At 51.4% G+C, this 144179-nt stretch overlaps 1 protein-coding gene across 1 annotated transcript; it reads right to left on the reverse strand.

Moving 5' to 3' along the window:
• Window positions 1-4199: 4199 nt before the first annotated feature.
• LOC138552008 (zinc finger protein 268-like) lies at window positions 4200-67477 on the reverse strand. Its single transcript, XM_069642514.1, has 3 exons — window positions 67272-67477; window positions 62162-62225; window positions 4200-12201 (listed from the first exon to the last, which is right to left on the reverse strand). Exon 3 carries the CDS (start codon window positions 11133-11135, stop codon window positions 9393-9395), a length of 1743 nt encoding a protein of 580 aa, XP_069498615.1. The 5' UTR covers window positions 11136-12201; window positions 62162-62225; window positions 67272-67477; the 3' UTR covers window positions 4200-9392.
• Between the last annotated feature and the right edge of the window lie 76702 nt (window positions 67478-144179).

The raw sequence follows: 144179 nt of genomic DNA on the forward strand, positions 1-144179 counted from the left end.
CTTTGACATGTTTGGGGTATGAGATATGTGTGCTGCTGTCATGGACATGCATGATGTACATGTCTGTGTGTCTGAGTAGTGTGTGCGCAATGGATGCATGACACATGTCTGTGACGATGTGTTGATTCACTGATACAGCCTAGTCATGCTTGTATCCACTGTGTCTGTGGGTGTACGGGGACAGATGCATGACCCTCCGGGGATGCGTGTGCATGTGATCAGCATGTCTCATTATGCATATGAGTTACAGCCCACCATTGGATGTTTGTACGCTGCTGTGGACATGGATGCAAATGTCTGTTGCATGTACCATGCATGTGTGTTGCCTGCACTGACCCATGTGTTGTTGGGAGACATGATGGAAGTGACATTTGACATTGCCACTCATGTGCTATTGCTTTGTGTCTAGGGGACTATTATACAGTACCCTGATGCTTGTGTTCAATGTCTCCCTTTACACAGCGGCGAGTGAAGAAGAGGGCGGAGACAGCGCTGTGGAGGAGAGCGGCAGGGATGCCTCCACCGGCCGGCAACGCAAGGCCCTGTCACCCTCCAAGGTAATTCCATCATCTGGGAGCGTCTGCCACTACGGCTGTAATGGAAGGGGCGGATGAGCCCCCACAGGGGCTTGCAACGGCAGAAGACGGTGCAGAGCCATCCAGGTCGGTGGTGTGTATAGAGGAGGAGGTCGCTACAGAGCCGCGCATGGGGCCTGGTGTGCAGTCCAGGGGCAGGGGCAGGAGGCAGCACAGGTCGCCGTGGAGGTGCCTGTGCATGTCTCTGTCCCTGACACTGTGACTGCATCACCATGCACCAGCAGGGATGCCCCGTCCCAGGCCGTCTGCTGGTAGGGGGGGAGGTCGAAGTCATTTGGCACTCCTCCACCTGCGGACGAGGGGACCCGTGACCGGATGGAGTCCGTCCTGATTGGTGTCGCGTTGCGCACACGTGACATTCACGATTATGTGCGTGCTTCCTGGGGGGAGCACGCACATCATCACGAAGAGCTGTGTGCCAATGTGGCCGATTTGGGAGGGTCCATGGTCGGGGGTTTCCTCCATGTGTCGGCCAGTCTTGCGGCCCTCTCCTCCTCTGTGCACAATATACGCCAGTCATTCTCTGTGCCATCTTCCAGCCCAGATGCCACCAGGGCCCCCTGTGGATCTGCCCCAACCAACGCAGCCAGCCAGGTGGAGATCCCATCCCTGCCGCAGTCGGGAGTCGGAGGTCCAGCAGGGGTGGCCACCCCACCAACTGGACCCCAGCGGATGGAGGATGTGCTGGCACCATCGGGCAGGGCACCTGCACGACGGCGCCAGGGGATTCCATCAGCCTGGATGCCGTGGTGGTGGCAGAGGCAGTTGGGTCGGAGGCAGCAGCAGGCTAAGCGTGGGAGGCATCATGGCTCGGGGCCATCAACACCCCGGGGGCAGGCATCGGCCGAGGGGCAGGAGGACCCCGGACTGGGAGTGTCTTCCGTGTGGCAGTGGTTGGGCTGGCAAATAGATGCGGAGAGGCAACGGGCGGAGAGGGGACGGCTCAGGATAGTCAGTGCAGAGAACTCCATGCACCCGGCGTTGAGACGGGTAAAGGGCCTCGAGGAAACTCGCAGGGAGTTGAGGGATTCCATGGCTGCATCCCTGCGAGACCTCGAGGCCAGGCAACAGGCCCGCCTCTGGAACATCGACGTGGAGTTCGATGATGTCCTTGCCCGGAACAACAAACAGTGAGCCGTGGGACTAGCCTGCCCCCTTTGTAAATAGTTATGTAGTTGTAGGTTTCCTTTATTTATTTTTTCCTTTGGGGTGCATGGACTATGCCCTGCCTTTTTGTAAAGTTATTTATTAGGTAGGTTTTTTCTTAGGTATCCTTTGGATTGTTGGGCACATGGAACCTTAATTATTACATTGTATATAGTTATGGACCTGATTTTACATATTTATTTTTACCATGGAGGAATGGTTTTGTTTTTATTTTGACTTTGGATTTGATGTTATGGACATTTTTCTTTGCATTTTATTGATTTCAACATTTATATTTTTTCCTTCATTTCGGACATCCTTTTATTTATCATTTATTTCTTGTGTCATTTCGTTTCATTCATTCATTTTTGTATATAATACATTTTTATTTTTAACTTCATTTGTGTGGTCTTCTCTCATTGGTTTTGTGCATTTCACAATGTGGGTTTTCTCATGCAAGTGTCGCCATTGTGTGGGTCTGACAGACTTATAATCATGCGCATACTGGTTATTTGGGATCTATCATGACATGGGGAATTCAATGTGGAGTGGATGGAATGCTTGGTTGGGTGTTTGGACTGGGGTGGCGTGGGGTGGAATTTGGGTGGCCATAAGGGCCATGGATCTGGTTTGTGATGATGTGTTGGGTGGGGACATAAGTTGGGGGCCTGCTGGCAGGTGCCCGTCACTGGGGGTGGGGTGGGGACATGAGTCAGGGCCTGCTGGCAGGTGCCTGTCACTGGGGGTGAGGACATAAGACGGGGCTATCAAGTGCATGGTGCCATGTGGACTGCCTGTGGGGCATGCAAGGGGTGATGGGCTGCCTGTAGGCTATGGACTGGGGTGGTGGGCTGCCTGTGGGGCATGCCCAGCGGTGTGGGGTGGTCCCCTGTGGTGTTGGCTGCCTGAGGGGTATGGGGAGGGGGGGCACACCCGGGAGGGAACACACTGCCAAATCACGTGTAAAACTTCACACGCACCCCTCAGAATACACGTACCCCGCTCGCACCAGGCCAATCACGTGTTTTCGTGGTTGGGGGCTGTATGCTGGTCCACTGGCCTTTGCGCCATGTACTGGATTTGTGCAATGTTTTTGCTGCACGGGGCGAGGTTGGGGGCGTAACTGGGGCTGCTGCAGGGTCGCTGCGCCACTCTGCGCCACGTCTGCTTATGGATGTATAAATCCATGAATACACTTTGCGCCGAAATGGGTTTTTTTGTGCGCCGATTTCTATGAATTACCCCCTAAGTGTGATAACACATAGACATTGGGGGTCATTCCGAGTAGGGCGGTAAGGGTTAACGATCACCGTTAACAAGACTGGTGCCGTTAAACCCTTACCGCCCTATTCCGAGTTCCCTTTGCGGGTTGGTACTTTAACGCCTGCTTTTTGCAGGCGTTAAAAAAACAACCCGCAAAGGGACCTAGGAGCTAATTACGGCACCGTAATTTACGGTGCCGTAATTAGCGCCTTCCCCATTCCCATTGAGCCCTATGGGGCAAAAATGGGAATGGGGAAGGGCCCTTGGTGAATGGGGAATTACCGACCCCGCCAACCTTGGAATGGGGCGGTAATTCCGCATTCACCATGGCGGAGTCGGAAAAATAACAGCGTCAACCAAGGCGCTAGTAGCGCCTTGGTTAACGCCAGGGTCGGAATGAGGCCCATTGTATATATTTGTCATATTAGAATTTAGATAAAGAACTGTGTTAGCACATAACATAGTGTGTGGACATTACTTTGTGGGGGGCTTGGGGACTAAACTGTACATAAGATCAGCATGCATCACCTCCTGAGAGCTTAGGCTTTAGTTGCTCATCCATAGCTACCCTATAGAGAACCATGGCTGGGGTGCTCTGTACTTCTACTGTACTTCTATAGATGGCGGGAGTTCAGATACCCCCCTCCAGTCTTTGCACCCTTCTCACACCTGGGGCCTCATTACAACCCAGGTGGTAAGTTCCCTACTTTAACACCATGGTGTAAACTCTGTTTACACCATGGTGGATGGCGGATTTACAGCCCCATTCCAAGGTGAGTGGGGCGGTAAATCCCCATTCCCCATTTACCCTTCCCCATTCCCATTTTTGCCCCATAGGGCATAATGGGAGTGGGGAAGGCGCTAATTACGGCACCGTAATTTACGGTGCCGTAATTAGCAACAAGGCGGGTTAGCGCCTTGCATTTTAACGCCTGCTAAAAGCAGCCGTTAAAATGGTAATCAGGCGTCAAGGGTTAACGGCGCCGAGGGCGCCGTTAAACACTTAACGCCTGGGTTGTAATGAGGCCTCTTCTCTTCTTTTATCTACAAAACTGGAACAGCAGCCTGTCTCAACCTTCTAATGCACCATTATCTGAGTGTGTGTACCTTCATCGTAGTTATGCAGTAAAGATGTGTACGGAAACTGCTGTGTAAGAAACAATGTATCAAGAATCACAGTCTGTTACACAAGCATTATGCAATGAAAGATTTTATTGTAGAACTCGATCTATGACGTAAATCTGCATAAAATAGAACAGCATTCTAATTGTGTAGTTAAAATGTTATGATAAATGATTACCAGTTCATAGATGTGTCTATTCAAGTTTATAATTTAACCCTGTAGTGTGGCTTTTATAAAAAAAAAAATATGTTTTTAATTAGTTAGAATGCACTCTGCTATAAATGTGTGGACACTTTTCTTAAGCACTGTCCAGTTTAAGACATTCTTGGTGATGGTGCCTTTCTGGAGCAGATCTCATGCACCCTTCTTCATGATTGTCTTGTTCACCGAGTTGTAGGAGTGGTTGAACTGCTGAACTTTATATGCTGCAAACTTCATATTGATTCTGTTACCGAGGAGTTGAAGATAGTTGTGTAGCATGCTGGAGGAAGGGGCATATTCTGCCTCCTTCCCATCTGTCCAACGGCAGCTCAGCCCAGTCAGGATCCCTGTTGCTGGAGTAGTGATCTGGTTTAGATCATGAAGAAGGTTGTCAGCCTGTTACCTGGATTTAACCCTTTACTGGCCCCTGAGCACATCTGGAAAAAGACCATTGGTTGTTCCCTTTTCATAGAGTACCAGTGCGCTTTAAGTAATTGGCCGACAATGAAAGGAGATTCCTGGAATGTACCTTTCATTGCCTCATAAGGGGGTGAGGGGAGGGGGGCCAGAGTGTAGGAGGGAAGGAGGGAGCTGGGGATCTCAGTCTTACTGGCATTAAGGCACAGATCTTTAGCAGTGCACCATGCCTGAATAGCAGACAGAGAGTCAGGAATGAGAGAGGAAGAGGAGGAGGCAGAGGAAGGATTGAAGGAGAGCTGAGTGCCATCTGCATAACACTGAAAGTTACGGGAGAAGGAAGAGATCAAATGGGCTAGAGGAGGCAAGGTAGATGTTGAAAACCCAAGGTGAGAGGATAGAGCCGTGAGGGACACCAAAGGTGAAGAGTGAGATGGACGAGAGAACAGGGCCCAGTTGAACATCAGAAGGTCGGTAACGGAGTAAAGAGATCAACCATTCCAGAGCCAGGTCTTTGATGCAAAGGGTATCACAGAGCTGATTTTTAAGGGTGGCATGATTGACTGTATCAAAGGCAGAGGAAAGGTCAAGAACGATGAGAATGGAAGGAGAGTTGGAATCGAGATTAGAAAGCAAGTCATCACGGGTGTTCAATAGAGCAGTTTCCATGCCTCTGGCAGCTCTGAAGCCAGACTGATGGTCGTGAAGACACCCAAAAGAGTCAGTGTGGTGGATAAGCTGGGAGATGGCCAGCTTCTCCAATAGAGTGCCCAGGAAGGGGGTAATGGAGATAGGGTGGTATTTTGCTGGTCAGGAAGGGTTGGCTTTTCGAGGAGAGGATGCACAAGGGAGTGGTTGAGGAGTAACAGGAGGGATCCAGTGGCAAAGGAGCGATTGCAGAAATCAGCCAAGGCTGGAGGAAGGTTGGCAATTTTGTCCTTGATAGTTCTAGAGAAGCTGGGGAGCACCTGAATTGATGAGGCTTTCATAGAGCGGACTCGTCTAGAAACCTCATCAGGTGATATGGGAGAGTAAGAGGCGAGTAGAAGTGGGGTGGAGAGGTAAATATATGTATATGGTATGTAACATGCATATGGTTTTCACCAGTATGATTTCTCTAATTTATCAATAGAAACAATTTCAGCATAAAAGCTTTATCACATTCAGAACATGAATATTGTTTCACCCCAATGTGAGTTCACTCATCTATCACACTCGCTGATCATTTTGCTTGAAAGCCTTATCACATTTATTTATTCACATTTGTTGAGCGCACAACAGCCCGTAGGCATCGTGGCGCTGGTTACAGAGCATTTTTCTTAGTTACAGATAATTTTTCAGATTTACGATTCATTTTTCTTATTTATAGTTACGTAGCATATGCATTTTTCACTTTATAGAGCCAGAGATGGGAAGAAGCGAAAGATAGGGATTAGGGGAAGAGGGTGGTTTTTATTTTTTTCTGGAAAGCAAAGAGGGAGTTTTCAGCTCTGATGTCAGCAGGTAAAGAGTTCCATAGCTTGGATGGTATGTGGGGGAAGCCTAACCCTCCAGCTCTAGCTTTGTTTATGTGGGGGGGGGTGTAGTTTGTTGACGTAGCGACCCCTGACAGGTCGTGTGGAGGTGGATTTGGTTATAGTCTCTGTTAAGTATGAGGGTGCTGTGCGGGAGAAGCATTTGTGAGTGAGAGTGAGGATTTTGAATGTGATGCGTTCTTTAACTGGGAGCCAGTGCGCTTCTTATCTGGCATGGGTGATGTGGTCTTTTTTTGTGATGCTGAGTGCTGCTCTTAGTGCATTGTTCTGCGTGATTTGGAGTCGGGTAATGTTCTTTGCGGACGTACCTGCTAGGAGGGCATTACAGTAGTCCAATTTGGCACCGATGTTTACTCTGGCTATAGATAGTTGGGTTTGGAGAGGTATGGCTTTATTGCATTTATAAGTTTGGTGGTGTAAGCTGAGGTGGAGGAAATGGCGCTGACCTGCTTAGTTATGGATAAGGTAGAGTCAATGGGGGTCATTACGACCCAGGCGGTAAGTACGCCAACTTTACCACCATGGTGTAAACTACGTTTACACCATGGTGTATGGCGGATTTACCGCCCCATTCCAAGGTGAGTGGGGCGGTAAATCCCCATTTCCCATTTTACCCTTCCCCATTCCCATTTTTGCCCCATAGGGCATAATGGGAGTGGGGAAGGCGCTAATTACGCCACCGTAAATTACGGTGGCGTAATTAGCACCAAGGCGGTTTAGCGCCATGGATTTTAACGGCTGCTAAAAGCAGCCGTTAAAATCGGAATCAGGCGTTAAGGGTTAACGACGGCGTTAACCCTTAACGCCTGAGTTGTAATGAGGCCCTATATGAACTCCTAGGGTCTTCACAGAGGTAGATACGGGGATGATGGTTTTATCAATGGTGAAGTTGGAGTATAATTTGTCGAGTTTGGTTAGAGTTGTTTTTTGACCTATTATGAGGATTTCGGTCTTATCACCATTGAGGCATAGGCCGTTGGCCGCCATCCAAGCCTGGATGGTGGAATAGATTGTGTCGAGTGCTTCAGCGTCTTTGTCATATACTCCAGAGAGTGGTAGGAGTACCTGGGAATCGTCAGCATAGTTGGTGCATGCGATACCCAGGGCGTCAAGTTTGTCGAAGAGAGGCTTTGCAAACAAGTTGTATAGGAATGGGTGCTGGCAAGAGTTCTGTGGGACTCCACAGTGGATGGTGGTGGGGGCTGCGTTAGCAATGTTGGAGAAGACCTTCATGGTCCTACCCTTCAGGAAGGAGGTGATCCAGAGTGCTGCTTCTTTGGAAAAGTTTGTTGATTGGGTGAGGTGTGAAGTGAGAGTCTTGTGGTCCACCAGATTGAACGCAGCCGAGAGGTCTAGGAGTAGCAGGAGGACTTGTTTTCCTTTATCCATGATTTGTGTGATCTTTTTTTTAAATCAACTAGGGCAGTTTCCGTACTGTGTCCTTTGCAGAAGCTAGATTGTCTAGTTCTGAGGATGGAGTGGGCTTCAAGGAATTGTTGGATTTGGCAAAGTGCAGGTTTGACCAGGATCTTGAGGAGGAAGGGCACAGTGGTTATTGGGTAGTATTTGTTAGGTTGGGTGTGGTCCTAAGTTCAGGTCTCCAAGAAGGAGAGTCTTTGTAGATCCTTTGATTTTGTTGCTAAGTAGGTGGGTGTCCCTGGAAGTCTGATGGGAGGCCAGGGGGGTCATATAGCATGCGTATATTGATGCCCATATTTGGGGACAGTGAAAGCTTTACAGAGAGCATATCAGAGTTGCTCTGCCATGGGTGGCTAATGAGTTTCTTTGAATATGAGGGCTACTCCTCCTCCTAAGCGAGTTGGTCTGTCTTGTCTGAGAATGGTGGAGCCTTCTGGGAGTGCAAGGGTGATGGCAGGGCCGGATGCCTCATACAGCCAAAGGTTTCGGTGGTGGCTATTAGGTCCCTGTTGTTGTTGGCTAAGAGATAATTTATTTCTAGGGCGTGCACGGTGAGTGATCTAGCATTGAGGAGGGCACATTTGAGGTGAGGAGGCGATGTGGTGGTTGTGGTGGTTGTGTGGAGGCCAGATGTGTGGGAGGTATTGGGTGTGTTGGTGTGGCGGGGTTTTTGGATGGGCCTGGATGTGTGAGTGGGAGTGAGAGGATGTTTGAGGTGCAGAGTGAATTTGTGTGTGAATCGGGAACCTAGTTGGAGATTTTGAAAGGTGGAGGAAGGGGGTTGGCATTCGGTTCTGATGGAAGAGTACGGGTTCTAAGTCTGGTGTGTCTGCTGGTGGAGGAGGTGGAGTTCTGCATAGGAAATGCGCTGGTTGTGTGTGAGCAGCGGGGCTCTTGGATGGTGGTGTAGGAGGGTGGTGTGGTATATAGGGGGTATGGGGGATGTAGTGTCATGAGGCTGGGCAGGTGTGGATGAAGTGGGTTGCGGGTCAAAGGATCGACAGTAAAAGGATCGAATGGTGAAAGGGTCGACACCAAAGGACCGAAAACCAAAGGATTTAATTTTTTTTTTTTGGGGGGGGCGTCTCCCGTCTCCCCCCAACCCCCGTTTTTGTGGTAAAAACCACTTTTTTTACCTAAACGAAAACCCCAAAAATATATATAATTTTAAAAAAAATGTGATTCTTTGGTTTTCGGTCCTTTGGAGTCGATCCTTTGACCATTCGACCCTTTTTGTCGATCATTTGACTGGACACCGATGAAGTGGGTTGCAATAGTATCCAGTATATTGTGAGAGAGTGCAAGGGCGTTGAGGACATGCATACCGTTACCTCCCAGTGTGACTTCTCTGATGCATCAACAGATCACCTTTGACCTTGAAAGAATTACCACATTCAGAACATGAATATGGCTTCACCCCAGAGTGGTTTCTCTGGTGTACTACTAAATAATTCTTTGCCTTGAAAGCCTCATCACATTACGAACATGCATATGGCTTCTCCCCAGAGTGGGTTTCCTGGTGTAATACTTAATGATTCTTTACCTTGAAAGCCTTATCACATTCAGAACATACATATGGCTTCTCGCCAGTGTGACTTCTCTGATGTATCAATAGATGACTCCTCACAGTGAAAGCCTTATCACATTCAGAACATGCATATGGTTTCTTCCAAGAATGACTTCTCTGATGTTTCAATAGTTCACCTGTTTGCTTGAAAGCCTTATCACATTCAGAACATGCAAATGGTTTCCCCCAGTGTGACTTCTCTGATGTATCAATAGTTCACCCTTTTGCTTGAAAGACTTATCACATTCAGAACATGCATAAGGTTTCACCCCAGTGTGACTTCTCTGATGTATCAATAGTTCACCCTTTTGCTTGAAAGCCTTATCACATTCAGAACATGCATATGGTTTCACCCCAGTGTGAATTCTCTGATGTATCAATAGTTGACCCTTTTGCTTGAAAGCCTTACCACATTCAGAACATGCATATGGTTTCTCCCCAGTGTGACTCCTCTGATGTATCACTAGATGACTCCTTACAGTGAAAGCATTATCACATTCAGAACATGCATATGGTTTCACCCCAGTGTGAATTCTCTGATGTATCAATAGTTCACCCTTTTGCTTGAAAGCCTTATCACATTCAGAACATGCATATGGTTTCACCCCAGTGTGACTTCTCTGATGTATCAATAGTTCACCCTTTTGCTTGAAAGCCTTATCACATTCAGAACATGCATATGGTTTCACCCCAGTGTGACTTCTCTGATGTATCAATAGTTCACCCTTTTGCTTGAAAGCCTTATCACATTCAGAACATGCATATGGTTTCACCCCAGTGTGAATTCTCTGATGTATCAATAGTTGACCCTTTTGCTTGAAAGGCTTACCACATTCAGAACATGCATATGGTTTCTCCCCAGTGTGACTTCTCTGATGTATCAATAGTTCACACTTTTGCTTGAAAGCCTTATCACATTCAGAACAAGCATATGGCTTCACCCCAGTATGATTCCTCTGATGACTCACTAGGTTACTCTTTGCAGTGAAAGCCTTATCACATTCAGAACATGCATACGGCTTCACCCCACTGTGATTCCTGTGATGTCTCACTAGGGTATTCTTTGCAGTGAAAGCCTTGTCACATTCAGAACATGCATATGGTTTCACTCCAGTGTGACTCCTCTGATGTATCACTAGATGACTCCTCACAGTGAAAGCATTATCACATTCAGAACATGTATATGGTTTCTCGCCAGTGTGATTTCTCAGATGAATCATTAAATAAAACCTTTGCGTGAAAGACATATCACATTCAGAACATGCATATGGCTTCACCCCAGAGTGGTTTCTCTGGTGTAATAATAAACTATTCTTTATCTTGAAATCCTTATCGCACTCAGAACATGCATATGGTTTCTCACAAGTGTGATTCCTCTGATGTCTCACTAGGTTACTCTTTTGCGTGAAAGACTTATCACATTCAGAACATGCATATGGCTTCATCCCAGTGTGACTTCTCTGATGTATCAATAGTCCACCCTTTTGCTTGAAAGCCTTACCACATTCAGAACATGCATATGGCTTCACCCCAGTGTGATTCCTCTGATGTCTCACTAGATCGCCCTTTTGCGTGAAAGCCTTATCACATTCAGAACATGCATACGGCTTCACCCCAGTGTGATTCCTCTGATGTCTCACTAGACTACCCTTTTGCGTGAAAGCCTTATCACAGTCAGAACAAGCATATGGTTTCTTCCTTGTGTGATTCTTCTGATGATTGAATAGATGACTTGTTTCTTTAAAAGCCTTGGCACATTCAGAACGCTTATGTTCTCTCTCTTCAGAGTGAAATGTCTTCTGTTTCCATAGAGGACCTGTTTCCTTGAAAGTAGCTTCACATTCCGATAAATCAGAAGGTACTTCCATTATTAGGATGTTATTTTTAAATGGTAATTCTGTATATTTCTATAGTGTTCTGAATCTTGCTGTTGGTCTCACCAGGTCAGGTGAATTTCTCCACACGAGTGTCAAGCATGAGCCGCAATCCTCAGCCAGAGCAGGCAAGTCCGAAAATAGACAAAGGCTTTTGCTTGTAACCGGTCTATGTTCAGAGCACGGTTTCTAGATTTGTGGTTTATGGGCTTTAAATGCTGCCATATGTTACAGAAACATCAGTAACTAGTACTAGCCCCACATCAGGGGTGTTATTGATTTTGAAGCATCAAGTCCAAAGTTGGTGTTGAGCACCATTTTCACACTGAATGTGGCACACCAGTGTCTTGCCTTAGACAATAATGCGTAAAGAGGGTCTACAGGTCCAAATGCATGAAGGTACAAAAACTCTACTTCAAAGTGGGTGCCATTTCCCTCTTGTCTGTCCATTCACATTCTCTCCTCTCCCCGGTATGGATTCAGTGGTCTACCGTTAGATGGCTCTAAGTCCTGGAATACTTGTCACAGCTGGCCATTTGTATTGCATGATTTGGCATGTGTAGGCATTTGTAAGGTGGCTCTTGTTAGCCTCTCCTTAGTGTATTCTTCAAAGTCTTCACAACGGAGGTTTTATCCCACCTAACACATTTCTATAGACTCTCTGGGGCTTAGTATTTCCTGCGTGTATGTTCCCATATGCAGTTACTTATCTCTACGTTACAGAATGCTATATTGAGCATATTGGTGCGACCTTAATTGTGAACATAATGAGATGGCTCAAAGCCCCCTTTGATGTACAGAGTTATCATAGGGGTTGGACACATAAGACCTGCCAAGTGACTGGTATTGCCTGGACATAGGAACCATATATTTCCACCAAAACCATTAACAATTGCAGTTTGTGGAATATTTGTCCCAAGGTTAGAAGCTATACGTTGGGACTGGCTGGCATGATGAAGAAGACTTTCCCAATACACAGCTACCAGAGTAACATTCTTTTTTTTTTTTTTAACAGAACATTTTCAAAACCGTATTTTCCTTGCTTCTTACTTTTATGGCCCTGTTTGAAGGAAAAAGGAAACACAGGATTAGTGTTCCACAAGTGACAAATACATATTTCTTGTTTGAAATCGCATTTGTGAAAAGCAAATAGGCATGTTTTCGCTTTATACAAAATATTTTTACAAAATCCTGGAACACTACTGAATTATTTAGAAGACACTTGATAAATGGTAGCATAACTGATCCACAATCTCATGAACAGGATGAACACAGATATCATGAAATGTGTGGCCCATTGACCATTCCCACATCATGCTTTGGCACAGAAATCAATAAAGAAGTGCCACATTGGCCAACAGCCAGGATTGACAGAGGGTGGTGAAGCGCGGTCTCTGAAGTCTGAGAAATGGCCATCCTTCACGGCAGCTACTGGGCTTACCGGAGTCTCCATTCCTACCAGAATCTTCACTTATACCTGGAATTTGTTATACTGATCCTGCTTACCTGACGTTCTTCTTGTTATCATTGTTAAGAAGCAGGACCGTATCAATGACTACGCCACAGGGTTTTTTGACGCAGTTCGGCTTGGCTCCTCGGGGCCCCCCGAGATAGGTTCCACTTCCTGTCAAGGTGGCCTCCGACGGAGCCAGGCCTTATTTACATGACAGGAAGTCCAAGGAGAAACTAACCAAGGAGCCTTCCAAAGCCTTATGGAAGCAGTCTTCATCCTCCAAGGACAACCAGACGGAAGCCACAGGTGAGGAGCAGGGGGAGGAGCGAGCTCAGCCTGACAAAGGCAGAAAGAGACCAAGAGACTGTGAGCAGAGATATGTTCTTGTATTTACATCAACTATATAAAGTTTGCTTTGGATCTTATATGATTAAGTTATCAATGCTGGTTATCTTTCAGAACAGACACATGGTTATTTAGGAGAAGGGACACGCTCACTGGTATTCCACATCTTATTTGGAATGGGGTCCTGATTATAAGTCTTCACACTATAATTTCATGTGCAGAAAGGTTTCGCTTATGGTGTTTTCTCTGAGAACCAAAGCATACACCAATAGTGTTCTTCATCATAGAGTTAGTCACAGGTCCTGCACATCAGTGGCAGCCATGGCATTGGCATTGGAACAGAGGGAGTATATTGTGTTGGGATCTCTCCTTGAGACGGTTGTGCCCCATTCACTAGTCTCCCTGCTTCTGCAAACCACACTACATATTGAGATTCTTGTTAAGCTTCTGGTGTAGCTCAAGACTTGGTAACTCTGGAAGCAGAGGGGATGCCTAACACATTGACATGATCTTATTCAGGCAGGATCTATCAGAAGAGTGTATGGTCAAGTATATTCCTGCCCGAGCCAGACACCTTGCAGTCCATGATCGAAAATGTAAGCAAGTTAGACCAAAGACATGTGGAAAGGCAAGCAGAAAGATGTCATACAGGCTCTGGAAGTCTACCTCCTCCAATGACCGTACTGTTCTTTCCCATCAGAACGGGAGCAGAACCCATGCAATTGGGAGCTGTACGAGGCCCACTATCAGAATCTCAAAAAAGAAACAAAGAAGAACAAACATGCTTTGTTTAGATTGTGGAGACAGTGGACACTTACTGGCTGGGTGTCGAAGCAGACCCTCCAAGACAGTGGGACACGAGTGGATTGTTGTCTAATCAGAAGACAACAACAAGCGCAGAGCCCTAAAAACCTGGCTGTTTGTATAAACCTGGACTTCCAACTTACTTCCTGAGTGACCTGTTAAGCCATGTGAGATAAAGCCTACCTGTGGCTAATATCCGCCACTTCACTCAGAGGCCTCAGGCATTACTTCCTGACCAACCTGTTAAGCCATGTGAGATAAAGCCTTCCTGTGGCTAATATCCACCACTTGACTCAGAGGCCTCAGGCATTACTTCCTGACCGACCTGTTAAGCCATGTGAGATAAAGCCTTCCTGTGGCTAATATCCACCACTTGACTCAGAGGCCTCAGGCATTACTTCCTGACCGACCTGTTAAGCCATGTGAGATAAAGCCTTCCTGTGTCTAATATCCACCGCTTGACTCAGAGGCCTCAGGCATTACTTCCAGAGCGACCTGTTAAGCCATGTGAGATAAAGCCTTCCTGTGGCTAATATCCACCACTTGACTCAGAGGCTTCAGGCATTACTTCCTGACCGACCTGTTAAGCCATGTGAGATAAAGCCTACCTGTGGCTAATATCCACCACTTGACTCAGAGGCCTCAGGCATTACTTCCTGACTGACCTGTTAAGCCATGTGAGATAAAGCCTTTCAGTGGCTAATATTCAGCCTCAGGCGACTACATTGATGATGATTATACCAGAAAAACCAGGATCCTAACTCAGCAACAAGCGCAGGTTGCCCTTATTGAGGCCATTGATGGGACCCTGTTGGCCTCCCTCCCCATCAAACTGGAGACTTGTTCAGAAGTGCATTCCTGGGTAAGTGTAAGAATCTTGTGTGTGATGCAATGACGTACTGGCAGCAAGTGCAGAGACCTCCTGGCTTTAGTTGTGTGATCTCTGTTGTTCTTTCCAAAAACTGCTCTAATGGCCCCATTCTGAACCACCTGCAATGTTCTAATGTTGTTTTCAGTGGTGCCAATCGTCAAACTGTTGCAATAATCAATACGGGAATTAACCTATGCTGAGGCAACAGATGCAAGGTTGGTGGTTGTGAGATAGGGTTTGATCTGGCACAAATGTTTATTTACATAGGCACAGGAGGACTTGATCTGTAGGACATGTTTATGTAATTTTTTGAGCCGATTAGTTGGGCCGACAAGCATGAGCTCAGTTTTATCATTGTTCAAAGCAAGTGAGTTCATGACCATCCACGTTTGGATGATGTTATAGACTCTGTTCACATTTTCAAATTTCCAGAAAGCTCAAACACAAGCTGAGTTTTGTCAGCATAATTTGTATATTTTACATCTATACCATCAAGCATATCAAATAAGGGACGTACATAGATATTAAATAAGGTAGGCGAAAGGCATGCACCTTGTGGGACGCCACATGCTAGGATCTCTGGCTGTGATTGGAAGCCACCAATAGCAACCCTGGCTGATCTTGAACTGAGAAAGGATGACATCCAATCTATAGTCTGCCCGGAGCAATCCCTGAGACTGCTCAGCCTCTCCAGCAGCTTGGAATGATCTAGAAAGTCAAAAGCTGCTGAGAGGTCGGGCAGCATCTGCAGAGCAACTTTACCCCTTTCAGTGATCTCAACAAGATTATCTCTCAAATTTAACATAGCAGTCTCCCTCACATGCATGGCACGAAACCCTGACTGGAGAACACCTAGTTAATTATGATCATCAATAACTTTCAACAAAAAGGGAACAGTAGTAATTGGGCATTAATTCCCAACCATCTGTCCAGCTGTCTTTTGCCAGGTGAGTCCGCTACCTGGTGACCCGATCCCTGGAGACCAGAACCTGTTGACTGTCCAAAATCACTAAACATAAGCATGGACTGTGAGTATAAATCCCCACCCCATAGAAACATATAGGGCCTCACTACGAGGTTGGAGGCAGCCATGTAGCTGTTAGCTCCATGGCTGCCTCCAAAACCCTTCCGACTCCGCCCTGGTGAATGGAGCAATTACCGGTCCATTCCGAGGTCAGAGGGACCGGTAATTCCCCATTCACCAGGGCCATTCCCCATTCCCATTTGAGACCCCATAGGGCTCAATGGGAATGGGGAAGGGGCAATTAACGGTACCGCAAATTGCGGTACCCTTATTAGCTCTAGAGTCCCTTTGCGGGTCCCATCCTTAACGCCTGCAAAAAACAGGCGTTAAGGAAGGACCCGCAAAGGGAACTCGTAGTAGGGAGGTAAGTGATTACCGGCACCGGTGCCCTTACCGGTGCCGGTGATCCCTTACCTCCCACCTCGTAATGAGGCCCATAGCCTACCTTATCTTGACACTTTGTATTTATCCTACTATCTAAGCAGTCATATCTATACCCTGGTAACTTGATAAAAGTGTTAGAATTCTCTGTGCACCCTGTCCTTGACTTTCTAAAGTGCTAGCGCCATCTCTCTTAATTTTGTCTTGTGTAAATCCTAATCCCTTAGTCATATTTTGTGTAATCACATTAATTTCCAGTTAAGGCTGGCGCTGGGGTGAAAAGCTTGACCTCGCGAATCAACCTTGGAACTTACTGCGTTCCTCTTTAACAATATAATCTAGATAATTAAGTTTAAGTAACATTTGCCTTTCTTTCAAAACCAAAGTTTTCATTTTAACTGCTCTATTTTTCGTAAAACTAAACCCCATTCCACCCTGAAAATCTCATCCAAATCTTCAGCTACTACCACCCTTTCACTTTGATATTGTCCCTGAGATATACATATGTCCTCAGACCAAAAACCGCATTGCGATTTTCAGTATTTCACCCGTTTTTATAAACAAATGTTTGGGTAATTTAAAGCGGCAATCGAGAAAATTGCAACTTTCCAACATGTCATATGGCTGCAGCATGTTTTAAACTTTGCACTCGTTTTTGAATTGTATGCTCTTTGTGATCCAGTGCCTTGTGATTGCTAGTGTTTGTAGATTACTGCCAGTGTGAGAAATCATAGTTGCCCCACACATTTAACCAAACATTAATTATTTATTTGTCCATTTCCAAGTGTCATTTCATGCCATTGCAAAGGATTTAAACTTCGTTGTTTCTCTTATTTGGTGAGGGAACGTCAGATTTTGTCTCTTATTCCTGACTACCTGCTGCTGCTTTCTGTCCAGAATTGTATTAATTGTGGGTTGAGGGAACATTGCAGGGAGAAATCTTAACTTGGGCGCTATCTATCCTAATTCAAAAAGTGCTCCTATTCACTGGTGCTTTGTATATGTTCTAGGAGAAGGTTAATTAAGTGCATTGCTTCCATGCTCATTTTAATTATCACCCCATTGGTGATTGCTGCCCCATATTAAAATTGTGTTGATTTCCTTTGAATTTTAAAAATAAATAAAATATTGCATTTTCACCAACCGGCCTGGTTCATGGTCCATTGTGACCCGGGGTATTTGAAAAAGGGGTGTGATACGAGTTGTGTACCATTTCAAATTGAATCTGCATAAAATAAAGAGGAAGGCATCTCAGTTGTGCGCTAAATACTAGGCTGAGACCAAGGTGTGTGTCGCCTGATTGAAATCCTTAACAGCCATCACCGCCCGGAGCTGCAGTGCTCCCGTTGCCTAAGTACATTTGATCCAAGGACGTTCTCGCCTGCACCGTCGACCGATTTGTCCAGCCAGAGAAAGTCAAAGACGCCGACGTGCCGAGGAACATCCACCGGTGGGTTTCCCACCACCTGAAGACCACAGAGACGCCGACGACCCGACACCCTTGCTGGGCCAAAGTTCTTTATAGACACTTGCGGTCCTGAACTATCACCATGAGGTGCTACGCACACCTCTTCCTCGCAGGACGTCTACCCTTAATCATCGTCAAGCACCACTAGGAGCCAAGCTGCCGCCTCACCGTCGTGGTTGACCCTTTTTCATTGCCGGATGTTCGACAACCGTGGCTTCTGCCTTAAAGGGAGTGCACTCAAGAAGGGCCCGTCGATTCCCCGACGAAGAACTCTTCCACACCTGGTACATTGGGGTGGTAGAACTACTTAGGAGGAAATGCGGCTCTTGTGGACAATATAGATCCTCATACAGAACTGTGCCTAGTGGTATGCACCAGTATTCTGCCAATTGTTCTAACCAACTGCTTTCCTCCTAAGTCTATTTTTTGTTACCTTTATTAATTGATTTGTGTGACATTTGACCACCGTACAGTTGATGCACTTTAATGAAATCTAATAGTAATTGTGGTACCACGTAGAACTGTGTCTATATTTGCCATTGTAGATTGACTGAGCACAAAGTGAGTTATCATGATTGTGTATATAACCTTGAACTTTAATTATATAAAGACTGTGTTTTCCTTAATACAGTGTGTGGACATTCCTTTGTGGGTGCTTGGGGACTACACTGTACTTGAGAACCAGCCCGCATCACCTCCTGAGAAGCTAGGCCTTGCTTGTTCGACCATAGCTACCTTATAGAAAATATTGGCTGGGGTCCTGTGCCTCTCCTCTGCCATATAGAGAGCAGGAGAGCACAGACACCCCCCACAAGTCTTTACACCCAGCCACATTCCTTACAGAGTCATGCACGGTAGAAAACATACAGAATCACCATTGTGCCACTTATGAAGGGGAAGAGGACGAAATTCCCAAAGCAAGCGAGAACGCCCTGAGTGAAAGAGAGGTGTACTTCGCAGATAGATCAGCGTCTATTTGTACAGAACCAGGAGAAAAACATGTGGGAGCAGCAGTAGTAAGAATGGAGGACAGGGAGTATGAGATCATAGTGCAAAAATGACTTCCAATTCATTATTCAGTGCAAGCAGCAGAACTAATAGCACTTATTGAGGCATTGCATACAGCAAAAGGGTGCACAGTGACAATTTACTCAGACTCAGGATACGTCACCACTACAGAGCAAGCTGGGTTATCCCGTTGGAGAAGGAGGGGATTCAGGAGAGCAGATGGGTCCCCGGTTCAACATGCAAAGTTGCTCAGTGAGCTAATTGCGGCTCTCGCAGATCCCTCAATGGTAGCACTGGTGAAATGCCAAGCTCACACAAATAACAGCGACAAAATATCACGCTGCTGCCAAACAAGCAGTATATTTTCAAAGGATGCACGCACAGAAGGTGTGCTTACAAGTAGACCAGAAGAATCCAAGGAAAATGGGTACAATGCATTACCAATAGCACAGATAATGGAGCTCCAAAAGATAGCACCACCCCCAGCGCAGGAGTTATGGGCAAAGAGGGGATGCACTCAGTCGCCTACAGACCTCCTGTGGAGACAAGACACAACAGGGAAAGTAGTAATGCCTCTAGAATTGTTACAAATAGCATTCCAACAATTGCCTTTCCCAGCTCACACGGCGAAACAACACATTGCTGCATATATTCAGGAAGATTGGTTTGTTCCAAATCTACAGGGACATCTTGCCAAAATGTACATTGAATGTATCACCTGTCAAACCTTTAACTCAGGAATTACCCAAAGAACATTGAGAGGAACATTGCCACGCCCCGTCTGACCTTTCCATGAGCTTCATATTGATTATGCAGACATGGGAGAAAGGTGCAATGGGGCAAGATATCTAATACTGGTGGTCTGTCCTTTTTCACGGTGGGTGGAAGCAGGGCCCTGTGCCCACCCAGATGCGAAATGTGCCGCAAGATTCTTGGTCAGAGAAGTATTTCTACGATGGGGAATATGTGACGTCATAAAGTCTGACAACTGCATCCAATTCGTTAATGAACTCTTTAAAGAAGTGACGTCCTTGCTTGGGCTAGAACATAAAATGTGCTCAATTTACCACCAACAGGTGAATGGGGTGGTAGAAAAGAAACACAGGCTTCTTAAAAGTAAATTGTCTAAATGATGCCACAGTCTCAAGAAAAATTGGGTATACTGTTTACCCCTGGCTTTGTTTCAGCTGCGCACACATCCCAGTAAGGACCACCACTTGTCCCCCCACTAAATAGTAACAAGAAGGAGAATGCAAACACCCTTCTCACCAGTAAGGAGAATGTCAGATGCACACAGAACTGCAACAGGAGGAGCGGAGTTTAAAGAGTATCTCGCCCAATTTACACGTGCAGTAAGGAGCATTGCAAAACAGGTGGCCCCACGATTCACTAGGGAGAATGAAATGGGCCCCTCCCAGCAAAACCTCTGATGCCAGGTGAACTAGTTTATGTCTGCAGCTTTTTGCGGACATGGAACTCACCACGGTTCCACAGTCCCTATGAAGTAGTATACTGCACGCCACAAGCAGTAGAAGTGAAGGGACTGAAATACTGGATGCATCTGACTGATGTCAGAAAAGCCCATGACAGTGTGACACCAGAAAGCACACAGGAGAATGAACAAGAAGTAGCTGTACCTTAGTGCAAATTAATTACTCTAAGCAGAACTTAGAGCAGAAAAGAAACATACTAGTACGAACAAAAGAAATAAAAACATACAGTTTTACATGATGGAGAAAAAACGTATAAATGTAAATGTATATACGAAATGCCTTAATATGAACTGTTAAATTAAAGGGTATTGACTAAGTGCAAATGTCTTATATCCAAGTGTCGTGTATCTCCATGCCTCCTCCTATCTTTTACTTTCCTTGCATCTTTTTTCGCCCTTGCATTGTCTATTAGCCCCTTATATTGTCCTTTCTTTAGGTGCAATAATGGTTGAGCTACTACCACTCACGATATTTAGCAATCAGTTAGATAGACATAGGAATGTAATAGGTTCAACGTGCTCGTACAATTACGAGTGCGACCTTAATTTCGTTGCCATCGTCTTTACTACTGTTCTGTTGGTGCTTGGAGTTTACTGGGGAGCTGCTTTTATCTGGGGAACCCATATAAAAAAGGGGGAGGGTAAAATGGATGAAAACCAATAATACATCATTCCCTCTTATTCTGCGGCGTCCCCCTTAGATGGCATACAGCATTCCAGTGAGAGTGATAGCAATGTTATATGCAACACCACAAATGCAAGTATTTGCACAAGTACGTTCATTACTCTATTATCAGATAACCTGTATATAGGATTATGTGACCGAGAAAGGTGGTGCAAATTAAGGGTGGAAATGAGAACGCCACCCCCAAGGAGCAAACGGGGGAGGAGGGACGTGCGCCCAGAAAAATACGATGCCTACCATGGGTTGGTATCTGGTATAACAGATCTAAGAAAAGGAACAGCCACTCTTATGGACTACTACTGGGTGTGTGGCAAACAGCCATATGTGCACCTCCCGCCATCATGGATAGGTTACTGTGCGCTTGTGACTCTGCACTCTGCACTGCTGGTGAATACCTGAAGAACATTTCAAAGGGGGGCCACTGCTGCCTGACGATCCACTCTCATTGCAGTAGATGCAGTCAGCAAAGCCTACATTAGCCTTCAATGAAGAACCCCCTTTCTTCCGCATCCTGCCAGAGAAGAGCGACATGACCATCTGTTCCGGAAAAGATGCTCCAACTACATTTCCCAAGATTCCTCCGACCTCCTTGCACAGATACCGGACCAGTGCAAATTATTCAACTCAGCAGAGAAGTTTTTTGCATCACTGGTTCCCAGTTTTCAAACAAGAGCAAACGCCAAATGGCTCCAAATAGTTAGATGGGAGCTGATCCAATTGGCCAACGAACGACACTGAAGGTTTTAACATTATCAAGGTAGAAATCAGAGCCCTGCTGTTGATGACAATGCAAAACAGGTATGTCCTCGACCTCCTCACTGCAACGGAGGGCAGGGTTTGGCAAAAAATCGGGAATGCATGCTGCACTTTCGTACCCTCTTCAGATGCTGATAACGGGACACTCTCACATGTGATCGCAGCTATGCACAAACTGGGTGTACGCATGAAGGAGGGCCGTGTACAGCCTTCAGATTGGTTCTCTATGGCTTTCGACCGGGTGCCCTCATGGCTTGGAACTGCAATGAAGCTGCTGGTTCCAATAATCGTGTTATTTTTGCTGATTTTTTGTGTGTGTCAATTAGGGCTACGATGTTGCACAGGCGCGGTCCCCCAGAGTACAAGGATGATGGTAACGGTTACCACTAATCATGAGATTAATATACAACTAAAGGTTGCGCAAGTACAAACAGGGGAGAATGATGAAACCAAATACTGTATGGTAGCATTATACAACACAGGAGTTGTAGTAGGCACTCTGTATCACACAACCATCAAACAACCCGAGACTTGGAGAATTATAAGGAGGTGTGGGTTGATTTAGCAGGGGATGGAGGGTGTATTTATATGACCTGTAATCCTGATGAATATGCACAGCGAGGGGAAAGCCTAAGGAGTGTATATCGTGCATGGATGCCAATGAAAGGTACACTGGCATGGGATGAAGCAATAAGAAGGGAAGAGGAAGGTCGAAATTCTCGATGAGGATATTTGTTACTTTACAAGTAATGAAAGTGGGGAATGTTAGGAAGAGGTGGTTCTTCCCACCCCCTTGACATTCCCCCATAAAATGTGGTGAACTAAAGGTGGGAGATGTCCCCCTCTGTCTGTCTGTCTGCTTGCTTGATTCAGACTTAATACTAAAATTATAAACAAAAGCAAGAGACAAAGCATTTGCACTCAGACTCCATTTTGTGCCGCCCTGAACGCCATGTTTTGGTAGGCCCAGGAATGATTTCTAAAAGGCCTGTCTCTCCCTCTCCCTGTGGCTGCACACAGCCATCCCTGGCTCCCCCCTCCACCACCTGTCAGCTCTGCATAAACTCTGTTCTCATGGAAGTCTGGCCCTGTAATGTTGTGAATGTGTTGTACCCTTTTCAATATCCGCTGATATCCTTGCCCTGTGTGTGACCGGAGCGGGCTCTGGCCTGTTTGCCCATTCGTCTCCATGAACCTGCCAATGTTCCCCCTCAGCCCCACCCGGCCAGACCACAGCCTTCCTTGCCAATACCCCAATGCTTGTTGATGCCGATACACATCTGACCCCCTCACAGTGACCAAGTCAGAACACCCACCTCAGCCTTAATCCCATGCCTGCATTCTCCAACCCAGCAATAACATGTGTCTATCTAAATCACGGAACATCAGGTAGATCAATCACCCCATACTGCTGGCATTTGAGTCCGGGGGTCTATGGTGCGGTGGTTTAGATCCTTGGGTGTAAATTGTATCATACTCATATAACTGTCAGTGAACTCTAAAGCACCTCTCATTCCAGTCTATTGTTTATGAGTGTGGGTTTCTTACAGTCTCATCGCCTGTGATTAGAATTAGTCAGTTAGATTAACTGTGTAGTCATCTGCAAGCCTCGCCTTCACCCCGCAGAGATGAGCCCAGCTGACCACGTGCACCATGAATGAAGGAAACAACGCCAAACAATTGGACCTAGACATCCCCTATGGAACTAGGTTCAATATATGTGCCCAGCCAATCCATTCTTCTGAAACGTTACACCACTCTGCAGGGGGGAGCAATTTCAGAGTGCTTTAGAAGCTGGAATCAAAGAGAATGAGAAACACTGCCCCCTACCTTAGATGTAACACACGTGCAACATCTTTCCCTGTCCACCTGTCCCTCCATATTAGTGCTTGGTGCTTCTTCCCTCATTTCTCTCCCCATCTTACTTTCTAGCCTCTCTTACAAACAAAGAAAAATGTATTGTTTTCTTAATTCATGGGTGGCAGGGCAAAATAAACATGAAATGTACAACTGTTTCAACTTTTGCTTTACACAGGGGGCATTCACTTGCGTTTACAGGCCTCCATGAGGCAGTAAATGTAGCTACCTTTAGGGAACCCAGTCTGAAGTTAATAAAAAGTGTCCAGGCATATGGTGGTGTAATCCAGTCTGTGTATTTTCTGAAGCCAAAGTCTGCCTTAAATCATATATACTCTGGTGGCGTCTTTAGATTGCTACATGCTGTGACCATACGCCCTTTGTATAATTCTTCATGTATTTTTGCCTTTATACATTTGCACTTTAATTTGTTCAGCAACTGCAGTTGGGTTCATGCGTCCTGCTCATTTAGGTCTAAGATGCTTGTTTTTCTGATGTGGCCACTCCTGATTCATCAAGTGGATCACATCTGCTCTGAATGAGTCAAGTTCTGGTGTTCCCCAGAGTCGCAGCCAATATAGAATTGGATTTGCGGCAGAAATTGCATCTATTGGGCAAAGATCCAATTCAATGTGCAACAATGCATGGGGCATCTATGAGGGGAGGCAGAGTAATCTCTTCAGAAACTTATTTTCTACTATTTTTAATGATTTTAAGTCATCAAATCCCCATAACTCTGCCCCATGAAAAGTGTGACAGCCGTGGCGTGCTTCTTGAACAGGTCCAGGGCCGGAGAAACTGCACCCCTACCATGTGTGTTAAAGAAACAGTGGGTATCCCCACTATATTTTTCCAGCGTAATAGTGGCTCTCGCGCTTTGGCTTGTCCCATTGCCACTATCACTAAACCGTATGCCCAGGTAGTCATAGTGGCTTACTTTTTCTAGTGGCTGCACCCCTGCGTCGACCCCCAGATTCATTGTTTTACCGAATCGGGGCCTGAGAACCATTGATTTTTTTCTGAGAGTTCAGGTACAATTTTAACTCATTGCATGGGACAGAGTTAGTTGTGCTACATGCATTAAAAAGCTTCCAGAGTATCGGGGCCCATATGACTGGTTCTTCCCTGTGTAAATCAATCAGTATTTTATCTGGACCTGCCGCTTTCCCAGCCTTCTGTGACTTGATGGCTACCGCTACATCCTCGATACTGAATAAGAGTTTCTTATCACCCTCTCTGGGTTCTTCCCTGTATAAATCTATCAGTATTTTATCTGGACCTGCCGCTTTCTCAGCCTTCTGTGACTTGATGCCTATCGCTACATAATCGATACTGAATAAGAGTTTATTATCACCCTCTCTGGGTTCTTCCCTGTATAAATCTGTCAGTATTTTATCTGGACCTGCCTCTTTCCCAGCCTTCTGTGACTTGATGGCTACCACTACATCCTCGATACTGAATAAGAGTTTCTGATCACCCTCTCTGGGTTCTTCCCTGTATAAATCTATCAGTATTTTATCTGGGCCTGCCGCTTTCCCAGCCTTCTGTGACTTGATGGCTACCGCTACATCCTCGATACTGAATAAGAGTTTCTTATCACCCTCTCTGGGTTCTTCCCTGTATAAATCTATCAGTATTTTATCCGGACCTGCCACTGTCCCAGCCTTCTGTAACTTGATGGCTTCCGTGACATCATCGATACTGAATACATAAGAGTTCCTTATCACCCTCTCTGGGTTCTTCCCTGTATAAATCTATCAGTATTTTATCCGGACCTGGCGCTTTCCCAGCCTTCTGTGACTTGATGGCTACCGCTACATACTCGATACTGAATAAGAGTTTCTTATCACCCTCTCTGGGTTCTTCCCTGTATAAATCTATCAGTATTTTATTTTATCTGGGCCTGTCGCTTTCCCAGCCTTCTGTGGCTTGATGGCTATCGCTACATCCTCGATACTGAATATATAAAAGAACTATAAAGCTCCATTAAGAAAAAAATATTTTGCAACACATAATTATATCTGTTTGTATCAGCAGGGCATGCTGGGGGTGACTATCATTGTTAAATTGCCCACGGCATAAGGCTCCACCTTGACCACAGCCAAACCAAACCACCACTATTATTCACTGCACCTACCCTGCATCCTAGTTCAGTGTCCACTATACCATAATATTGTAATCAATGGCCAGTGGGTTACAGGTCAAAGTTTCGAATGCATAGGATCGAATGACCAAAGGGTCGAATCAAAAGGACCGAAAACCAAAGGGTCCAATTTTTGTAGTATTTTTTTTTTCTTTTTAAATTTTTTTTGGGTGGGTCACCCCCCAAGCCCCCTTTTTTGTGGTAAAACCCACTTTTTTTCCAAAACGGAAACCCCCAAAAATATATATTTAAAAAAAAACATTCAACCCTTTTGTTTTAGGTCAAATTGAGTCGACCCTTTGGCATTCGTTCCTTTTGTATTCGGTACTTTAACTGGACACCTGGCCAGTGCTCCTGGCTGTCAGAGATGGCCAGTCTCCAAATCCATAGGGCATAGGCTTCGGCTATGATGCATTCCACAATAAGCAAATCAGAGTACACATTTGTGTTTGCTGAGATCCAGACCCTCTACCCAACTACCAAATGTATATCACTAGTTTTCCTACTTACATTATTACACTTCGGAAAAATAAAACACAAGACATATTTCCAAAAACATGCCAGCAGGTCCTTGCTAAAGATCGTCGGGCAGGTTTGTTGTAATCTAGTCCACCACTTGAGGCTGTAACCGCAAGCAGAATATTTTGTCCTATTCAAACCTACCGCTTTGGTCATGCACATGCCCCAATAAGAAAATGATGGTACACATTTCTCCTTACCGACAGCCAGGCCCATTGCCCCGACACCAAGGTTATATCACTATGTTTTGTACTTACTATTTATACATTAAAAAAACAACACAGGAGGCCACCAGGGGGCGCGCATGACATGGCAGCCTGAGCGCAGTTCTCCCGCTGAAGCTGGGCCATCGAAGGGGATTGAGCCCTCCCGGACCCCCTCCCGGTGACTACAAAGTGCCGGTTCGGCTGGCGGAATCCCCCGTGCCCCCTTGGCTCAAAGGAGCGGTCTTCAGTGGCAACGGAACAACGGAGAACGGGCCTCGCGGAGACGATGTGAGGAGCGGGCCTGGAGGGAGGATCCCTCAGTCGCGGCCCGAGGGAAGAGGCGCTGCCCGGTGACGCGGGGGACTCCCGTTGGAGTGCCGGGCCCCCGCTGTCGGCCCATCGCCCATTCCCCCAGGGGGGAACAAGTGCGGGGCACAACGGTCCCGTAGCGGGTTGCGGGCTCCGGCCGCCCCGCCCCCATCAGAGACACGAAGGAGCACGGGATCCTCGCGCTACCCCGAGGCCCAGAGAGGTGACTTGTTGGCGGTGGGGCGGGTCGGGGATTTGCACCCCCCCACGCTTCACTTTTGCTGCAAACCCGGGGCCGCAGCGGCCCCGTGACCACGACCCCCCACCTAAAGCGGGCCCAGCAAATGCCGCGGAGAGCCCGCCCAGGGCTAAATCGTCACAGCCAGACCCAGGACGCAGCGGCCCTCGTGGGTGGAGCGCGGCCCCCCTCTGCAGAGGGGCATCGGGGCTATCGTGGCCCGCAGCCAGGGGGAGGACAAACATTGGCGGCCCGCGGCTGGGATTCCGCGGGCTTTCACGCCATGACCCGCATCCACGGAGCCCCCCCTCCCAAGAGGCCAAGGATCCACACCACCTCTCCAGCACAGAGGAGTCGGAGGGAGAGAAGGCCTCACTTGACGCTCGATCCCAGTGGGTGGAGGCCCCTGTGCTAGTTCGCAAGGCGTGTGCCTGCCCACAACCACCCAGGACTCGGCTGATCAAGGAGACAGACCCGGGTGTGTGGCCCCCACCAGGACCCGGTAGGGCGTGTGCCCGCCCAGAGGCCTCTTCCCGCATATCGGGCCCGATTGGGGGGGCGGCCCCACCTTTAATAAGGACCAGAGCTCACGCACCGGAGAACCATAACAACTCGACCCCGACCCCGGGTCAGCGCAGCACGACCCCAGGGGCCCACTGGGCCACGACGCACCAAGCAACTGGGGGGCAATAGACACCCTAGCCCCGAAAGGAGTCCCCACGATCACGCCCCTCAAGAGAACTGACACACATCTCCGGCGTCCTTTGCATCACCGCTCCCCCAGCCCCCCCTGATCTCGCAGGCTGCCCGCAACCCAGGTGAGAGGCCCCCGTCCTCAGTTGGCGGGGCGAGTGCCCGCCTGGAGGGCTGCCCCACCCTCCCCGCAGGGGACAATCCATTGACCACAAACCACACCGGAGCGACGCACTACGGACAGGACCTGGGACGGCACAGCATTCCCCCCTAAGGCCCCCCGGCCCGCAGCGGACCCTGTGGCAGAGGATCAACGACACCCCATGAGCTGGAAGAAAGCCCTACAAACGTTTCGCTTTCAAGAAACAGAGAAAACGATCGAGGTCCCTACGGTCTCCGGAGCCATGGCCCACACGGAACCCGCAGGCCAACCCGCAATGACGATGGAAAAGGGCTTTGCCTCCATCCTTCAGGAGATCAGAGAAATGAGATCCGACATTGCCCAGAAGTTCGAGAAACTGGACCAAAGGGTAGACAAAATTGAGGATAGAGTCCTACAAATGGAAAATTATCAATCGTCATCTACATCTCAGGAAATCCAATTCGACACACGGCTGGCGGCTCTGGAGAAGAGGGATGAAGAGAGAGCCAGGATTATGGACGACTATGAAAACAGGAAAAGGCGGAACAATCTAAGGTTCTTTGGGATCCCAGAGACGGAGGGTGAGACGGAGAGAGAGCTGACTCGAGTGGTGAGAGACATCATCACCCTCTTGTTTGCTGAGGAAATGACGACGGAACTCACGTTCGACCGGGTGCACAGGGCCGGGGGAATATCGGGGGGCCCCAGAACGGTCCTGGCCCGCTTCCATTATTATACTGAGAAAGCCAAAATTCAAGAGGCTGCGAGGAAGGCGGGGGCGATAACCTACAACGGCGCACAGATCGCCATTTTCCAAGACCTCTCAGCTTACACCCTAGCCAAACGGAGGATGTGCCGCCCTCTGACACAACAATTGAAAGAGAAGGGCGTCCGTTACAGATGGGGATATCCCTTCTCCCTGACCTTTGAATATTCAGGCCAACGCACAACGCTGGTAACGGAGGAAGACATTAAGGGCGCCATTCAAGATTATGTGGGCGAACCCGCCCCCCGGAGGGGACCAGTGGGTCCGGAGGCGCTGAGATGGGGGCACCCCCGGGCAACCCAACCCCAGAAGGAGAAAAACCGGCGTGAGGATGTTCAAGACATTGAACACACCACCAACACCAATGGAGGAAGACCGGGCCGACTCAGAGGGGTGACTCCAGCGACCCCACGCAGATCATCGGGACTAGAAACCAGAAGGACTCTGGAGATGCTTGGTTTGCTGCACCCCCTCGAACTGCAAGTATAAGGGGGCATAAGGGGGATCACAACTGTGGGAATTGAGAGAAGCATCAACCAGGGCCCGGGAGAGGGACCAAATTGAGAGGTTCGGGGGAGTGACGAGAGGGGAAGGGGGGCTCACGTTAGCAAGCTTTGGATCTGACACCTGGCTGGAGGGGAACCGGCTGGTGGTCCAGCCAACAATCCAGGAATGGAAAAACTAATTGGCTGGACGCCGGGGAGGGGGGTGGGGGTTTGTTTACAAGTTGGGGGTTCTAGGGCGGGGAAAGAGTTGGGGGGATGTTGGGGAAACGTTTCAAAGAGATCCAAACAAGGAAACATAGTAAGCAGGGAGGGAGCGACCATGTGACACCGGTGACCAAGGGGAAAGGCGACAGCGATTATGGCTGACGACCGACCGGCCCTGGGGGTGGGAACGCTGAATGCACGGGGCTTGAACACCCCCACGAAAAGATCCTTAATCAGCAGAGAGTTTAGGAGGGCTAAGATGGACCTTCTGTTCGTGCAGGAAACACACTGGGCGAGGGGGAGGGAGCCCAGGTTGTGGGGGGGCGGAATCGAGGAGACATTCTACGCTTCCCATAAAGGAAAGAAAAGAGGGGTCGCAATTCTGACCGCTAGGGGGTTGGGTTTCGTGAAAGACTCCATCCTAAGGGACCCCGAAGGCCGCTACCTCTTCGTACGGGGCTCCCTACAGGGATCGCCCATAACCTTGGCGGTAGTATACGCCCCAAATGAGGGTCAAGCTCAATTCTGGGAGGGAGTGGGGGAAAGGCTGAAAACCTTTGTCCAGGGCCCATTGGTGGTGGGAGGCGATTTCAATATGGTCCTAGACCCATCCAGAGATAGACGACGGGTGGGTGCATCAAACCCCAGACCCGCTGGGGACGTCACGTCACGCTGCTTCCAAAGGGTGAATGATGACCTGAACTTAGTGGACACGCTACTCACCCCCCGAGCAGGGACCCCCTCTTTCTCGTACTACTCCTCCACCCACAAAGCCTTCTCCAGAATAGACTATATCCTCGCGGACGAGGTACTCCGACCACACATAGTGGGTTACAGGATAGACCCTGTCCCCTGGTCGGACCACGACTTGGTTAAGGTCACCTTGGCGGGGGAGTGGTGCAGAGAACGAAGGGGACGCTGGAGATGTAACAACGCTATTGTGAGAGACGAGGTCCATGCCCAGACTGTACTGGAGGCCATAGCAAAAACAAAGAGGTGATGGCTGGAAGGTTTAGAATTAATCTTAACCACTGGCAATGCTCTGGGCAACCCTCCAGACCACCGTTCTTCGCCTGCCAAGCCATTACAGAAGGGAAAGACCATATGCAAATCAGGCTTGGCCCCACCCCAAAAGGGGCAGTCCAGCCCGAACTGCTAGGCCACATCCCTTCTGCACGAGACCACAAGCATCCCCAAACATGTTTCGCCCTTGTTGGGGCTCATCAGTGAGGAGTAGCTTGGGTCTCTAGGCCCAGCAGGCACGGGACCCACGTCTGGGCATACCCGTCCCACTCGGGGTGACATAGCAAAAACAAAGAGGTGATGGCTGGAAGGTTTAGAATTAATCTTAACCACTGGCAATGCTCTGGGCAACCCTCCAGACCACCGTTCTTCGCCTGCCAAGCCATTACAGAAGGGAAAGACCATATGCAAATCAGGCTTGGCCCCACCCCAAAAGGGGCAGTCCAGCCCGAACTGCTAGGCCACATCCCTTCTGCACGAGACCACAAGCATCCCCAAACATATTTCGCCCTTGTTGGGGCTCATCAGTGAGGAGTAGCTTGGGTCTCTAGGCCCAGCAGGCACGGGACCCACGTCTGGGCATACCCGTCCCACTCGGGGTGACATAGCAAAAACAAAGAGGTGATTGCTGGAAGGTTTAGAATTAATCTTAACCACTGGCAATGCTCTGGGCAACCCTCCAGACCACCGTTCTTCGCCTGCCAAGCCATTACAGAAGGGAAAGACCATATGCAAATCAGGCTTGGCCCCACCCCAAAAGGGGCAGTCCAGCCCGAACTGCTAGGCCACATCCCTTCTGCACGAGACCACAAGCATCCCCAAACATGTTTCGCCCTTGTTGGGGCTCATCAGTGAGGAGTAGCTTGGGTCTCTAGGCCCAGCAGGCACGGGACCCACGTCTGGGCATACCCGTCCCACTCGGGGTGACATAGCAAAAACAAAGAGGTGATGGCTGGAAGGTTTAGAATTAATCTTAACCACTGGCAATGCTCTGGGCAACCCTCCAGACCACCGTTCTTCGCCTGCCAAGCCATTACAGAAGGGAAAGACCATATGCAAATCAGGCTTGGCCCCACCCCAAAAGGGGCAGTCCAGCCCGAACTGCTAGGCCACATCCCTTCTGCACGAGACCACAAGCATCCCCAAACATGTTTCGCCCTTGTTGGGGCTCATCAGTGAGGAGTAGCTTGGGTCTCTAGGCCCAGCAGGCACGGGACCCACGTCTGGGCATACCCGTCCCACTCGGGGTGACATAGCAAAAACAAAGAGGTGATGGCTGGAAGGTTTAGAATTAATCTTAACCACTGGCAATGCTCTGGGCAACCCTCCAGACCACCGTTCTTCGCCTGCCAAGCCATTACAGAAGGGAAAGACCATATGCAAATCAGGCTTGGCCCCATCCCAAAAGGGGCAGTCCAGCCCGAACTGCTAGGCCACATCCCTTCTGCACGAGACCACAAGCATCCCCAAACATGTTTCGCCCTTGTTGGGGCTCATCAGTGAGGAGTAGCTTGGGTCTCTGCCCAGACGTGGGTCCCGTGCCTGCTGGGCCTAGAGACCCAAGCTACTCCTCACTGATGAGCCCCAACAAGGGCGAAACATGTTTGGGGATGCTTGTGGTCTCGTGCAGAAGGGATGTGGCCTAGCAGTTCGGGCTGGACTGCCCCTTTTGGGGTGGGGCCAAGCCTGATTTGCATATGGTCTTTCCCTTCTGTAATGGCTTGGCAGGCGAAGAACGGTGGTCTGGAGGGTTGCCCAGAGCATTGCCAGTGGTTAAGATTAATTCTAAACCTTCCAGCCATCACCTCTTTGTTTTTGCTATGTCACCCCGAGTGGGACGGGTATGCCCAGACGTGGGTCCCGTGCCTGCTGGGCCTAGAGACCCAAGCTACTCCTCACTGATGAGCCCCAACAAGGGCGAAACATGTTTGGGGATGCTTGTGGTCTCGTGCAGAAGGGATGTGGCCTAGCAGTTCGGGCTGGACTGCCCCTTTTGGGGTGGGGCCAAGCCTGATTTGCATATGATCTTTCCCTTCTGTAATGGCTTGGCAGGCGAAGAACGGTGGTCTGGAGGGTTGCCCAGAGCATTGCCAGTGGTTAAGATTAATTCTAAACCTTCCAGCCATCACCTCTTTGTTTTTGCTATGTCACCCCGAGTGGGACGGGTATGCCCAGACGTGGGTCCCGTGCCTGCTGGGCCTAGAGACCCAAGCTACTCCTCACTGATGAGCCCCAACAAGGGCGAAACATGTTTGGGGATGCTTGTGGTCTCGTGCAGAAGGGATGTGGCCTAGCAGTTCGGGCTGGACTGCCCCTTTTGGGGTGGGGCCAAGCCTGATTTGCATATGGTCTTTCCCTTCTGTAATGGCTTGGCAGGCGAAGAACGGTGGTCTGGAGGGTTGCCCAGAGCATTGCCAGTGGTTAAGATTAATTCTAAACCTTCCAGCCATCACCTCTTTGTTTTTGCTATGTCACCCCGAGTGGGACGGGTATGCCCAGACGTGGGTCCCGTGCCTGCTGGGCCTAGAGACCCAAGCTACTCCTCACTGATGAGCCCCAACAAGGGCGAAACATGTTTGGGGATGCTTGTGGTCTCGTGCAGAAGGGATGTGGCCTAGCAGTTCGGGCTGGACTGCCCCTTTTGGGGTGGGGCCAAGCCTGATTTGCATATGGTCTTTCCCTTCTGTAATGGCTTGGCAGGCGAAGAACGGTGGTCTGGAGGGTTGCCCAGAGCATTGCCAGTGGTTAAGATTAATTCTAAACCTTCCAGCCATCACCTCTTTGTTTTTGCTATGTCACCCCGAGTGGGACGGGTATGCCCAGACGTGGGTCCCGTGCCTGCTGGGCCTAGAGACCCAAGCTACTCCTCACTGATGAGCCCCAACAAGGGCGAAACATGTTTGGGGATGCTTGTGGTCTCGTGCAGAAGGGATGTGGCCTAGCAGTTCGGGCTGGACTGCCCCTTTTGGGGTGGGGCCAAGCCTGATTTGCATATGGTCTTTCCCTTCTGTAATGGCTTGGCAGGCGAAGAACGGTGGTCTGGAGGGTTGCCCAGAGCATTGCCAGTGGTTAAGATTAATTCTAAACCTTCCAGCCATCACCTCTTTGTTTTTGCTATGTCACCCCGAGTGGGACGGGTATGCCCAGACGTGGGTCCCGTGCCTGCTGGGCCTAGAGACCCAAGCTACTCCTCACTGATGAGCCCCAACAAGGGCGAAACATGTTTGGGGATGCTTGTGGTCTCGTGCAGAAGGGATGTGGCCTAGCAGTTCGGGCTGGACTGCCCCTTTTGGGGTGGGGCCAAGCCTGATTTGCATATGGTCTTTCCCTTCTGTAATGGCTTGGCAGGCGAAGAACGGTGGTCTGGAGGGTTGCCCAGAGCATTGCCAGTGGTTAAGATTAATTCTAAACCTTCCAGCCATCACCTCTTTGTTTTTGCTATGTCACCCCGAGTGGGACGGGTATGCCCAGACGTGGGTCCCGTGCCTGCTGGGCCTAGAGACCCAAGCTACTCCTCACTGATGAGCCCCAACAAGGGCGAAACATGTTTGGGGATGCTTGTGGTCTCGTGCAGAAGGGATGTGGCCTAGCAGTTCGGGCTGGACTGCCCCTTTTGGGGTGGGGCCAAGCCTGATTTGCATATGGTCTTTCCCTTCTGTAATGGCTTGGCAGGCGAAGAACGGTGGTCTGGAGGGTTGCCCAGAGCATTGCCAGTGGTTAAGATTAATTCTAAACCTTCCAGCCATCACCTCTTTGTTTTTGCTATGTCACCCCGAGTGGGACGGGTATGCCCAGACGTGGGTCCCGTGCCTGCTGGGCCTAGAGACCCAAGCTACTCCTCACTGATGAGCCCCAACAAGGGCGAAACATGTTTGGGGATGCTTGTGGTCTCGTGCAGAAGGGATGTGGCCTAGCAGTTCGGGCTGGACTGCCCCTTTTGGGGTGGGGCCAAGCCTGATTTGCATATGGTCTTTCCCTTCTGTAATGGCTTGGCAGGCGAAGAACGGTGGTCTGGAGGGTTGCCCAGAGCATTGCCAGTGGTTAAGATTAATTCTAAACCTTCCAGCCATCACCTCTTTGTTTTTGCTATGTCACCCCGAGTGGGACGGGTATGCCCAGACGTGGGTCCTGTGCCTGCTGGGCCTAGAGACCCAAGCTACTCCTCACTGATGAGCCCCAACAAGGGCGAAACATGTTTGGGGATGCTTGTGGTCTCGTGCAGAAGGGATGTGGCCTAGCAGTTCGGGCTGGACTGCCCCTTTTGGGGTGGGGCCAAGCCTGATTTGCATATGGTCTTTCCCTTCTGTAATGGCTTGGCAGGCGAAGAACGGTGGTCTGGAGGGTTGCCCAGAGCATTGCCAGTGGTTAAGATTAATTCTAAACCTTCCAGCCATCACCTCTTTGTTTTTGCTATGTCACCCCGAGTGGGACGGGTATGCCCAGACGTGGGTCCCGTGCCTGCTGGGCCTAGAGACCCAAGCTACTCCTCACTGATGAGCCCCAACAAGGGCGAAACATGTTTGGGGATGCTTGTGGTCTCGTGCAGAAGGGATGTGGCCTAGCAGTTCGGGCTGGACTGCCCCTTTTGGGGTGGGGCCAAGCCTGATTTGCATATGATCTTTCCCTTCTGTAATGGCTTGGCAGGCGAAGAACGGTGGTCTGGAGGGTTGCCCAGAGCATTGCCAGTGGTTAAGATTAATTCTAAACCTTCCAGCCATCACCTCTTTGTTTTTGCTATGTCACCCCGAGTGGGACGGGTATGCCCAGACGTGGGTCCCGTGCCTGCTGGGCCTAGAGACCCAAGCTACTCCTCACTGATGAGCCCCAACAAGGGCGAAACATGTTTGGGGATGCTTGTGGTCTCGTGCAGAAGGGATGTGGCCTAGCAGTTCGGGCTGGACTGCCCCTTTTGGGGTGGGGCCAAGCCTGATTTGCATATGGTCTTTCCCTTCTGTAATGGCTTGGCAGGCGAAGAACGGTGGTCTGGAGGGTTGCCCAGAGCATTGCCAGTGGTTAAGATTAATTCTAAACCTTCCAGCCATCACCTCTTTGTTTTTGCTATGTCACCCCGAGTGGGACGGGTATGCCCAGACGTGGGTCCCGTGCCTGCTGGGCCTAGAGACCCAAGCTACTCCTCACTGATGAGCCCCAACAAGGGCGAAACATGTTTGGGGATGCTTGTGGTCTCGTGCAGAAGGGATGTGGCCTAGCAGTTCGGGCTGGACTGCCCCTTTTGGGGTGGGGCCAAGCCTGATTTGCATATGGTCTTTCCCTTCTGTAATGGCTTGGCAGGCGAAGAACGGTGGTCTGGAGGGTTGCCCAGAGCATTGCCAGTGGTTAAGATTAATTCTAAACCTTCCAGCCATCACCTCTTTGTTTTTGCTATGTCACCCCGAGTGGGACGGGTATGCCCAGACGTGGGTCCCGTGCCTGCTGGGCCTAGAGACCCAAGCTACTCCTCACTGATGAGCCCCAACAAGGGCGAAACATGTTTGGGGATGCTTGTGGTCTCGTGCAGAAGGGATGTGGCCTAGCAGTTCGGGCTGGACTGCCCCTTTTGGGGTGGGGCCAAGCCTGATTTGCATATGGTCTTTCCCTTCTGTAATGGCTTGGCAGGCGAAGAACGGTGGTCTGGAGGGTTGCCCAGAGCATTGCCAGTGGCTAAGATTAATTCTAAACCTTCCAGCCATCACCTCTTTGTTTTTGCTATGTCACCCCGAGTGGGACGGGTATGCCCAGACGTGGGTCCCGTGCCTGCTGGGCCTAGAGACCCAAGCTACTCCTCACTGATGAGCCCCAACAAGGGCGAAACATGTTTGGGGATGCTTGTGGTCTCGTGCAGAAGGGATGTGGCCTAGCAGTTCGGGCTGGACTGCCCCTTTTGGGGTGGGGCCAAGCCTGATTTGCATATGGTCTTTCCCTTCTGTAATGGCTTGGCAGGCGAAGAACGGTGGTCTGGAGGGTTGCCCAGAGCATTGCCAGTGGTTAAGATTAATTCTAAACCTTCCAGCCATCACCTCTTTGTTTTTGCTATGTCACCCCGAGTGGGACGGGTATGCCCAGACGTGGGTCCCGTGCCTGCTGGGCCTAGAGACCCAAGCTACTCCTCACTGATGAGCCCCAACAAGGGCGAAACATGTTTGGGGATGCTTGTGGTCTCGTGCAGAAGGGATGTGGCCTAGCAGTTCGGGCTGGACTGCCCCTTTTGGGGTGGGGCCAAGCCTGATTTGCATATGGTCTTTCCCTTCTGTAATGGCTTGGCAGGCGAAGAACGGTGGTCTGGAGGGTTGCCCAGAGCATTGCCAGTGGTTAAGATTAATTCTAAACCTTCCAGCCATCACCTCTTTGTTTTTGCTATGTCACCCCGAGTGGGACGGGTATGCCCAGACGTGGGTCCCGTGCCTGCTGGGCCTAGAGACCCAAGCTACTCCTCACTGATGAGCCCCAACAAGGGCGAAACATGTTTGGGGATGCTTGTGGTCTCGTGCAGAAGGGATGTGGCCTAGCAGTTCGGGCTGGACTGCCCCTTTTGGGGTGGGGCCAAGCCTGATTTGCATATGGTCTTTCCCTTCTGTAATGGCTTGGCAGGCGAAGAACGGTGGTCTGGAGGGTTGCCCAGAGCATTGCCAGTGGTTAAGATTAATTCTAAACCTTCCAGCCATCACCTCTTTGTTTTTGCTATGTCACCCCGAGTGGGACGGGTATGCCCAGACGTGGGTCCTGTGCCTGCTGGGCCTAGAGACCCAAGCTACTCCTCACTGATGAGCCCCAACAAGGGCGAAACATGTTTGGGGATGCTTGTGGTCTCGTGCAGAAGGGATGTGGCCTAGCAGTTCGGGCTGGACTGCCCCTTTTGGGGTGGGGCCAAGCCTGATTTGCATATGGTCTTTCCCTTCTGTAATGGCTTGGCAGGCGAAGAACGGTGGTCTGGAGGGTTGCCCAGAGCATTGCCAGTGGTTAAGATTAATTCTAAACCTTCCAGCCATCACCTCTTTGTTTTTGCTATGTCACCCCGAGTGGGACGGGTATGCCCAGACGTGGGTCCCGTGCCTGCTGGGCCTAGAGACCCAAGCTACTCCTCACTGATGAGCCCCAACAAGGGCGAAACATGTTTGGGGATGCTTGTGGTCTCGTGCAGAAGGGATGTGGCCTAGCAGTTCGGGCTGGACTGCCCCTTTTGGGGTGGGGCCAAGCCTGATTTGCATATGGTCTTTCCCTTCTGTAATGGCTTGGCAGGCGAAGAACGGTGGTCTGGAGGGTTGCCCAGAGCATTGCCAGTGGTTAAGATTAATTCTAAACCTTCCAGCCATCACCTCTTTGTTTTTGCTATGTCACCCCGAGTGGGACGGGTATGCCCAGACGTGGGTCCCGTGCCTGCTGGGCACAGAGACCCAAGCTACTCCTCACTGATGAGCCCCAACAAGGGCGAAACATGTTTGGGGATGCTTGTGGTCTCGTGCAGAAGGGATGTGGCCTAGCAGTTCGGGCTGCACTGCCCCTTTTGGGGTGGGGCCAAGCCTGATTTGCATATGGTCTTTCCCTTCTGTAATGGCTTGGCAGGCGAAGAACGGTGGTCTGGAGGGTTGCCCAGAGCATTGCCAGTGGTTAAGATTAATTCTAAACCTTCCAGCCATCACCTCTTTGTTTTTGCTATGTCACCCCGAGTGGGACGGGTATGCCCAGACGTGGGTCCCGTGCCTGCTGGGCCTAGAGACCCAAGCTACTCCTCACTGATGAGCCCCAACAAGGGCGAAACATGTTTGGGGATGCTTGTGGTCTCGTGCAGAAGGGATGTGGCCTAGCAGTTCGGGCTGGACTGCCCCTTTTGGGGTGGGGCCAAGCCTGATTTGCATATGGTCTTTCCCTTCTGTAATGGCTTGGCAGGCAAAGAACGGTGGTCTGGAGGGTTGCCCAGAGCATTGCCAGTGGTTAAGATTAATTCTAAACCTTCCAGCCATCACCTCTTTGTTTTTGCTATGTACTGGAGGCCATTACAGAATTCTTCGAGCTAAACGACAACGGGGAGGTGGACACGCACACTCTCTGGGACGCCTTCAAGGCAACACTAAGAGGAGTGCTTATAAAAATAGGCTCCAGACAGAAGAGGGAAAGGGAGACCCAGGAGAGGAACCTGAGGGATAAAATAGCGCGCCTCCAACCCCTAGAGCGAGATCATGTGGCCACCCTGGAGGACTACAGGCTCCAATTGAAAGACCTACTCCTCCACAAAACGGAGAAGAGCCTCCAAATAGTTAAACAGAAATACTACGAGAAGGGGGACAGAGCGGATGGGATCCTGGCCTGGAAATTAAGGGAGGTCCAGAGAAGCAGGATGGTGAAGGAAGTGAGGGACATCGGGGGAACATTAGGTTATGACACCCCCCATATCAGCGAAGCCTTCCATCAATACTATGAGACATTATATGCCTCCGAATATGACGGTGGTGATGCCCAAATCGAAGAGTTTCTCGACTCCATACAGATACCGTCCCTCTCACGGGAGCAGGCAGAGGAGCTGGAGGGTCGGGTGACCGAGGATGAGGTGGAGAAGTCGATCAGCGGGATGAAGGTGGGGACTTCCCCGGGGGAGGATGGCTTTTCGGTGTATTTCTATAAGAGATTTCGATCTACCCTGTCCCCATACCTGACGAAAGTTTTCAATTCGGTATTGGAAGGGGGCACTCTCCCCGACACCATGATGGGAGCCATTATAGTGGTCCTCCCCAAGGAAGGTAAAGACCTGAGGGAGTGTTCGTCCTACCGACCCATATCATTGCTCAACATCAATGTCAAAATCTTGGCCAAAGTGGTGGGCAGGCGGATGGAGGGGATAATGCAGAAGTTAGTCCACGGGGACCAGGTGGGCTTCATAGCGGGCAGGCAGGGATCGGATAATATTCGCAAAACTATAGACTTGGTTCATTTCGCCCAAAATTCAAACCTCGAGGCATGCATCCTGTCCCTGGACTCAGAAAAAGCCTTCGACAGAGTAGAATGGAGATACATGACCCCCCTCCTCCAACGAATGGGCTTTGGGACGCACATCCTGAGCTGGGTTGCCGCCCTCAACAGAGCCCCTACTGCGAGGGTCCAGGTGAACGGAGTGCTGTCAGAATCCTTCCCTCTTACCCAAGGGACCTGACAGGGCTGCCCCCTTTCCCCCCTTCTGTATGTCCTCACGATAGAGGCTTTAGCTATAGCGGTTAGGTCCCACCCAGATATCAGGGGTATTGGAAGGGGAGAGGTGGAATTCAAGCTATCCCTGTTTGCAGACGATATCCTGGCATACCTAGTGGACCCGAGCTCTTCGATCCCTTCCCTCCTGTCCCTGGTCAGCTCTTTCGGGAGGTTCTCAGGCCTGAAAATAAATACTGCCAAGTCAATCCTCCTTCCGATGCGCCTGGTGGACCCAGTACTAGACCCCCTGACTAGGTTTCACGGGATAGCGGTGGGCAAGAACTCTATAAAATACCTGGGGGTTCTCCTCAGTAGGGATTTAACAAAACTAGGGTCTTCCAACTACGAACCCATGCTAACTGAGATCGCCTCTGACTTAAGGAGATGGGGAAGAATGATCCTCTCATGGTATGGTAGGATGACGGCAGTCAAAATGAACATACTACTACGGCTCTTATACCTCTTTACAGCCCTCCCTACCCGGGTACCCGCTCAAACCTTCATAGATTTACACAAGGGTGTCCAAGACTTCATTTGGCAGGGGAAAACCCAGCGGATTGGTAGGGCCACTCTGACGCTCCCGAGGGAGGAGGGAGGTTTTGGTCTCCCAGATTTCCAATTGTACTATCACGCAGCACAACTGAGGGTCCTCCTAGAACACATGAAGGAAGGTTTACGGACATATTGGTCATATCTGGAGGACATGGACGTCCACCCCTTAAAAGTCTGTGACCTCCTGTGGGCCCCTCGCAGGTCTATCCCAAAACAAGTATTGTCACACCCGACCCTGGGGGTTCTCTGGGACATCTGGAGGGAATGCCCCCGGACGGCGCATCTATCTTCGTGGCCGTCCCCCATGACCTCCCTGTGGGGGCCCCCCCCTGAAACTGGGCAGAAGGGGGTTTAGACAATCCCAGCGTTGGTCTGATGCGGGACTGGAATGGGCGGGCCAGCTGTTCAAGGAGGGAGAATTCTTGAGCTATGAGGACCTCCGGGAGGGACTGGGTGGTGGGACCCTCTCCATATTCGAATACCTCCGTCTCAAGGGCATCCTCAAGGACCCTGCATGGGGCCCAAACCTGCGGAGTCAACTAACGCCCTTCGAGAAACTCCTCGACTCAGTGACCTCCAGAAAGGGTGCGGTCTCCTGTATGTACACTGTCCTAAACACCCATGACCTCCAGGCTAGGCGAGGTTTCCGGGGCTTTTGGAATGATCTGGCGGGGGAGGAGATATCAGAGGATGCCTGGGCTCGGATTTTCAGGATATCGTTTCATGGCAATCTCTTCACCTCAGATATGGAACACAACTTTTAAATCCTGCAGGGGTGGCACAGAGACCCGGCAAAACTCTCGAAAATTTTCACAGGGGTATCACCTGAATGCCTGAGGGGCTGTGGCCAGATAGGGACTAGAGGTCACATGTGGTGGCTATGCCCGAAGGTGCAGCCCTATTGGGAATCGGTGAGAGACTGGATAGCGGAGGTAACGGAGGTCCCTCTACCCCTGACCATGCTGCTGGGCCTCCCCCCGGAGGAAGCGGAAATACACCGGTACCCAAGGATGTGGGAAACTATGTTGAGAGCAGGCAGAGTGGCCCTAGGCCAGAGATGGAAGAGCCTGGAAACACCTTACAAAGAAGATTGGACAAAAAAACTTAAGAACATGTTCTTGATGGACAAATTGACCGCCTTGGTGAATAAAGACTCATGCTCATTCCTCGCTGAATGGTACGGGGTCCAGCAGATATGGGGATGGGATGTTCACTAGCTTTGAGATCGTGCCCCCGGATGGTCAAGTTATCGCTTGCTTCCGTCATCATGTGTGACATTCTCCTCCGGAGACCTATCACGTAGTCAGTCACTCTGACTGGCTTGGGGGAAGGAGCACTCTCCAACCCCTCCTTAATCAGGGCCAATGGACCTCTGACGGGATAACCATAGAGGAGTTCGAAGGGCGAGTAACCTATAAGCAAAGAGAAGGCATGGCAGTAGAAGGTCCCACTTACGCTTAAGGGGTTCCTCTAAAGCACCTATCATGCTCTTCATGGTTCGGTTGAACCGTTCTATCAACCCATTGGTTTGTGGGTGGTAAGCTGTTGAGAACTTGTAAGTAACTCCACAGGTTTTCCACATGGCTTTCATGTAGTGGGACATAAAGTTTGACCCCCTGTCAGAGATTACTTCCTTAGGAAACCCGACCCTGGTGAAAATACCAAGGAGGGCCTTAGCCACAGCCGGAGCTGTAACAGTCCTCATAGGAATTGCCTCAGGATACCTAGTAGCATGGTCTACTACAACACGGATAAACATGTTGCCTGAGGAGGTTGGAGGATCACGGGGACCAACGATGTCAATTCCTACTCTCTCAAATGGGACGCCCACAACTGGGAGAGGCACTAAATGTCAGAGATCTGGCAGGTGTGGCAGCTCCTGCAGTGTTTTTCTACTTCGGCCCCCATTTTTGGCCAACAGAAGTAGAGAGAGAGCCTTTCCTTAGTCTTCTTGAAACTCAAGTGACCAGCCAAAGGAATCTCGTGGGCTAACTGCAAGAACTGTGGTCTGTTCTCTTGGGGTACTACAAATCGTTTGTAGTCTCCAGGTGCAGACTCGGTTGGTTCACTGTAGAAGAGGCCATCTTCCCAGTGCAACCTGTATTTCCCAGGCACTTGCCCTTCAGCCTGAGCTTCTGCCTGGTGGTGAAGACCTTCCAGAGTTGGACATTCTCTCTGTCCCTTACTGAAGTCTGCCCTGCTGGGTCCACCTTCTGCCAGTAAAGACTGCAGCTCAGGATGGTCAACAGGATCCAGATCTCCAATGAGTTCCTGGCCTTCCATTAACTCTTCCTCAGAGTCTAATTCTACCACACAGGGTTGTACCTCCCTCTCAGCCTCGGCTGGAGGTGGAGTTACGGGTGTAACTTTGGACAACCGCGGGGAAGTCTGTGTTGGCTGCACTGGAATGCTGGCTGCTGGTTTCGGGATAGAAGTCTTAGGTTTCCCTTTCGCTTCTGATTTCTTGGAGACAGCGCCCGACAAGTCCAGTGGAGCAGGAGTGATATCTTTCTTCATCATCTCCTGGAGAGTACTGCGCATGGTCCTCTCTCTTGCAGGTCTGGTTAGCTCCTGTAACCGTTTACTAGGAGGTCTGGGAGTATGCGATACAACTCCGAGAGGTTTCAAATCGTTACCCAACAGTACGCGTCCTGGTACCTCACTCTGTATGCTGACAGGTATCTTCACATTCATGTCGTTACACTGGATGAGAACTGGTAATTGGGGAAGCATCTGCACAGGCCCTCCAGCTAACTTGGTGAGGCGTTTGGATGCCTTAGCAACATCCTCAGCCTGAAAAAACAATTTATCCACCACAGTTATGCTGGCCCCAGTGTCCCTAATGGCAGGAGTCTCCTGACCATTCACCTGGACACTGTCCTTATAATACTCTTTAGTATTATCGGGGATAGAATTATAGACATCTAAATTCTGTTGTTCCCACAACCCCAGAGATACTAAAGAAACACTGGCTGAGACTCCAATGGGTTCGTCAGCTAGCAGTAGAAAGTTTCCACTTGCCATTTGGACTTCCTCCGCTGGAGCGAAGGCTAAGGAGACAAGCTGGACCCCTGAAGGTTTACCCTTACATCTGGGATCGCCTTTCACGTGGTCAGTCGAGCCACAAACAAAGCATTTACCGAATGCTTTCTGGAATGGTGGCTTGTTCTGACCTCCTTCCGGTTTGGCACTAGAAGACACACTATTCTGCTGTGGTTTTCCCGGTGGCTTACCCTTCTGGTTTTGTTTGGGGCCCTCTTTGGAATGTGAGTTATTAGAATTCTCTTTTGAGTCTTTTTTAGGCTGTTTTCCCTCATCCTTTTTCTGAGTTGCCCCAGAATCCTTATGAGTAGCCCTGTTGGCAACTCACAAGTCAGCAGCCTTAGCTAGCTCCCTGGAATCCAATTTCTTCGAATCAGCCAAGTGCTGTCTGAGCTCAGGAGAACAGGCATCATAAATAGACTCCAAGATAAAAAGATTCCTCATACCCTCATAAGTGTTCACTTTGTAACCCTTAATCCATCCTTCTACGTTTTTCAACCCTTCACTCACCCAGGTAGCCCAAGGGGTACCATCATGCTTTTTGAGGGTTCTAAACCTCTTAAGATACTGGGAAGGGGTCTTCCCGAATCTAGCTATTAAAGCTAGTTTCACACTTTCGTAATCCGTCTTATCCGCCTCCCCCAACTCCATTACCACATCAGTCGCAACAGGAGGGAGCCTAGAGAACAACCAGGGCAGCAAAGCATTCCCGGTGATGTCCTGGAGCCCATGATTGTATTCAAACAGTTTCAACCAATCCAACACATCCAATCTGGGTCCATACATACCCACTAATTCCTTCGGCATCCGGGGTCTTTTGGGACTGGAGCTCCTAGAGGAACCAGAGGAGAGAGAAGCATTTTCCATACACAACTTTTTCATCTCTAACTCGTGCTTAAGTTCTATTTCCCTGAGTCTTAACTCAGCTTGCTTCTGCTCAGCCTGGGCATTCATCCGTCTGAACTCGAGCTCTTGGTTTTGTTCAGATTGAGCCAAGAACCGTTTGTATTCTAGTTCGAGCTTCATTTTTTCAAGTTCAAAATAAGCAGGGTTACTTGTGGGACCTGGTATGGGCCCCGTAGGCACAGCTGGTAAGGCAGGTAGAGGAGCAGGGGAGACAATTTCGTTAGCCTCTCCGTCCTCGTCAGCCTTTTCATCGCTATCATCAGAATTACGATTCAGATCATCACCATCACTGTTACAGTCGCTGGAGAGATTGGTTCCTCTGAACCAGTACCCAGACTTTGGTTCGCCAGCAATCTCTTGATTAGTTATAACTTCTTGCCTCTTACAGGAAGATTCTCTTGCCTACAGAGAGCTCGCAGACTCTCAGTATTTTCACCTGACAAGGACTCTTGACTGTAAGTTTCCATCGTAGACATGTTTTTTGAAAGTTGCTTTTTGTGCAAAGTTTTGTGGTTAGTTATCCTACAGTGTTGAAAAGCACTCTAAACTGTATACTCGATACAAATCCCACCGCTGTACACCAGTGTTAGGCGGAAACCTGTGCAGTTCCCTCTGGGACCACTGCAAAAGATTTAGGACTACAGGCATTTGGCGGTGAACCCACTTGGTAGCAATCTGTACCACACAGATTCACTTGGTAGCTGTGGCTGAGCAGTCAGACTTCCCTCAAGAAGAGTTGAGCAGTATGTGGAGTATACAAGATAGGGCAATTCTTCACAGCAAGACAAGCAAACACGCAACGAGGCTTAGTGTAAAGATATTAAGGTATTTATTTATAACAAAACATCTATGAAAAACACTACGGCACTATCACGGCAAACAAATCAAACACAATTACTCTACGGAGAAGAACATGATCAATCCCCCTAGCAATATTTCGACAAGTCTAGGTTCTACTGGTACCACTTATTTTCAGACAGAGGTGTATACCTCAACCTAGATGACACTCGAACATTAGTTAGGACGGGAGAGAAAAAGATAGGCAGGTTATGAAATCAACACAGTTCAATCCTTCGCGGATAAAATGCAAGGCAGGAAGGCAAGAATCACAATAGATCATAAAGTTCAGAGGCCAGGCCCACTCGGAGAGAGGCAAGGCGCGATGTCCCAAAAAGTCTCTAGTGGAGATGCATTCAAGTCTTTGTAGCAAATTGTTATAGGCAGATTGAACCAGTTCAGAACAATAAATGAGAAAAGCTTGGAGGCGACCCAACGGAACGGAACGGAGAGGATTAAGACACCTCACTCGAACCAATCGAAAGGGAAGCCAGGCGGACACGGTACCTTGTTGTGGAGGGCAGCTCCGGCGGGGGCAGTTGTTCCTGGTGGTGGGTGCACGTCGGGTCTTTGCCAAGAGTAGAGATGTTCTCGTCGTCGAAGAAAAGTGAAGTCCGGTGCACCACCAGGGAAGAGACCAGCCGCGGAGTGCTCCGTCACAAGGCACCACCTTTTGGTCGCGGTACAGGGGTAGTGGCTATCCGGTTGCCGAGGTGCTCTGCACGGGCAATTCGACCACTGCGTCCTGAGGCGAATAAAAAGCAAAGGGGACTGGTTGTTCCCACCAGCCAGGGGAAGAGACTCTCCGGCAGGGAGATCTCCTCTGTCGTCGGGAAGTGGTGAGTCGGTTCCGCAGGGCTCCACCGGAGGTATCGTCGTGCAGGTCGGCTCAGCGTTACTCTCGTCGGATTCTTAGGTCCTGTGGCGACTTCTGAAGATCCAGTCCCAAAAGCCCTGCTTTTATGCAGAAAAACCCCATTCATTCAGCCTAGCTGTCAATCAACACATGCTAAGTGGTGAGCGGGAAGGCTCACCACTTGGGCCAATCACTCCAGAGTGCGACCGGAGTTGGCAAGGCAACTCAGTCCAGGGTGCCTAAACCCCCTCCCACACCCCTGTGGAAACCCAGACAGAATGGCACCACTTTGGAGGGTCTCTGTACAGAGCCTGCCAAAAGTGGAACAAAGGGCTCGACCTTTGGTTTAGGAGTCACAGAGATGAACACAGACGCCATTTTAAAAACCGAGTTCTGGCAGAAAATACCATCCGATAAACTTATTTAAGAGAAGTAGATTGATGGTACGTTAGAGATTAACGAGAAAAAGTATCAATCTCCAACAATGGGACGAATCCCATAGGGTTATGTTCGGGGTCGAACATAACAAGTAGTTTCCACTGCCACCAGCCAAAACTCGACGATGGGGGACGGGACAGTGCCCCCTCGAGTAACAGATCCAGGAGTAATCGAATTACCCCTACTAGTACGTCCACAATAAAATGGTTTGTACTAGTTCTGTTAGTAAATTTAGGTCTAGTAAAGCCAATGGTGACTTTACATGCCCGGGGAGACAGCAGTCAGTCCCCGGGTATGGAGTCTATGGTGGGGGTCCGCTAGGACGCCCCAGTGCTACGGCACGTAGGGTGCGGTGTAACACACATAGAAAAACATATGAGACCCTATGGAGTAAAAGACCCCATAGCCCATAGAACACTTGACATTCAAAGGAATTACCCACATACATGTCCAAGAGTGGGAGAAAAAGTGTCTCACTCTTGGCAGGATGGAAAAAAACAAACTCCCGAAATCCAGCAAAGCTGCTGGGGGACTCACTAGGTTAGGAAATTCAGCCTAAACAGAGAATTCTCCCTAACACGCAGCTGGCGCACAGTGTGTGCGTGCGACAGTCTGTGCCAGCCGCATGCGCCAACATCAATTTTCACGCACAGCGTATTCATGGATTCCAACATCCATTACCAGCCGTGGCGCAGAGTGGCGCAGCGACCCTGCAGCAGTGCCAGTTACGCCCCCAACCCCTCCCCATGTGCCATGCACAGCGCACAAATCCCGTACATGGCGCACAGGCCAGTGGACCAGCATAAAGCCCCCCAACCACGAAAACGCCAGTAAAACACCCTGCGCCCCCCTCCGAATACATGTACACCCCTGCGCGGGGAGTTTCACACGCGATTGGGCCTGTGCTAGCGGGGCACGTGTATTACTGGGGTATGCGTGGAGTTTCACACGCGATTGGGCCTGTGCGAGCGGGGTACGTGTATTACTGGGGTTTGCGTGGAGTTTCACACGTGATTGGGCCTGTGCGAGCGGGGTACGTGTATTACTGGGGTTCGTGTGGAGTTTCACACGCGATTGGCCCTGTGCAAGCCGGGTACGTGTATTACTGGGGTTCACGTGGAGTTTTACACACGATTGGGCCTGTGCAAGCCGGGTACGTGTATTACTGGGGTTCGCGTGGAGTTTCACATGCGATTGGGCCTGTGCGAGCGGGGTACGTGTATTACTGGGGTTCGCGTGGAGTTTCACACGCAATTGGCCCTGTGCGAGCGGGGTACGTGTATTACTGGGGTTCGAGTGGAGTTTCACACGCAATTGGCCCTGTGCGAGCGGGGTACGTGTATTAATGGGGTTCGCGTGGAGTTTCACACGCGATTGGCCCTGTGCGAGCGGGGTACGTGTATTACTGGGGTTCGCATGGAGTTTCACACGCGATTGGCCCTGTGCGAGCGGGGTACGTGTATTACTGGGGTTCAGGGGACTTTCACACGCGATTTCACTGTCAGAGCAGGGCACGTGTATCCAGTGGGGTGCACGGGGAGTCCCACACGTGAATTGGCAGTGTGGGTCCTCCCAGGTGTGCCCTCTACCCGCTCCACGGCCCCTGCAGGCAGCCCACACCACAGGGGACTACCCTGCACCCCTGGTCATGTTCCCCACGCAGCCCATCCACCATGGGCATGCCCCCCAGCCAGCACACATGTCACCTTGCATTAGTGATCACCAACTCATGTCCCCCAGCACCCCCACCCACCCAGCAGTGAGGCTCAGGCCTTGACTCATGTCCCCCCGCACCCCCACCCACCCAGCAGTGAGGGGCACCTGCCAGCAGGCCCCGACTCATGTCCCCCCGTGCCCTCACCCACCCAGCAGTGAGGGGGGGCACCTGCCAGCAGGCCCCGACTCATGTCCCCCCGCACCCCCACCCACCCAGCAGTGAGGCTCAGGCCCTGACTCATGTCCCCCAACCACAATTTCACATGCATGAACCCAATGAGCATATACCACACATGGAATTAAAATATCAAAATGTATTATTAACAAGATCAATGCAATTATATGAAAGGCAAAAAAATCAAACAAACATGAAAAGAAATGCATGTCTAAAAATATGAAAAATGAAATGTAGACGCAATCCAAATAAATCCTGAAGGAAACTGGTCCAAAATCATTGTCCACCAAAACAAATCCAAAGGAAACGTAAAATTCAAAATCCATTACCCCATGCTTAAATCCAAAGAAAATGAACACATAAATCCAAAGTCCAACTATGTACAATGAATTTTGAAAGGGTCCATGAGCCCAACGAAAGAAATTAAACCTATCTAAAAATCTACCTAAGAAAAGAACCATATACAAATGTGTGGGGCATAGTCCAATCACCCCAAAAGAAATGAAAACGAAAATGAAACCTAACACTAAAAACTATTTACAATGGCGGCGGGCTAGTCCGACGGCTCACTTCCCGATGTCCCGGGCCAGGGCATCATCGAACTCCTGCTCGATGTCCTGGAGGTGGTCCTCTTCCATGGCCCCAAGGGTTCGCAGGGACGATGACATGCTTACCTCCAACTCCCTGCGAATTGCCTCGATGCACTCGCCCTGACCATTGTGAGCTGTGCCTCTTCCACCCGCCGCCGCTCCGCACCTATGGCCTGGCCCAACCGCTGCCACACAGAAGACACTTGTAATCCTGGGTCCTTCTGCCCTCTGGCCGATGCCTGCCCCTCCAATGTCGATGGCCCCGAGCCATCATGGCTCCCACCTTGTTGCTGTTGCTGCTGTGCCTGTGCTCTGGCTCTTGCTGCCTGCACGTCCTCCTCCGGCTGGGGTGCAGTTGTTGTGGTGGCCACCCCTGCTGGACGTCTGACTCCCGACTATGGCAGGGATGTGTCCTCCACCAGCCTGGCCGCTGGGTCAGAGGCAGCTCCACAGGGTACCCAGGTGATACATGGGTGGAAGATGGCATGGAGGACGACTGGCACGTAGGGTGTTCAGGTGAGGAGGGGGTCAGAAAAAGGTCCAGCATATGGAGGAATCCAGTCCTGGTGACCAGTCCCAGTAGGCCAACGTGGTCAACGAGGCATTCGAGATGACGTGCAGTGTCTTCACGAAAACACTGCAGGTCACCTCGCATGCCCTGTTGACGCAACGCCATCCCACTCAGGACTGGCTCAACCCGGTCCCGGATAGCCACGTCCGCATGGGGAGGAAGGCCAGTTGTTGTAAGCGGATCCCCTCCCTGAAAACGGGTCTGGACGTAGGCATCCATGCTGGTGCAGGATGATGCAGTCACAGGATCGGGGACAGGGTTACACAAAGGCACCTCCGCGGCGGCCTGTGCTCCCTCCTGTCCCTGCCCATGCACTGCACTACTAGCACCAGTGGAATCCCCACCTCCAGACCCCGTGTGTGTCCTTTCCAGGCCTCCTCCTCCACCGAACCCACCACCAACCTGGATGACTCTGTGCCATCTTCCTCCGTCGGACTCTGTGGGGTCTCAGCTGCCCTTTCTGCTGCTGAGGTGTCCACCTCCGACCTCCGCCTCTTGGACCTTCCCTCGGCAGCTGAGGCCTGGGACGCGGTACCAGACTCCTCACTCCCCGACGAGATGACAACCTGGGAGGGGAGCCGGGCCTTGTGTCTATGGCTGGTGGTGGGATCCCTGCCGCTTTGCTCCATAGCACCCTCTCCGTCCTCTCCATCAGTTAACGCTGCAGACAGGGAGAGATAGAACACAGGCATCAGGGCACTGTACAATGGACTGATACACTCATGACAGTTGCACATGAGTGGCAGTGTCAGACCTCAGACACAGCATCACACTCCCCAACACACATGTCATTTCAACTCACACACATGAGCAATTCAACAGCAATATTGCACCAGGCAGCACCATCCATACACAAACAACAGCACCAGCAGCCGAAGGTGAGCCTGACGTCACATGAAACACGGGGAGTGCACAACACATGCACACACGCCACCAGACTTACATGCATGTGTACATCTCCAACAACTGTCGCAGTGATGAGATCGCCATCCATGTCACATCTGGCATTCAGCCTTCTACATGTCAGTGTCACATGCATCCATGTTGCATCACAGTTGCACACTTGTCAAATACACACACATGCATATGAAAACAGTTCAGATACATGCAGCAGGAACCACCATCCATGTGTGACACCCCAACCATGCCAACGTACATACACAGAAATTCAAACATGTGTGCTCCCACACCTGCATTTGCCCAGCATGCTTACCAACACATACACCATCGATGTGTCTCACACCTGAGAGGACCCACATGTGGCACCCTCACGCCCCTGTTCATACATATCCCTACATGGCCCTACAAAAACACATGTACAACCTGCACACTACTGGCACACCACAACACGCACAGCGTCCAATCAGCATGCATGTACACTTACCGCTCGAATCCAGACACGTCTGCCTCTCAAGGACCTGAACGTGGAGCGCTGGGTGTATGCGCTCCAGGACCCCCATTTGTTGGTCGGACAGGTGGCCCCGGCACCCCTTGGCATCCGCTGCCTTCAAGAGGTGCCGGGCCTTGTCGAGGGTGCTGGACCTGAAGTCCTCCCAGCGCTTCCAGACATGTTTGATGTCGCGGACTGCCACCCCCTACTCACAGATGGCAGTCACGATGTCCATCCAGATCCTGGTCCGTCCTTCATTGTCGGCACGCAAACTTCCGTAGAGGGCATCATACTGCCCCAGGACTTGCTCCACCAGGACACCAACTTCCCTGGCAGTGAAGCTGGTGACCCTCTGCCTCTCTGGCTGGGGGTTGCCAGTGGTGCCAGATGCTGTTGTGCCCGACATGGCAACCCCAGAGGCAGGTGTGGGTGGGCAACTGGGTCCTGGGCTGGGCTGTGGAGCGATGGTATCCCAGTCAGGAGTCTTCAGTTCCAGCAGTGTTGGTCACAGCAACTGCACCCCTGGCTGACGTGCAGGCAGCAAATAGCAGGGCACGTGGGCAGAGCAGGCAGTCAGGCAGCAGCAGATGGCAGGTGGAGCGTGCTCAGGGCTCTGGGGGGCAGAAAAATTGACTACAGGGCAGGAGCGTGGTCTTCCGTGTCTTTACAGGTGGCCTGCTTGATACAGAGTGATTTGGCACGTGAAAAAACTGCACGTCAGCGTGTAATTCAAGGAAAGGCCCTTAGTGCGTAAGCGCCTCTGACGTTATGCACGCAGGCATTTCCCTCTTGATGGGTGCATAGTGATTCAGCAAGTGAAAAAACTGCACGTCGGCGTGTGAATGCGTGTAATCTGAGGAAAGGGCCTAAACACGTAAGTGACGTGACGCGCGCATTCGTTTCCCTCAGCGCGGGTTAAATATGAGCAGGTCCCGCCAGTTCGCTGTACGTGCCTTTCGTGGAGACCGACGTGTGTGTTGCTACTTCGTGTTGTTTCGCCACCATCACAACTTCACAGCTATCAAGGACATATCTCTTCTTTTGGCGGGGGTATTGGCTACGCGTGTTTTTCTGCATTGCGCTAGTCAGACGGTGAGTCGCACATGCTATTTTCCCACTGTGGGTGCCCCTGTGTATCGCACCCGTTTTCAAGGTCATAGTAGCCTGCGTGTCCCACGCATACACGTTTTTCGTGTTCCTGGGTGCCACCGCGTACTGCGGGAGGTTAATTCCACGCACGTAGGCTGCAGGGGTTGCATGCACAGTTTTACTGCAGTTTTGGGGTGCCTTAGCGGTGCAGTACCCGTCACTACATCACCGGGGTCACAAACAGCCTTGAAGGTGCAGGGGTGCTGTTAACATCTTGCATCCCACCCCCTTCATCCCAAATGCCCAGGACAATTGTGGTCTACACCTCCCATTGGCACTACTCCATCTGTGCCGGCACTACTCCATCTGTGCCATGGTTGGGAGGCCACCAAAGGTGAGGGGCGCCTCTGCTGGGCGTACTCCTTGTGGCAGGCATGGACAGGGACGTGGCCGGGGTGACCAGGGAGTAGGGGGACTCCAGGGTGTCCAGGGTGGCCGCAGAGGTGGAAGAGGCAGGGGTGCGCCACTTGAGCACAATGATGTGCCATGTGTTGGTGCTGTCATGCCACCACCCCCTGTGGTTCCGGGAGATGCAGCTTCTGCATCTGGCACTGGCGCCCATGTGACCTGGCAGTCAATTTCATCGACTGCCACGGGACCAAGGGGAGTGGTAGCTGCAGGTGCAGCTGTGGACACCACCACCCAGGCTCAGGGTCTGCCAGTGCAGGCTGCGTTGTCACTTGAAGAGTCACTGGAAGATTTCCAGCAGGTCAGGAGGAACACCATAGGTGCATGCAGGGCTGCCCTGACCGAGAGACGTGTCCCTGGGGCAGCAATGTCATCTGCTGCCCCGAACAGCCGGGTGTTGGCAACTGCAGGGGCAGATGCAGCCAACAACACCCCGGTTGTGAGACTACCAACCAGGACAGTCGCGGTCAATGACCCTGGCACAGCGGATGTTGCTGCGCAGGGTCCATTCCAGGGCACCCAGCAGCCACTGACGCAATTCAGCCCTTCGGTCGTCCTTCAACCTGCCACTCCCTTGGTTCAATCCAACGGTCCCACTGGCCATAGTGATCAGGGCGGCATTCGCCAGCCAGGGTCCGCGCCACTACCCAAGAGGAGGAAGGTTGCATCTGCAGCACAGGCTGGGACCCCAGACACAGCCACGGCTTCCTTCACATCAAGGAAGAAGCCTTTCTGCAGGCAGGAACTGGACTTCCTTGTGGACTACGTGCGGGCTCACAGACGTGAGATGATAGTGGGGCTGAATTGTCAGACTACGGCTGCCCATCGCAATACCCACTGGAAGCATGTTGCGGATAATGTAAGTGCATTCAGCCATGAGGTGTGCACAGCTGCCGAGTGCAAGAAGCGTTGGGATGACCTCAAACGCAGCACTAAGGTCAAGCATGCCTCTAATTACACCATGACTCTGGTGACTGGCGGTGGACCACGACCTGAGGAGGATGACCTCACTCCGCACGAGGCACTCGTTGCAGAGTTCATACCAGAACAAATGGTCGAAGGAGTGGGAGAGATGCAGAACTTTGATGCCCAGTCCAGTGAGTGTTGTTGCGTGTATGTGTGGCCCATGTATGGTTTGCCTGTGTGATGTGTTGTGCTTGACTGCCACTACATGCTATGTGTACATGGTTCTCATGTGCTAATCCTGCAATGCTTCACAGATGCGTGCTTGCTGTGCAGGATGGTGTACATGTAGAGCAGAAGGGGACTGTCCTCATCACCACACTTGCACCCTACTCACATGCTAGTCACTCAGACGCCCCTCCGGTCCATGTTCCTGCTCTCTGGCCCTTCTGCATGTAGCCTGGGTTGGTTTTCCTCTCAGCACTGGGACTATGTCATTGCATCACTGATGTGCATGTGCCCTCTGCCTGCATGCGGGTACTCCACGTGGGCATGCCCCCTTGCCCCTCCACCCACCTGCACCCCAATTACACCAATGCACTGTTTAACTTTTTGCGCTACTGCAATGGCCTGTTCAAGCCTCCTGTGTACATGCTAACTTCCACCAGCCAACCTGCCAGTCACATGCAGTGGGGTACATCTTCTGCCCTTCATGCAGGGTGTCTCACTTGGACTGTGCAGATGGCAGATGCTCCGCAGGGACATGAGTGCTCATTCATACTCCATGTGCATTCCATGCATGCCCCTATGTGTCCTCGCCTGGATGATCATTGTAGTACGTGTCTTGTATGTGCAACATTTCATGGGATTTCTTCAGCCATCCCATGCCCACTCTGGCCCTGTCCTGCATCACACACATGTTTAGGGTGTCACAGTCTGTGTGGGGCACAGTCCTCCCCCACTTTCAGGCCCACTGACTCTGTCAAACTGGTGTAGTGGCTTTTGCACACTCGGGTGTACTACTGAGGGTTTGTCATGGGTCCTGCTTACTGTCCCATCATCATCTGCTGTGTTGTCAGTTGACTCAGATGATGCCATAGATGCCAGTCAACACTGTCTGCCAATACACAGGTGTCTGTTCAGCCTTTTGCTACCAAGCAAGGCATCCCTGCTTTTTCACTGGGGGCGTGGGGCTTTGCTTGTAGCCATGCAACCCATTGCATGCACATTGCAAGTGATGCCTGAACTAGCCCTTCCACTGGCTTCAAGGTTATTGATACACATCATGAAGTACTTGTTAATGTAGATAGTGAGTAACGTACACATGTTGTGCACTGCATCAACTCGCTTCGGAGCCATGTAACACCGTTCTACATGCCTACTCACTGATACTATGTCAAATTGACCAGGCATGCATGACAGGTTATCTTTTGTGTGTGACATGTCTGCTTCATGTGTTGGCTGTCTGTGTGATGTCTATGTGTATGTGTGTCATGTGCTTCTGACATGTGTACTAATGTATTCTTTCTCTCCACTTTTCAGATGATGATGCAATGGAGCCAGAGGATGGTGTTGTCATGCCAGGCACAGGGTTGTCATCACAACCACCACCCGGCACAAGTGAGGGTCGTGGGGTGGTAGTCCGCGAAAACACACGTGTGCTTCAGACCATCTTGTCTTTGGCTGGCTATGAGTCCAGCCCAGATGACCACTCTGACAGCCATGTCGAGTTGAATGAGCATCAGGTCCAGGCGTCAGGGGTGAGTGATTCTGATATGGACACTACTCTGTCCGCGACACCTGCACTGAGGGGCCAGTCAGTGGTGGGACCTCCGCCTGTGATGGATCGGGACGCAGGGTCACCCTCCACACCAGTTGCTGATGTGCCTGGGGCATCATGGAGACGGGGGCATGTAGCCGTGCAGCCGCAGGCGGTGCCAAGCCTACGAGGACGGCCAGTCCTTGTGTCCCGCAGGTGTCAAGCCCAGCAACACGGGGGCCGCGTGCCACCGAGGTATACTGAGTGGGAGGAAGACATGACTGCCAATTCAGAACGTCAGGGGGCAGCACTTGATAACATTGCTGCGAGTATGGAACGTGTGGCCCAATCCGTGCTCCCCCCGCTAGGTAGGTGCTTCTCCAGCGGCAGGCGGCGCAGTCCAAGGTCCGCTTGCTCAGGCTGGGCATGGCGGCCTCTGACAGGGCACGCCAGGCTGAAATGTTGTCTCTGCGTGAAGCAATTGCTGCACACGCGGAGGCACACATTAAGGCCATGGAGGGTGAGTATGCGTCCCTCCGATCAACTCTGGGTGTTCTCTTGATGTCCCAGAGGATGCAGTCAGAGGAGAGGTTTGAGCAGCTTGAGCGTACCATCTCGGCTGAGCTACATGCTTGCCGGGAGTTGCATCGGTTGTCAAGCCAGACCACGCAGGAAGAACTCTGTGCTACACGTGTTACCTTGCAAGAGGAAGCACGTGTATCAAGGGAGGTTCTGCATGCAGACCTGCGTGTCATTGCTGCACAGAACCAAGCTCACCCGTCGGGCAGACTTGCTGCCGACGAGGGACAAGCTGCGCCTAGGCGTGCTCAGGCTCCTGGCCCACGTCGTCCTTTACAGGAAGAGGTAGACTCAGACGACGAATTATCTTCCACACAGGTCGTGGTGTGCAGGCGTTGAGCCCATGGAAGTTTTTTTTTTCGTCTCAACATCATCGCATGTGGGTGTTGAGGTGCACCCTGTACCTCCCCCTCTGGGTGCCTCACCCCGCCCCCCCGGGTCGTATGTGGCCATTTTTGATTTTTCCTTTTAGGTTAGTTAGTTCATATTAACTATTTGATAGTTATTTTAATTAGGTTATGTAGGTTGTTCATAGTTAGTTTAATTAGTTAATATAGTTTAATATTGTTTGTCTATTGTGGATTCATGTGACAGGGTGGTGCTTTGTGGCTTTTGAAAGCATCCACTGTCTGTTCCAGCTGGGCCCTTCAAGCTTGTCTTGTGTATGTGTTTGCAGCTTGGGGTCCTGACTCACATAGGCCACTCCTGCTTCCCTTATCCATGGGCTCGCTAGGATGGTTCGGTGTTACAAAATATTACACAAGGGCTTTGGACTTGCCTCATAACTGTGGCCTGTCTGCTGCTGTTGTACTTGTGTTAACACCCCTAGTGGGGATTGGTTGCGTTTCATCCACCCAATGTCTGTAATGAATTTGGGTGAGTATGTGATTGATTTATGCATTAATTGATGTGGATTGTGATGTATGTCATTTTCTTGCCTGTATATGTGCTTGATGCACTTCATGCTGTAGACAGTAGCCTGCACCCTTGGCCTGTCAATGATGGTGGGAGGAGTTTGGATGTAGCTCTGTAACATGGACCAGTCACAACCAGCATGAAGACACACACACAGGGAACTTTCATGTCTTATTGATTTCTCTAATGCCCTTTCTGCAGGAAGATGAGCCTCCAGACTACCTTTGCCAGCAGACACAGGGACAACAAATCCAGAGAACTGGGCACATTTGGTGGTGCAGACGTGTGGATGTGTGCGCAAGCACAGGCACAGGGCTTGTGCGAAGACGTCCAACAGAAGCAGACGTGTTTCCAGGATCTCCAGCCAAGGTGAGCAGCACAAGGGTCGATAACGCAGCCAACCTTCCACCAGGCCATTTGCACATGCATGCTAAGTGGCACCAGTGCTGGGGAGCTTTGCCAGGCATTGTTGGAGAAGCACACAGTACAGCTGGCATGCGTTGAGGGCCAAATGCCATGTGGCTTTACAAGTTGTCAGGGGCACACACAGGGGCCATCAAACATTTCCTGTAGTACCCCCTGCTCCACTGAAGCATAGTTATTAGGGTAGTAGCATTTCTAGCCAGATACTGATATGACGCACAGGGACACCCAGCGAGGCACAGACTCGTGGCCAGTGCATGTCATTTGCGTGTGCTAATTGCCAGGTGCACTACCTATTGAAATATGCGGCTGACAGAACACAACTTGTACTGAAGTTGCACCTTGTTATACGTGTCTAGCAGCTCACCCAGGGACCATTATATCATGTGTGATTATTGACTCATTGGTGCTCAATTTCCCACATGGCCACATGCACCTGCCTTACTGCATTGACAGTGTATGAACCATCGGTGGGCAAAGCCAACGTATGGGTACAAAGCAGCACACAGGGGTGTTTGTTTGTGGAGAAGTCACTTACTTTGGGGCATGGATGGGGTTGTGTGTGTGTGTGTTGTAATCACACATTCAGATTAGTAACTCACGCTCTCTTTGCAGCATTGAAGTGCTCCTGTTACCAGACCTGAGAGTGCGCAGGCAGGAGGCCAGCACTCACCCCAGAGATAAGTCTCTCTTTGGCTTGCATTTGACTGTTTTGGTACAATGTGCATGATGAACATGTTTTATCTAATTGAGTATGTGTTTTTGTGAATAGTTGTATTTTCCCTACTTTCCCTTGCAAATCCACATCCACTCTATTGCCCCTCTTTCCGGTTCTCCTGATTACCAATGCCTGTCCATGCTACATATCCCTGGCCCTCCTTCCCCGCCGGGGTCTCAGAGGCCTGTGTAAGTTTGACCTTGCAGGCGCACAGACCACGGAGGGGGTGTTTGGTTCGTGCAACTCCAGCGCCTGGACACCAGAGCTGTGACACTACCCATCAGTTATTGCATCATCATTGTATGTTATGTACCATAAATGGTACCCATCCTGTTGGACCATTGTGCAACTGTGCTACCTTGGTTGTTCTATCATTGTGCTTGTACATGTGCTTTGACATTTCCTGCTACTTCTAGTCATCTACTGGAGACTCTTCCTGGGTTTTTTGGTGCCTACAGGCTTTTTCCCTGGTTTGGGGGTTTGGCTACTTGGAGTTCTCTGCGATTTGGTATTTTTACCAGTCAAGGTGGCCTCTGAGGGGGCTGGACCCTATTTACACGCAAGCTTGAACATGGAGAGCAAGGGGTAGGGTGATCCTGTAGCCAGGTAGACCTGCGGGAAGAAGGCTACATGCCCCAGAGACAGATGTTCTGAAGGTCAAGGTGATCTGTAAGGGAGGGCCTCTTGTTGTTGGACAGTTGGCTTGGGCTACAGTGTTTTGGGCACTCTGGCATTGTAATTGTGGGGTACTATGTACATGATGTGTTGTGCTGGTCAATGCCTGTCCCTGTGTTGTGTTTACTTTTCAGGTGTCAGGGGATTGGTGTGGTTTGACATGCTGGGGGGATCACATGGCCAATGTTCACATGTGATGTGTACAGGACCCTGGGGGTCACTTGATTTCACAGGCATATATTGAGTGCATGTGCCTAATGACACACACAGTTGCACAATGATCCACCACACGTACAACCACTCTTCCATGGCCACAGGTGCACACAGATTGCATTCTCAGGCTCGCTGTGTCCATGCAGCACATGATCTATTATCATTCGTGTATCATGTACATGTGTCATTTGGTTGTGGATGTGATTAGTCTTTTTCATGTGATGTGATGCTCAAGGTGTATCTGCAACACAATGGCTGCTCAAAGTGCTGTGTGCTGAGCAGTGTGTTGCAGGGGACACACAGAGCACATGGGTTCAGGAGTAGGGATTTTGGCTTGCCCAATGTGCATGTGAACAGGCATTCAGTGTTGTGTTCATGGTAGGACTGGTGGATAGCATTTGTGTATGGCTTGGTATGTGTGGGAGGCTGTTGGTCAGTCATTTAATCTAATTCCATGCCAGGCGTCATTGTCTCGGGACACTTTCCATTTATCACATGTCACTTCGTATCTTATTGGTCATGTGTTGGGCTTTTGCTATTGCATGCCATGTCATGGTGTGGCAGACAAGGGTGATGTGGGTTGGGAGGGTTTGGGTGACATACCAGGGATTGTCATGGCCTGTTTGGGTGAGGGGGGGTGTGATACACACCTTGCATGTGTTCCTTTTTTGGTCACACAGGAATGGTTATGTTTAAGTAGCTTGGGATGCACACATTGTAGCACTTCCGTGGCAACATTCTCAGGGTAGTAAGGTTGTGACAGTTGACTGGCTCTTTGTCATCATCGATTGTCACCTGGTATGTGCCAGGCCTGTGTGCACTCTGCAGGGGTGGGAGTTTAGGTGAAGAATGTGGCCACAAGCTGGGTCCGGGCTGCCTCGCCACGTGCCCTGTCCCCCCCCATGGGCAGTGCCTGTACCTGTGGTTGGGGATGTGGGGGCACCATCATGTCCACCGGTACCTCCCGCCGTGTTGCAACATTGTGCAGGACACATGCTGCCACAATGATCCTGCACACTACTGGGGGTGCATATAGTAGCTGCCCACCATAGCGGTCAAGGGAGCGGAAGCGTGACTTGAGCACTCCGAATGCACGCTCCACTATGCCCCTGGTTGCAACATGGGCATCGTTGTATCTTACCTGGGGTGGTGTGGTGGGGTTCCAGATTGGCGTCATCATGCGGTTGCTCAGAGGGTAGGAACTGTCCCCTGCGGAGGTGATAATAGTTGTGATTATTAGGGTTTTGGTATTTGTCTGTGTGTGACATGCATGCATGTGCACAGGCATTTGTACTCACCTAGGAGCCGTGTGTCACCATGCTGCCCAGCTTCCAGGGCCCGGCTTAGGGCGGACATTCGGTATATGAAACTGTCATGGCTGGAGCCAGGGTAGTTTGCATAGACAGAGGTGATGATTCCTTTAGCATCGCATACAACCTGCATGTTGATGGAATGCCAGTGCTTGCGGTTCCGATAGATGTGCTCAGTGGCCCTAGGTGGACGTAGGGCCACATGGGTGCAATCTATGGCACCAAGCACTTTGGGGAAGTGTGCCACCCTGTAAAAGTCCCGGACCACGGCCTGCCTTTCTGCGGGTGTTCTGGGCATGTATATGTGCCTGCGGACTGAGGGGCGTGCAGTGATGATTGCCAACACCTGGTGTAGGCAGCGTGACTGCGGGACCTGTGAGACCCCCCCCCACTATGGCAGTTGTCCGCTGAAATGACCCAGTGGCCAAAAAATGCAGGACATTGAGCATCTTCTCCAAGGGGCTCAATGCTTGGGAGCACAAGGTGGGTGATGTAAGGTCATCTTTCCACTCCCTGACAAAGTCTAGGATGATATGAGGTGGAAACCTATACCTGTCATAGACGTGGTCGTTAGGCATCCCAAAAAGGCTGGTCCGTGGAAAAAAAATGCGGGCTTTGGCTATTCTCCTCCTCCTGCGGTGTCCCACGATCAGTGCTGCGACAAATGGGGCATTCATCGTAGCGGTATATACGTGTTTGTTGTTTGCGCGCACATTTATGCTGTGCGCGGGGACGCTTCCGCCTGCCTTCGTGTGGCAGACGTGTTGACGCCTGTGCGCGTCTTTTGCCGTGCGCCTGTTTCCCATATTCGAATCCATGAACACGGGTTGTTTGCGTGCGCGTGGGCGTTCCTTGTATTTCTTTGCAGTACTTCCCCGATTACGCCTTCTTTTTCACGCGTTGTTCCCCATTCCGCGTGTTACGCCCCGTGTCCCGTCCCCTTTTTGGTGTGTGCACGGACGTTGTACGCTTTCCCTGTGCGCGTCGTGCATGGCGTTCGAGCTGTTGCAATAATGTGAGCGCCCATGGGCGCCACGCATGGGTTTGGCACACATCCCGAGGAAAACACGCGCAGGGACTTCCATGATTTGCACGCGTGCGCCTATTTTTTCACGCTTGCGCCAAGATTTTCGGCGCACGTTTGTTCCATGAATCGGCCCCAAAATCTTTTTGCAAACATTTGTACAGATTTGCAAATCGCACCAGATTATAAGCCTTTACAAAATTTGGAACACCCCCTCTAATTTTGGTCCCTCTTAGCAGCACCACACTTTCCAAAACCATTTAAAATCAGGTCAAGAATGACATTCCAAAATTTCATGCAGTTTCATTGAGTGGTGCCAAAGTTATAAGCCATCCAAAAACGGCTTTTCACCAACCATGTAATTCACAAATAAGCATAGAAGCCCCGGAACATCCAAGATGTTCACGGACATCACAGGAATGTGCTGGATCGTTAGCAGACATCGGGGAAGGAAAACACCAGTTGTTTGTTTTTTTTAAGACCATATCCCATACCACCCTCATCTCCCCAGAGATTGTTTGATAAGTTTGACAAGTGCAATGTTGTGTTTTTTAATATGTTTTTACTGTGATGTTCGCAGACAAGGGCGGGCATTTCCAAAATTCTGACGCACCTCATGCTTTTCACCATTCAATTAGTGGGAGCGTTCGATGTCCGCAGACCTCACGCTGGCCCCTGTATCAATAGGAGGCCCGTTCGTGGACCGAACAGGGAAGTGAGTATGCGGACCAAACCCAGATATCACAAAAGAATGAGCCCTACTTTTTGGTCGTTTTGAAAAAAACTACAGGATGGATGTACAACAAATTTACAAAAGCACAATTTCGGGACCAAACCGCTGCTCCTGCAACCAATTTGGTGAAAAAACATTCAGCGGTTTCGGCTGTAGGTGTGAGCAAATAATTTTCCATTGTGTCTATGGGTAAAAACTCACATTTTGGGACCCCGCCCTATATAGTGTGTGACTTTGTTCAAAATATATATATATATATATATATATATATATATATATATATCAGTGACCATTTATAAATTGCACACACAAAGGGCCTCATTACACGGACGGCGGTAAGGGTTAACGGTCACCGTTAATGGCAACGGTGACCGTTAACCCTTACCGCCGTACTACGAGGTCCCTTAGCGGGTTGGAGTTTTAACGCCTGCTTTTTGCAGGCGTTAAATACCAACCCGCTAAGGGACCTCGGAGCTAATTACGGCACCGCAAAATTGCGGTGCCGTAATTAGCGCCTTCCCCAGTCCCATAGAGCCCTATGGGGCAGAAATGGGAATGGGGAAGGGCAATGGCGGAAAGGGGATTTACCGCCCCTCCAACCTTGGAATGGGGCGGTAAATCCCCTTTCCGCCAAGGCGGTGCCGGTATTTTACCGGCATGGTCCAGGGTGCTAATAGCACCCTGGACCACCGCCTTCCGTGTAATGAGGCCCAAAGTCTTGACTGTAAGACGACAGAATTTTGGATCTCTACATTTTGTTTGATTGAGTGGAAAGAGAAATGGGTCTCTAAGGGGCCCCTAAAATAAGTTTAAAATATTTAAAATCCATACTATTGCTCTCATCCAAACTTTCTCTTGAGGGTTGGGATTGCTTGTTATGCTTCTTTGAAAAGAATTTCCAGGGCGTGTTTTGGTTACTAGTCCACGGATAGGGTAAGATAGGTGGGGGAGGGGGTTACTGTACAGAAAGGGAAGAGGAGACAATGAGGGCACGGGGACGTAGGCCAGGAGACAAGCCACCTCAGACACAAAGATCAGAGAGCAAAACATATCACAGAAGTTATTTACCTTTTGTAGCCTGTGATCCTGACGTTTTGCTGAACATGAGGACACAACAGTAAAGTGTTCAGGTCTGGAGAAAGCAAACATTATCTTATGATTACTTCATGTACAATAAGAATAATCTTAAATAAATACTCCATTCATTTACATGACAGAGAAAATAGAACATTGGAATGTCCAAAGAAAGAGTTGCGTTTCTCACCCCCCACCTCCTGCCCCCACTATTATAACACCCCCTCCATTCAGAGGTCAAAGTGGGCGAGAACTAAAGGGTATGACATTCCCTTACTTTCCTGTGCAATCCTTCATCGTTTCCATACTTTATGCAACTGAGAATACTGTTCCAGGAAAGCATCTTTAAAAAAATACTTGTGTTGTTTACTTCAACTATATACAGGGGACTCGAACCAGAGCCCAGAGGAAAGCAAACCAGTGCACCAGCGGACTGAGCTATCTAAAGGTGCTGGATTCGGGGTTATTTATTTCAATAGATTGTACCCACTCCCAGGCAGCCACAAAGCACTGCATTACAGCAATCTGCGTATGAATGGCTGCAGGCCCCGCCTTGTTTGCAGGCAACGAGAGGGGTATGTGTAGCTGGGCATGTTCTTTAAGAGGTGTGAATGGTGGGTGGTGAAAGGGAGGCTGCACCCTGAAAAGACGATGCACATCCACGAGAACAGCATTTCGGCCTGGTCCTCCAGGTGAGTGCTGCGCTTTTTCTGACCCTCCAGGGTCTTGATTGCCCATATTTGTAAAGGTGTTAGAGGCCCCCAGCCCTGGCAGCCACCTTCTCTTTCCCCAAACCTCTTCCACCTAGGCTCCCTTCCCCTCCTTCCTCCTGCCCCTCCCTCCTCCCCCTATTGGCCTGGTTGCTCCACTTAACGAACTCCCCAGGGCAGCTCCCTGCCTATGCAAAGGGCCCCAAGGCACAGGGCAGCTCCTGCAGAGGCAGTTCCTTATTGTGTCACTGGCATGGGAAGCCAGTGACCAGCCGTCAACCAGCAGCGACTAAGCAAGTTAGGAGTTGCCCAGGTTAGGAATAGAGCCTGCTATCTACCTGGACAACCCTGCCACATAGCGACTCTCAGACTTAGGTGTGTTTCTCCAGTAGTTAAAGCAAAATTGTATTCTGAAAGTATTTGAAATTGCATTGTGAAACGTAGGCCTTTTCCACCTATACAGGACTCTCAGACTTAGGTGTGTTTTATCTCCAGTATCTAAACTAAATTGTGAAAGTGGTGCCACTCTGATTTCTTAGCAAGGTATTCAACTAGCAAACTTTCTACCATAGTCGGAGCGCATGTCCTCTTGTCCAACTGAATTGTCTCTCTCTGTCTAGCCTGCCTGCGCCCCTCCATGCGTCCTTCTGTAGTGTTCTCCCCCATTCCTCTTCTCTTTTCTCCCCACCTACTCTATGGTGCTCTCTGTCTCTCCTATCTTTTCCAACTGCTTCTCTATCGACTACCCTGCTCTCCACTCTAAATCTGGTAGGAAGAAGTTTAAAAAGGATAACCTGGTCTCCAAAGCAGGCCTACCTATCCCTGACACCTATACCAGTGCCTCCTCTAGGCAAACCCTCACCGACATCCTCTTTGTCGTTCCCTCACCAGACCTATGGACTTTACATATGGTATCTGTGCTTTTTCCTCTCTCGTCTTCTTCCATTAATGGAGGCACCCGGTGTGAGGCCCTCCTGACCTTCTCCGACTCCTCTAAGGTCATCATAAATGTTTACCTGAATGGTATTGTCTTGGTCCAAGGCCCTCAGGCAAGTCGTCTCCTCTTTGATAGACGCTTAACACGCCTCAACAACTTTCTTGTTGCTGCTGCTGTCCCCGGCTTCCTTGCCTTCCCCTGCTTGGCTACCTTGCCCTGTCCTCCTTCCTCTTTTGCCACCCCGGGCTTCTTCTACACCTCCGCAGGGCGTACCTCTCATCTGTACCCCTCCCTGGAAGTCTTTCAAGGACTGCAACCTTATCTATATTGCCACTCTTAATTCTCGCTCAGCTGTCAAACACTCCTCTGATATATGCCGCCTCCTGGAAGAACTTGACCTCGATATCCTCGGTCTCACCGAGACATGGTTCATGGTCAGCTCTGCCACAAGCTTTGACACTCTACTCCCTGACGGCTACAAGATCCTCTCTGCACCCAGGTCCAACCGTTCCGGAGGGGCTGAAGCCCTGATCTTCCCCGAGTGGATTCCTGCCTCTGTCATTCCTACATAGGCCTACTCTTCTTTCGAATGCCTCATATGCAGGCTCTCTCTCTCTCCTAGCCATTCCCTTCCTGTGGTTACCATCTATCGGCCAACTGGTTAGATCTCCTCCTTCCTCTCTGGGTGGGCGGACCTCTCCTCTTCCCTCCTGGTCTCGACCGCTCACCTCTTCCTTCTTGGAGACTTTAACATCCACCTGGATGCTTCCTGTCCTTCCTCTGGACTCTTTTGTGACCTCTGCAACTCTCTCTCTCACTCTCTATTCTCCCCTCTGGCCCGACTCACTCTGCAGGGCACACTCTGGATGTTCTGATCTCTTCAGACCTTCCCCTTTCTATACTTGCCACCACTCCTCTCTCCTGCAGTGATCACTTTCTCATTTCCTCCCAGCTCACTCTCTATACCCCTCAGGCCAAGCCACCTCCAGCACTGCCACCCACCTTCTCGGTTATCCGAACCATGATGCGTATGTCAGTTGAGGCTTTCGCCGCCACTTTCTCACTCCCCCTCCCCCTTCAGCTGACTCACACCCTGACACAGCCCTTTCCATGCTCCACTCCACTATATCTGATACTCTTGATGTTCTTGCCCCTGTCACGAGGATCCGCTTGAAGCCCAAAGCCAAGTGCAACTCTTAGTACGACTTAGACCTTGTCACCCTCAAACGCAAGTGCCAGGTGGCTGAGAGGAAATGGTGTGCTTCCCTTACATCCTCTGGCAAACTGGCCTGCCGCCTGCTCCAAAGGCAATACCCGCTCTCTGTCCGCAACAAGAAGATAGCTCAAATCCAAGCCAGCATCTCTGCGGCATCTAACAACTTGACCGAAGTCTTTAGAATCTGCAGGGAGCTGGCAAATCATACTGCAGTCTCTACCTCAGCTGTCCCCACCCAGGCCCTCTGCACGGTTCTGGCTTCCCATTTCATTTATAAAACTTAGGACATCTTGCCTCTCTCTCTTCCCCTCCCCCTCCTACCTCTACTCCCTGCTCTTCCTTTAGCCTTTCTTCGGCCACCTCTCCTCCCTCCTTCTCTGCCTTTCCCCTGTTATCCCCAGACGAGGTCTCTAGACAAGTCTGGTCTACGAAAGTTTAGTCTAAACAGGTTCACCACTCTTCCTCCAAAACCATGAAGGCCTACATAGACCCCCTAACTCCTGCTCTGGCTGACTTCTGCAACCACTCCTTCGCCACTGGAGTCTTCCTTTCCCCCCTGAAGCACTCCCTTGTGCACCCTCTTCTTAAGAAACTGTCTGCCGAACCGTCCTGCCCGCCTATCGCCCAATCTCCATCACTCCTTTCCTGGGCAAACTCCTGGAAAAGCTGGCCATCTCCCAGCTTAATCTTCACTCTGAATCTGTTGGCTGTCTCCATGACCATCAGTCTGACATCATACCTGCCAGAAGCACAGAAACTGCTCTCATGAAAATCCGTGAAGACCTGCTCTCCAACCTTGATTCCAACACCCCATGTGTCCTCATCTTACTTGATCTCTCTTCTGCCTTTAGCACGGTCAACCATGCCTTCCAGCTCAACTATCTCTGTGATAACCTGGGTATCACCGATCAGGCCCTGGCTTGGCTGACTTCCTTTCTCTCCGATTGACCCTCCCAGGACCAACTTGGGTCCTTCCTCTCCTCTATCTCTACCTGTGGTGTTCCCCAAGGGTCCAACCTCTCTCCCTGGCTGTTCAACCAATACCTGCCACTGCTTAGCCACTGCATTGCCGCTCTCTGGCCCAACTTTCAGTGCTATGCAGTTGATACTCAGGTTATTTTCAGGCTCCCTTCAGCCACCTCATCTCCGACTGTCTGTTATCCAGGAGTGGTGTGCCACCAATGATCTCTGCCTTAATGCCAGTAAGACTGAGATTCTCCTCATCGGCACACCCGCTCCCTCTTTTCCTGTCTCTCTCTGGTCGGCCTCCCTTGGCTCTTTTCCTGCTCTCACCTGTGAGGCTAAAAACCTCAGGGTCATCTTCGACTCGACAATTTCCTTCTCTCCTCAAATCTCTGATGCTTCTAAGAAGTCACAGTACCAGCTGCACCTCCTCAGAGGTATTCTTCCTTCCCGCAGAAGTTCACTGTCTCCAGAGTTCTTGCTCTCTAGGCTGGATTACTGCAACAGCCTCTTTCTAAATCTGCCTGCTACTCTCCGCCCTCTGCAACTCATCCAGAACAGGACTGCAAGACTTGTCCTTGGCCTCAAGCCCAGGGATCGCATCTCTCCAGGACTGAAATATCTGCACTGGCTCCCAGTGGCTGCAAGGATTAAGTTCAAAACCCTCTGCATTGTCCACAAGGCCTTCTGGGGCCTGTGGCCTCAATACCTTCAACTCTCGCTTCCGAAATATCTTCCTTCTCGTGCTCTTCGCTCATCCGTCACCAACTCCTTCAGGGTCAGTCACTTATCCAAGCAGCGACTTGGTGGTAGATCACTTTCTTCGGCTGGGGCCTCCCCCTGGAACAGCCTACCTCAAACTCGAGAATCACCTCCGGTTCTGGAAGCACCTCAAAACCTTCCTCTTAGCTTCCGCTTTCTCTCCTCCTCTCCACTGCTGAACTTCTGACTGAAACTGCACTGGTCACCTGGCAACCCTCCGATCTCGGGCCCAGTTTCCCTCCCCCGCCAGTTTCACCCTTGCACTGCCTCCCTGGCATCCCCCTCACTTGGGGACTGTTTCCCTACAGCTTCTACCAGCCCTTGACACCTGATGTGTGCAGTTACTCTTGCACTTTTTACTTGTTGCTTTTATTTATTCTATTGTTTTTTTACTGTCAATCCCATGTACTGCACTGCCCCCTTCCCTTCAACCCCCACCGCCCCCCATCCGCCCTCCCCGCACATATCATATCATGTTCTCACTGCAAAAGTGCGCAATTGACCCCTGTCACTCACCCCCAGTAAATCATTACTGGGTCTTCGCTTGGGCAGTGATTTCCATGTCAGAATTCAGCTTTTGAGATGTAAATGAGCAGGACAGGAGGGTGGAGGGGGCAGGGTGGACGGGGGGGACTGGGGGGAGGGGCACCCGCCATCCAGACCCTCACAGAGCGACCGAGATGAGAACCCCGGACAAAGCAGCAAACCCGCGCGGTGGAGCCGATAACTGCACATGCGCAGAGCAGAAACACGCATCAGCAGCGCATGCGTAGAAAGGGGGTACTCGATAGAGCATGCGCGCTGACGATTCACAGCCAATCCGGGAGGAGGGAAGCAATCCAACGCCCTCACCTTCGCAGAGTGACACGTGACTCCAGCAGCGCATCCAAGCCGCGGATCCGACGAACAGACATGCGCAGAGCAGACAAACAGACATGCGCAGAGCAGGTAAAACAGATGCGTAGAGCAAACAGACATGCGCAGAGCAGATAACGCGTGGCACAGAAACAGACATGCGCAGAGCAGAGAGAGGGACACGGGCAGAGCAAACAGACATGCGCAGTACAGATAAACGGGAAGAGGTACGGACGTAAAGGGCATGCGCAGAAAGTGGGTTCTGAGAGGCGTATGCCCATTGACGCACTACTACTAAATAAGACTCCGAAAGCATCCGTACGGGAAAGGCAGGCATCAGAGGAGACACTAATATGATCCAAAAATGCATTATTTCTATAAACCATGATGGGCAGTGCTGAGAAACCCTGATCGGAGCATGCGCATAAAGGGGTTAGTGAAAGCGCATGCGCGCTGATGAAAGCGCATGCGCGCTGATGAAACAGGATCTTCACTCAGACCCTCACGGAGATCAGTGAGCTCTCCATCATGATCTATGGAGATAGCCACAGACATGCGCACTGCTTGACTATGAGATCTGCGCATGCGCAGTAAGGATCTGCAGGAAAGAGCATGCGCAGTGATGCCCCGGGGCAGACTCAGAAGTCACCCCAGCACAATACAATATCAACACAATTATTTGAAAGAGCATGTCAACATTCTGGGCACGTGGGAGGAAGATTTCACCACAGAAAGTGCGAGAAATTTATCTTCCCATAGGTTGCAATAGAGTCTGCTGAGTCTAGCAGTTAGTGGAGTCGGAACGTGGCATACCTGCCAATATTTTATGACCAAAAAGATGTAGGATATTTCAAGTTTCAAAAATAATACTCAGCATAACAATGACATCACAGGAAATTACAAAACATACATTGTTGGCACCACTGGAGCATTCTAAAATGTACAACCCATAAACAGAACAACATGGAAAGATGCTCAAATGTTTAACATGTATATTTGTGATTGGCAAGTTAACACTGCATTCAATGACCTAACTTTACAGAAGGTAATCACACTTAACTGGTAAGGCAACGCTTGCCACTGCTCTGTAGCAGCAGCCCGGGCAGTACATATGTATTCCTGCAGTGCAAGTTGAAGACTAAACGACATTGGAGATTGATACCCTCCTCATTCTGATAGGCAAATGCTGTGTGTTGGTGGTACACTCTGCTAGTTGCCTTCACTGGTGGTTCACCTAAGGTCTGTCCCGGCAAGAGTGCAGGGCAGTCATGTAGCTGTCAGGTCAGTGGATTGATATTAGCCCATCACTCAAATGTATCACTTACCCTCCCGCGGCACAGTCAAATGAATTGCCTTAGAATCACATAATTTACCTGCCACTGTAAAAAGCAATAGGATCTGTTGCCCAAAATGTAGGTGGTAGGACGGCTTAAAAAGCGGTAGTCTACTGCCTAAATCAGTAGGATTGGCAAGAATGCGCTGGTGCTGCAGTCTGTTTTCTCTGGCTGTTTGTTGGTACTGCAAGAAGGCAGTACAAAACCTCCCTTCAGACGCAGTGCGCCACAGTGTCTGCAGTCTGTTTTCGCTGGCTGTTTGTTGGTACTGCTAGGAGGCAGTACAAAACCTGCCTTCAGGCACGGAGCGCCGTAGAGTCTGCTGAGCCTAGCAGTTAGTGGCAGTTGGTGGCGGGAGGTGGTCGCGACTGCTCCACTGTGGGGGTTGGCATTAGTGATCACTGCGCAAAGGAAATGTCCGACCCGGGTTTGACACGAGCCTGAACAAGACGACGATCCAAATCCAAAGGGAAGTGTTAATCTACCCTTGCTTCTACACCCCAAATAGATGATCAAGCCATCGCCTCCATCGCACACCCGGACAGAGAGGTGAGCCCCCCCAAAACCCTATCTCCCCATACAGCTCCCCGACGGCTCTAGGTGATCTTCATCATTCAGAATTAGTTCCCAAGTTCCTATGAGTCATTTGGCGCACAACCCTAAGGGGAAATAAAGGGTTGAAACTCTCAAGACAATGGCCCTCATTCTACGTTTGCCGGTCCGGAATTAACGGTGCCAGTAAAACCGTACCGGCACCGTTTTCCAGACCAGCAAATTACGAGTTCTGCGGGCGGTTGGCGTTACACCCGCCAGGTCTGATCTGGCGGGCACGACGCCACTCGCCGCAGACGGACGCGGGAACACCGGCACCATTACCGCATGGTGCCGGTGTTTCCGCAGTCCCCATTCCCATGGAGTCCTATGGGACTACATGGTAATGGAGATTTATGTTAGGGAGATTTCTCACAAACGTGCTAAATTCCCTCTACCTTAGAGCCCTCCAGCTCTTTTGCTATAATTTTGGGCTTTGAACTTTTCATTTTCAGTGTGTTTTACTTTTGTGTTCTTTGGTTATGGAGTTTTAAAACAACTCCATCGGCATCATCTTTTTCTGTGTGTCACACAGCACATTCAGTGCAGTGTCGCAGGGATGTCTTTCAGACTTCCCAAGATTTAAGTACCTTCTCTGGGACTGACTACTGTCTCCCAGAACATGTAAAGTTAAATTGACTTCACTAGTCTCTTTAAATTTACAGACCCAGCACACACTATCTTTCTATAGAGTGCTGGAGGGGTAGCCTAGCTTCCCCTGAGTCAAAACACTCCTGCTACAGTCAAATGTTACCCTTTATTACTTTAAATGGCTGGTGGCAGTGGTTTAGATCAAACTACCATGATTTTTCCTGACCGCGAACAACGGTAGCTAAAAATCAGGTCAGCCATGTTTTTCAATATGGCGCTCAAGACCTATCTGTAAAAACAGACTCCATTCCGAGTTCGGAGGGCCCGATAATTCCTCCCTCTGGGAACCCGGGCCCGGACCTTCCCCATTCCCATCTGAGCCCCCATAGGGCTCAATGGGAGTGGGAGAGGGAGCTAACAACGGGTCGATTACGACCGACCCGTTGTTAGCTCCCTCTTCCCCTGGTGGGACCCGGTAACGACGCCTGGTTTGACCAGGTGTTCCTTACCGGGTCCCGCGAGGGGACCTTGTAATCCTGCAGAATGGTGTTAACGGGTCCGCTCCCATTAGTGGGACCCGTTAACCCATTCCGCACAGGCCGTAATGAGACCCCTAGGCCTTTTTCTAGGCTACCCCCTGTTGCAACTGATGTGGTAATGGAGTTGGGGGATATAGACAGAAAAGAATATGAAACTGTGAAGCTAGCTTTGATAGCTAGATTTGGGAAGACCACTTCTCAGTATCTTGAGAGGTTTAGAACCCTCAAGAAGCATGATGGTACCCCTTGGGCTACCTGGGAGTGTGAATGTTTGAAAAACTTAGATGGTTGGGTTAACGGTTACAGAGTTAGTTAGCACTTACGAAGGTATGAGAAATCTGTTTTTGTTGGAAACTATTTTTGATGCCTGCTCTCCTGAGCTGAGACAGCACTTGGTCATACATGCCAACCCTCCCGACATAACTGTAGCCCCAATGCATTCTTATGGGGAAATATGTGTCTCCCGATTTCCCTGTGGAAATCTCCCTCCCAGGTGCATCTGAATGTTGGCATGTATGCATGGCTGACTCTAAGGAATTAGATCCAAAAAAAATATCTAGAGCAGCTGACCCATGGGTAGCCAACAGGGCCACTCATAAGGATTCTGATGCAACTCCCAAAAAGGATGGGGGGAAGCAGCACACAGGTGAGAACACAGATAAATCTAATTCTATCCAACCAGAAGAGGCCCCCAAACATAACCAGGGTAAGCCACATGGGAAACCAAATAGGGCTAGTGAATCCTCTGGTGCCAAACCAGAGGGAGGTTAGCAGAAACCCCCTTTCCAGAGAGCATTTGATAAATGCTATGTCTGTGGCTCAACTGACCATGTGAAAGGAGATCCCAGGTGCAATGGTAAACTTGCAGGGATAAGCACGGCCTCCTTAACCTTCTCCCCAGAGGAAGAAGTACAAATGGCTAGTGCCCACTTCCAACTATTTGCTGAAGCACCCTTGGGTCTTCAGGCCACTGTATCCTTAGAGTCTATGGTTCTGGGTAAGAAACAGAATATGGATGTGTACAACTCCATTCCAGAGAACTATAGAGGGTATTATATGGTCAGTGTTCTTGTCAATGGCCAGGATAGCCCTGCCAGGAGAGACACTGGGGCCAGCAGAACAGTAGTGGATGAAAGCTTTTTCAAGCCTGAGTTTGTTGCTAAGGCACCCAAAGGTCCCACTAAATTTTCTGGAGGCCCTGTCCAGTTGGTTCCAATTCTACCAGCTCTCATTCATTGTAATAATATGACAGTGCAGATTCCTGTCAGTGTCCAGTCTGAGGTGCCTGGGAGAGTCCTGTTGGGGAATGATTTAAAAACTCTAGGATAGTATCCAGTACCCACAGGCCTCCCAGTCAGAGGAAACAGAACCAAACCAAATTGGCTAAAGAGACAGCCTTAAGAGACCACTCCGAGCCTGTGGGAACTTCTAAAGAGAACCCCACTGCAAGCCCTGGTGTTAGTACGTTGACGTCTAACCCAGGCAAATCTGAGGCTAGTATAGTAGGGAAACGGGAGCCCCAACCAAGCTCCATCATTGCCCATCCAATTGTAAAGTCTTTGTCCCCCCCCCCTGCTTCTGAGGAAGAGGTGGATGGACAAATTGGTCCCCTCTCTAGGACTGTGAGAACTGGTAATTCTCAAAGCTGGTGGAAAACCAGGAACAATAGGTCTAAGGCTAAACACCTTTAGACTGCAGGAACCTCTACTGAAGACTCCAAGGTAAATCCTAGTATTAGGAGGGAAACTTCTAAAATAGGTAAGGACAGATCTCAAGGCAAGTGGCAGCATGTACCATGCTTCACCACAGCCCCTCCAACCATGATACCTGAGACCCAACCTGCTCTTGTGAGAGAGGTGGAGAGGAACCCTGGAGGCCCCTCTAGATCTATGGAATTACTTTCTAATGACCCCTTGAAAAAGCCTATTGTAGGTTCAGAGGTTGTTACAACTTCCGAGGGACTGTTAACTCAGATCCCCTATACCTTAAAGAAGAGAGATGTACCACCACAAGTTTGTAGGTCATATAGCTTACAAATGAAAACCTCTGATAAAAAGTGTCATAGCAAGGGTTACAAAGGCTTGCTGGTGTACTCAGCAGGCCATTTAACCCACTTGCAACAGGAGATCCATCCTGGTGGGGATTAGATCCCCCTGTCCCTTAGTCTGGGGGCGGGGGGCGAGTGTTAGGGAGATTTCTCACACAAGTGCTAAATTCCCTCTACCTTAGAGCCCTCCAGCTCTTTTGCTATATTTTGGGGCTTTGAACTTTTCATTTTCAGTGTGTTTTATTTTTGTGTTCTTTGGTTATGGAGTTTTAAAACATCTCCATCGGCATCATCTTTTTCTGTATGTCACACAGCACCTTCAGTGCAGTGGCACAGGGATGTCTTTCAGACTTCCCAAGGTTTAAATACCTTCTCTGGGACTGACTACTGTCTCCCAGAGCCTGTAAAGTTAAATTGACTTCACTAGTTTCTTTAAATTTACAGACCCAGCACACACTATCTTCCTATAGAGCGCTGGAGGGGTTGCCTTGCTTCCCCTGAGTCAAAACACTCCTGTTACAGTCAAATGTTACCCTTTCTTACTTTAAATGGCTGGTGGCAGTGGTTTAGATCAAACTACCATGATTTTTCCTGACCGCGAACAACGGTAGCTAAAAATCAGGTCAGCCATGTTTTTCAATATGGCGCTCAAGACCTATCTTTAAAAACAGACTCTGGTCGACTTTTTTCCCCCATTTCTTTTAAGAAAGGTCCTTCTTGTGTTTGTCTCTGCACGCCAAACCAGGTTTGGTCCTTTTGTTCATTGGCCTTTGGCGGGCTTCAGTGCTGAAGCCCTCCTCTGGCGCCTGAGTGTCTGGGGTGGACAGGGTGTGAGGGAGGTGCCCGAAACTCCATGTGCTTAGTCTGCTAGGAGACTTGAATGCACTCTGGCGTGATTGGCCAGATGGCTGTCTGGCAAGGACACACCCTGCTGTGTGAGTGACAGCGAGGCTGGAATGAATGGGGGAAAACTGTTTAAAAGCAGGTCTCTGGGACTTGGAAAGCAGAGTCGACCACTGGAACGAAAGAACCGAAGATGAGCTGAATGAAGAGGACTGCTGGAACTCCTGGACGACCGGTGAAGTCCTGCTGCAGGTCCAAATTGCCTGAAACTCCATCGACACAGAAGCCCTTCAAGGTTAACTTCTTCCCTTGAGTTTGGCGGGAACAACCAACTCGCAAGCCACCTGGACACCGTCCCCATCTGGTCGAATTTTCTATAGAGTGCTGTTGAAGACTGGATAGCCAGAGGGAAGGAAACCAGCACTTTGACTTTAAGGCACTCACACCTTAAATCAACATCTTGCTAAAGCTGTTGGCCTCATCCCTGGGCAGTGCAGGAACCTCCCGACGTCCTCCTTCTTGTCCCCACAACTGAAGCTCAGGAACGGTGAGATCGGCTCGAACTGCCAGGAACAACTGCCTCAGCTACTGCTCTTCTTCACTTTCAAGGTACTGTGCAAACGCGGTCCGGAAATCATTTCGGCCATTGCTTAAGTTCGCAGAAACTTTCTCAACTTCGAAGGCTTGTCCTTCCCTAAACATTCATCTAACTTTTCTCCTAGCCAAATTCTTCTAAACTCTGTGGCAAATACTTAACCGTTGACTACCAGAACTGTGCTATCCTATACAAAGACTCTGAACCATTGACTTTGGCCCAGGCCTATGAACTGAATTGCAGGTTGTAGTTTACTGAGACCCTTTAGCCAGCCTATGCAAGTATTTGTGCAATTAATTCTTATAACCTTGTATTTCTACCCCTTTTGAAAGTATCTGAAGTGCATTTTGCTCCCACTTCAGGGGAGCTAAACTTGTTCATTTACTTATCGGTTGTGTATTTGTGGTTTATTAGTGTGTATATAGAGGTACGCTTGCTAGTGTAATGTTTTCAAACTGACTGTGTAAATAAATGTATATTCTTTTTCCAAGAAACCTTAAGTAAGTGTTTGTTTGAATCACTGTAATTGTGGGTCCTTTGTGTAACTTGTTCTACTGCTCACTTTACTCTTGAGATAAGTCTGGCTGCTCAGCCATCGCTACCACTTTACTGTGTAGTACAGGCTTGTAACACAGGTGAAATTGTACTTACACTTGTAGGGCCTCATTACGAGGCTTGAGCTCCCGTAATGAACGGTGCCGGTACGGGACCGGCACCCTTCATTACTGGATGCACAATTACGAGGTTCCCTTTGCCGGACCGTGTAAGGATGCCTGGTAAAACCAGGCGTCCTTTCCGGCTCCCGCGAGGGGAAGAGGGAGGTAATAACGGGCCATTTGTAATGTGCCTGTTATTACCTCCCTCCCGATTCCCATTGAGCCCTATGGGGGCTCAAATGGGAATGGGGATGGGTTCCTGCATGGAGGAATTACCGGGTCCTCCTATGTCGGAATGACCCGGTAAGTCCTCATTGCAGGAACCCGGTATTGGAGCCCGGTATGGAGGCAGCCATGGCGCTAATAGCACCATAGCTACCTTCATACTCATAATGAGGCCCATAGTCTTAATCGTGTGTAGTGTTCCCAAAGGGTACTGCGCATGATTCTGCCTAACAATTTACAGAATGCCCGCTACGGAATTACCAGATCACTGTGGTTGTAATGCCCTGGAAATTCCGGCAAGTCCGGAGCCGGTAAATCCCTAGGGGTCCGGCGGCAGCCTGCCTGTTTTACCAAACCCCAATGTCAAGCTCCATGTTGGCCCTAAGTTTATCGCATGACATTGCGCTCATTCAAGCCACTCTAAACAATATGTGTTCCACGTTGGAACACATCTTCTGCACAAAAGTCTGGTGTCCATAAATGCTAGAATAATATGGAACACACTTATACTCTATCGCAAAACATAGCTCTCAACCATTTCTGTTGCAAAGGCGGGTGAAATCACCCGATTTGGTTTTTGGCGGGTGAGACGCGCATTGGAATGAATGGGCGTGCAGGAGGCTTGGCGGGTGAGTCAGCCCTTTACAAGGTGGGTGACACCCGGCAAAAGCGTGTGAGTTGAGAGCTATGCGCAAAATGATCATGGAACCTATAAGCCCTCAATTTAAACTCTTACGAGATCCAAGTAGTGGCAATAGAGACATCATTCTTGCACTGTGAAAAACCCCTGGTAGATCTTAAGATTGGTAATAACATCTTGCAAACAAATCCAAATAGTGCCAAGAAAACATAATGGATGCAGGACCGGATAGGTACAGGAGATCAGAGAATTAAACACACAAAGTCATGCAACATGTTCCTAGTGAATTGAAAGCTCTAAACAAAGTTCAAAACGTCTTGGAGAAGTTTCCTGATAGACACCGAAGATTGATATTCATGAAATTTCGACTCAACCAATTTAAAACCAAAAGTTCTAAGCCAGTGAGTAAGCCAGGATACAATACATCTGAGCTGCAGACTTTGTAAAAAGGAACTTGAGACATTGAAGCATTTAACATTGTTTTGCCCGGCATTAAGGTGAGAAAGAACTAAACATTTGGGACATTTTATGTTAGAAAGACCGAATCTTGATGCAGAAGAGAGGTGGCAAGCATGATTCAATGAAATTGAATGAAAACCGACATTTGTTTTGACATTCTTCATAGAAGAATTTGTGAAAAACTGTCCGAGTCTGTGGGCCTCATTACGACCCAGGCGGTAAGTTACCGCCTGGGTCGTACCTTTACCACCATGGCGTAAACTATGTTTACGCCATGGTGGTTGGCGGACTTACCGCCCCATTCCGAGGTTGGCGGGGCGGTAAGTCCCCAATCCCCATTTACCCTTCCCCATTCCCATTTTTGCCCCATAGGGCATAATGGGAGTGGGGAAGGCGTTAATTACGCCACTGTAAATTACGGTGGCGTAATTAACAACAAGGTCCCTTAGCGCCATGGATTTTAACACCTGCTAAAAGCAGGTGTTAAGTCCTCCATGGCGCTAAGGGACCTCGGAATCAGGCGGTAAGGGTCGGCGCTGTTTACGCTGCCGTAAACCCCTTACCGCCTGACTCGTAATGAGGCCCTATGTCGTCTTCTAAATCTGAAATGATGATAAAAACATTGTGCCTCATTACACGGTAAGCAGTAAGGGTTTACCGTTACCGGTATTTTACCGGTACCGGTAAACCCTTACCGCCTTACTACGAGGTCCCTTTGCGTATTGGAGAATTTAACGCCTGCTTTTGGCAGGCGTTAAAAACCAACCCGCAAAGGGACCAGGGAGCTAATTACGGTACCGCAATTTGCGGTACCGTAATTAGCGCCTTCACCATTCCCATTATGCCCTATGGGGCAAAAATGGGAATGGGGAAGGGCAATGGGGAAGGGGGAATTACCGCCCCGCCAACCTTGGAATAGGGTGGTAATTCCCCTTTCCACCAAGGCGGTGCCGGTAATTTACCGGCATGAACCATGGCGCTAATAGCACCATGGTTCACCGCCTACCGTGTAATGAGGCCCATTGTGTAGATAGATTTTAAAAATTTACACTGTGAAAAACTGCAAATTGGGAATTGTGTATTAAAACTATTTAAATTATTGTTATTTTTGAAGGTTTGTAATAAACCAAAAAAAATAAATAAAGCTAATTGGAAACTGAACAACCATTCTTCTCAAGTGGTGGAATTGTTAACAGAGCTCGCCTCTCCAATCCCCTGGGGAAACATTTCTCATTAACTTCTCCATTCCCAGCTTCACGAGGGGGTGACAATGGGGAGACAAATCTGCCAGTGCGCATGGGGCAAAAGAGGTGGAGCCACGTATTGTCAACTCCTCGCCAATGGAGTCCACTGCCATCACCACAGTTGACTTGCGCAGATCTCCCTTACTATCTGCAATTCCATCGAACTCCACGCCTGCATTGTCTGAGCCTAGCCTCAATGAGTTGTTTTTTTCTCCAGACATTCCAGTGAGAGAGAAGCAGGGAGGGGAAGCTCGGAAGTCTGAAATTCAATCCATGATCATTTCAGCACTGATTATTTCACTGTCTCCTTTCATTAAATTGTATGAATGAATTAATGAAGACTTCAAGCACCAACCCACCCTCTTAGCAATGGTTCATTCAAAACTGATATACTTAGAGGCTTTCACAACAACAATTCAAAACAGCCTCAATTATGAAGCAGAGAAATCCAATAAATGGCAAAGCAGACTCTGTGACTTGACAACAGCTGGACCTGCTGATAAAACATCAAGGATGGACGCCATCCTCAAATCCCAAAGGTGGATCAGAGTAATGACTGAAGTGGGAGACAATAGGGATACACTACCTATTGCCAAACCTGACAAAATGATCTCAAATAGGGACGTGGGAAGGAAACTAAAACCTCAACGTAAAGCCTCAGGTTCCACATCCCGAAAATAAAGCAAACCGGCTGGTGGCCGCAGATCTGAATGGACATTATCAATGTAGAAGAGGCTAGCGAGGGAGGCTATCCCTCGCAGAAACCCGATGGAAGATCCCATGAGCCCCTTGTGATGCCAACCCATCGTGATCTCAACAATGCAACTTTTATACTACCATCTCAGCCATGCATGATTGCGGCACCCAATCAGGGAACCATAGAAAGAACTCAGGCTGAAGAGGGCGGACAAGGGTTTGGCAATCCCATTGTCCCAGAGCCAGTGTTTACAATTTTTGGGAAAAACCTGAAAGTTATGCGCTTGGACTCCCCGTCCAACAAAAGAAATAGAAAAATATGGTCTCAACTAAAAAACCAAAATCTAACGCTGCAAGATCTTTCAAATATAATCTAAAGATTCTCCCCCAACCTGCCCAATCCGGGGATCACTGGTAGTGTAAAGCCCGTGGAGCCCCCTCAAATAGTAACAAGACAATGCATCCGGCCCGGACCTTGCTCTTCAAGAGATGTTGATCCAGTTAGTCCGGATAACAAAGATAATGGATTAATATATGAGCTTGAATTCTCAGTTTATTCGATTGAATCGACCAGTGAGGCATTTGAAAGGAGCCAGGGACAGGCTAATGAACAGCAGTGGGAGGTCAGCCTGGAACGGAACAGGCAGGAGCCTTTGGTACCCTTCAAACCAACGTGGAGTAAGGCTCAAAGCACTCTTAGGGAAGTGTGATTAACGTTGGCCCAAAAAAGAGTGAGGGCAGAAAAAAAATGCTTCCCCACGAACCGCCACCTCTCCAAACAGTAGCGGGCCAATCAAACGAAGATAGAAAAGAAGCCTGCTAAATAACAAAGCAGAAGCAAGTCTCTAGAGCGTTGTTCCCAAGTAAATGATGATCCTATACTGAATAGGAAGAACGTAATGATCCTACGCCACCATATACCTGCAGTACAGGGAAAATCTTCTGATGATAGCTCTGTGATGGAGTTTGTGAAAGAAACTCGCACTGATTTGGTCCTGCTACATGTAAGATCAGAGCGGATCAAAATAACTTTGTGGGCGACAGCCTCAGAGATCTGGTCATTGGGGGGTCCTGTTGTGTGCCAAGTCATAAATTCAGAGATCTTCAAAGGGAAGCCCCAAAAACAAAAGTGGAAAGCGTTAGAGGGCTTATAGCCCAGAAACGAGCTATTGCTAAAGGGTGTGCAGAGGAACCTAATGCAAACATTCTGACCAAGGTGGCTACTCGCCTGAAAATCACATTTTCCAGGACACCAAAAATCATCACAATTTGGACTCACCGAGTGGTGAAGACTGGGACTGGATCCAGACAGCCCTGGCCTCTGTGAAAGAAAATTAATGCAAGGCTACAGAGATGAGGAACTCATTCCTGATTGGCTCCTGGAACACTGGGGAATTTACCCATCTGTTTAACAAAGATAATTTGACTTGGTCCTCCTTTGATATTATGGAGTCGATTCATGGAATTAATGTGTGCCGAAAATTCCCGCGCAGGGGTGCCAAAACATGCGATTCGCAGTAAAAGTGCGAAAATCGCAGTGCAACTGCGAAAATCGCAGGGAAACCAGCGCACATCGATTCATGGATGGCCGTGCGCGAGAAAAATATCGGATGTGCGCTGAAAAAGTGCGCGGCACACACCGGCGCATAGGATATCTAACGGCGTGCACCACAGCCACAGCGAAATCGCACATAGCATGGCGCACACAACAAAAATAGGCGGAACACTCGGAATGGGGAACAACTCGTCAAAATGTGGGCATCACGGGGGAAGTACAGGAGGCAAGTGCGCGGAACGCCCACACGCTCGCCTACAACACGTATTCATGGAATCCAATAGGGCAAACCAGCGCACGGTCAAACCAGCACACGGGCCCAAACACGTCTGCCACAAGAAAGCAGGCGGTAGTGTCCCTGCCCCTGAAAAAAATGTGCGCCAAAATGTGCGCCAACAAAAAGCACCTATATACAGCTATGATGAATGTCACATACTGTGGCTCTCTAAGACAAATGACGTGCAAAGGGGTACGCGACAAACACGGACACCCGCTGTGTGAAAAATAGCGTGTGCGTGTATTCTGTGCTGCGCGGAAAGTTCCACATGCGATTGGCCTGGGTACGTGTATTCTGGGGTGCACAGAAAGTCCCACATGCGATTGGCCTGGGTACGTGTATTCTGGGGTGCGCGGAAAGTCCCACATGCGATTGGCCTGGGTACGTGTATTCTGGGGTGCGGGGGAAGTTCCACATGCAAATTGCCTGGGTCTGTTTATTCCGGGGTGCGCGGGAAGTCCCACACGCGATTGGCCTGGGTACGTGTATTCCAGGGTGCGCGGGAAGTTCCACGCGCGAATTGCCTGGGTCTGTGTATTCCGGGATGCGCGGGAAGTCCCACACGCGATTGGCCTGGGTACGTGTATTCCGGGATGCACAGGAAGTTCCACACGCGATTTCAGCAGGGTACGTGGATTCCGTGGTGCGCGTGAAGTTCCACACGCTAATTCTTCAGGGTACGTGTATTCTGAGGTGCACGGGAAGTTCCACACGCGATTGCAGCAGGGTACGTGTATTTCGTGAATTGGCCGTGTGGGTCCTCCCAGGTGTTCCCTCTACACCCTCCACGGCCCCTGCAGGCAGCCCACACCACAGGGGACTACCCTGCACCCCTGCTCATGTCCCGCAGGCAGCCCATCCACCATGGCCATGCCCCCCAGCCAACCCGCATGTCACCTTGCACTACTGATCACCAACGCATGTCATCCAGCACCCCCACCCACCAGCATCCAGGGGCACCCTCCACCAGGCCCCCACACATGTCTCCCACCACCCCCACCCCCCAGCAGTCAGGGGCACCTGCCAGCAGGCCCCCACACATGTCCCCCGCCGTCCCCACCCCCCAGCAGTCAGGGGCAGCCTCCACCAGGCACCCACTCATGTCCCCCTGCACCCCCACCCCCCAGCAGTCAGGTGCACCCTCCACCAGGCCCCCACTCATGTCCCCCTGCACTCACACCCCCCAGCAGTCAGGGGCACCCTCCAACAGGCCCCCACTCAAGTCCCCCTGCACCCCCACCCCCCAGCAGCCAGGGGCACTCTCCACCAGGCCCCCACTCATGTCCCCCTGCACCCCCAGCAGTCAGGGGCACCCTCCACCAGGCCCCCACTCATGTCCCCCTGCACCTCCACCCCCCAGCAGTCAGGGGCACCCTCCACCAGGCTCCCACTCATGTCCCCCTGCACCCCCACCCCCAGCAGTCTGGGGCACCCTCCACCAGGCCCCCACTCATGTCCCCTGCACCCACACCCCCCAGCAGTCAGGGGCACCCTCCACCAGGCCCCCACTCATGTCCCCCTGCACCCCACCCCCCCAGCAGTCAGGGGCACCCTCCACCAGGCCCCCACTCATGTCCCCCTGCACCCCCACCCCCCAGCAGTCAGGGGCACCCTCCACCAGGCCCCCACTCATGTCCCCCTGCACCCACACCCCCAGCAGTGCGGGGCACCTGCCAGCAGGCTCCCACACATGTCCCCCTGCACCCACCCCCCAGCAGTCAGGTGCACCCTCCACCAGGCCCCCACCCCTGTCCCCCTGCACCCCAACCCCACAGCAGTCAGGTGCACCCACCACCAGGTCCCCACTCATGTCCCCCTGCACTCACACCCCCCAGCAGTGTGGGGTACCTGCCAGCAGGCCCCCACACATGTCCCCCTGCACCCCCACCCCCCAGCAGTCAGGGGCAGCCTCCACCAGGCCCCCACTCATGTCCAACTCATGTCCCCTGCACCCCCACCCCCCAGCAGCCAGGGGCACCCTCCACCAGGCCCCCACTCATGTCCCCCTGCACCCCCACCCCCCAGCAGTCAGGGCCACCCTCCACCAGGCCCCCACTCATGTCCTCCTGCACCCCCACCCCCCAGCAGTCAGGGGCACCCTCCACCAGGCCCCCACTCATGTCCCTCTGCACCCCCACCCCCCAGCAGTCAGGGGCACCCTCCACCAGGCCCCCACTCATGTCCCCCTGCACCCACAACCCCCAACAGTGCGGGGCACCTGCCAGCAGGCCCCCACACATGTCCTCCTGCACCCCCACCCCCATCAGTCAGGTGCACCCTCCACCAGGCCCCCACTCATGTCCCCCTCCACCCACACCCCCCAGCAGTGCGGGGCACCTGCCAGGAGGCCCCCACACATGTCCCCCTGCACCCCACCCCCATCAGTCAGGTGCACCCTCCACCAGGCCCCCACTCATGTCCCCCTGCACCCACACCCCCCAGCAGTGCGGGGCACCTGCCAGCAGGCCGCCACACATGTCCCCCAGCCAACACGTCATCACAATCCAGATCCCAGGCTCCTATGCCCACCCAAATCCCACCCCACGCCACCTCAGTCCACACACCCAACCAAGCTTTACATCCATTCAAAATGGAAATACCCATTACATGATAGATTACAAATAAGCAGTATGCGCATGAGTACAAGTCCGTCAGACCCACACAATGGCAACACATGACTCTGAAAACCCACATTCTGACAGGCATGAAACCAATGAGAGAAGTCCACACATTGAAGTAAGAAACAAAAATGTATTACAGTGTAAATGAAGTGAATGAAATCTAAACAAACAATAATGGCAACAAATATCAAAATGCAGCATGTCCACAAAAATAATAAATAATGAAAATGGGGATCCAAATTAACCGCAAAGAAATTGTGTCCAAATTCACCATCCAACAAAGCAAATCCAAAGGGAAAGTAAAGTCAATATCCATTGCTCCATGGTGAAAAAAATAATAAAAGATGAAGGCCACAAATCCACTGTCAAACTATGTACAAAGAGCAAATCCAGGGTCCATGATCCCAACGATGTAAATGAAACCTACAATAAAACCTACCTAACTAATAACTATGTACAAAAAAGTGGGGCATAGTCCAAGCGCCCCAAATTAAAAAAAAGAAATAAAACCTAACATTAATTAACTATTTTTTTTTTTTTTATTACTTGTGTATAATCAAAGAAAGTGATTTTTACAAGGGTGCGTTCTATGAAGTGAAGACAGGTTGGAATTTATGCAGTCTGGATCCAGACGTATCGGGTGGAGAAATGATCTCAAAAGTCATCTATGGGGCAGACGTCAGTTGCTGGGGGCCCGAGGACTGAAGTTCGATGGCCAGAGAAACGTCTAGGCTGCAGCGTTGATTTTGATGAGGGCAGCTTCCAGTATTTTGGCCGTGGCGACAGCCCAGCGGGATTTTTCACCAGATATCAAACGGTACCACCATGTTTGTTCGTCGATCAGAACTGAATCGAGCCATAGGGGAGACAGAAAGGCTGTACGCACTTGAGTTAAAACAGGGCAGTTTAGGAGAAGGTGGCGGATAGTCTCGGTAGAGTCCGGAGTTTTACACAGTCTACATGTGGTGACAGCCGACAGCCTTCTGATCGCTAGGATTTCTCGAGTGTGGAGCAGGTTTAGGCGTGCTCTTAGAAATGTAGAACAAAGCCTTTTATCCGGAAATCTGACAGTACGCCATGGGGATTTTCAATTTATTGTAAGTTGGTGGGAGATGGTTGAGGAACTTGGTTGCGACCGCTTTGTCGATAGTGTTGATCCAGTCTTGCAATTTCAGTTTTTCACTGACTCTTTGCGGGTTCGAGATCAGGTCGTGTAGTGTGCATTGCAAGTCCTCCAGTTTGGTTTTTTGGAGGTTTGTCCATTGTTGGACAGCCTTACAGTTCGATGATTCGAGTTCCTGTCCAATGATGTTGGAGATTGGCAGGCCGTCTTTGATAAGAGTCTTCCTGAAAAGGGCAAGTGAGGACCCACTGACAGTGATAAGAGGCCCAGGTCACGTCTGATGGCTTCAATTGGAATGGCGTTGGGTAGGCCTAGAAGGGATTTCCAAATGTAGCTCTCCAGCGTCCTCCATAGTTTGGACGGAACAGTGAACATGGCATCCATGCCGTAGGTCAGGGCCGGAACCATTTTTCCTTTATAGAAATTGATGGCCGGCACTAGCGAGAATTTGCCATACTTTCTGTCAATCGCTTTAAGTTGGGAAGTTAGTTGTTTGGTTTTAGACCACAGCCGTTGTTGCATTGTAAGTTCCTGTGAGGACCCGTCGATAATCACTCCTAGATATTTGAAGTGCGGGACCACTTCGATGTTGGTTTTGCACACTGACCAAGATCGAGGATTTTTCTGGGAGCGACCCGATCTGGAAAGGATCATGATTTTCGTTTTTGTCTGATTGATCTGAAGGTTGTTGGTGCTCATGTAGACTGCTAGATTATCCAGCTGCCGCTGGAGGCCGATCTGGGTTTGGTCAAACAGAATCAAGTCGTCAGCGTAGAGAAGACGGGAGAGGATACTGTTGCCAAACTTCGGCGGGAAACTACGGACCTGGGCTTCCGAGTCTTTGTAGTCCCCCAAAAAAGCCACGAAGAGCGCCTGGGCTAGAGGGCAGCCTTGTTTTACTCCTCTGTGAGCTTGAATATCTTTGGACAGAGCTCCCTGTCTGTTCAGCCGGACATTAAGTGTAGTATCGGTGTGGAGGGCTATTATCGGCAGTAGGATATCTTTCGGGCAGTTCCAATTTTCCAGCTTTCTCCACAGTCTGGACCTCTCGACTTTGTCGAAGGCCTGTGAGAGGTCGATGAACGCCACGTAGACTGTGGGGGACCCTTGTTTTATTTTGGCTTTCAAGATGGTGAGTATAAGGATGTTCAGTGCAGTGCCACCATCTTTCTTGAAGCCTAGTTGGAATGGGTCACTGCAAGGTGCCGATTTCGCCCAACGATTGAAATGGTCCAAGAGAAGAGTCGCAAAGAGTTTGCCCATGATGTCCAGTAGGGCGATTGGGCGATAGTTTTCGGGCACTTCCCTGCTGCCTTGTTTGAAGATAGGGATGATAGTTGCTTTAGACCATGATGATGGGATCTTTCTGGTGGTTCTGCAATGATCAAACAAAATGCCGATAAAGGTGGCCCATTCAGTAGGATGTTTCTTTAGGTCTATGTTCGTCAGGCCATCGGGGCCCGGGGCTCGTGAGGCTTTTAGTTTTTGAATAGCTGCACTTATGTCTGCTGGGGCTGACAAGTCGATCCAGGGGGCGACAGTGGTATCAAAGAACGTGTGTGTAGCAGAGGTCGGACTGGCGAAAAGGTCGGTGAAAAAGGTGACCCAGACTTGCTCCGGGACTGAGTTAATCATACTTGAGGTTGTAAGTCCTTGAGAGGCGTTCATCAGGGACCAGAAGTCCGCTGTTTTCTTTGTCGTTAAGACTCTCAGCATTGATTCGGCGTCGTGTTGGTATAGTGCTGCTCGGCGGGTTCTGATCCATGATTTGTAGATTTTATTTTCGTCTTTCCAGCGGTCCCATGTAGCAATGGTGTTGTCCGCCTTGGCGCGTCTTCTGAGTTGTCTCAGTGCTTTTTTTTTCAATGCTATTTGTTTGTCGTACTGGTGAATGTAGGCTTTTGGGGTCGCCAAGCCCGGTGTGACATGAAACTGGTGCTTGAGAAGCATAGGCAGATAATTCGGCCTTGGTGGTGGCTCAAGAGCCAGATCTGACTCAATTTCTGAGGCGTACTGTTGAGTGATGAATCTGATGTTTGCCGATGTCAAGCGAAGGCGTGTTTGTTGAGCGTTCGTTTCGACCAGGGCAGAGTAGCGAGATGGAATGCGGCCGGTCGAGGGCCATGATACCGTTAGCATGTTGTGGTCGCTTGGTAGAGTTTTGACTACGCGGAAATCTTGGATTACTGCACACAATGCTGGGGAGGCAAAGATGTAGTCTAGAGTAGCTGAAGACCGGCCTCTCTCCCATGTCGGTAGGTGGGACTGCCCTTCCAAAATCCAGGCGGCGTTGTGCATGTTCCTGGATGTCATTAGGGTCATCCAGGCTTGACCCCTAAGCTCCGCTGCTGTAGGGACGGTGGACTTTACGGGGCTGTTTCGCGGTTGGGTACATTTCGCGTTGAGGTCCCCGCAGATAAGTAGATAAGGGGTGTTCCATTCAGTAAGAATCTCGTCGATTGCCTCAGCCATAGTTTGACAGAAGGATGGTGTCGATGACCTTTGAGGGTTCCAGTAGGTAGTAAGCAGAGCGAGCGGTAGTGCTGAGGGCTGCTTTGCATGTTGATTCGGGAATTCAGGCGCATGGTTCCATTCAATTAAGACCGCCAGCACTTCGTATGATCTTGCCGTTGTTTTGATGAGTTTTAGGTTTTGATCTGACCGAATTCCAATCAGAAGGCCTGCTGAGGGGCGGCCTAGCAGACCTTTAGTAGCTGGCGAGATCACGATGTCGTATCCGTCCAGTGACGGTTTTTCCTGGAGCAATGTTTCCTGGAGACAGAATATGTCAAATAGGCCCAGGTCAACGTGTTGTGGTCAGTTAGATGGGTGTGTCCTCTAGTGTTCCAAGAGGCCAGCGATAAGGACTTTTGATGAAATTGGGCGTCGGCTTCTTTCGGTAGTTGCTATCTAAGGGGCTTTGAGGATAAGGCACCCTTTATCCATTCCCATGGGCCGGATGGGGTTGTTGAGTTTGTGCTGGCGATCGGCAGGGGTGATTTGGATTTGGGGGTGTCTATGGTTGACCGTGTCTCTTCGCGGGGAATATTCTCTCCAGCTTTGCTTTCTTTGGTCTGGACGGGATCTGTGGATTTGGGAATAGGGCAGGCGGTTCTTAGCTAGGTCTTGTCTGACATTGCTACGGTAGTGGCTTATCTGTGGTGATCGATTCAGATCTGAATGTTCACGTGGTGGGCGCAGTGGGCGGGCAGGAGAGTCTGAACGCGTTTTCGGAGACCTGGATAGAGATGTGAAGTAGGATTTCAGTTCGTTTCTTCGATCTGCATGTCGTTGAGATGGGCTGTGGTTGGTGATTTTCCCGTTATTGGGATATATTTCCCTGATGGATTTCTTGGGATCCTCAGTTGGTAGTTCAGAAAGCAACCAGCCTTGCGCTTTTAAATCTTCACCGGCTTGGCGGCATATGTCTTGTATTGCGGAGGAATAAATGTGAAGGTAAGCTTTAGCCTTGTTGTCTCTGTGGTAAGGCTCAATCCACTTAAAATCTGCCGAATTTAGGTTCTTTAGAGAGGGTAGAGACGATGTTATCTTTAGCACTGTTCTTCTGTTCAAGATGACGTGTTTGTCTTTACTGGAAATTTGCTCTATTTTGAAAAGACGGGTGGAATTGTCACTCGTGTGATCGGTATGTTTTGCTGTTTGATGTCGGGTTGAGCGTGCCCCTGGCGTAGGGGATCTCGTTGATCTGGTTCTTGGTCTTGATCGTCTTTGTGCGACAGGCGCAGGGCTTGGAGGGTCTTTGTTGTGAGGGCCCAGGGAAGACTTGTGAGGGCATTGGGCCAGCGATGACTGGAGTGAAGGGTTTACTGTATACTTAAGGTTGAAGGTAGAAGGAGGTGTTGGTGGGAGGTTGCCTTTGAAGGGACCTTTCTCAGGCGCTGCTTGAGCAATGTGAGACGGCGCCGGCAGTATAAGACTTGAGTTTAGGGAATCTGCTGTTAAGACCGGGGACTTGGTCAGGTCCATCACGGAGCCCGCTCGAGTGGGACCCTGGGCTGCAGTTCCGAGAGCGGTATGATGGTTCGGCGACAGAGCTCCAGATTCAAGCTTGCGTTGGGTTGGGTGGCGAGCTGGAGCGGGTGGTTGGTCAGTCGTTGCTAGTTTTAGAACTTTCTTGCATGTGGTCGTGTTTGTATTTGACGAGGGTTGTTGCTTTGATGCGAATATTGTTGCAAATTCGTTAGGGTTTTTGAGCTGGGAAGACTGGGTTGATTTGTGCAATAGTATGTCTGATGAAGAATAAGTCAATGGCTGTTATGTATCCTTCTAAGAAGGTAAGCTTTGACTGTATGTTCGCTAAGATGGCCGTGTTGTCCTTAGAGACGTCACTTAGCGTTTCATACAGTTTGCAGAATGGGGCCATCGCGATGGTTATGGCAGACATAATTGTGGTCAGGTCCTTTCTGTTGTTAGGGGACTCTTTGTGAGGTGGTGAGGGGAGGTCCCATCTTCTTCCAGACTTCAGTGGCGTGTCTCTTATACCTAGGGAGGCAGGGTTCGCCAAGGAGTGCCTACGCGTAGGGTTAGGGCCTCCAATGTCAAGCGAGGTGGATGGCCTTGGTGTTGCTGGTCTCGTTTGGAAGTTGGGGTCATCCCAGCATGAAGACTGGGATGTAGGGACTTGCTGGTTAGCCGCGAACAAGGCAGGAGTTAGATGGATATTTGTCCGCGGATGGGGGGGCGGTTCTCTTTGTGGCCCCGCTATAGGTTGCTGTAGGTCAAAAATGTCCGAAAAGCCCTGATGTGGCAGACGGGTGGTGTTAATCGAGTCAGCATTTGCGGAGACCACCCGCTCAGCGGCAGGTGGTAGCGGGGACTGCGCCTGCGGATCTAAAGGCGAAGTTGAAATGTTATTTGGCGGGCGACCAGGACCCGGTTGGGGCGGGACTGGCGCGTCCGATGTGGATCCGAGGAGGGGAGTTAACTGTGGTGGAGCTTGCCCGACTGAGAGTAGTTGAGGGTCAATAGGACCCGTAGTTTTTCTGGCTTTAGACGCTGGAGGGGTCTCGTCAAAAGCTTCCAGGATTTCCGCGTCTGACAGTTCGGAATCATTGGATAATTTTCTTTTGCCTTGTGTCTTGAAAAAGTTCATCAATGCATTTGACAAGAGCGGGGTGGAGAGGGCGAATTTTGCGTAGCCCTTTTTCCTTTGGCCTTGTTGTGAAACAGCCTTTTTAGTTTGGCTGTTAGCTTTTTGAAGGCTAGCCGCTGGGTTTTGCTGTTTTTTTGTAGAGACAGCCGCTTTGGTGTTTGTGGCTACTGCAGCCATTGGCTTAAGTGTCAATTTGCCTTTGTTCCTATATGTTGGTCTTTTTTTGTTTTGATTAGTAGAAAGTTTGCAGCTGAGATTATCCAAAGCAGCAGGGGAGTTGTCGGAATCTGAGTCGCGACTCTCCTCTTGCAGGGGGTTCGTAGACGAGGGTTGGTTATGGGTATCTAAGGGCGTGACAGGACAAGCCCTTATATCCAGGATTCCAGCTGAGTCTGAGGGGGGCGTTGCGGCCTCTGCCATCCAAGGCGACGCGGGCAAGCTGGGTGTCGGACAGAGGAAGGGCTCTTCAGTGGCACTGGATGTAGTTAGGTTCTGTAAGTGAGCTGCACCGGCCGGGCCGGGTCTGCCCAGTTGGTCCTCCTGAGCCAGGTGGATCTGGGCCGTGATGGTCTGGAGGGTCGGGCTCTTCAGCCGGTTACGGTGTTGATCCAGGTCGGGTAGGTTGGTGTTCGGCTGGGTAGAGCTCAAGGCTTCTGGGGAAAGCGGGGCCGGTGGAAATCCGCCTGTTCCTGCTTGGATGCTTAACCCATCGGAGGTGGCCGCCGGCTTTAGGGTGATAGCCAGGGGCGGAGAAAGGTGCACTTCGTGCGAGGCTGCCGTCACCGGTGTGGCCACCCTCAGACCCCCTGGCAGGGGCCCTCCGGCTCCCGCACAGCATGGGTCACTCGCCGAGGCGGTAAGGGGGCGGCCATCACCGGATAGTGCTGCCGGGCCTTATCGTTGGTCTGAGAGAGGACCCTGGCTTGAGACTGAGGAGACCTTGCGGGAGAGAGATTCGGGCTTGTTCGAGGTAAGTGGGGTCCTTTTCATATGGCTCCTTAGTAGACGTTGATCTGGGTCTTCCTCCATCTCTGTATTTTTGCAGTTCGCTTGATGCAGCGGTCAGCTAGTCACCCCGCAGCTCCCGGAGCTCCCGGAGCGGACTGGAGCAGACTGGAACTCTGCCCGGAACTCCGCGCGCGCTCCGCGCGGAAGTGGGGTTTTTATGGAGGTTGGGCTTGTTTTTTGGAAAAGTCCAAGACGAAGCAGAGGAAGCAGAGAAAGCAGCCGACACGTCCTCCCGTGAAGCGAGCTGGAGCAGACTGGAACTCTGCCCGGAACTAATTAACTATATACAAAGGCGGCGGGCTAGTCCAGCGGCTCACTCCGTGGTGTCCCGGGACAGGGCATCATCGAACTCCTGTTCGATGTCCCAGAGGCAGTCCTGTTCCATGGCCCCGAGGGTCCGCAGGGACGCCGACATGTCCTCCTCCAACTCCCTGCGGATTGCCTCGAGGCACTCGGCCCGCCTCAGGGCCCTCCGCATGGAGTTCTCCACCCTGACCATCGTGAGCCCCGCCTCTTCCGCCCGCCGCCTCTCCGCACCTATCTGCTGGCCCAACCGCTGCCACACGGAAGACACTTCCTGTCCTGAGTCCTCCTGCCCTCCGGCCGATGCCTGCCCCTCCGATGTAGATTGCCCCGAGCCATGATGCCTCCCACGTTGACTCCGCTGCTGCCTCCTACGCAACTGCCTCTGCCAGCACGACGGCATCCAGGCTGATGGAATCCACCGACGCCGTCGTGCACGTGCCCTGCCCAATGATGCCGGCACATCCTCCATCTGCTGGGGTCCAGTTGCTGTGGTGTCCACCCATGCTGGACCTCCGACTCCCGACTGTGGCAGGGATGGGATCCCCACCAAGCTGGCTGCGTTGGTCAGGGCAGGTCCACAGGGGGCCCTGGTGGCATCTGGGCTGGAAGACGGCATGGAGAACGACTGGCGTATAGTCTCAACAGAGGAGGAGAGGGCCGCCAGATTGGCCGACACATGTAGGAAACCCCCGACCACGGCCGATCCCAACTGGGCCACGTCGGCACGGTGCTGTTCGTGATGACGTGCAAGCTCCACCCGGGAAGCATGCACGTCATCACGAATGACACCCGTGTGCAACGCGACACCAATCAGGACCTTCTCCATACGGCCACGGGCCCCCTCGTCCGCAGGTGGAGGGGAGTCAGATGACATGGACATCCCCCCTACCTGCCGACGGGCCTGGGATGGGGCATCCCTGCCGGTGCATGGTGGTGCCGTCACAGTGTCAGGGACAGTGACATGCACAGGCCCCTCCACGGCGACCTGTGCTGCCTCCTGCCCCTGCCCCTGGACAGCACCACTTGCACCAGCAGGGATGCCCCCACCAGGCCCCATGTGCGCCTCAGTAGCGGCCTCCTTCTCCTCTGTGGAAACCACCAACCTGGATGGCTCCACACCGTCTTCCGCCATTGCAAGCCCCTGTGGGGGCTCACCCACCCCTTCCGCTGCACCGTGGGGGCATCCCCCCGCTTTGCTCCACAGCGCCGTCTCCGCCCTCTTCTTCACTTGCCGCTGTGTAGAGGTAGACATAGAACAGAGGCATCAGGGTACTGTACAATGGTCCCCTAGACAGGAAGCAATAGCAGATGAGTGGCACTGTCAAAGATCACTTCCATCATGTCCCTCCACAACACATGGGTCAGTGCAGGCAAAACACATGCAGTAACAGGCATGGCGCATGCTATGGACATTAGCATACATGTCCAAGGGACTCTTGAAACATACAATGTTGTTATGGAACTCACATGCATCATGGGTCATGCCTATCACATGCACACACATCACTGTAGTTTCATCCATCTGGCCTTGTACACCCCAGATACAGTGGATACAAGGATAGCTAGGCAGCATCTGTGAATCTGTACATTGTCACAGACATGTGTCATGCATCCATGGCATTTACAAGTCACAGACACGCAGGTCAGACACACAGACATGGATACCATACATGTACATGGCATCAGCACCCATCCCTCACCCCCACCCATGTCCAGGAACAGAGACTGGCATGCTCTCATGTGTCCAATCCGCATAGGGCTCCCCATGTTGCATTTAAACACATGCACCAACCATGTGGTTCACACATTACTGGTCTCACATGCATGACCATGATGTCCCTGCACACACACATACGTACATGGCCTATGTCACACATACAGGCAAGTATCAGACAACCAGCACACTGCAACATGCCCTGTCTCACACAGCAATGCTTGCCCACTTACCGCTCAACTCCAGACGGGTCTGCCTCATAAGGATCTGGGCGTGGAGCGCTTGGTCTACACGTTCCAGGACCCTCAGCTGGATGGTACTCATGCGGCCCCAGCACCCCTCCATGAGGCGCCGGGCCTTCAAGAGGGTCCTGGACCTCAAGTCCTCCCAGCGCTTCTTGACTTTCTGGATGTTGCGGGTTGCCACCCCCTCCGCGTTGATGGCAACCACCAAGTCGTCCCAGATCCTGTCCCGTCCTTCCTTGTTGGCGCGTGACGATCCGGAGAGGGCATCATACTGCCCCAGGACTTGCTCCACCAGGACTCCAACTTCGGTGGCAGTGAAGCTGGTGCCCCTCTGCCTCTCTGGCCGGGGGTTGCCACTGGTGCCAGCTGTTGCAGTGCCCGACATGGCAACCCCAGAGGCAGGAGTGGGTGGGCAACTGGGTCCTGGGGCTGGGCTGTGGAGCGATGGTATACCAGTCGGGAGTCTTCTGTTCCAGCAAGGGTGGACACAGCAACTGGACCCCTGCAGATGGCAGATGTGCAGGCACAAAATGGCAGGGCATGGTGGCAGCAGGCAGGCAGGCAGCAGCAGATGGCTCGTGGGAGGCTGCTCGGGGCTCTGGGGGGCAGTAATTCGGCCTTCTGGGCAGGAGCATGGTCTTCCGTGTGCTTACGCGTGGCCAGCTTGATACGAAGTGAATTGGCACGTGAAAATCCTGCACGTCAATGTGAAATTTGAGGAAAGGGCCTTAGCACGTAAGCGCGTCAGCACGCATATGCGATTCCATTGGACCAAAGGCCCTCAGCGCATAAGCGCGTCCGTGACGTGACGCGCGCGGGTGTTTCCATCATAGCACGTGATGACAGAGCACATGTGGAAACACTGCACGTCAGAGTATCATCGCGTGTAATTGGAGGAAAGTGCCGTACACGCAATTGGCCTGGGTACGTGTATTGCAGGGGTGCACGGGAATTCTCACACGCGATTTGCTTGGGTATGTGTATTACAGGGGGGCGCAGGAAGTTTTACACGCTCGCCAACAACACGTATCCATGGAATTGAACGGGGCTAAGGCATGCGCACAAAAAAAACGTGCTAATCCGGAAACAAGTACGCCAGCAGGAAGCAGGCGTACGCCGACCCGCGCAGCATAAAAGTGCGTGCAAACAACAAACAAGCTCAGACGCCAGGATGAATATACCGTTCCTAGCAGCAGTGGCTGTGGGTTACCAAAGGAGGAGGAGGAGGATAGTGAGGGCCCGAATTTTCACACCCAGAACCAGCCTTTTTGGGATGCCTGATGACCAGGTGTATGGGAGGTACAGGTTTCCACCTCACATAATACTGGACCTGGTGAGTGAGTGGGAGGATGACCTCACATCACCCACCCTGTGCTCCCAAGCACTCAGCCCCCTGGAGAAGGTCCTTAATGTATTGCACTTCTTGGCCACTGGATCATTTCAGCGGACAAGTGGGGTGATATGATATGATATGATATGGTATTTGTAACGCGCCTATACACAGGTGTTTCAAGGCGCGCAGTCACGCTGCCTACACCAGGTCTTGAACATCATCACTGCACACCCATCAGTCCGCAGGCACATATACCTGCCCAGAACACCTGCAGAAAGGCAGGCTGCCGCCCTGGATTTCTACGGTGTGGCACAATTCCCCAAAGTGCTAGGTGCCATTGACTGCACCCATGTGGCACTACGTCCCCCCAGGGCATCTGAGCACATCTATAGGAACCGCAAGCACTGGCATTCCATCAACCTGCAGGTAGTATGTAATGCCAAGGGAATCATCACCTCAGTATATGCCAACTGTCCAGGGTCCACCCACGACAGCTTCATTTACTGAATGTCTACCCTAAGCCGGGACCTATAAGCTGGGCGACATGGCGATACATGGCTGCTTGGTGAGTATGAATGCCACTGCACATGCATGCATGTCAGATGCAGAGTTATGTCACTACCCCACTAATGATACCCATCACCTCCTCACCAGGGGACAGTGCCTACCCTCTGAGCACCCACATGATGATGCCACATCACGCCTCCCGAGGTAAGATACAACTCAGCCCATATTGCAACCCGGGGCATAGTGGAGCGCACATTCGGAGTGCTCAAGTCACGCTTTCGCTCCCTTGACCGTTCTGGCGGGCAGCTGTTATATGCACCCCCAGTAGTGTGCAGGATCATAGTGGCAGCATGTGTCCTGCACAATGTTGCAACACGCCGGGGCCTGGCTGTGGACATGGTGGTGCCCCCACATCCCCAACCACATGCACGCCCGCTGCGCATGGGAGGGGAAAGGGCACGGGGTGAGGCAGCCCGTACGCAGCTGGTGGCTAATTACTTCACATAGAAATCACACCCCTGTGGAGTGCACACAACCCTGGCACATACCATCTGATAAGCAATGATGACTCGACCTGACAATGATCGTGTATGAAGGGAGAATCAACTGTCAGAACCATATGAGTCTGAGATTGTTCACATGGAAGTGTTACAATGTGTGCATCCCTACCTACACAGACACCACCAATGCAGTTTCATTAAAAGACACACTTCTATGCAGCTAAAATGTATACCCACTTGTAAAATGCAACATGAGGACAGTGCCATGTCACCCAACCCCTCCCCAGCACCGCCACACGACACACCATGCCATGTCATGGTATGTGAGAGCAAACAAAGTAATCCCTACAACATGAAACAAGTGTCACAAAGTACAGTGTCCCTAAAGGTAACTGGCAACACATGAAATGCTCACAGTAATGCAGGACCAACAACACACATGAGCAGGTATTTAGCAACAAAACTAATCAGCAACTGACCCTCAAACCTACCATTAACATGACAGTACGAATGCAAAAAATTGGCAGTCTCACCACCTGAAAATGCCTGCACTTCGACCACTTCCAACTGTACAGTGTTGGCGCCACGCAAAAGTGTAGGTGCACTGCTGACAACATGGACTCCATCTCCAAAGTAGAGGGCCTTGTGAAGACATGAGCAATGAACCTGCAAATTAGGAGGAAGACATGGATGCAGAGTTACATATCAATACACCAGGCAGTGTACAATACAACAACAATATGCACTAGGAATGTATCCACAGTATTGACTACAGACTACCCACAAATGTCATGGGAGTCCAACGTCACTGTGTAAGTCAATGTCACTTGGGCACACCCTTTGCAAGCCCATGGAAACGGGAAGCAGGAGGGGTGTGTGTCTCACAAACCCAAGCATCTAACCCAAATTCAGGACAAGCCTGCATGTGCCCAGCCACAATACAGCGGATGCCCACGGGAGCCACACAAGGCAACACACTGTAAGAAAAATCAAAAATGAAAAATGAAAAATGAAAAATGAAAAATAAAAAAAGAAAAATGAAAAATGGCAATGTATGGGCCACAGGGGGTGGGGGATGCCACCCAGGAGGTCCGAGGACAGGATGCACACCAAAACCCACCTGTGTGGATTATGGGAAAAAAAAACACCTCCATGGGCTGATGGCCTTCACGGCTACCCTATTGTGAGAGAATCACTGCTGTTGCTCTCCCCAGCAGCTGCCTCAGGAGGTGGTAGCACTATGGGAGGCAGCCCACGCAAAGCCCTAGTGTGGTCCTCCATGGCAGCAAGCATGCGGGTGTGGTAGGTCTGGTTCTGGAGGATAATTGTGCGGAGGTCCCCATGCAATAACTCACAGGATGACCGGACCTCCTCACGAGTTGCCTGCATCTCAGCTGAGAGCGTACGTGTGAGACGCTCCAGCTGCTGTTCTGTCCTTGTGTTTGTTGAAGCCTCAAGCTCAACAAGAGTCATCCTGAGGTGACGGAGTTCCACCCTCAGGGCTTCCCTGTGGCCCTGGGACTCTATGGAAATGGCTTCCCGCAGAGTCGCCAGTGCCGCCCGCCTGTCCCTGTCGGACGCCAACATGTCCTTCCTGTGTGACTGGCAGATGGAGTCTGTTGCCTGCTGGAGTCGCTCCATCAGCCTTTCTGGGGGGACAATGGAAGTGGCCACCCTATCCATGGCCTGAGCAATCATCTCTGATGATGCTGCCTGTTGGGTTGCCATACCGTATATGGATTGCTCCCATGCGGTATTGCCAGGTGGCGTACGGCCACCATGTCGGCACGGACCACACCTGTCTGGGGCAAGGCGAACTTCGCATTGCTGTGCCGGCACTGCCTGAGGCTGCAGGACTGCATTCCCCCTCTGATCTGCTGGCCCAGGAACAGGATCAGATGTTGCGGAGTGTGACCCTGCATCCGTAACCACCAAAGGCGGACCTGCCAACACTGATATCCCCATTGAGGGTTCTACCCCTGGTGCAGGTGGGTCGGACAGAACAGAATCCCTCCCAGGATCACTCACCTGCGATGGCACATAGGTCTCATCATCAGAATCGACACCCGAATACAGCTCGGGGGAGGTGCACCCAGAGACACCCCTTGAGAGCATGACCTGCAGCAGTTGTGGGTTCTCACCCACCACCACACCACGTCCCTCACTGGTGGTCGGTCGGCCCTGAGACCCCTCCTGGGTCTGCACCATCTCCACAACCCCAGCAGTATCAAGTGCGTCATCACCTGCAAAGACATTAAAGAAAAGAAATGGAAACAGGCATTAGCACCATGGCACACAATTAGGGCTGAGAAGCAACAGAACCAGTACTTGATTGACACATGTCCCACATGACTAAAACCCTCCCATGCATGCACCGTCACTGCGTGTGAAGGGGAGGCAGATGGCACACATTGATGACACCAAGATGGAAGATGAACACATTTGCGCATGCTGCCTAGCAGTGGCATCGCACATTGGCCTGTGATTGGCAGGTTCATTGAAATAGTTCAAATGGTTAACCTGGAGCTGCCAGTCCAAAATGGTCCTATAGCACAGGGACATGTCTAAACAAATGATATCCAGGAAACAAAGCCAGTCCACTTTACCATAGCCATGTCAGACATGTGACAATAGGACTGAGAAATGCCTAGTAAAAGTGGTGGAATGCAAACAATCTGCCTGAATGAACAGAGAAAAATAAGCAACAATGTTGTGGCAAGATGACACTTCAAGGGCAACTGGCGTGGTGTTGGGCTAGATGTCTACTGTTGGCAGAAGGGATACTGCTATACCCAAATGCTGGTGCGCAGAATGTATTGGATGAAGCACATGGGTGACCCAAACCACTCAGGCAAACACACCCTCACCTGGCACCCAAACAGAAGCCCTCACACACACACCATGCACAAGGATGACACACACATGCATGTGCACTCACCGGACAATGCCTCATAATCTGGCAGTTCTCCCACACCTTGGATCTGTCCTCTGTGACGTAGGTCCCAGGAACATGCTCATGTGGAGTGAGTTCTATGTCCTCTGCTGGAGACCCACCTCCAGTCACTAGAGTAGCAGCATGACTTGAGGCCAGCTTATTCTTTGCCCTGCGCTTCAGGTCATTCCAGCGCTTGTAGCATTCAGTAGCTGTGTGCCTCACGATTCCAAGGGCACTTATGATGTCCGCGATGGTCTGCCAGTGTGCCAGACGTTGTGCAGGTGTGGTCTTGGATCCTGCAATAATCACCATTTCGCGGTCATGTGCGGACACATACTCTACAAGTGCATTCAGTTCGGCCTCATTGAAGCTGGGCTTCCTTAACGGGCCGGACTGTGTAGCCGTGTCTGGGGCATCAGCCTCTACTGGACGAGCACTCTTCCTCTTCCGCTTGGAAGGTGGTGGGGATCCTGAGTGTCCTACGCTGCTCTGGACACTAGGGGCAGGAGCCCCGTTGGACTCTGTACTAGGAGTGTGGGATTGCACACTCAGCATGGGAGTTGGTGCAGGCATTAGCTCAAGTGTGATGGTGTCAGGGGGAATGTCAGCAGGATGGACTAGGACCAACACTGTCCTGGCTGGGTGTGTGAGAGGTGGGGTGGATGAAGCCACAGCTGCCCCTGCAGCCTCCCCACCCTGCCTTCTCGGGGCAGCAGATGACCTAGCTGCCCCTGATCCACGTGGCCTGATGACACCAACGTGCACCGGCGCACGTGGCCTAGACTTGCTGACCTGGAAGTCAGCCATGGAGTCACCCTGTGCCAGGTCTGGTGCCACAGTGGGCTGGTCCAACAAGGGCTGAGCATGGATGGTGTCAGCCACGTTACCCTCAACCGGGGGGGGGAGGGCATGGGTGTCCCTGATTGGTCCTCCACACATGGGGGGGCTAGGGGCACCCTGCAAGTCACAGCCACGTCCCCTACCGGATCCACCACGGCCACCACTTGGGGCTCGGCCACATTTGCCACCCTTACGGCTTGGTCGCCTCCCAACCATGGCACTGATGTTATTGTGCGTATGGGAGTTGCTGTAAACTATTGTCCTGGGCAATTGGGGATCAAAGGGGTTGGGTACCAGATGGTAATCGTACCCTAGAGCTCTAGCAAGGCTGTATGTCACCCCTGGGGAAAGATGACGGGTCACGCAATGCACAGGCACCCCAAAAAAGGGAAGTAAGGTGCACGCAACCCCTCCTAGACCACGTGTGTGGAAAAATAAACCTGCACTACACTGTGGCACCCAGAAACACAAGAATGAACGTATGCGTGTCACACGCAGCCTAGAATGACCTCTGAAGGGGTGCGCGACACACGGGGCAATCACAGATGTTAAATACGTGCGCGACTCACCGTCTGCCAGGAAACAAAGCATGAAAAAGACGCGCGTGTGTGCGTTGGCAACACCCCCGCCAAAAGAAGAATTGTACGCTGTCTGAGGAGACAGGACAACAGTAGAAGGGAACGCTGTTTGAGGAAACAGGCCCAGGAAAAAGAGGAAAAGAGAAAAAGCTGTTAGAGGTAATAGGGAGTACGAACTTGAAACGCTGTGAAGTAAATCGCGTGTGAACTGACAAGAAGTACAGATTTCACCCACTTGCTCTCCACAAAAAGCACGTACAAGGAAATGGTGTTCTACACGTACCTTTTATACACACGTCACAGACGCGCATACGCGCTGGGGCCATTTCCACCAATTACACGCTTTGACACTCGGACGTGTATTTTTATTTTACACGCGCCATTCTCAACGGCCATGCGCGTGACATCATAGACGTGCCTGGGGGCCTTTGGGCCAATGAATTAACGTACGTGTGCTGACGCGCCTACGCGCTAAGGGCCTTTCCTCGAATTACATGCAGACGTGCTGGACTTTCACGTGCCAAATCACTCCGTATCAAGCTGGCCATGCGTAAGCACACGGAAGACCACGCTCCTGCCCAGAAGGCTGAATTACTGCCCCCGAGAGCCCCGAGCATGCTCCCACCTGCCATCTGCTGCTGCCTGACTGCCTGCTGCCCACGTGTCCTGCCATTTGCTGCCTGGACATCAGCCAGGGGTGCTGTTGCTGTGACCACCCCTGCTGGAACCGTAGGCTCCCGACTGGGATATCATCACTCCACAGCCCAGCCCCAGGACCCAGTTGCCCACCCACTCCTTCCTCTGGGGTTGCCATGTCGGGCACTGCAACATCTGGCACCAGTGGCAACCCCCGGCCAGAGAGGCAGAGGGGCACCAGCTTCACTGCCACCGAAGTTGGAGTCCTGGTGGAGCAAGTCCTGGGGCAGTATGATGCCCTCTTCGGAAGGTTGCGCGCCGACAAGGAAAGACGGACTCGGATCTGGATGGACATCATGACTGCCATCAACGCGGAGGGTGTGGCAGTCCGACTATTCCATCATGTGAAGAAGCGCTGGGAGGACTTCAGGTCCAGGACCCTCAAGAAGGGGCCACTTGTCGGAAGATCAGATGAGGGTGCTGGAACGCATATCCCCAGTGCTCCACGTCCAGGTCCTTGAGAGGCAGACCCGTCTGGAGTCGAGCGGTAAGTGTACATGCATACTGATTGTAAGCTGTGCGTGTGGTGGTGTGGCAGGAGTGTGCAGGTTGCACATGTGGTTCTATGTGGCCAAGTATGGGGGGGGTACAGGGCCATGAGGCTAACACATGCAAGGGCTCTCATGTGTGACACATGGATGGTGCTTGTTTGTGTAGGCTTGCATGGCAAAGGATGTGGAAGAATGATTGGCAGGTGTGACATGGATGCCGATCTGAACACTGCGACAGTTGGCGGAGGTGTACACATGCATGCAAGTGTGGTGGTGTGTGTGCATGTGTAGTGCACTCCCTGTGTCGCATGTGATGTCTTTGCCTGCCCATGCTGTTGTATGTGTATGGATGGTGCTGGCTGTTGCGAAATGGCTGTGGTATAGCTCATGTGTGCAAGTTGAAATGACATGTGTGTTGGGGATTGTGATGCCATGTCTGAGGTTTGCCAATGCCACTCATGTACAACTGTCATGTGTTTATGAGTCCATTATACAGTGCCCTGATGCCTGTGTTTTATTTCTCCCTGTCTGCAGCGTCAACTGATGAAGAGGGCGGAGAAGGTGCTGTGGAGCACAGCGGCAGGGGTCGCACCACCAGCCGGAGACGCAAGGCCCGGCTCCCCTCCCAGGTTGTGATCTCGTCGGGGAGTGAGGAGTCCGGTGCCGCGTCCGAGGCTGCAGCTGCCGAGGGGAGGTCCAGGAGGCGGACGTTGGAGTTGGACTCCTCGGCAGCAGAAGGGTCAGCTGGGACCCCACAGGGCCCAACGGAGGAAGATGGCATGGAGTCATCCAGGTTGGTGGGGGGTTTGGTGGAGGAGGAGGCCGTGCAAGCAACAGAGGCGGGGTCTGGAGGGGGGGATTCCACTGGTGCTAGTGGTGCAGTGCAGGACCAGGGACAGGTGGCAGCACAGGCCGCCGCGGAGGTGCCTGTGTGCAATCCTGTCCCTGCTCCTGTCACTGCATCATCTTGCACCAGCAGGGATGCTTACCTCCAGACCCGTTCTCAGGGAGGGTATTGGCTTACATCAACTGGCCTTCCTCCACCTGCAGATGTGGCTATCCTGCAACAGGTTGAGCCTGTCCAGGGTGGGGTGGCGTTGCGTCAACGGGCCATGCAAGCTGACCTGCAGTCTTTCCATGATGAGACTGCATGTCTTCTCGCATGGCTCGTTGACCGCGTTGACCCACTGGGATAGCTCACCATGGCCGGATTCCTCCGTTTCCTGGACCTTGTTCTGACCCCCTCCTCAACGGAACCCCCTATGCCCCAGTCGTCCTCCATGCCATCTTCCCACCCATGTATCACCTGGGTGCCCTATGGAGCTGCCTCTGACCGTGCGGCCAGGCTGGTGGACAACAGATCCCTGCCACAGTCGGGGGTCGGACGTCCAGCAGGGGTGGCCACATCAACAACTGCACCCCAGCTGGAGCAGGATGTGCAGGCACCATCGGACAGGGCACATGGACAGCAGCAGCAGCAGGAGGCTGTAGGTGGGAGCCACGATGGTTCGGGGCCTTCGACATCAGAGGGGCAGGCATCGGCCAGAGGGTAGGAGGACCCAGGACGGGAAGTGTCTTCTGTGTGGCAGCGGTTGGGCCACGCCATAGATGCGGAGCGGTAGCGGGCAGAAGAGGCACGGCTCACGATGGTCAGGGCGGAGAACTCCATGCGGAGAGCCCTGAGGCGGGCCGAGTGCCTCGAGGCAATCCGCAGGGAGTTGGAGGAGAACATGTCGTCGTCCCTGCGGATCCTCAGGGCCATGGAACAGGACCGCCTCCGGGACATTGGACAGGAGTTCGATGATGCCCTGGCCCGCAACATCCAGAAGTGAGCCGTTGGACTAGCCTGCTGCCATTGTATATAGTTAATTAGTGATAGGTTTTATTTATTTTTTTAAATTTGGGGCGCTTGAACTATGCCCCACTTTTTTGTATATAGTTATTAGTTAGGTGGGTTTTATTGTAGGTTTCATTTACATCGTTGGGATCATGGACCCTGGATTTGCTCTTTGTACATAGTTTGACAGTGGATTTGTGGCCTTCATCTTTTATTATTTTTTCACCATGGAGCAATGGATTTTCACTTTACTTTCCCTTTGGATTTGCTTTGTTGGACGGTGACTTTGGACACAATTTCATTACGGTTATTTTGGATTCCCATTTTCATTATTTATTATTTTTGTGGACATGCTGCATTTTGATTTTTGTTGCCATTATTGTTTGTTTTGATTTCATTCACTTCATTTACACTGTAATACCTTTTTGTTTCTTACTTCAATGTGTGGACTTCTCTCATTGGTTTCATGCCTGTCACAATGTGGGTTTTCACAGTCATGTGTTGCCATTGTGTGGGTCTGACGGACTTGTACTCATGCGCATACTGCTTATTTGTTATCTATCATGTAATGGGTATTTCAATTTTGAATGGATGTAAAGCCTGGTTGAGTGTGTGGACTGAGGTGGCGTGGGGTGGGATTTGGGTGGGCATAGGAGCCTGGGATCTGGATTGTGATGACGTGTTGGCTGGGAGACATGTGTGGCGGCCTGCTGGCAGGTGCCCCGCACTGCTGGGGGGTGGGGGTGCTGGGAGACATGAGGGGGGGCCTGCTGGCAGGTGCCCCACAGTGCTGGGGGGTGGGGGTGCTGGGAGACATGAGTGGGGGCCTGGTGGAGGGTGCCCTGCACTGCTGGGTGGTGGGGGTGCAGGGGGACATGAGTGGGGGCCTGCTGGCAGGTGGAGTGGGGGTGCTGGGAGACATGAGTGGGGGCCAGCTGGCAGGTGCCCCGCAGTGCTGGGGGATGGGGGTGCAGGGGGACATGAGTGGGGGCCTGGTGGAGGGTGCCCCACAGTGCTGGGGGGTGGGGGTGCAGGGGGACATGAGTGGGGGCCTGGTGGAGGGTGCCCTGCACTGCTGGGTGGTGGGGGTGCAGGGGGACATGAGTGGGACATGAGTGGGGGCCTGCTGGCAGGTGCCCCACAGTGCTGGGGGGTGGGGGTGCTGGGAGACATGAGTGGGGGCCTGGTGGAGGGTGCACCACAGTGCTGGGGGGTGGGGGGACAGGAGGGCATGAGTGGGGGCCTGGTGGAGGGTGCACCACCGTGCTGGGGGGTGGGGGTGCAGGGGGACATGAGTGGGGGCCTGGTGGAGGGTGCCCTGCACTGCTGGGCGGTGGGGGTGCAGGGGGACATGAGTGGGACATGAGTGGAGGCCTGCTGGCAGGTGCCCCACAGTGCTGGGGGGTGGGGGTGCTGGGAGACATGAGTGGGGGCCTGGTGGTGGGTGCCCCACAATGCTGGGGGTGGGGGTGCAGGGGGACATGAGTGGGGGCCTGGTGGAGGGTGCCCTGCACTGCTGGGTGGTGGGGGTGCAGGGGACATGAGTGGGACATGAGTGGGGGCCTGCTGGCAGGTGCCGCAGTGTTGGGGGGTGGGGCTGCTGGGAGACATGAGTGGGGGCCTGGTGAAGGGTGCACCACAATGCTGGGGGGTGGGGGTGCAGAGGGACATGAGTGGGGGCCTGATGGAGGGTGCTCCACAGTGCTGGGGGGTGGGGGTGCAGGGAACATGAGTGGGGGCCTGGTGGAGGGTGCCCCACAGTGATGGGGGGTGGGGGGGCTGGGAGCCATGTGTGGGGGCCTGGTGGAGGGTGCCCCACAGTGCTGGGGGGGTAGGGGGCTGGGAGACATGTGTGGGGGCCTGCTGGCAGGTGCCCTGCACTGCTGGGGGGTGGGGGTGCAGGGGGAAATGAGTGGGGGCCTGGTGGAGGATGCCCTGCACTGCTGGGTGTTGGGGGTGCAGGGGGACATGAGTGGGGGCCTGCTGGCAGTTGCCCCACAGTGCTGGGGGGTGGGGGTGCTGGGAGACATGAGTGGGGGCCTGGTGGAGGGTGACCCACAGTGCTGGGGGGTGGGGGTGCAGGAGGACATGAGTGGGGGCCTGGTGGAGGGTGCCTTGCACTGCTGGGTGGTGGGGTTGCAGGGGGACATGAGTGGGACATGAGTGGGGGCCTGCTGGCAGGTGCCCCACAGTGCTGGGGGGTGGGGGTGTGTTAGGCGGAAACCTGTGCAGTTCCCTCTGGGACCACTGCAAAAGATTTAGGACTACAGGTGTTTGGCAGTAAACCCACTTGGTAGCAGTCTGTATCACACAGATTCACTTGGTAGCTGTGGCTGAGCAGTCAGACTTCTCTCAAGAAGAGTTAGGCAGTATGTGGAGTATACAACATAGGGCAATTCTACACAGTAAGACAAGCAAACACGCAACAAGGCTTCGGTGTAAAGATATAAAGGTATTTATTTATAACGACACATCTATAGAAAACACTCTGGCACTAATACGGCAAAACAACTTCAATCGCAATTACTATCAGAAAAAGATCAATCCCCCTAACAATAGTTCGACAAGTCTAGGTTCAACGGCATCACTTATTTGCAGACAGAGGTGTATGCTTTAACCTAGATGGCACTCTAGTATTCAATAGGACGGGAGAGAAAAGGCGGGTTAAGAAATCAACTCGATACCAATACTTGTAAGAACAAAGATGCAAGGCAAGAAGACAAGAACCACTGTAGATTCCAAAGTTCAGAGGCCGGGCCCACTCGGAGAGAGGCAAGGCGATATGTCCCAAAAAGTATCTTAGTGGAAATTCGCTTCGAGTCTTTGTCGCAAATTGTTATAGGCAGATTGGACCAGTTCAGAACAAAAAGTTAAAGAACGCTTGGAGGCGACCCAATGTAAAGGCGAGGATTCAGACACCTCACTCTATCCGGCAGAAAGGGAAGCCAGGCGGACACAGTACCTGGTTTGTGGAGAGACAGCTCCGGCGGGGGCAGTTGTTCCTGCTGGTGGATGCACGTCCGGTCTTTGCCAAGAGAAGATATGATCTTGTCGTCGAAGGAAAGTTGAAGATCGTTGCACCACCAGGGAAGAGACCAGCCGCGGAGTGCTCCGTCACAAGGCACCACCTTTTGGTCGCGGTACAGGGGTAGTGGCTATCCGGTTGCCGAGGTGCTCTGCACGGGCAATTCGACCACTGCATCCTGGAGCGAAGAAAAAGCAAAGGTGACTGGTTGTTCCCACCAGTCAGGGGAAGAGACTCTCCGGCAGGGAGATCTCCTCTGTCGTCGGGAAGTGGTGAGTCGGTTCAGCAGGGCTCCACCGGAGGTGTCGTCGTTGCAGGTCGGCTCAGCTTTACCCTCGTCGGATTCTTAGGTCCTGTGGCGACTTCTGAAGATCCAGTCCCAAAAGCCCTGCTTTTACGCAGAAAACCCCCATTCATTCAGCCTAGCTGTCACTCAAAACACGCTAAGTGGTGAGCGGGGAGGCTCACCACTTGGGCCAATCACACCAGAGTGCGACCGGAGTTGGCAAGGCAACTCAGTCCAGGGTGCCTAATCCCCCTCCCACACACCCTGTGGTAACCCAGACAGAATGGCACCACTTTGGAGGGTCTCTGTACAGAGGCCCGCCAAAAGTGGAACGAAGGGCTCAACCTTTGGTTTAGGAGTCACTGGCCCTCATTACGACCCTGGCGGAAAGCGACTGACCGGAGCGCCACAGCGTAAATAGCGTTTCCGCCATTGCACGAAGGAGCAAAGTGCGGCCCATTCCGACCCATCGGGCACGAGCACCACGGCATGGCGGAAGTGCAAAGTCCGCGATGGCGGAAATGACCCCAAAACGGCCCACACCGCCGCCGTACGGCGCCCTAGGTGCAATACCGCCACCCCTCTTAGCGGTCACCGCAGTGTGCGCCTACCGGAAAGTACGGTGGCCGGAAATATACGGAAACGGAAGTTAAAACATGGGCCCGGAACGGGAAACATCCCGGCGTACACCTATAAATACACTAAAACCACACAACCACTAAAATCACTACCCTGAAACACACCCCAACCCGTCAACCACCCTAGCGAAACCAAGAAAAATGGCAAAAGTAGCGAAGAAAGCGTGCGACCGCAAGCGGCAGGTCCACTTCTCCCGTGAGGAACTCACCGTGCTAACAGAGACCCTCCAGGAGAATGCTGCCGTCGTCTTCTCCACGCAAATGACCAGAACGGCACTTGCAAACAAGAAGGCCATATGGGCTCTGGTGGCACAGCGGGTAAGTGCGGTGGGGACCGCACCCCGCACCCCACAGCAATGCCGCAAGCGATGGGACGACCTGCGGATACGCGTCCACAGCATACTCTCTGCCAACCGCAACATTGCCACAGCCACCGGGGGAGGTCCTGAATCACCCATCAAGTTGACCCCCTGGGAAGAAATCTGTGCCTCCACCATCGGAATGGAGAGTATAGAGGGAGTCGGAGGGATGGAGAAAGGAGTGCAGACATCCGAAGATTCAGGTAGGTGGGCCAGATAAAACAATGCCAAATCCACACAGTCCATCCATGTGAAGTACCATGCGTCCACATAGTGCAACAGAAACACATGTCCAGGAGAACGTCCACACACATCGGCCTGCAAGCGCACGTTAAAACCCACAATAAATACATAAATAATTAAAAACCCCTAATACACGCACTACACGTGCAGCAGGCACACCCTAACTGCAGGCTGCCAGACAACTGCACCCTCACTCCACACACAAATCAAAGCACCTCCAAGGCCCCGACCCAAATCACCCTCAGGTACCACCCCAATGCATGTGATACAATGCCATTCCAATTCCCACAGACCCATCAATAACCCTCGCCCTCCTTTACTCCACCACAGGGTCCGATCCAAACGACGAGCTACAGGACACCCCTACCAGCACACCTGCAAAGAGGGCCAAGACCAACGGCCAGAGACCCTCCACCTCAGCTGCACGCATCAAGACACGGCAGCAGCACAAATCAGGTGGCAGCACAGAGGAGGGAACATCAACAGGCACCCCAGCAGCCAGCATGCCCACAACACCACCACCACAGGTCCCCCCAATGGATGCCACAGAAGGCACTGCCTCTGGTGGCAGCAGCACCATAGGTGACACCCCATTGATGGCAGCATGCTCGGACACAGAAAACGGGGATGCCGAAGTCAGATCCATCCATGACCTGTCCCAATCCCCCTGTCTGTTCCATCCCGTACAACATGAAGATACCACGCAGGGGCACCCACCAGACGACGACTGGCCATCCCCCACAAGCCCTGTGGCAAGGCAACATGAGGACAACAGCCCCTCTGTGACACCCCCGCAAATGGCCATGGCCCAGCAGAGGCAACAGTCCCTCGACCAGTTGATCGAACAACAGCAGCAACTGGCCACACTCCTCAAGGACCATGCCGATGAATGTGGGGGCACTAAGGCAGACATAGAAACATCAACTGAGACACTTAGGGCAGAAATGGAGAGAGGTACAGAGACGCTAAGGGCACAAATTGAGAGAAGCACCGAGAGCCTGAGGGGGGAACTGCATGCGACGTCCAAAGACGTATGTGCCGAACTTGCCGCAGTGCGCCGTGTGCTCACTGAGCTCTCGCAAACCCTTAGGGACATGCATGGACGTGAGCAGGCAGACACATCATCCGTTGCAAGTTCCGTCCAGGGCAGCCCCCAACGTAGATCTGGGAGGAACCTGCGCTCCACAGGCAGGGGTGCCCCTGATACCCGCAGAGGGGGCATGCAATAGCGACAGCCCACTTACAATGAGCATCTTTGGACACTGGTGTTCGGGGGGGAGGTAGGAGGGTGGAGGGGGTGTGTTGGGCTCACTTGGGTGGCGGGTCGATAGGGTGTTCAACATGATATCACATATGCCATAAAAAGTGCACGATCAACCAATGTGAAGTGTGGACATTGATCTTTGTGTACTAGGCCATCATAGGCGTACAGTCCATATTGTGCATGTCCCAGACACACGCAGTGCCACGAGTCCCGTGTCCATGTATCAGCCACCAGGCGTGAGTGCTAGAAGCATACATCAATGAGATGCTGACGAATGTCACGGGCCTCCGGTGCCTCGCAGACTCCATGAGGTGCTGCCACATCCCCACCCTCATCATGACCATCATCAGGTGCTTGCAGTTCTGCGTCAGGGGGCATGGGCACATTTCTACGTACGCACATGTTGTGTAGCATGACACATGCCATCACCATCTTTGCAACCTTCTCATGGCGGTACAGGAGTGCCCCGCCAGACCTGCTGAGGCAGCGGAAACGGGTCTTCAGTAGGCCGAATGCCTGTTCAATGACTACACGGGTACGTGAGTGGGCATGGTTGTAGTCCTCCTCATGCTGGTCCCGTGGGTTCCGGACTGGTGTGAGGAGCCATCTCTTCAGTGGATATCCAGCATCACCTGTATGTGGACGAGAAACGTATGATGTGGAATGCCATTGATACGTACGCACACCCCCCCCTTCCTGGCAGGTCAATGCCAATTCACATACCCCACATCATCATGCATGTAATGAGACTCACCGAGTAGCCAGGATCTGTTCCCTGCGTGTCGCTCCATGTAGCGTGGTATTGTAGAGTTCCTCAAGACCATCGAATCATGGGTTGATCCAGGGAATCGGGCACAACAATGTGTAATGATCCTGTTGGAGTCACACACCATCTGTACATTCAGGGAATGAAATTGTTTTCGGTTGCGGTACTGGGCCTCCATGGCATGTGGGACGACCAATTCAACATGGGTGCAGTCGATGGCACCAATGCAACCCGGTATGCCGGCAAGTGCATGGAATCCCACTTTTGTGTTGGTTATTTCCTGCTCCGAGCGTGGTAGAGAGATGTAGTCGTCTGCGTGCTTCAGGAGGGCATCGAGCACTTGCAATAGTGTCCGTGAGAACAGTGGCTGAGAAATGCCATGCAACTGTCCGACTGTGTGCTGGTAGGTGTCTGTGGCCAGGAAGTGGAGTACCGACACCACCTTCAGTAGGGGTGGGATGGCGGTTGGGCTATCTATCATGCTGACAAGGTCAGCCTGTGTCATGTCCACAATGGCGGTTATGGTGTCCCGGTCCAGACGGTAGAGGGTGTGGATCTGCTCATCAGTGAGGTTGAACGGATGTGCTCGGAGGCGTGGGATTGCGGGCTGCCTGCGTGGTGGTAGTGGCTGTGCTGGCAGCCCTTGCTGGCCCTGCCTTGGCCTCCTCCTCCTCCTGCGTCTCCTCCGTGCGGCTGGTTGTAGTTGGTGTTCGTCTTCTTCTTGGAGTCGGAGCGCTTGCAGTGCTATCAGGTCCCCCAGGGCCAACATCGCGAGTCCTGCCGGTAGCATTTCGGTGTGGTTGTGGGAGGAGACTGGATGTGCAATTTATGTGTTTTCAGGCTGTATGGCCTCCACCTGTGGTGATTGATTCCACCTGTGCAAACTGCTCTCCCCTTTGGCCGAGCACGTCCCGCGCACAACGCTGCAATTCGGGGAATTGTATCTTGCTATTGCAATCATGTATTTGTACCCGATGGCCGTGTAAGATTGGTTGATATGTTCATTCTGCTGTGGTCCCATTGTTTCACATACTATCTGTGCAGTCGCGAACTGACTTGTGAGGGGTCAGTGGAACGTAGTACTCGAGTAACGGTGGACCCTCATGCATCACTGCACCGAGGTTCAACGACGGGCGGGGCGTCCCATTCGTGGGTGAAGGCAGTTGCCATTTTCACACACAGCCGCACTCGATGGAATAATTAGTGATTTCAAACGGCCACAGATGCCTTTTCGACGTGATGTTGCAAATGAGGAATTCGAGGGGCGGCGCTTTCGGTTTCCAGCTAGCGGCGAGGAGATGCCCACAGGTCTGACTGCAAATGTAACGTTCTATTGTTCTATGTCCTTGAGACAGGGCCCATGGCGAGGGAGCAATGATTGATATGAATAGTTTGGGATGCGCAATAGCTACGTGGGCGATGAGGCCGTCCGTTCCCAAAAACATGTTACTTCACAACACTGGAATTACGGGCTGGGGCTCTGTGGATTTAGCAGGCTGCATAACGCACGGACTCAATGGATGTTTCTAATGTTATGTGAGTAATTATTCAGGCATTTTGATCCCGGGATGAGGGAATGATGGATGGATGCATGGGCAGGTGATTTGATACAGAGTTTGCCATGTACAGGGCTTCTTGGGATCTATCCGCCTCCCCTACGCTATGTGATGCAGGGCTGCCATTGTGGGACCATCGTCCATCTGGCCTTGTTGAGCCCTCCCTGTCTCGAGGCGCCCTCAGACACTTGTGTCCATGCACGTTAACATTCCCATCTGATGGAATCTGTTTTGACAGACGCATGCACAGGTACACTCGTTTGTGATGGTGTTTGCACCTCGATATAGATGGTTATGAGTCGCAAGTGGTTTTGGGGTGGTGATGATCCTTTTGGTTGGGCTAGCATGCATATGGCTGTGGATTTCGTGTGATCATTGAAGTGAGTAGTTGGAATGTAGTTCTGATGGCCATTCTGTTCTTTTTCTTTTCTTTTGGTTGACAGGTATCTCCTCCCCTTTTGCCACTGCCATCTGTATGCCACTCCTGCAGATGGATTTTACTCCCGACACCTGCTGCTTCGTGTTAATCAGTGGAGCAGCATTATGATCTTATGGGACGATCGCCAATGGGCCACATGCCCTTACGCAGTACTGGTGGCTCGGAGCAACATTTCGGCCTTTCAGCTGGACTAGTGCCTCCCCATTGGGACGGGCCTGCGGTTCTGTGCGCTTCCATGTTGCCTTTTCGTACGTGATTGTGGCTCTGTGTACCATGGGGGAACAGGGCGACACACAGGTAGTGGCTGGTCATTTCTTGCGGAAGCAGCCCACAATGGTGATTGGTGTTTTGGAGTTCATGGCCTGATGGCTGTATGGGCTTGGTGATTTTGATGTGCATTAAATTTCTATTCGGATTTGGCCCGTGTAGCGTTTTTCTTTGCAAGTGATGTGGCATATGCCAATTTGGGGGGCGATGTATTGTGAGGAAATCTGCATCGGGTTCCGGCTTCGGGGTTTAGTTGCGTGGTACTGTACTGGCCGCGTTTGCCTACGAAGCCCAGTGAGGTCAGGGATGGGGGCTGCCAATATGACAGTTTGAATGTTGTCATGCTCAGGGGCGGGGGATTGGGTTTTGTGTGACAGATGCCGGTCAGCCAGGTGGACTGGTGGAATGATGTGATTTTCGGAATATTGCTGGTCACAGGTGCCTGTGTTTGCGTGCGTTTCTTGGTGGGGGACTGTGGTCATGTCCATTGGGATGGCTTCTGTATTCGTGCCATCTGTGCCCTGCAGCTCCCATTGGCCCCTGTTGTGTTTCTTTTGTTCGTTGGCATGCATGGGTGACTTGTACATTTCAATGGTTGCATTGTGGCTTCATTGCACCTACGGGGAGTTGTACTTTGTGGGCAGGGAGCGGTGTACAGGCACTCAGTGGGGCCGTTTACGGTTGATTCGCGATGCCGTACTTCTCGCCATGGCGGAATGGTACATTACGCCATGCCTGATGGCGTTAGGTGCATGTCCGCTAGGGTCGGAATTGGCGTACCGTTGCACCATGGTGGTGTTTGCGGTTTGGCATGGCGCGCGCGCGCGTGCTTGGTGCAGTTAGCGTTGGCGTTCACTACGGTGTCGCTAATGGCTTCGTACTTTGCGGTGACGGGTCATAGTCGCACCGAGCGCTATTCGATGGCGGTATTGCATTTCCGCCATCGTTTTTCAATTTCCGCCAGGGTCGTAATGAGGGCCACTGAGACGAACACAGACGCCAATTTAAAAAAACGAGTTCTGGCAGAAAATACCATCCGATAGACTTATTTAAGATAAGTAAACCGGTGGTATGTTAGAGATTAACGGGAAAAAGGTATTAATCTCCAACAATGGGAAGAATCCCATAGGGTTATATTCGGGGTCGAATATAACAAGTAGTTTCCACTGCCACCAGCCAAAACTCGACGAGGGGGGACGGGACAGTGCCCCCTCGAATAACAGACCCAGGAGTAATCGAATTACCCCTACTAGTATGTCCACAATAGGATGGTTTGTACTAGTTCTGTTAGTAAATTTAGGTCTAGTAAAGTCAATTGTGACTTTACATGCCCGGGGAGACAGTAGTCGGTCCCCGGGTATGGAGTCTATGATGGAGGTCCGCTAGGACGCTCCAGTGTTACGGCACGTAGGGTGCGGTGTAACACACATAGAAAAACATATGAGACCCTATGGAGTAAAAGACCCCATAGCCCATAGAACACATTGACATTCAAAGGAATTACACACATTCATGTCCAAGAGTGGGAGAAAAAGAGTCTCACTCTTGGCAGGATGGAAAAAAACAAACTCCAGAAATCCAGCAAAGCTGCTGGGAGACTCACTAGGTTAGGAAATTCAGCCTAAACAGAGAATTCTCCCTAACAGGGTGCTGGGAGACATGAGTGGGGGCCTGGTGGAGGGTGCACCACAGTGCTGGGGGGAGGGGGTGAAGGGGGACATGAGTGGGGGCCTGGTGGAGGGTGCTCCACCGTGCTGGGGGGTGGGGGTGCAGGGGGACATGAGTGGGCGCCTGGTGGAGGGTGCCCCACAGTGCTGGGGGGTAGGGGTGCTGGGAGACATGAGTGGGGGTCTGGTGGAGGGTGCCCCACAGTGCTGGGTGGTGGGGGTGCAGGGGGACATGAGTGGGGGCCTGCTGGCAGGTGCCCCACAGTGCTGGGGGGTGGGGGTGCTGGGAGACATGAGTGGGGGCCTGGTGGAGGGTGCCTCACAGTGCTGGGGGTGGGGGTGCAGGGGGACATGAGTGGGGGCCTTGTGGAGGGTGCTCTGCACTGCTGGCTGGTGGGGGTGCAGGGGGACATGAGTGGGACATGAATGGTGGCCTGCTGGCAGGTGCCCCACAGTTCTGGGGGGTAGGGGTGCTGGGAGACATGAGTGGGGGCCTGGTGGAGGGTGCACAACAGTGCTGGGGGGTGGGGGTGCAGGGGGACATGAGTGGGGGCCTGGTGGAGGGTGCTCCACAGTGCTGGGGGGTGGGGGTGCAGGGGTGTTAGGGAGAATTCTCTGTTTAGGCTGAATTTCCTAACCTAGTGAGTCCCCCAGCAGCTTTGCTGGATTTCTGGAGTTTGTTTTTTTCCATCATGCCAAGAGTGAGACTCTTTTATCCCACTCTTGGACATGTATGTGTGTAATTCCTTTGAAGTGTCAATGTGTTCGATGGGCTATGGGGTCTTTTACTCCATAGGGTCTCATATGTTTTTCTATGTGTGTTACACCGCACCCTATGTGTCGTAACACGGGGGCGCCCTAGCGGGTCCCCCACCATAGACTCCATACCCGGGGACTGACTACTGTCTCCCCGGGCATGTAAAGTCACCATTGGCTTTACTAGACCTAAATTTACTAACAGAACTAGTACAAACCATCTTATTGTGGACGTACTAGTAGGGGTAATTCGATTACTCCTGGATCTGTTACTCGAGGGGGCACTGTCCCGTCCCCCCTCGTCGAGTTTTGGCTGGTGGCAGTGGAAACTACTTGTTATGTTTGATCCCGAACATAACCCTATGGGATTCGTCCCATTGTTGGAGATTGATACTTTTTCTCATTAATCTCTGACGTACCACCGATCTACTTATCTTAAATAAGTTTATCGAGTGGCATTTTCTGCCAGAACTCGGTTTTAAAATGGCGTCTGTGTTCGTCTCTGTGACTCCTAAACCAAAGGTTGAGCCCTTTGTTCCACTTTTGGCGGGCCTCTGTACAGAGTCCCTCCAAAGTGGTGCCATTCTGTCTGGGTTACCTCAGGGGTGTCGGAGGGGGTTTAGGCACCCTGGACCGAGTTGCCTTGCCAACTCAGGTCGCACTCTGGAGTGATTGGCCTAAGTGGTGAGCGTTCCTGCGCACCACTTAGCATGTGTTGATTGACAGCTAGGCTGAATGAATGGGGGTTTTCTGCATAAAAGCAGGGCTTTTGGGACTGGATCTTCAGAAGTCGCCACAGGACCTAAGAATCCAACGAGGGTAACGCTGAGCCGACCTGCACGACGACACCTCCGGTGGAGCCCTGCGGAACCGACTCACCACTTCCCGACGACAGAGGAGATCTCCCTGCCGGAGAGTCTCTTCCCCTGACTGGTGGGAACAACCAGTCCCCTTTGCTTTTTATTCGCCTCAGGACGCAGTGGTCGAATTGCCCGTGCAGAGCACCTCGGCAACTGGATAGCCACTACCCCTGTACCGCGACCAAAAGGTGGTGCCTTGTGACGGAGCACTCCGCGGCTGGTCTCTTCCCTGGTGGTGCACCGGACTTTACTTTCCTTCGACGACGAGATCATCTCTACTCTTGGCCAAGACCCGACGTGCATCCACCACCAGGAACAACCTCCCCCGCCGGAGCTGCCCTCCACAACAAGGTACCGTGTCCGCCTGGCTTCCCTTTCGTTCGGTTCGAGTGAGGTGTCTTAATCCTCTCCGTTCCGCTGGGTCGCCTCCAAGCTTTGCTCATTCTTTGTTCTGAACTGGTTCAATCTGCCGATAACAATTTGCTATAAAGACTTGAATGCATCTTCACTAGAGACTTTTCGGGACATTGGGCCTTGTCTCTCTCCGAGTGGGCCTGGCCTCTGAACTTTATGATCTATTGCGATTCTTGCCTTCCTGCCTTGCATTTTGTCCACGTAGGATTGAACTGTGTTGATTTCAAAACCTGCCTATCTTTTTGTCTCCCTTCCTAACTAATATTCAAGTGTCATCTAGGTTGAGGTATACACCTCTGTCTGAAAATAAGTGGTACCGGTAGAACCTAGAGTTGTCGATATTTTGCTAGGGGGATTGATCGTTTTCTACTTCGTAGAGTAATTGTGTTTGATTTGTTTGCCGTGATTTGCTTTAGTGTTTTCCATAGATGTTGTGTGATAAATAAATACCTTGATATCTTCACACTAAGCCTCGTTGCATGTTTGCTTGTCTTGCTGTGAAGAATTGCCCTATTTTGTATACTCCACATACTGCTCAACTTTTCTTGAGAGAAGTCTGACTGCTCAGCCACAGCTACCAAGTGAATCTGTGTGGTACAGACTGCTACCAAGTGGGTTCACCGCCAACGCCTGTAGTCCTAAATCTTTTGCAGTGGTTCCAGAGGGAACTGCACAGGTTTCCGCCTAACACCCTGTTGCAGCCCTCTCCACTCTCCGCTCTGCTATATCTGATACTCTTCACATCCTTGCCCCTGTCATGAGAATCCGCTTGAAGCCGAAAGCCAAGTGCAACTCCTGGTGCGACTCAGACCTCGTCAGCCTAAAACGTAAGTGCAGGGTTGCCGAGAGGAAATGGCGTGCTTCAAGTTCATCCTCTGACAAACTGGCCTGCCGCCTTCTGCAAAGGCAATACCGGCTCTCCGTCCTCACCAAGAAGAGAGCTCATATCCAAGCCCGCGTCTCTGCGTCATCTAACAACTCGGCTGAACTCTTTAAAATCTGAAAGGAACTGGCCAATCCTGCCTCAGTCTCTACCTCTCCTGTCCCTTCCCAGGCCCTCTGCATGGCATTGGCCTCTCACTTCATTTCTAAACCTCAGGACATCCTGTCCTCACTCTCCTCCTCTCACCCCCCTCTCCCACTATTCCCTGCTCTTCCTCTGGCCCTTCTGCTGCCACCCCATCTCCCTCCTTCTCTACCTTTCCCCTTTTCTCTCCATACAAGGTTTCTAGACAAGTCCGATCTATGAAAGTCTCGTCGAAACAGGTTCACCCCTGTTCCTCCAAAACTATTAAGGATCACATCAACTCCATAGCTCCTGCCCTGGCGGATTTCTGCAATCACTCCTTCGCCACTGGAGTCTTCCCTTCCCCCCTGAAGCATTCCCTTGTGCACCCTCTTCTTAAGAAACCCTCTGCCGACCCCTCCTGCCCGGCTAACTATCGCCCAATCTCCATAACTCCCTTCCTGGGCAAGCTCCTGGAGAAACTGGCCATCTCCCAACTCAATCTCCACACTGAATCTGTTGGTTGTCTTCATGACCATCAGTCTGGCTTCAGAGCTTCACAAAAGCATTTTCAAAAATTGCATCAAAACTATTCATAAATTCTTCAATCTCCTGCATCTGTGGGTTGAAATACATGTTTATGAACAAGATCATTTCTTTCTTCCCCACAATTAGTTTGATGTCAACAGCCAAGATATTAGTTGATGAATATATTTCATTGTAATGTGTGTTAATCTTATTATTGATCAATATTGCGAGACCACCAGAGGGGCGGCCCAACCCACAATTACTCGCAGGACTAGATATCACAGAATACCCATCAACTGACATGTGTTTAGAGAGCATCACCACGTTTTATATAAAGCTTGTGCGGAGCAGAGTGAGGTGAGTAATCCCCCACTAATGGGTGGAGCATCCTCAACATGTCTACAAGTTGAGGGATAGTAGGATAGGTGGCTTTCCGCTGTCGCAGCTTGCTAAGGGCCGTGTGCAGCCAGAGGGAAGAAACATGGCTAGAGCCCTGTGCCTGTGCTGTGGTGTAGCCTGTGGATAGGTGGCTTGCAGCTGTCACATCTTGCTAAGGGTGGTATGCAGCAAGAGGGAAGAAACATGGATAGGGCCCTGTGCCTGTTCAGTGGTGTAACCTGGGGATAGGCTGCTTGCTGCTGTCACAGCTTTGCTAAGTATGGTGTGCAGCCAGAAGGAAGAAACATGGCAAGGGCCCTGTGCCTATGCTTTAGTGTAACGCCGGGATAGGCAGCTTGCTGCTGTCACAGTCTGCTAAGGGTGGTGTGCAGCCAGAGGGAAGAAACATGGCTTGGGCCCTGTGCCTGTGCTGTGGTGTAACCAGGGGATATGCGGCTTGCAGCTGCCACAGCCTGCTAAGGGTGGTGTGCAGCCAGAGGGTAGAAACATGGATAGGGCCCTGTGCTGTTAGTGTAGCCTGTGGATAGATGGCTTGCTGCTGTCACTGATTGCTAAGGACAGTGAGAAGCCAGAGGGAAGAAACATGGCTAGGGCTCTGTGCCTGTGCTGTGGTGTAACCTGGGGATAGGTGGCTTGCAGCTGCCAGAGCTTGCTAAGGGCTGTGTGCAGCCAGAGGGAAGGAACATGGCTAGGGTCCTGTGCTTGTGCTGTGATGTAAACTGGCGATTGCCGGCTTGCAGCTGCCAGAGCTTGCTAACAGCAGTGGTGTATACTGGGGACAGGCGACATGCAGCTGTCACAGCTTGCTAAGGGAGGTGTGCAGACAAAGGGCAGAAACATGGCTAGGGCCCTGTGCTTGTGCTGTGGTGTAACCTGGGGATAGGCGGCTTGCAGCTGTCACAGCTTTGCTAAAGGCAGTGCCCAGCCAGATGGAAGAAACATGGATAGGGCCCTGTGCCTGTGTTTTGGTATAACCTAGGAATAGGCGGCTTGCAGCTGTCACAGCTTGCTAAGGGCGGTGTGCAGCCAGAGGGAAGGAACATGGCTAGGGCCCTGTGCCTGTAGGAAATCTGGGGATAGGCGGCTTGCAGCTGTCATAGCTTGCTAAAGGCAGTGCACAGCCAGATGGGAGAAACATGGATAGGGCCCTGTGCCCTTGTTTTAGTGTAACCTAGGGATAGGTGGCTTTCAGCTGTCACAGCTTTGGTAAGGGCAGTGCACAGCCAGATGGAAGAATCATGGCTAGGGCACTGGGCCTGCATTGCGGTGTAACCTTGTGATAGGCGGCTTGCCACTGTCACTGCTTTCTATGTGCAGTGTGCAGCCAGAGGGAAAAAAACATGGCAAGGGCCCTGTGCATGAGCTGTGGTGTAACCTGGGGATAGGTGGCTTGCTGCTGACACAGCTTGCTAAGGATAGTGTGCAGCCAGAGGGAAGAAACATGGCTAGGGCCCTGTGGCTGTGCTGTGGTGTAACCTAGGGATGGGCGGCGTGCATCTGTCACAGCTTGCTATGGGCAGTGCACAGCCAGAGGGCAGGAAAATGGCTAGGGCTCTGTGCCTGTGCTGTGGTGCAGCCTGTGGAGAGGCAGCTATCAGCTGTCACTGCTTGCTAAGTGTGGTGTGCAGCGAGAGTGAAGAAACATGGCTTGAGCACTGTGCATGTGCTGTGGTGTATCCTGTGGCTAGGCAGATTGCCGCTGTCACAGCTTGCTAAGGGTGGTGTGCAGCCAGAGGGAAGAAACATGGTGAGGGCCCTGTGCTGTGGTGCAACCTGTGGCTAGGCAGCTTGCAGCTGTGACAGCTTGCTAAGGACGGTGTGCATCCAGTGGGTAGGAACATTGCTAGGGCTCTGTGCCTGTGCTGTAGTGCACCCTGTGGATAGGCAGCTTGCGGCTGTCACAGCTTGCTAAGGGTGGTGTGCAGCCAGAGGGATGAAACATGGCTTGGGCCCTGTGCCTGCGCTGTGGTGTAACCTGTTGATAGGCGGCTTGCGGCTGTTACCTCTTGCCAAGGGCGGTGTGCAGCCAGAGAGAAGCAACATGGCTAGGGCCCTGTACCTGATTTGTTTAGTAACCTGTGGATAGGTGGCTTGCAGCTGTCACAGCTTGCTAGGTGTGGTGTTCAGCCAGAGAGAAGAAACATGGCTAGGGCCCTGTGTGTCCGTGAGGTGGTGTGACCTGGGGATAGGCAGCTTGAATCTGGCACAGCTTGCTAACAGCAGTGAATAACCAGAGGCAAGAAACATGGCTAGGGCCCTGTGCCTGCACTGTGGTGAAACCTGTGGATAGGCGGCTTGCGGCTGTTACAGCTTGCTGAGGGCCATGTGCAGCCAGAGGGAAGGAACATGGCTAGGGCACTGTGCCAGCGTTGTGGTGTAACCTGGGGATAGGTGGCTTGCATCTGTCACAGCTTGCTATGGGCAGTGCACAGCCAGAGGGCAGGAACATGGCTAGGGCCCTGTGCCTGTGCTGTGGTGCAGCCTGTGGAGAGGCAGCTATCAGCTGTCACTGCTTGCTAAGTGTGGTGTGCCGCGAGAGTGAAGAAACATGGCTTGAGCACTGTGCATGTGCTGTGGTGTATCCTGTGGCTAGGCAGATTGCCGCTGTCACAGCTTGCTAAGGGTGGTGTGCAGCCAGAGGGAAGAAACATGGTGAGGGCCCTGTGCTGTGGTGCAACCTGTGGCTAGGCAGCTTGCAGCTGTGACAGCTTGCTAAGGGCGGTGTGCATCCAGTGGGTAGGAACATGGCTAGGGCTCTGTGCCTGTGCTGTGGTGCACCCTGTGGATAGGCAGCTTGCGGCTGTCACAGCTTGCTAAGGGTGGTGTGCAGCCAGAGGGATGAAACATGGCTTGGGCCCTGTGCCTGATCTGTTTAGTAACCTGTGGATAGGTGGCTTGCAGCTGTCACAGCTTGCTAAGTGTGGTGTTCAGCCAGAGAGAAGAAACATGGCTAGGGCCCTGTGTGTCTGTGAGGTGGTGTGACCTGAGGATAGGCAGCTTGAATCTGGCACACCTTGCTAACAGCAGTGAATAACCAGAGGCAAGAAACATGGCTAGGGCCCTGTGCCTGCACTGTGGTGAAACCTGTGGATAGGCGGCTTGCGACTGTTACAGCTTGCTAAGGGCGGTGTGCAGCCAGAGGAAAGCAATATGGCTTGGGCCCTGTGCCTGAGCTGTGGTCTAACCTGTGGATAGGCAGCTTGCAGCTGTCATAGCTTGCTAACAGCAGTGCACACCCAGAGGGAAGAAACATGGCTAGGGCCCTCTACCTTTGCTGTGGGGGGTTACATGTGGATAGGCGGCTTGCAGCTGTCAAAGCCTGCTAAGGGTGGTGTGCAGCCAGAGGGAATAAACATGGCTAGGGCCCTGTGCTTGTGCTGTGGGGGGTTACATGTGGATAGGTGGCTTGCAGCTGTCACAGCTCATTAAGGGTGGTGAGCAGCCAGTGGGAAGACACATGGCTAGGGCTCCCTGCCTGTGTGGTGGTGTAACCTGTGGATAAGTGGCTTTCAACTGTAACAGCTTGCTGAGGGAGGTGTGCAACCAGAGGGAAGAAACATGGCTTGGGCCCTGTGCCTGTGCTGTTGTGTAACCTGGGTATGGGTTGTTTGCAGCTGTCACGCTTGCTAAGAGCGGTGGTGTATACTGGGGACAGGCGTCTTGCAGCTGTCACAGCTTGCTAAGGGCGGTGCGCAGCCATAGGGAAGAAACATGGCTTGGGCCCTGTGCCTGTGCTGTGGTGTAACCTAGGGATGGGCGGCGTGCATCTGTCACAGCTTGCTATGGGCAGTGCACAGCCAGAGGGCAGGAAAATGGCTAGGGCTCTGTGCCTGTGCTGTGGTGCAGCCTGTGGAGAGGCAGCTATCAGCTGTCACTGCTTGCTAAGTGTGGTGTGCAGCGAGAGTGAAGAAACATGGCTTGAGCACTGTGCATGTGCTGTGGTGTATCCTGTGGCTAGGCAGATTGCCGCTGTCACAGCTTGCTAAGGGTGGTGTGCAGCCAGAGGGAAGAAACATGGTGAGGGCCCTGTGCTGTGGTGCAACCTGTGGCTAGGCAGCTTGCAGCTGTGACAGCTTGCTAAGGACGGTGTGCATCCAGTGGGTAGGAACATTGCTAGGGCTCTGTGCCTGTGCTGTAGTGCACCCTGTGGATAGGCAGCTTGCGGCTGTCACAGCTTGCTAAGGGTGGTGTGCAGCCAGAGGGATGAAACATGGCTTGGGCCCTGTGCCTGCGCTGTGGTGTAACCTGTTGATAGGCGGCTTGCGGCTGTTACCTCTTGCCAAGGGCGGTGTGCAGCCAGAGAGAAGCAACATGGCTAGGGCCCTGTACCTGATTTGTTTAGTAACCTGTGGATAGGTGGCTTGCAGCTGTCACAGCTTGCTAGGTGTGGTGTTCAGCCAGAGAGAAGAAACATGGCTAGGGCCCTGTGTGTCCGTGAGGTGGTGTGACCTGGGGATAGGCAGCTTGAATCTGGCACAGCTTGCTAACAGCAGTGAATAACCAGAGGCAAGAAACATGGCTAGGGCCCTGTGCCTGCACTGTGGTGAAACCTGTGGATAGGCGGCTTGCGGCTGTTACAGCTTGCTGAGGGCCATGTGCAGCCAGAGGGAAGGAACATGGCTAGGGCACTGTGCCAGCGTTGTGGTGTAACCTGGGGATAGGTGGCTTGCATCTGTCACAGCTTGCTATGGGCAGTGCACAGCCAGAGGGCAGGAACATGGCTAGGGCCCTGTGCCTGTGCTGTGGTGCAGCCTGTGGAGAGGCAGCTATCAGCTGTCACTGCTTGCTAAGTGTGGTGTGCCGCGAGAGTGAAGAAACATGGCTTGAGCACTGTGCATGTGCTGTGGTGTATCCTGTGGCTAGGCAGATTGCCGCTGTCACAGCTTGCTAAGGGTGGTGTGCAGCCAGAGGGAAGAAACATGGTGAGGGCCCTGTGCTGTGGTGCAACCTGTGGCTAGGCAGCTTGCAGCTGTGACAGCTTGCTAAGGGCGGTGTGCATCCAGTGGGTAGGAACATGGCTAGGGCTCTGTGCCTGTGCTGTGGTGCACCCTGTGGATAGGCAGCTTGCGGCTGTCACAGCTTGCTAAGGGTGGTGTGCAGCCAGAGGGATGAAACATGGCTTGGGCCCTGTGCCTGATCTGTTTAGTAACCTGTGGATAGGTGGCTTGCAGCTGTCACAGCTTGCTAAGTGTGGTGTTCAGCCAGAGAGAAGAAACATGGCTAGGGCCCTGTGTGTCTGTGAGGTGGTGTGACCTGAGGATAGGCAGCTTGAATCTGGCACACCTTGCTAACAGCAGTGAATAACCAGAGGCAAGAAACATGGCTAGGGCCCTGTGCCTGCACTGTGGTGAAACCTGTGGATAGGCGGCTTGCGACTGTTACAGCTTGCTAAGGGCGGTGTGCAGCCAGAGGAAAGCAATATGGCTTGGGCCCTGTGCCTGAGCTGTGGTCTAACCTGTGGATAGGCAGCTTGCAGCTGTCATAGCTTGCTAACAGCAGTGCACACCCAGAGGGAAGAAACATGGCTAGGGCCCTCTACCTTTGCTGTGGGGGGTTACATGTGGATAGGCGGCTTGCAGCTGTCAAAGCCTGCTAAGGGTGGTGTGCAGCCAGAGGGAATAAACATGGCTAGGGCCCTGTGCTTGTGCTGTGGGGGGTTACATGTGGATAGGTGGCTTGCAGCTGTCACAGCTCATTAAGGGTGGTGAGCAGCCAGTGGGAAGACACATGGCTAGGGCTCCCTGCCTGTGTGGTGGTGTAACCTGTGGATAAGTGGCTTTCAACTGTAACAGCTTGCTGAGGGAGGTGTGCAACCAGAGGGAAGAAACATGGCTTGGGCCCTGTGCCTGTGCTGTTGTGTAACCTGGGTATGGGTTGTTTGCAGCTGTCACGCTTGCTAAGAGCGGTGGTGTATACTGGGGACAGGCGTCTTGCAGCTGTCACAGCTTGCTAAGGGCGGTGCGCAGCCATAGGGAAGAAACATGGCTTGGGCCCTGTGCCTGTGCTGTGGTGTAACCTGTGGATAGGCGGCTTGCAGCTGTTACAGCTTGCTAAGGGTGGTGTGCAGCCAGAGGGAAGAAACATGGCCAGGGCCCTGTGCCTATGCTGTGGTGTAATCTGGGGATAGGCAGTTTGCAGCTGTCACAGCTTGCTAACAGCAGGGGGCAGCCAGAGGGAAGAAACATGGCTAGGGCCCTGTGCCTGCGCTGTGGTGTTACGTGTTTATAGGCGGATTGCAGTTGTCCCAGCTTTCTAGGGGCGCTGTGCAGCCAGAAGGAACAAACATGGCTAGGTCCTTGTGCCTTTGCTGTGGGGGGGTAACCTGTGGATAGGCGGCTTGCAGCTGTCAAAGCTTGCTAAGGGTGATGTGCAGCCAGAGGGAAGGAACATGGTTAGGGCCCTGTGCCTGTGCTTTGGGGTAAACTATGGATAGGAAACTTGCAGCTGTTACAGCTCGCTAGAGGCGGTGTGCAGCCAGAGGGAATAAACATGGCTAGGGCCCTGTGCCTGCACTGTGGTGTAACCTGAGGATAGGTGGCTTGCAGCTGTTACAGCTCGCTAGAGGCAGTGTGCAGTAAGAGGGAAGCAACATGGTTAGGGCCCTGTGCCTGTGCTTTGGGGGTAACCTATGGATAGGCGGCTTGCAGCTGTCAAAGCTTGCTAAGGGTGGTGCGCAGCCAGAGGGAAAAAACATGGCTAGGGCCCTGTGCCTGCACTGTGGTGTAACTTGTGTATAGGTGGTTTGCAGCTGTTACAGCTTGCTGAGGGCCATGTGCAGCCAGAGGGAAGGAACATGGCTAGGGCCATGTGCCTGCACTGTGGTGTAACCTGTGGATAGGTGGCTTGCGACTGTTACAGCTCGCTAGAGGCGGTGTCTAGCCAGAGGGAAGCAACATGGTTAGGGCCCTGTGCCTGTGCTTTGGGGTAACCTATGGATAGGCGGTTTGCAGCTGTCAAAGCTTGCTAAGGGTGGTGCGCAGCCAGAGGGAAGAAACATGGCTAGGGCCCTGTGCCTGCACTGTGGTGTAACCTGTGGATAGGTGGCTTGCGGCTGTTACAGCTTGCTGAGGGCCATGTGCAGCCAGTGGGAAGAAACATGGCTTGGGCCCTGTGCCTGTGCTGTGGTGTAACCAGGGGAAAGGCGGCTTGCAGCTGTCACAGTCTGCTAAGGGTGGTGTGCAGCCAGAGGGTAGAAACATGGATAGGGCCCTGTGCTGTTAGTGTAGCCTGTGGATAGACGGCTTGCTGCTGTCACTGATTGCTAAGGACAGTGAGAAGCCAGAGGGAAGAAACATGGCTAGGGCTCTGTGCCTGTGCTATGGTGTAACCTGGGGATAGGTGGCTTGCAGCTGCCAGGGCTTGCTAAGGGCTGTGTGCAGCCAGAGGGAAGGAACATGGCTAGGGTCCTGTGCTTGTGCTGTGATGTAAACTGGCGATTGCCGGCTTGCAGCTGCCAGAGCTTGCTAACAGCAGTGGTGTATACTGGGGACAGGCGACATGCAGCTGTCACAGCTCGCTAAGGGAGGTGTGCAGACAAAAGGCAGAAACATGGCTAGGGCCCTGTGCTTGTGCTGTGGTGCAACCTGGGGATAGGCGGCTTGCAGCTATCACAGCTTTGCTAAAGGCAGTTCCCAGCCAGATGGAAGAAACATGGATAGGGCCCTGTGCCTGCGTTTTGGTATAACCTAGGAATAGGCGACTTGCAGCTGTCACAGCTTGCTAAGGGCGGTGTGCAGCCGGAGGGAAGGAACATGGCTAGCGCCCTGTGCCTGTGCACGAAACCTGGGGATAGGCGGCTTGCAGCTGTCATAGCTTGCTAAAGGCAGTGCACAGCCAGATGGGAGAAACATGGATAGGGCCCTGTGCCCTTGTTGTGGTGTAACCTAGGGATAGGTGGCTTGCAGCTGTCACAGCTTTGGTAAGGGCAGAGCACAGCCAGATGGAGGAAACATGGCTAGGGCACTGGGCCTGCATTGCGGTGTAACCTTGTGATAGGCGGCTTGCCACTGTCACAGCTTTCTACGTGCAGTGTGCAGCCAGAGGGAAGAAACATGGCAAGGGCCCTGTGCCTGAGCTGTGGTGTAACCTGGGGATAGGTGGCTTGCTGGTGACACAGCTTGCTAAGGATAGTGTGCAGCCAGAGGGAAGAAACATGGCTAGGGCCCTGTGGCTGTGCTGTGGTGTAACCTAGGGATGGGCGGCTTGCAGCTGTCACAGCTTGCTAAGGGCAGTGTGCAGCCAGAGGGAAGAAACATGGCTAGGGCACTGTGCCAGCGTTGTGGTGTAACCTGGGTATAGGTGGATTGCATCTGTCACAGCTTGCTATGGGCAGTGCACAGCCAGAGGGCAGGAACATGGCTAGGGCCCTGTGCCTGTGCTGTGGTGCAGCCTGTGGAGAGGCAGCTATCAGCTGTCACTGCTTGCTAAGTGTGGTGTGCAGCGAGAGCGAAGAAACATGGCTTGAGCACTGTGCATGTGCTGTAGTGTATCCTGTGGGTAGGCAAATTGCCGCTGTCACAGCTTGCTAAGGGCGGTGTGCAGCCAGAGGGAAGAAACATGGTGAGGGCCCTGTGCTGTGGTGCAACCTGTGGCTAGGCAGCTTGCAGCTGTGACAGCTTGCTAAGGGCGGTGTGCATCCAGTGGGTAGGAACATGGCTAGGGCCTTGTGCCTGTGGTGCAACCTGTAGATAGACGGCTTGCAGCTGTCACAGCTTGCTAAGGGGGGGTGTGCAGCCAGAGGGATGAAACATGGCTTGGGCCCTGTGCCTGCGCTGTGGTGTAACCTGTTGATAGGCGGCTTGCGGCTGTTACTGCTTGCCAAGGGAGGTGTGCAGCCAGAGAGAAGCAACATGGCTAGGGCCCTGTGCCTGATCTGTTTAGTAACCTGTGGATAGGTGGCTTGCAGCTGTCACAGCTTGCTAAGTGTGGTGTTCAGCCAGAGAGAAGAAACATGGCTAGGGCCCTGTGTGTCTGTGAAGTGGTGTAACCTGGGGATAGGCAGCTTGAATCTGGCACAGCTTGCTAACAGCAGTGCATAACCAGAGGCAAGAAACATGGCTAGGGCCCTGTGCCTGCACTGTGGTGAAACCTGTGGATAGGTGGCTTGCGGCTGTTAGAGCTTGCTAAGGGCGGTGTGCAGCCAGAGGGAATAAACATGGCTAGGGCCCTGTGCCTGTGCTGTGTTGTGATCTTTGGATAGGTGGCTTGCAGCTGTCACAGCTCATTAAGGGTGGTGAGCAGCCAGACGGAAGAAACATGGCTAGGGCTCCCTGCCTGTGCTGTGGTGTAACCTGTGGATAAGTGGCTTTCAACTGTCACAGCTTGCTGAGGGAGGTGTGCAGCCAGAGGGAAGAAACATGGCTTGGGCCCTGTGCCTGTGCTGTTGTGTAACCTGGGTATGGGTGGTTTGCAACTGTCACCGCTTGCTAAGAGCGGTGGTGTATACTGGAGACAGGCGGCTTGCAGCTGTCACTGCTTGCTAAGGGCGGTGCGCAGCCATAGGGAAGAAACATGGCTTGGGCCCTGTGCCTGCGCTGTGGTGTAACCTGTGGATAGGCAGCTTGCAGCTGTTATAGCTTGCTAAGTGTGGTGTGCAGCCAGAGGGAAGAAACATGGCCAGGGCCCTGTGCCTGCGCTGTGGTGTAACCTGTGGATAGGCGGCTTGCAGCTGTTACAGCTTGCTAAGGGTGGTGTGCAGCCAGAGGGAAGAAACATGGCCAGGGCCCTGTGCCTATGCTGTGGTGTAACCTGGGGATAGGCAGTTTGCAGCTGTCACAGCTTGCTAACAGCAGGGCGCAGCCAGAGGGAAGAAACATGGCTAGGGCCCTGTGCCTGCGCTGTGGTGTTACGTGTTTATAGGCAGATTGCAGTTGTCCGAGCTTTCTACGGGCACTGTGCAGCCAGAAGGAAGAAACATGGCTAGGGCCTTGTGCCTTTGCTGTGGGTAAACTATGGATAGGAAACTTGCAGCTGTTACAGCTCGCTAGAGGCGGTGTGCAGCCAGAGGGATGAAACATGGCTAGGGCCCTGTGCCTGCACTGTGGTGTAACCTATGGATAGGTGGCTTGTAGCTGTTACAGCTCGCTAGAGGCGGTGTGCAGCAAGAGGTAAGCAACATGGTTAGGGCCCTGTGCCTGTGCTTTGGGGTAACCTATGGATAGGCGTCTTGCAGCTGTCAAAGCTTGCTAAGGGTGGTGTGCAGCCAGAGGGAAGAAACATGGCTAGGGCCCTGTGCCTGCACTGTGGTGTAACCTGTGGATAGGTGGCTTGCGGCTGTTACAGCTTGCTGAGGGCCATGTGCAGCCAGACGGAAGAAACATGGCTAGGGCCATGTGCCTGCACTGTGGTGTAACCTGTGGATAGGTGGCTTGCGACTGTTACAGCTCGCTAGAGGCGGTGTCTAGCCAGAGGGAAGCAACATGGTTAGGGCCCTGTGCCTGTGCTTTGGGGTAACCTATGGATAGGCAGCTTGCAGCTGTCAAAGCTTGCTAAGGGTGGTGTGCAGCCAGAGGGAAGAAACATGGCTAGGGCCCTGTGCCTGCACTGTGGTGTAACCTGTGGATAGGTGGCTTGCGGCTGTTACAGCTTGCTGAGGGCCATGTGCAGCCAGTGGGAAGAAACATGGCTAGGGCCATGTGCCTGCACTGTGGTGTAACCTGTGGATAGGTGGCTTGCGGCTGTTACAGCTTGCTAAGGGCGGTGTGCAGCCAGAGGAAAGCAATATGGCTTGGGCCCTGTGCCTGAGCTGTGGTCTAACCTGTGGATAGGCAGCTTGCAGCTGTCATAGCTTGGTAACAGCAGTGCACACCCAGAGGGAAGAAACATGGCTAGGGCCCTCTACCTTTGCTGTGGGGGGTTACCTGTGGATAGGCGGCTTGCAGCTGTCAAAGCTTGCTAAGGGTGGTGTGCAGCCATAGGGAAGAATCATGGCTTGGGCCCTGTGCCTGCGCTGTGGTGTAACCTGTGGATAGGCGGCTTGCAGCTGTTATAGCTTGCTAAGGGTGGTGTGCAGCAAGAGGGAAGAAACATGGCCAGGGCCCTGTGCCTATGCTGTGGTGTAACCTGGGGATAGGCAGTTTGCAGCTGTCACAGCTTGCTAACAGCAGGGCGCAGCCAGAGGGAAGAAACATGGCTAGGGACCTGTGCCTGCGCTGTGGTGTTATGTGTTTATAGGCGGATTGCAGTTGTCCCAGCTTTTTAGGGGCGCTGTGCAGCCAGAAGGAAGAAACATGGCTACGGCCTTGTGCCTTTGCTGTGGGGGGTAACCTGTGGATAGGCGGCTTGCAGCTGTCAAAGCTTGCTAAGGGCGGTGTGTAGCCAGAGGGATGAAACATGGCTAGGCACCTTTGCCTGTGCTGTGGTGTAATCTGGGAATAGGTGGCTTGCAGCTGTCACAGCTTGCTAAGAGCCGTGTGCAACCAGAGGGAAGAAACATGGATAGGGCCCTGTTCCTGCGCTGTGGTGTTACGTGTTTATAGGCGGAGTGTAGTTGTCACAGCTTTCTATGGGCACTGTGCAGCCAGAGAGAAGAAACATGGCTAGGTCCTTGTGCCTGTGCCTTGGGGTAACCTGTGGATAGGCAACTTGCAGCTGTTACACCTTGCTAACCGCCGTGTGCAGCCAGAGGGAAAAAACGTTGCTTGGGCCCTGCACCTCTATTGTGGTGTAACCTGTGGATAGGTGGTTTGTGGCTTTTACAGCTTGCTAAGGGCCGTGTGCAGCCAGAGGGAAGAAACATGACTAGGGCCTGTGCCTGTGCTGTGGTATAACCTTTGTCTAGGCGGCTTGCTGCTGTCACAGCTTGCTAAGGGTGGTATGCAGCAAGAGGGAAGAAACATGGCTAGGGTCCTGAGCTTGTGCTGTGGTGTAACCTAGGGATAGTCAACTTGCATTTGTCACAGCTTGTGAAGGACAGTGTACAGCTAAAGGGAAGAAACATGGCTAGTGTCCTGTGACTGCTGTGGTGTAACCTGTGGCGAACCGGCTTTCAATTGTCACAGCTTGCTAAGGGTGATGTGCAGCCAGAGGGATTAAACATGGCTAGGAGCCTGTGCTGTGGTGTAATCTGGGAATAGGTGCCTTGCAGCTGTCACAGCTTGCTAAGGGCCGTGTGCTACCAGAGGGAAGAAACATGGCTAGGGCCCTGTGCCTGAGCTATGGTGTAAAGTGAGGATATGCGGCTTGCAGCTGTCACAGCTTGCTAAGGGTGCTGTGCAGCTAGAGGGAAGAAACATGGCTAGGGCACTGTGCCTGTTCTGTGGTGTAACCTGTGGATCTGCAGCTTACCACTGTCACAACTTGCTAACAGCAGTGCACAGCCAGGGGGAAGAAACATGGCTAGGCCCTGTCCCTGCGCTGTGTTGTAACCTGTGGATTGGCAGCTTGCCACTGTCACAGATTGCTAACATTGGTTTGCAGCCATTGGGAAAAAAAATGGCTAGGTCCCTGTGCCTGCGCTGTGTTGTAACCTGTGGATAGGCGCTTGCAGCTGTCACAGTTTGCTAACAGCAGTGCGCAGCCAAAGGGAAGAAACATGGCTAGGGCCCTGTCCCTGTGCTGTGTTGTAACCTATGGATGGGCGGCTTGCGGCTGTTACAGCTCACTAGAGGCGGTGAGCAGCCAGAGGGAAGCAACATGCTAAGGCCCTGCGCCTGAGTTGTGGTCTAACTGGTGGATAGGTGGCTTGCAGTTGTCACAGCTTGCTAACAGCAGGGCGCAGCCAGAGGGAAGAAACATGGCAAGGCCCTGTGCCTTTGCTGTGGGGGGTAACCCGTGGATAGGCGGCTTGCAGCTGTCAAAGCTTCCTAAGGATGGTGTGCAGCCAGAAGGAAGAAACATGGCTAGGGCCCTGTGCCTGCACTGCTAAGGGTGGTGTATAGCCAGAAGGAAGAAACATGGCAAGGGCCCTGTGCCTGAGTTGTGGTCTAACCTGTGGATAGGCTGCTTGCAGCTATCACAGCCTGCTAAGGGCAGTATGCAGCCCTAAGGAAGAAACATGGCGAGGGCCCTGTACCTGAGCTGTGGTGTAACCTGTGGATAGGTGGCTTGCAGCTGTCAGAGGTTGCTAAGGGTGGTATGCAGCCAGAAGGAAGAAACATGGCTAGTGCCTTGTGCCTGTGCTGTGGTGTCACCTGTGGATAGGTGGCTTGCAGCTGCCACAGCTTGCTAAGGGCAGTGTGCAGCCTGAGGAAAGGAACATGGCTACGGTCCGGCGCCTGTGCTGTAGTATAACCTGTGGATAGGCGGCTTGCAGCTGTCATAGCTCACTAAGGGTGGTGTGCAGCCAGAGGGAAGAAACATGGCTAGGGCCCTGTGCTGTGGTTTAACCCTATGATGGGTGGCTTGCAGCTGTCACAGATATAAGTGCATTCAGAGAAGGATCAGGAGAGTGAAAGTCAGGGGAAGTGCTGCTTAAGATGGATACTGAAGGTATAAGACGTGTAAGGGTCGGGAAAGAAAGGTGTCCGGGTGGATGGATTATTTTGGGAGATGAAAATATGGTTTTGGGAGAGGATGTGGAGGAAGTGGGTGCTGGTACGTTCACGGAGGATCAGAGTGAAGAATAAAGGATGGGTTAAGAGATGGCTGCAAATACCCCCCAGGTAAGAGGTCAATGGGCAGCGGGCAGGTTGAGGAACAGGGCCGGTCGGATGGCGTTAGTAAAGAGAAGAGTGGTGAAGAAGCATGTGGGAAGTAGAGCAAAGAGGCAGATGCCCCTCATGCATGTGCCCTCGCCCCAAATTGACCTCCCACAGCTCACAGCAGGGGTGAGCAAGTAGATACATGAATACAAAAAATACGTCAGGGGGCAGGGGTGCCCCTGGCAATAGGAGATCCTAAGAGTCTATTTGTTGCCGTAATTGGGGATCAGGCAGGGGAGGTGTGGGTTAAAGCCGGATACCCGGGAGTAACCCTGTGGATGACCCACATGATGGAGCATCATTTAATGGAGTTAGGGTAATGGTATGAGACGCACTAGGGAGGGCCTTCCTGGACACTCCCGATTTGCAGCTAGATTTATTCTTAAGATGCAAGAGAAATGAAGAGCAGAGATGGGAGGGCCGTGGGATCAATCAATACCATTATTTTATTTTATTGTAAAGAGAGGATTACAGAAGGAAGTGCAGAATGCGCTGGATATGATTGTGGGTATTGAGGCGAATGGATGGGTGGAAACACAGAGTATAATAGTGCATCACTGTAAAAGGATTAAGGAGCAGGAGAAGGAAACATTGCAATGGTGTCTGAGGGACGAAGCAAAATTGGTGGAGAAATAATTAGCAAAGGTGGCAGTTCAGGTGCCTGTGCCGACACCAGTACAGGTGGAAGGAACAGAAAGTAACCAGCAAGTGATGAGTGCCACTATTGCGGCACTCTGGGCAGAAGGAGGACAAGGACAGTGGGGCGCAGGGCAACAGTTCCCCGGCCCACAGTGGCAGCAAGGAGGGCCCCAGCAAGAAAGAGGGGGATTTCGAGGAGCAAGAGGAGGAGGGTTTGGACCCAGGGGAGGTGGGTTCAGACAGTCTCAATGTTGGAATTGTTTAAGGTGGGGGCATTTCAAAAGGGAGTGCAGGAGCAGGTCTGCAGTCGGGTATAATTATGGGCCACAACAACAGGGTCAAGGGCCGAAGGATTAGGGTACCAGTAACAGGGTCAAGGGTACAAGAACCAGGTGAACCCACAGGGACAATACCAAAATTATAATCAACAGGCCCAAGCGCTGGACACACAAGCACAGCACCCATCACAGCAACAGCAGGACAGTGTTGCCCCGTTAATTCGGATGACAGCTGGGACTGCCGCTCCCTTTGGGGAGCAGCAGTAGTAGGAGCTAGGCCCTTCTCGTTCCCTAGAACAAACACGTATCCCGATTAGGACAGCCCACAGAGAGCACACGCATGTCCGGTCTTGTCGGCAACTATCCACCCTGAAGAGGAACCATTGGTGGGGGCAGAGATAGGAAATAAGCAGTTCACATTCATGGTGGACTCTGGTGCAACTAAATCATGTATCATGGATGGAAGCTTTCGACTATAAGGGACAAATCTTGGTGCGCAGGGATTCTATGGGTGATTTCAAAGGATCCATACACTAAGGAGTTGGGTGTAAAGATGGGAGGGAACGGAATACTGGCACCCTTACTTTATTCAGTGAGTTCCCCTGTCAATTTACTGGGTAGGGACCTGCTCAGTAAGTTGAACATGACTATATTCTTTACAGATCATGGAGTAGTCTGTTCCACACCTGTGATGTGAGCTGTTATGGCGATGTTAATAATACACACAATGACAAGGGAGGTGGTAGTCTGCAGGATTCCCGTAGACCCGGACATGTGTATCTATAATATTACAGTGCGTGTGAAGGCGGTGCCTCAGATTGCCAAGCAGTGCTGGAGAGTGCCGACTGATTTTAATTCATTGCCCAGCTGTGTCGCCCAAGGCGGTGTCAGGAACGATATTGTCGCTGGACCTGCAGGAGTTGTATGTTTCACACAGAAGGACGGTCCTATTAGGAATGGATAAGGATGGGTGTGAGTGGCACACTGTGCTCTGTGGAGACCCAATATTTCAGCTAGAGGAGACGACGGATGACGAACTGTTTGAGAATAACGACTAAGAGGGGGAAATAATACTGGAGATGTGCGTCCCGAGTGACATAATGATGCAGTACCGAAGAGCGCAGCGCCCCCTGATGGCGGCATTAACTCCATCCCCATTTTCCGATGAAGAGTTACAGCACGTGCCCTCGCAGTTGTGGACTACAAATTCACATGATGTAGGGTTAAGGAAAGAAGTAACGCCTGTGCGTATAACCCTGAAGCCAGGTGCAGTGCTGCCCAAGGGGAGACAATATCCACTATCAAGGGAGGTGGAGGAGGGCATTAGAAAAACAATACAGGCCCTACTGGACCAGGGGATTACTGTGCCATCTTCGTCCCCATGCAATACGGTAATATATCTGGTTAAAAAATCAATGGGGGGGGTAATTGGAGAATGATCCAGGACTTGTGCCCTGCCCCCTAAATGATGTGGTACAGAAAGAATTTCCAGTCATCCCGAATCCTACAACAATTTTATACAGCATCCCCGAAGAAGCCATATTCTTCTCGATTCCAGTCCATCCGGAAGTCGAGGTACTTCACACCCTTTCAACAGGGCCAGATGAGGTTCAAACAAATTAGATTACCGACATTTTGAATTTTGCTAGATATTCTTGGTAATACATTGCAGCGCGACGCATGGAAGTGAGACCTCTTTTGAATCTGACGGGCGTCATGTTTTTAGAAATGCATGGGTTTACCTGTGCTCCATTGGGGCTGCAACATGACAGGCCCAAATCTGTGGGTTGTCCAGAAGGCCAAATCCACTCTTTCCCAGGGCTTTCGGTATAACAATGGTTTAGCCTTCATCCTTTGCGCCCGGGTCAGTGCACCCACACTCAATATATTTTTTATCGGGACACCTGTGGGAACTTAGGAAGTTAGGACATGTGTTGTTGCACACGTGTGTCAGTTGCTTCCTGGTCGCAAATGTCTCACAAATTTGCTTGTTTCCCATAACTTTTTTTTATTTTTTATTTTATTTGTGTTTAATCAAAAATTTGATTTTTACAAAAAGACAAGTAGAAAAATAGAGTCTTGGAGATCCAGCAGAGAAAAAGAAAGGCAGTCAAAGTCAAGAAGACAGCCAGATTCAAGAGTCAGATAGCTTCCTTGATTGCGCTATCTATGCCTTTTGATGTTCTGGACTTAGATGCAAAGATGTGTTGAAGGATTTTGACTAGCGCCATTTGCCAAGAAGCTCCGTCTCCTCCCATCATCCTAAACCACCACTGTTCTTCTTCCGTCCATTGAGGATCGATGCGGAACGATTTTAAATAAGCAGATTTTACAGTGCAAGTTCCTGGACAAGAAATGTGGCGAATTGTCTCTTTTTCTTTTTCTTTTTTGCAGAACCAGCAATTGCTGGTTGAGGAAAGACCTCATATTGTCAGAATTTCATTTGTTTCCAATAAATTCAGTCTGGCCCTTAGAAGATAGTTGTGTGCCGGTCTGCTCTGAATTTTTGCTATGTAACCTTGCAGTTCATTGAGTTTTCTTGTGCTTGGGGGAAGGTGTGTCGTAAGTTTATTTGTTGCAGCTGTGTCTACAGTCATACACTCGTCCAAAGTTTTAAGTTTCTTTATTACTCTGACTAGGTTGGCAATCAAGTCGTCTCCGTTGCATACGACGGAATTCAATATGAATTTTTTGTCATTCCTCCAAGATGTTAACATTTTGCAGTTTTCCTCCTGCATTTCGCTTCCTATCAGAGTATAGATTGATTGGCTGGGTTGAAGCAAGCATTTCCTGTAGAGCAGTCAAGAATTACAGTTGATGGTTCCTAATAGGGAGAGGAGGCTTAACTCTTGTTGTATCGATGACAACGGTGTAGACGTGGGGAGAGACAGAACGGTCCTCCAAAAGTATGCTTCCAACCTCAGCCAGATTTTATTTGGTATTGATGGCATCGCCTCGGCTCCGTATGTGATAGTTGGTATGGCTTTCATTTTATAAAAGTTAATTGCCGGAATGGTGGAAAATCGGCCAAACTTTAAGTCAATCGCTTTGCATTGGATAGCCAATTTCTTTATTTTTCCTTGTAAAACCTCTTGCATCGTGCTTTCTTGTTTGGAGCTGTCGAGGTTTACACCGAGATATTTGAATTCTTTTACTTTGTCTATCTCACTCTCTTAAAGGTACCACCAAAGGTTTTCTGTTTTCTTAGGTGCCTTCTCGAGTATGATTACTTTGTTTTTTCTTTATTCATTTCAAGGTTGTTTTCTGTAATGTAGTGACATAGACGGTTGAGTTGCCTCTGGGGTCCTATAGGCGTCTGGTCAAAAAGAATAAGATCACCCGCATACAGGAGTGGGCTGATTTTTGTAGTGGCCAATTTTGGTGGAAACAATCTGATGGAGTCTTCCGTTTGTATATAGTCACCCATGTAGGTTAGGAAAAGGGCTGGAGCCAAGGGGCATCCTTGTGTAACCCCTCTTGGGGCGGAAATTTCAGCAGAAAGGACCCCCTGCTGAGTTAAATTCACTCTAAGAGTCATAACATTGTGTAAAGCCTTTATAGGGAGAAGTATCTCTTTCGGACAGTTCCACTCTGCCAATTCCGACGAGAGGCTGGTTCAATAGATCAGGTGGAACGCTTGTCTTAAGTCAATGAAAGCCACAAATAGTTTCTGGCCTCCCCCCAGTACCTTGCTTTTCAGGATACTTATTGTTAAAACCTTTGCTGTTTTGCCTGTGTTTTTTTTAATCCTGACTGGAAGATGTCATTGCAGGGAGCACTTGTTGCCCATGACTGAAATCTTTTCAATAATAGGGCTCCAAAAACTTTCCCAATGCAATCCAGGAGCGATATATGGCGATAATTTGATGGATCGCTATTATTGCCCTTCTTGTAAATTGGCACGATTGTTGCCGAAGTCCAATATGGTGGTATTGATTTTTGCTTGGCACATCTAGTGAAGACTTTACTTAGGACGATTGCCCATTCTTTTGGATGATTTTTAAGGTCCAAGTTGGTAATGCCATCAGGCCCAGCCGATCTGGAATGTTTTAGTTTTTTTATTTGGTCTGAGATCTCTTCATGATCGTTAAGTATTACCCATGCAGAAGTATCACACTCCAAAGTTGGTTCTGTGCATTGGTGACGTGATTTGAAGAGCGACTTGAAGTGATTAGTCCATACAGGTACGCCAATACTATTGAAGATCAAATTTTTACTCATAGGAGTTGTAGATCTTAGAAGCGACCAGAATTCTCTGGCGTTCCTGCCGCAGATTGCTTTCAGAATTTTTTCCAAATCTCTCGGCAATGGTTTTGCACCCAGTTATGGTATATTTTTGTGGCTACCATCGTTATTACTGTGGCCTGTTCAGGTTCTAGGTTTTGTGCGTGCCTCTTGGTTTTGCGTAGTTCTCGTCTTTTAGCTACTAGCAGGGTGTCGTATGAGTGGAGGTTATATGCACTGGGTTTCAATTTCTTTTGAGCCCTGTGCAGTATAAGATAGAAGTAAAGGGATGTAGTCTAGTTTGCCTTTGCGATCTGGGCTTCCAGTGTTGGTATATCTCCTGGTCAGCTCTTTGATTGAGTCCGAGGTGAGTTTAAGACAATTTCCTTGGTTGTTTGGTTCTATCCGGATATTCGAAGTTGGAGTTTTCTTGACGCTATTCATCCAGGACATTGCTAGCAGATTGTGGTCGCTGGCCGTCATGCCACAGACCTCGAAGGACATGGTCATTTGCAGGAAAGGTCGAGAGACATAAATGTAATCTATGGTGGCCTTCATTTCAGCCTGCTTCCATGTTGGTAGGCGGTTTTTGTTTTCAAACACAGAGAAAAGGTTGACCAGGTTTCTCGATGTCATTAGCTTGGACCATAAGTGGCCTCTGTAGGTGGTCCCTGTTAATTTGTTTATTGACTCCTTTATGGTGTTTACCGTTTGGCAGGATGCATTCAGGTCGCCACAGATTAGAAAAAAGATACCTGAGGTATTGTCTGGATCTCATTGATCTCCTTCTCAATCATGTCGAGGAAGACCACTGCGTCTACAGCTGCTGGGTTCCAGTAGGTGTTTACAATTGCAATTGGTGTGTGAGAGGTTGGGTTTGTTGCCGCCGCTGCTGTTTGGGACCAGTTTATCAATACTATCAAGGATGACAAATTTGACTGAAGAATTTCTTTTATCAAAAGGCCTTGCCCGTTGAGGCAGGCTGTGAGCAGGCCTGACGAGTGGCGGCCTAATGGGCCTTTTCTTGCTGGAGCTACAGCGAGGTCATACCCGTCCAAAATTGGCTTTTCTATAAGCCAGGTTTCTTGGAGGCAAATAATATCAAAGGAGCCAAGGTTTGCGTCTCCCAAGGCTGTTAAGTGGTGATGCCCTCTTGTGTTCCAAGAACATAGTTTTAAGTCATTGAGGGGTGTGTGGGCTGACGAGTCGTCTCTTTTATCGCCTGTCAGACAGGCGGATTGCTATTTCTTGCGATGTAATATCAATGCCTTCGGCAGCCAGGACCATATGCCTTGCTGAGTTTTTCCTTTGTCCTTGGCGTTTCAGGGTCCTTTCCTGTCCCGATTCTTTGTGTAAAGGATCTTTTCATTTCTGAAATTCAGTCAGACCCTTGCCGGCTGGAATAGCTTAGGTTTTTCCTATCCTCAGGTTTGGGAGGGTGAAACTGATTTACACTGCACCCTCGACGGTCTGGGCGAGGTGTGCGGTGAGCATCGGTTTTCATTGGGGACACTGAGTTAATTTTAAGGTCCTTTCTCTCCTTCGTTCAAACTTTTTCTTGGATACTCTTAGGAGGGTCTTCTTCCTCCTTATATTTTTGCTTCCTTGAGTTGGTGGGAAGGGTATTTTAAGATGTTAGTCTATTTTGTATGCTTCGGGCTCTTGACAATCGGGCTACCTGTTTTCTGGGTGTCGGTTCCATAAGTGCGTAGCCCAGCTTTAGAAGCTCATGAGACTCCTGTCTTATTAAAGGTTTCACCCTTGTTGGGGGAACAACCCCTTGTTGAGGGAATATGTAGGTAGGCTTTGGCTGTGTGGTGTGTGTTGCTTGAGTCCAAAATCTTTATTTCGTCTGATTTAATCTGCCGAAGAGTTGGAATAAGGTAGAACAGAGCTAAGACTGCTCTCCTATTTAGAATAATTTCATTATGAATTTCAGGGATCTGCTCCAATTTTAGTGCCCATGTTGTTTTCTCTGGCCTTACTAGGGGCTTGTGGTAGGCATCAGTTCTGGACCTATAGTAGAAAGTTTGGGATTTTGTTTTGTGTGGAGAGTTTTGTCTTTCGTCAGCTCTCAGAGGTTTTCTTGTTTTGGGAGGTTCCACTCCTTGACGTTTCCTATCCTTCAAACCATGATCAGAACTCTTTTGTGGCTGTGGTGTCATGTGTGGTCTGGCGACTTGTCTTTTCTGGATGGCTTAGAGATTTGTTTGACTGGAGTTCGATCTTTTAACCTCCAGTTACTGGCCTGCAAGAGTTTTTTTACGATGGTCCTCCAATGTGAGAAAGGAAGGAACAGGGTCCTCTTTATCTTCAGGGCCCAAGCTTGAAACAGGTGCCTCGGGGCACGTGGTCATGTTGTGCTCTTCTGTTTCCTCCTGTTCCTGACCAGTAGCAGGTAAGACAGAAGCATTTTCAAGATGTTGGCTTATATTCATTAGATGGTCAATTGCAAAAAATACCTCTGTCATTTTAGGTGATTCAGGCACAGGTTTATGTTTGTCACTTTTGCCAGGGTGGCTTTTTTGAGCACCTTTTTCAATTGCTTTCGATTTAAAGTGCACTATGTGGTTTCCAATGTGTTTACTCGGTTTGACGGGCGCCGGGAACTCAAGGTCCTTGTCTCTTTCCGTGAGGCACTTCCAGTCTTATGTAGGGTGTCAGGGTTTTCGTCCTGACTGACTTTTGTTGTTGCAAAAATCGAGTAAGCCCGCTCCTGGCCACTTGTCCTGGAGGATTTGGAGGCCCCTTTTTGGTGCTGGTCATCGACAATGAGGATTAGATCACATGTATCGGCCCGTCGATCTTCTTTAGGCTTTCTGAGATGTGACAGATGTTGTGGTAGTTTTACCAATTTCTGAGGCGATGTTTGAGATGATGGGAACAATCGCCGAAGGTACTGGATCATCTTTTAGGGGAGGCGAGTGTCCAGACAGATGGCTCAAATTTATGTTGGCAGTCTTCAATCGTTCTTCTAGCGCGGTGATGTAACCCTCCAGGTAAATTAGTTTTGTATGCATCATAGCCTGGATGGTTGTATGGTCCTTTAAAGTCTCATTTATTGACTCGTACAACTAGGTGAAAGGTGCCAGGGCGATGGTGACTGCCGACATAATTGGTAGAATGTCCATTTTTTTAAGGTGTTTCTTTTGGCTTTAGAGAAGGTCGAGTCTGATTTCTAGAAGGTCAAGTAAGATGTTGAACGTCCCGAGTTGGCTCATTACGGACAGACACTCCATGGTAGGTGTCCAGTGAACTTTGACGGTCGTTGTCCAGACTGAGTTTCGATTTTGTTTTGCTCGAGCTCTCCAACCTGTTGTTTTTTCTCGGGGTGGCCAATGGCTGTTGTCCCTGATGGGAGTGTCAGAACAACCTGGAGATGGCGAGAGTTGGGTCTTGTTTTGATCATCTCAGTCTTTCTCCAAAACTTGTTTCGAACTGAGGCTCCGGTGTACACGTTCTCAGTGTAGGGAGTTGAGTTGGTAAAACCAACTTCTCCCTGCATGGTTGATGGAGCTGTAGTGATGGTCTCAGAGGCACTGGTACCTCCCGTAGGACTGCTGTTGACTCAGCAATTTTGATGGGGAGGCAAGTGGGGGCACTATGTCCCGGAAACTCTCACAGGTTAGTAGGAGGGGTTCAAAAGGTCCCTCCTCTCCCACAATTTCCATGGCCTGCAACGTCGCCCCTCGCTGGGTGCTAGGGGTGAGATGGTTATAGGTAGTTTCTCAGAAGTGGGATCCATCCTTCTGTGCTTATGTAGTGGCTGGCAAACCTTCACCAGTTCCAGGGTTTCTGCATCTGAGAGGTCCTCTCTACTTCCTGTAGACTGGTGAGTGTAAGAATTAAAGAAGTCTGTCACTAGGCTCAGTGCTGATGGTTTGCCTGAGTCAGACTTCAAGGTTCTTTTGCTGGAACTCTGCCGCCCGTTTTTGGGTGGTACGTGTTTTTGTGTAACACCCAGTCGCTGTCTACTAGTTTTACTTTGGACTTTTGCTTTTAATTGTCGCTTCCTCCCCTGAACAGGGGAGTCCATCTGATTTCTTTTTTCGCTTTTTGTTTTGGGAATTTGTATTAGTACCTCCTTCTCCTGGGCCAGTTTTTTGTAGATTTAAGGCTGCTTGGTGCAAAGGAGTTTTTTAAGTACACCCATCCCTGGTGAGATCTAATCTTAGATGGACTAAAAGGAGGGATCCCTTATTTGTTTACTCAGCGTGAACCATCACGTTTACCTTGAATGAGTTTCGAGGGTTGCTGAAGTTTTGGTCCTCACAACTAGCCTCTGCTGGGTTAGGCGGGCTCTGTTTGTTTCTTGAAGTGACGTTGAGATAACATTCCGCAGGCCAGCGGATAATTCATTGAGTTAATTCTCTGTGCCAGATCCAAAGACTGCACAGACTGGGGCACAGTCACAGCACCCCTCGATTCAGCAGCGGTTTTGTTGGATAACTCCTGCTCCCGGCCTGTGTCTGGCGCGGCACTGCTGGGGGATTTAACTGAATCCAGACGTTCCTCGTCAATGGGGCGCACCTCGCAGGCAACGTCTGCCTCCAGGCTCCTCCCCCCCTGCTCCGGCCATTTGGCCCCCCTTCGGAGATGTCCGGCGGGCGGGCTGGAGGGGAAGGAACCATGGGGCCGACGGGGCCACAGCCACCACGAGTCGCCTGAGTTTTCCACTCTCCAGGGGAAAGTCGGCTGTGGCTCATGTCTTTACTGGAGCAGCCGTCCCATGGTCCTCGGCGGCGGTTTCCAAGGTAAGAGAAGCAGCTTGTGTGGATTCTTCTGCCGCCGCCGACAAAGTTGGTGTTTCTTTTCTCGTGGTTCTTAGAGCCTGGCGCCCTCCGTGTTTTGGCCATAGAGCTGGTCGGTCCAGGGTCGGGTGAGAATCAGCAGATAGTGATCTGGTGAATTGAACAAGAGCACGCGCTACGAAGCAGGCGTCCCTCCTCCTCCTGGCCAGACCGCAAGGAGGCAGTTTCAGCAGCCGTGGCAGCCATGCCAAGACTGCAGGACTGCCACTTGCCGCCACTCCACGTCTGCTTCCAGGAACAGTGGTAGACAGGGAAAGCAGACCAAAGGTCTGTGAAGAATTGGGAGCTGAAGGACTGCCACTCCGCGTCCCTTCCACGAACAAATACAGTCTTTATGGAGGCAGAAAGACACACCTCCTCCCAGGATCAGCGGTAGACAGGGAAAGCAGACCAAAGGTCTGTGAAGAATAGGGAGCTGCAGGACTGCCACTCGCCACCAATCCGTGTCCCCTCCATGGACAAATACAGTCTTTATGGAGGCAGAAAGACACACCTCCTCCCAGGAACAGCGGTAGACAGGGAAAGCAGACCAAAGGTCTGTGAAGAATAGGGAGCTGCAGGACTGCCACTCACCACCACTCCGCCCTTCATCCTTTGCGCCTGGGTTAATGCACCCACACATGATACATTTTTAACATTTTTTATCAGGACACCTGGTCGCAAATGTCTCAAAATTGTGCTATTTTGCCCTACATTTTGAACTTTGCAAGGCATTCTATGTAATAAATTGTAGTGCGACACACACAACTGAGTCCTCTTTGGATTCCCACGGGTATCTTCTTTTCAGAAATGCATGGGTTTCCCTGTTTTCCTTGGTGGCTCCAATACCCCAGGCTCAAATCTGTGGGTTATCCAGAAGGCCAAAACCGCCATAAATATCATCTCCCAAGGGTGTTCCATGTACCCCTGGTGTAGCCTTTTCTCTTGGCTCCCAGGTGCCTCGGGGCACCCACACATGTGAGGTATTGTTTTCATTGGGACACCTGTAAGAACGAGGGAAGGTAGGACATGTGTCCCCAGGTGCCTCAGTGCACCCACACATGTGAGGTATTGTTTTCATTGGGACACCTGTAAGAACGAGGGAAGGTAGGACATGTGTTGTTGCACACGTGCTTCAGTTGCTTCCTGGTCGAAAAGTTCTCAAAATTGTGCTTTTTCCCCTACATTTTGGAATTTGCTGGGAATTCTGGGTAATACATTGTAGAGTGACATATGCAAGTGAGACCTCTTTGGATTACCACAGGTGTCTTCTTTTCAGAACTGCATTGGGTAACAGTCTTCCCCAGGGTGTACCAGTGAGTTAGCCTTTCCCCTTTGTGCCCATGTCGCGTGCGTGGGATACCGTTTTCATTGGTACACCTGTGGGAACATGGGAAGGTAGGATATGTGTAGTTATAAGCATGTTTCGGTGGATTGCTGGTCGCAAATATCTCGAAACAGCTTTTTTCACTACATTTCGTACTTTGCAGGGCATTGTGGGTAAAACACTGTAGCGTGACACATGAAAGTAGGACCTCTTCTGATTCCCACGGGTATCTTCTTCCCAGGAATGCATGTGTTTCCCTTTTTTCCTTGGTGGCTGAGACATGCTAGGCCCAAATCTGTAGGGTTGCCCAGAAGGCAAAATCCAGTCTGGTTTGTTGGTCGTAAAAAGGTCTCAAATTATGTTTTTTTCAGTACATTTTGTACTTTGCAAGGCATCCTGGGTAACAGATTGTAGCGCAACACATGCAAGTGAGACCTAATTGGATTTCAACAGTTGTCTTAATTTCAGAAATGCATGAGTTTCCCTGTTTCCTTTGGTGGCTGCAAAACCCCAGGCCCATATTTGTGGGTTGACCAAAAGGCCAAACTCACGCTACATATCGTTTCTCAAGGACGATCAGTGTCCCAGTGATTTAGCATGTTCCCTTTGCGCCCAGATCAATGCATCCACACATGTGAGATACTGTTTTCATTGGGACACTCTAGGAATGTGGGAAGGTGGGACATGTGATCTTGCATGCGTGTTTCTGTTGTTTACTTGTCGCAAATGCCTCAAAATTGTGATATTTGTAAATGTGGGCAAAGTGGCAGGCTGAATCCCAGGTGCTATGGTGCTCAAACTGTGAGGCTAGAATCGATTTGCTCATACTGGCGGCCATCATCAAGACCAACATTTCAAAGACCATTGAGAGACATGATTCATGATGGCTGCCAGTTTAAGCAAATACAGAATATGTCATGATGCCTGCCCCCGGAAGACCAAACCAGGCCCAGCAGCCCCGGAAGCAGGCATCATGCCACTTGGAGCATGTCCAAAAGCCCCAGTTAGGGGCTGTTTGGGTACAGTCCTGGCGCCTATGGCGCCAGGCTCATAAAGATAAAGTCAGTCCTGGCGCCATGGGCGCCAGGCTCATTATTGATAACTTACCTGAAGCAGACCATGCTGCATACTCACCTGAGGCAGACCATGCTGCATGAAGACTCAAGCCAAATGAGGTTTAGGAGGGACTATTTTTCTGAAGGGACTATTTTGTTACTTGGGTGGGGCTGTGGAAGAATACTTACCTGGATCTTCTTCCAAGGCTATTTAAACCACGCCCGGACAGCCACACGTGCTTCGCGTTATTCTGCTTGCTGCAGCGTAACGCTCACTGTGTTTTCATCAGCTCCAGTCTTCAGCCTCGCCCGCTTCAGTCCTGGGACTCCTGAAACAAGAAGAAAAGAAGGATAAAGGTTTAGAACAGGAGTTTTAACTTTAATCCTTACCTGAATCCTGATCCATTTCTCCACGGAATTGAAAGACAGAAGTCTTTGAAGCATCGCTTCACATTCCTACGGCGCCGCGCTGAACTCACCTGCTTGGTGGTTCTTCAGCATTCCATCACGCTCTCTCCATCTCGCGGCCGCCCTCCGACTCCTAAGGAGACAAAGACAGCAAGGTGAGCGAGGGGACTCCCCAAGGCCATACAAGCTACCCCCAAGGACTTACCTGATTACCACGGGGGGTACTCACCTCATTTCGGGTCGGCGCAGTTAACTCTGCTTCATCGCCGTACCCCGGCCCCTAAGGGGAAAAACACAATAGACTTACCTGAATCTTACCGAGTGCCATTTGGAAATCTTCGAGTGGATTAATCGGCAACCTGCAAGGAATCGGACAGAGTGAAGAGCAGACATTTGAACTCTTATGAACAATTGGACTTTAGAGTCAATACTGGAACTCACCAATTCCTCTACGCCAGTGAAGTAACTGGTCATCGACGCGCCCCTGCGGTCGACGCAGGATGGAGAGCTCATCCTTCCAAACCATCAGGTGAGACTAAGGAGGGAACATCAAGAGAGATCAGTGGGAAGACAATGGGAGTGGGGAAGGTGGGTTGACACTCAATTCCACAGGTGGTTAATTCCTCTTCTCCTTTGCAGAAGAATATTGCGAGCCGGAAAACTAGGCAGAGCGGGCCAGTCCAGTCAGTCATCTCGGCGCTACACGTCATGCTGGTGGAAATAACAGCGGCCCAGTTCCGGTCGATCCCCCCGTGGGAACCAGGTGGGCGTAACAGAATAATACTGGTGTGGCGCGGTGATCGGTCCAGCCAGGGTAATGGAGCAGTAGGGGCAGTAATGTCTGAGGTGGGAAGGGAAGCAATATGGATGCCAGTGGATGATTGGCAGTGCTGGCATATCAATCCTAACTACAGGGCCTGTCTGCAAACATTAATGTGATTTATGAAGGCCAGAGATAATGGACATATCCATGGCCTCTTATAAGTAAGGCACAAGATTAGACATGGATCACCTAAAAGTTGTGCTCTCCATGGCGTTGTACAGGCATGACCGGCCAGAGTAGTTTTAATAATGCAGTACTACCATCAATCACCAAGCATGCATCTGTGCATCCTGTGCATCGCTGCCTCCTCGGGTCCATCAATCACCACACATGCATCTGTGCAGCCTGTGCATTGCTGCCTCCTCGGGTCCATCAATCACCACGCATGCATCTGTGCAGCCTGTGCATCGCTGCCTCCTCGGGTCCATGAATCAGCATGGCTGCATCTGTGCAGCCTGTGCATCGCTGCCTCCTCGGGTCCATCAATCACCACGCATGCATCTGTGCAGCCTGTACATCGCTGCCTCCTTGCGTCCATTGCCCCGATTGGGTGCGGTCTTCACTTCACCCCCTGTCTTCGGCTGCATCTCTTTTTGGAGTGGCGCACTGGCTTTAGTTAGGTGACAGCTAAGCCCAGCAGCCAGGTCAGGGCGTGGGAGAGGAGAAAATTAAGATCTCTACACATCGCGTGAGCAAGACGGTGGCAGCCAAACACCAGAAACATCCATACTGGGGACCCGATCCATGGAAATGTGTGCAGAAATCCTGCAAGG

The sequence above is a fragment of the Ambystoma mexicanum genome, chromosome 1q (assembly GCF_040938575.1).
Source record: "Ambystoma mexicanum isolate Mex_15411 chromosome 1q, UKY_AmexF1_1, whole genome shotgun sequence".
Classification (NCBI taxonomy): Eukaryota; Metazoa; Chordata; class Amphibia; order Caudata; family Ambystomatidae; genus Ambystoma; species Ambystoma mexicanum.

Excerpts from the sequence above, each read along its gene's own strand:
- LOC138552008 (XM_069642514.1), bottom strand. The coding sequence starts at position 11,135 with ATGGAAGTACCTTCTGATTTATCGGAATGTGAAGCTACTTTCAAGGAA.